The sequence below is a fragment of the Musa acuminata genome, chromosome BXJ2-1 (genome assembly GCF_036884655.1).
Source record: "Musa acuminata AAA Group cultivar baxijiao chromosome BXJ2-1, Cavendish_Baxijiao_AAA, whole genome shotgun sequence".
NCBI lineage: Eukaryota > Viridiplantae > Streptophyta > Magnoliopsida > Zingiberales > Musaceae > Musa > Musa acuminata.
The window spans coordinates 37,419,952-37,564,130 of NC_088338.1; the positions used below are offsets into that span (position 1 = coordinate 37,419,952).

At 35.8% G+C, this 144,179-nt stretch overlaps 8 protein-coding genes and 1 long non-coding RNA gene across 11 annotated transcripts; 6 read left to right on the top strand and 3 right to left on the bottom strand.

The window, feature by feature from the left end:
- The first annotated feature begins 9,263 nt into the window (after positions 1 to 9,263).
- Positions 9,264 to 13,146, top strand: LOC135599160 (DNA repair RAD52-like protein 2, chloroplastic). The gene is made up of 4 exons (XM_065093958.1): positions 9,264 to 9,694; positions 11,716 to 11,753; positions 12,480 to 12,571; positions 12,882 to 13,146. The coding sequence occupies exons 1-4, from the start codon at positions 9,360 to 9,362 to the stop codon at positions 13,026 to 13,028; spliced, it is 612 nt and encodes a 203-aa protein (XP_064950030.1). The 5' UTR covers positions 9,264 to 9,359; the 3' UTR covers positions 13,029 to 13,146.
- A 779-nt stretch (positions 13,147 to 13,925) lies between these two features.
- On the top strand, positions 13,926 to 15,847 carry LOC135599161 (pentatricopeptide repeat-containing protein At5g15010, mitochondrial-like). Its single transcript, XM_065093959.1, has one exon. It carries the CDS (start codon positions 13,958 to 13,960, stop codon positions 15,662 to 15,664), a length of 1,707 nt encoding a protein of 568 aa, XP_064950031.1. The 5' UTR covers positions 13,926 to 13,957; the 3' UTR covers positions 15,665 to 15,847.
- Positions 15,848 to 16,949: 1,102 nt separating this feature from the next.
- On the bottom strand, positions 16,950 to 51,679 carry LOC135599162 (uncharacterized). Its single transcript, XM_065093960.1, has 16 exons — positions 51,424 to 51,679; positions 51,197 to 51,311; positions 45,034 to 45,145; positions 43,219 to 43,263; positions 43,046 to 43,113; positions 26,935 to 26,989; positions 26,770 to 26,849; positions 26,594 to 26,677; positions 20,354 to 20,467; positions 18,788 to 18,906; positions 18,587 to 18,704; positions 18,358 to 18,491; positions 18,064 to 18,217; positions 17,825 to 17,904; positions 17,494 to 17,635; positions 16,950 to 17,355 (listed from the first exon to the last, which is right to left on the bottom strand). Exons 1-15 carry the CDS (start codon positions 51,609 to 51,611, stop codon positions 17,548 to 17,550), a joined length of 1,554 nt encoding a protein of 517 aa, XP_064950032.1. The 5' UTR covers positions 51,612 to 51,679; the 3' UTR covers positions 16,950 to 17,355; positions 17,494 to 17,547.
- Positions 51,680 to 52,213: 534 nt separating this feature from the next.
- LOC135583272 (uncharacterized protein At3g27210-like) lies at positions 52,214 to 56,922 on the bottom strand. 2 transcript variants are annotated; one of them, XM_065093962.1, is made up of 4 exons: positions 56,773 to 56,922; positions 56,445 to 56,661; positions 53,193 to 53,273; positions 52,214 to 53,031 (listed from the first exon to the last, which is right to left on the bottom strand). In XM_065093962.1, the coding sequence occupies exons 2-4, from the start codon at positions 56,569 to 56,571 to the stop codon at positions 52,580 to 52,582; spliced, it is 660 nt and encodes a 219-aa protein (XP_064950034.1). In that variant the 5' UTR covers positions 56,572 to 56,661; positions 56,773 to 56,922; the 3' UTR covers positions 52,214 to 52,579. The 2 variants fall into 2 exon arrangements, with proteins under 2 accessions (XP_064950034.1, XP_064950033.1); XM_065093961.1 differs by having other exon boundaries at positions 56,753 to 56,910.
- Positions 56,923 to 58,258: 1,336 nt separating this feature from the next.
- LOC103973256 (CBS domain-containing protein CBSX6-like) lies at positions 58,259 to 60,920 on the bottom strand. The gene is made up of 2 exons (XM_009387764.3): positions 60,514 to 60,920; positions 58,259 to 59,313 (listed from the first exon to the last, which is right to left on the bottom strand). Exons 1-2 carry the CDS (start codon positions 60,843 to 60,845, stop codon positions 58,416 to 58,418), a joined length of 1,230 nt encoding a protein of 409 aa, XP_009386039.2. The 5' UTR covers positions 60,846 to 60,920; the 3' UTR covers positions 58,259 to 58,415.
- Positions 60,921 to 90,775: 29,855 nt separating this feature from the next.
- LOC135598260 (cell division cycle 20.2, cofactor of APC complex-like) lies at positions 90,776 to 92,062 on the top strand. The gene has a single exon (XM_065091792.1). It carries the CDS (start codon positions 90,776 to 90,778, stop codon positions 92,060 to 92,062), a length of 1,287 nt encoding a protein of 428 aa, XP_064947864.1.
- A 13,374-nt stretch (positions 92,063 to 105,436) lies between these two features.
- Positions 105,437 to 112,473, top strand: LOC135599163 (uncharacterized). 2 transcript variants are annotated; one of them, XR_010481856.1, is made up of 3 exons: positions 105,437 to 107,858; positions 108,517 to 108,714; positions 111,152 to 112,473. It is a non-coding gene; the product is annotated as an uncharacterized LOC135599163 (long non-coding RNA). The 2 variants fall into 2 exon arrangements; XR_010481857.1 differs by lacking the exon at positions 108,517 to 108,714.
- Positions 112,474 to 118,284: 5,811 nt separating this feature from the next.
- On the top strand, positions 118,285 to 119,609 carry LOC135598262 (vacuolar-processing enzyme-like). The gene is made up of 3 exons (XM_065091793.1): positions 118,285 to 118,296; positions 118,363 to 118,596; positions 119,427 to 119,609. The coding sequence occupies exons 1-3, from the start codon at positions 118,285 to 118,287 to the stop codon at positions 119,607 to 119,609; spliced, it is 429 nt and encodes a 142-aa protein (XP_064947865.1).
- Positions 119,610 to 137,612: 18,003 nt separating this feature from the next.
- On the top strand, positions 137,613 to 138,899 carry LOC135598263 (cell division cycle 20.2, cofactor of APC complex-like). Its single transcript, XM_065091794.1, has one exon. The coding sequence runs from the start codon at positions 137,613 to 137,615 to the stop codon at positions 138,897 to 138,899; it is 1,287 nt and encodes a 428-aa protein (XP_064947866.1).
- Positions 138,900 to 144,179: the final 5,280 nt, after the last annotated feature.

The window sequence follows — 144,179 nt, forward strand, 5'->3', positions numbered from 1 at the left end:
CCCACTAAATATATAGTTGTATTCACCTTCCAAATTGCCCTATTCATAATAATAGATTCTATTTTACATTATACTTTTCCAATGACTCTCAGAGGGGCAACGAGAGAATTATTCTCTAAGCTACCTCCAGAATCAATCTCTTCCTTCGAAGAAGCCTACAACCTCCCTCTTGGCTATACAATAGATAGATAAGAAATCCTTGGCAAATTATACTAACTGATTCAATAATAAAGTCAGGCTGGTGGTTCATCAGAGTTTATTTATCCTAATTAACACTTACATTAGTGGCCTTCAACCATCAAAGTTCTTCTACTTAATCATTATACAACCTCATGCCACATTCTCCAAATTACTACAAGAGACCAACCAACATATAGTGGTAGAGTTTGTGACCATTGGAAAAAGGAGCTTGGAGCCCAACAAGGTGACCAAGAAAGAAAGGGGCTCATGATGAAACAACTCGGAGCAACCCCGTAACGATAGGCTAAGGGGAGACCAACCTCCCCTCATCGGGAATTCACTCCACTAATCACCTCTCACATTGAGGTATTCATGCAAATAAGGGAGAATGGTCTACTTCATGCTCCTCATCCTTTATGGGATTCTCCTACCGAACGGAGTCACACTATATTTTACAGTACCACAAAAACCATGGGCATGATATACAGGACTACTACAGTTTGATGTAGCAAATAGAATAGCTAATTTAAAAATGACAACTCAATTACTACCTCTATAGGGTTCGAGAAACATCCACAAGATCACGAGGGCCCGTTGAGTGACAAGTAGATGTGATTATCGAGGAGCCCATGTTAGGAGGTAGCAGCACATTATCCCATAAGAATTACCCAAGAGAGCCTCAAACAAAAAGACTTCGCCCCACTAAAAACCCTCTTATCATGTTTAAAGAAGACGAGGTAGAGTTTCTAGACCCAATCATGATAATGCATTAATCGTCTCACTTAGAATCATTAATGTGTTAGTAAACAGGGTCTTAATATATATGGGGAGTATTAGGATCTTAATGGCACTAAGAGGAGAAGAAGAGGAGGGGAGACACGAAGGGGTGGAGCAAGTAAGAAAATAATATATTTCAGAAACTCAATTAATTAAGTATTGAGTGGGAATAAAAGTTGAGTAAAGTAAACAATACTAAGTCATAAGTAAACAATGAGTAAGGAGACACAAACCAATTTTATAGTGATTCGATCTTCTCTACTCACATCTATTATCAATTCCTTTTACTTTAAATGCTAGTTATAGGTGCCCTACAAGCCAACCATTGAGTGATGACACATGTGATACGCTATGCTGTCCTTTTACTTATTATTATTATTGATATTTTTTCACTTTATGTTATATGTTGTATATATTGTGATGTCTATAGATCTGTGCAATAAGAATCAGATTGTGATGAGATCACGATAATGAGACCGATTCACCTTTAAACATAGACTCTAAATGATTTTGGTCGTAGGTTACTCGAGAGGGACATTGAGATAACTTAACATATTGGTGTGCTATATACCCATTCATATGATGGAGGCGATTGATCTCATTACTGCTTGTGTAGGGATACCAGGGATATAGTGCATGTACTCATTGGAGAATGAGTTCACTTATTGATTCGCTCACGGAATGCTGGATGGTTAATGATACCTCATTATTAGACAGTGATTCCGTGGTCCCAATTGTGTATCTAGTCCTTATACTTGAGATACCAAGGATGCCTTGTATAGGGATACCAGTTGTGTGCTATATACCCATTCATATGATGGAGGCTATTGATCTCATTACTACTTGTGTAGGGATACTAGGGATATAGTGCATGTACTCATTGGAGAATGAGTTCACTTATTGATTCGCTCACGGAATGCTGGATGGTTAATGATACCTCATTATTAGACAGCGATTCCGTGGTCCCAGTTGTGTATCTAGTCCTTAAACTTGAGATACCAAGGATGTCTTGTATGAGTACTCCGCTCTTTGATACCATACTTATAGATCTAGATGTTCTAAATCTAGTACAACCCATCATCAGGAGTGGTAGCCAACCTTACGAGGGCAATTGAGTGTTGATAGAGAATTATCCACTCTTGGTGTCATGAAAAAAATATCCTATATGTCCTTGCTCAAGTAAATCCTTAGCTAGGGTCATTCGGATTAAGAGAGAAAGAATTCTCTAGGAGAATCAGATTAGAGCAAGACTCAAGTAAATTCCGTATGTGCTTGAGAACACCATGCTCGGTATATAGTCTTTAGGATATTATATGGATGAGGGACTATAGATACATAATAATTAAGGATAAACAAGTCCAATAGATTTGATTTCTCTATATCGTCTAGGGACTATGACATAGTGGCATAGTATGTTCGTAGTCATGAGTCGAGTGAATTATCATAAGAGATGATAATTCATTAAGTTAAAAGGAGTTCTAATAGGTATGACTCACGATCAGCTCGATATTGGGCCTAGAGAGTCACACATCATACTCGATATATGGTCTTTGAGATATTAGATAGATGAGGGATTATAGATACATAATAACTAAGGACAAACAGGTCCAATGGATTGGATTCTCTTGTATCGTCTAGGGACTATTGCGTAGTGGCCTAGTACGTTCATAGTCGATGAGTTGAGTGAATTATTATAAGAGATGATAATTCACTGAGTTAGGAGTTTTGATAGGTATGACTCACAATTAACTCGATATTAGGCCTAGAAGGTCACACGTATATAGTAGGTGTTGCGACGAATAGAGGTTTAAATATGAGATATCCAATAAGCCCCTGAATTAGTGGATCTCGTGGATAATATCCAATAAGAGCCAATGAGAGATTATTGGGTAGAGATCCACTAATCTAAGAGGCTTCGATAGTTGGATGAAAATCCAATACCCAATACAGGAGATCTATTAGAGTTAAGTTGACAAAGACCTCTATAAATAAGAGGGAACCAAAGGGGCATAGACTAGACTCTTTTTAGTTGCCACCTCCAATTCTCCTCCCTCCCTCTCCTCCTCAACCGACAGCCCTAGTATGGGGCATGTGGACAACAAAAAGGGTTGGCCCCTTTTTGATCACATGGTGCGCGTGGAGAGGAAGATCATGCAATGATTTGAGAAGCGTCTTCGTCACATTTACTATGTGAATCATCGCTAGAGAGGGAGATAGTTGACCTCCTTCATCCACTCCTATAGATTTGAGATTTTATAGGAATATACGATCTCCCTAGGGAACAAATCTGTCTTGACGTATGGTTTTCAGTTTTGCATTTTGTTTTATGCACCAATCTTCATATAATGACGAGAACATTTTTTCTTTAAAAATCTAGGATTTTATTTTTAATGTTATTTTGTTGTACATGTGATGTTGCCCAAGGTTTCCCAATAGTGGTATCAGAGCCAAGTTGTTCATGCGATCGATTGATTTTTAAACTATGTTGTGTTGAATCACGTATAATTATTTTCGCGTAACTTGCTACATTTTTATCGTCAATTGAAATTTTGGATAGCATATATTCTTATGGTTGAAAGGTTCAATAAATCAAGATGTTATCCTCAGAGTATCTGATGCAAAATAAAGAAAAAGGGGCAACAACTGTTGCTGCCTCATAGTTTGGCCAAAGGTTGCTTGCAGTCTTGGCCTAGAGCACACCTTGTTGCTCTCGGCTTGGCCAAAGGTAGCAAGGCTGAGAGCAGCAGGGCTGCTTTTAGCCTGGGCATTGGTAGCCCATGCAGCCATGGTTTCCTGGTTGCAAGGGGCAACCCCAGCGGCTAGTATCCCTAGCGGCCAATAGTCCTAGTCGCCCATGGATAGAATGCAGCCAGGGATTCCTAGCTGCAGAGGGGTCCTTGGTGGTTAGGGTTTCCTAGCCACACAAGGCAGCCCTATGGCCAAGGATTTCTGGATGCAAGGGAGTCCCTAGCGGCTATGGTTTCCTAGCCACATAGGGGACTTCCTACCGCATGAGGCTCTCTAGGGTAGGGTACCCAAAAAACTATAAAATAATTAATTAAATAGTTTAATTAATTAATATCATTATTATCTAGTAGTCCTACATGGTGATATGTACAAACGATGTATGATGTGGACATATGGATCATGCGATGAGATATATGTGTGTATGTTATGTGATTATTATTATTATTATTGGGGCCTGCAAACCCTTATTTTTCTCATTTATTATCGGGTTTACGTGCTTGTGATTATGTTATTGTTAGGATCAAAAGCACTAAGAGGAGGGGGGGGGGGGGGGAGGTGAATTAGTGCAGCGGAAAACTTTCGACGATTAAAACTGCGTTCGTACGTTGAAATCTGATTCCGACGTAAAAGTCATTTCATGCCAATAATAACTTTGAAAGCTTACGGAAACATATTTGAAGTAAAGTAAAGAAGGCAGTTTGCAGTTAAGATAGAAATCAGAATGTAAGCGCAAACTGAAATATGATGTTCGTACGATAAAACCGATTTCCGTCTTAACGCCGATTCGAAAAATACTTAACTATGAAACACATTCCTAAATGAGCAGAAGACAGTAAGCTACTAAGTAGGTTTGCAGTAAAGATAAGATGCTCAAAGTAAATGCAAACTGAGATTTAGAGTGGTTCGGCCAATCTTGACCTACATCCACTTTTGGCTTCCTCCACCAACGAGGTCACCGACGTACACTAGAGGCCTTCCTTCAATAGGCGAAGGCCAACCACCCTTTTACAGTTTCACTCCTTTTGACGGGCTTAGGAGACAACCCTGACAAACTTTTCTCTCCTCTCTTGAAAGATCAAAACTTAGAAGAAAAGAGGGAGGATAATTTCTAGACTTTACAACACTTTTGAGCTCTAAAATCACAGAGTAAGATCAAGCTTTCGGTGCTTTTGGGTTACCCTTTCATTGCTGAAAGGGTGGGGTATTTATAGGCCCCAAACTAGTTTGAATTCCGAGCTCAAAACTGTCATCTCCCGGAATTCCGGGGTATGGCGGTTGCACCTCCTGACTGGGGCGGTTGCACCGCCTGGTAGAGCTCGGAGACTGAGCCTCTGGGCGGTGCCACCTCCTGTCAGGGGCGGTTGCACCGCTTTGGCAGAGCTCGGAGACCGAGCTCAGGCGGTTCCACCGCCTGTTAGGGGCGGTTGCACCGCCCAGTCTCACTCGGAGAATGAGCCCAGGCGGTGCCATCGCCTGACTGGGGCGGTTGCACTGCCCAGTCTCGCTCGGAGACCATCTCCTGGGCGGTGCCACCGCCGACCCTAGCGGTGCCACCTCCTGGCAGGAATTCTGGTTCGAATGGGTTGATCCATTCGGCCCAATTTGGGTCTGTCAAGGGCCCAATTGCCCCCAGATTAAGTTAATGGGATCATCTCCCATTCCTAACTTAATCTACATGCTAACTACGATATTTCTTAAGACATTTACTGCAACTTGCTCCAGTGCGTTAATCGCTTCTTCCGGCGAGCTTCCGACGAACATCCAACGAACCTTCGACGATGCTCCGGCGGACTTCCGGCAAACTCCTGGACTTGCGACGATCCACTTGGCGAGTTCCAACGAGCTTCTTTTGGCAAGCTCCTGGACTTCTCGGATTTGTTCCCGCAGAACCTCCGACGACCGTCCAGACTTCCGTCGAACTCTCGAACTCCCAATGTGATCATAGTTTTGACTCCGGCGCAACTCCTACTGCATGTCTTTCTTCCATCGTAGTTAATCCTGCACACTTAAAACAAAACTTCGATCGAGACAATTAATCCTAAGCAATTAACCAAGTTGTCCGGTATGTCATTGGTCCCTCGACGCTTCGTCCGATTCTTCGGTGTATCGTCCTCTCTTGCAGCCTATTGCCCAATCGGCCAGTTGACTCCGCAACTCCGATATCCTTGGCACAATATCCACTCTTCTTGGCCCGATGCCCGAGTCCACGGCCTGAAGCCTTCTATCGATACGTCGACCGATCCACCGGCCCGACATCCAATCTTCTGACAAGTTTCTCCAGCACAACATGATTTTCCTGCTTTAATTGTCTCATCTTGATCGGAGCATCCTGCGTCACTCAAAACGTAGATTAAAACATAAACACATATCAAGTGATTTCATCATCAAAATACGAGATTCAATAGTTATAATCACACGATGAGGTACGATAGGAGCGTGGAGGTGACAGTGGGACCCACAAGGTCGAGACAAACGATCGTGACATATCGAGATGCAATGAGATGACGACAAAACGGATGAGGACGAGATGGATGATCATAAAAAAGGGGGAGATAGTTGAATCTCGGATTTTGATGATGAAATCAATTGATTAGTTTACGATCTAATCTGCGTTTTGAGAAAAGTGATGCAGGACCAACTTCGATCATGAAAAAGCAAAATGATTGAGTAGAAGAATCAGACGTTGGGCCAAAGTCAGAGATCGGGCATCATGATAGAAGAATTGGATATTGCGCCAAGATCGGATGTTGCAGGAGTCAACATGCCGATGGATCGAGTGATACGTCGAAGGTTCGGACGATGTGCCAGAAGTTCAAATAAAGTTTAGATGAACCAATGACACGCCGGATAACATAGATTTCTTGTCTTGTAATCATTTAGGTCTTTATTGTTGTAGTTAGATCTTAAATTAAGTTAGTGTTAGGTGTAACCCTACTAACTCAATTATAGGCCCATTGGGCCTGATCTAGGGCTGAGTTGGCTCCATTGGGAGGCCTATTCAGTGACCCATAGCTAGGTCAAGTGGTGGCACCACCAGATCAATCGGTGGAACCACTTATAAGCTAGAATGTACGAAGTGTATGTTTTCCAAAAGACCCGACGGTGGTACCTCTAGTGTTAGGCGATGGTACCGCCCAAACTAGTAGTCGTACCACTAGTACATGGTCTCCCATGTTGTCAAGTGATAGTATCACCCAAATTGGACGGTGGTACCACTAGTTGTCAGTCCTACAAGCAGTGGTACCACTTAGTACTAACGATAGTACCGTCAGGACCCCAGAAACCTAGGATGAGACCTATTTTTGGCTCCATTTTTGAAGTCATTTGAGGCCTATAAATACCCCACTCTTTCTGCTAGTCATATGTGTCCTACAAGCCAATCACACGAGTGATGGCATGTGTGATAAAACATACACTCTTTTTGCTTATTATTATAATATTTTATCACTTTATATTGCTTGATGCATAAATATATTATAATGTTCATGGATCTATGCAATGAGAATCAGATCGTGATGAGATTACGATAATGAGACCGATTCACCTTTAAACATAGATCCTAAATAATCCTGGTCATAGATTACTCGAGAGGAACATCAAGATAACCAGACAGACTTGTGTGTTGTATACTCATCCATATGATAGAGGTGGCTGGTCTCATAGTTGCTCGTGTGGGGACACTAGAGTTATAGTGTATGTGCTCAATGGAGAATGAGTTCATTGATCTGCTCACAGAATGCTAGATGGTTGATGATACCTCATTGTTAGATAACGATTCTATCTCATAATAGTATATCTAGTCATTAGACTTGAGACACCAAAACCTTTAAAAGAAAGAGGAGCTTTAAAAGTAGTGTAACTTAAGTCTCCCAAAAATTAAAAAAAAATTTATCTAAACTTTAAATAACCTTTGCCATAATTAGTAAGATTTAAAAATATAAATTTAATTTTTTAAGGACTGAAATTAGTAAAAATACCTTTCTAATTGCTTAAAATATAGAAAAATGATTATCTAAACCTTCGTAAGTAAGTTTTAATTTTTTTTAAATTAAAAATTGGAAAAAGAAAAAAATGTAGAACATAAGTTAGATTGTTTCTGAACTGATTAGAGACGATAAAAAAAAAAGTGTAACTAAACATATTTTCTGATATTGGACAAATTCCTATTTATTTTTTATGCTAATTGAACATATTCCTAGTTATGTGGTATGAGACTGGATAAAACCGTTCACGTCTCGATCCAAATAATCACATATTCATATTTTCTTTTACATTGTTTTATCGAAACCATTAATTAATGGAGTGGATGTTAATCGAGTATGGACATCATTTCATCTTCTGCGTTGACATATTGCTTGGGAAACTATGTTCCCACTAGTTGACACTGAGTACCTGAACTAAATGAATTTTCCTCTCACGAGGTTACCATTTTAGTATAGTTCTACGATCTTTCATTTTTCTTTCTCTTATGTTTATGATTTCGTCCGATTGAGATTAATCATCAATATATGATTCAAGATTTATAATTTCATATCGTATTTGAGTTTTAAGCTTAGCTCGATATGATATGATATAAGTATATCGAGTGATATATTTCATTCAGTACACTGTTGGATGTATATATATATAAAAAATAAAAAAATGATGGCTCTGCTCACGTTAGAAGATCGTAGAGCGAGCAACGTCGCTCGGTTTCCCAACGCAAAAAATAGAGAAACACGATGTCGCTCAATTTTCTCGTAGAAAAAAAAAATGTATCGCCTCGCTCGATTTCATCTACTTGGGAGAAAAAATTGTTTTCCCTGTGATGTCACCGAGGTTTTGTCGTCGCATTGGATCTTTAGATTTTCTTTTTTCTTCTTTCTTCTTTTTTTTTTTCTTTTCCGTCTTTTGACATTTTTTTCTCCCATTCTTTCTTCTTTGTCACCGTCAATGCTACCATCCGAACGAAACTAACAACATTATTCAAAATTAAAATCCTTCTTATGATCATCGTAACAACTCAAACGAGCCACATCGTCTTAAACGGTTAGAATCATCGATCGTTGGTAAATATTTCCACGCGTCCCGCCGTAGCTATTACGCATCATACCGAGACAGGAACGTTACGTGGGCCCCACACGGCATGTGATGCCCCTCGCAACTGGTGGGCGCGCCTCGCCTGCGCGGGCTATGCGAACGACGTCGGAGACGAGTCGATGCTGACACGTCCGAGACCGGCGCCCCGGCTTCCCCGGCGCCACCACTCGCCTCGCCTCATGGGACAACTTGATTGGGTGTGAATTGCAATTTTGCCGGTCGAAGCGTGCGTGTGAGACCCTCTGGGTTAGGGTAGGGTAGGGTAGGGTAGGGTTGTACATTAAGAAAAGACTTTGGCTTCCTTTGTCGCTGACCCGAAACGAATCTTTGCCCCCTAACTGGTGGAAGCTACTGGGTCCCTGCCACCTATCTATACCAACTACGAGGCATTTGGGTCGGGTGTCTGTTCTTGAAGTAAGAAAAGTAATTTGGCTATAAATTATAGTCTTCGGGGTAAGACTCGCTCGTCTCGTCCTTAATATCGATCCGAACGATCAAGGACAAGTCCTGTGACAGACTTTTGGAGACCTCGCAGCGGTGTCTCCATCATCTCTTCCTTCTCCTTTGGCCTGCGGATGGAAGCCACGGGAGCCGCCATCTTCCGTACCCGATCGGCCATCCCCGCTGCCGCCGGCAGGGACGCGAGGGTCCCCTTCGCGGCCGCCAGGCGTCCGCGTAGGGCGTCGGTTTTACCGGTTGTGGCGGCCCTGGAGAACGGCGCCAGTGCGTCGGATAGCGTCTCCAAGAAGAGCGTAAGCGGCGGCGGCGGAGGCAGGGTGCCCAACTCCAACTACGTGGTGCCGTTCGATCTGACGCCCTCCTTCTGTCGCCCCCTCAAGGAGATCCTTCGGGATCTCAACAAGAAAGTGCCCGACAACATCATCAACGCCGACGACAACTCCATCCCTTGGTATCTCTCGTCTCGTTCTTCTCCTCGCTTCCCTGATCCTTCGCCTCCTACATGATCCATCCATAACCTTTCCGGACGTCGATTTCCCTTTTTCATTAACTATAGCTTAGATTTCAGATGTTGTTCGACCTGGATCACCGATTGCTTGACTTTGACTTTGGGCGGCAGCCTAATTTTATGGTCAACTATGGGAATCCTCGCCTCTCTGTCAGGATCAGAATGGGGTTGGTCATGGCTTGTGTTGCCTTTTCTTGTTGGTTGTGTGCTGCGTTAGTTTAGTTGCAGTTTTGAACTTTGAATTTGTGTTAGCGTTATGAATCACTTGGTTAGCCTGTTGGTGTTACTTTTGGCAACCCAACATGGTATGTTTAGGCATCTTAAGTTCAACAACATTCTGTTTCCTTTTAGCATCCTCAATTCAGTAGGAACAATGTCAATCCTTCTCTTATAATTACTTGAGAGTTTTGTTCCACATCAACCAGTGATATTGCTGATCAAGGAGCTTGATTTTATGTAGCAGTTTCATACTAGTCTCTGTTTAGATCATATGTTGGTACAGTATTATCTGGTTAGTACTGACAGAGGCAAAAACGACTTAAAAAGAGGAAAGCAACAGAAAGGGGGATGAAATAAACAAACACTTTATTCTTCTCTGCTGCTGCCTCCTCATACTCCTTTTAATTCTACTTTTTAGCCTGTGAACATGGCTTCTCCTATTCTTCTTTACTGCTGCTCTGGATTTTAATCAGGGTGGGTCATGACTTTTTGTAAAATTTGTCAGGGCTTTAAGGTGTTGATCAAAACCAATTAAGGTTGAACCTGTAGCCATCTTTAATGAGATGCCACCTACCTCAAATTTGCAGTATATCACCTGGTCCATGCTCAGATTGACTTATGTGCTGCCCAGTTTTGGTGGTTATCTCTCAGAATTGCATCAATTCATGGCTGTTAAGTGGGTGTGGACAAAAAGTATTTTATGTTATTTAACACTGAGGCCTTGTTAATAGTGGCTCCACTCTCCATCTTCAAGTTATTGTGGAGATGAGATGGTGCTCAAGTATTTGATCCGGACAATTTTCTAAGGTGAGAACCACCCTTTATGTTTCTTTAGAAACGAAATGTTCTTGATTCATAACAATGATGCCTAAACACTTGAAATTCAGCCCACAAACATAAAAGTTCAAACCAGTTCTGCTCCATTTTGATTCATATATGGACGTTATTGACACAAATTTGCTGAATAGACATGAAACATCTTGTTTGACCCATCGATGCACATTATTGACCCATATATGCTGAAATAGGCATGAACCATCAAGTGTTGAATATGACTAAACCTAAGTACCAATCACTTGTTATGTTAATGGCATATCTCGACTACAAGGTTCAGATCAGAAGTAAAATGTACCTGAGTCATTTATCAGTGATGACAATTTAATGGCTTATTAAGTGCTTATGTATCTATTTTTGTTCAATTGATAGGCAAACAACTGATTGGTTCATGAAACAAAAAGGATGACTTTGAACAATTAACTAATGATGCACAGTGACTATGATCTATATGTGTGCAAAAAGCAGTAATTTATCCAATGGAAAGACATTAATTAAGAATGTTATTCTTTGTGCAAACTAATATTTGTCTCTTTAAAATTTTAAGAGTTATGCAAGACTAGTTAGGCTTAGAGGCTTGTGAAGTCTCCAAATAAGTTCTTATAAGCCCAAATTTTAAGTGTAAGATATGACACTTTGAATCTTTCAAAACTATGAATATCAATTTAGTTAATCACCTGATTAACAGTGCAATATTCACGATTCCATTACTCGGTTCGATTAATAAAGTTAAGAAAGTTTTAAAACTCCTACAGCATTCATTTCATTTGGATTTTACGTCGCCTTTAATACTTTTTGTTTCACTTACATTCACGTTTAAAGCTGTTCCAGTATACTCTCGCCTCTTGGGTTAACTGCTACTTAGATCTGGCAAGTTAACCAGGTTAATACTGTTGATCCTTTTTTTGTAGGTATCATGCTAATAGAATGCTGAGCTTCTACGCCCCAGGTGATTTTAATCAATATAAGATTGATTGCAATAGTCTTTTTAACTTTCTCCTACGCCACATACAAAATTGGAGCATTTTAAGGTTGTTCCTTATATTTTTATGATGGATTTTGTATTGCATGGAAGGCTGATTGTGAGTGGAGTATTATAATTTACATTCATGGCATAATTGTCTTGTTGAAGTTTCCAGGAGTATCTTTTAATGAACTTTCATCAGTTAGATCGATCTAGCAGAATCTTAAGCAATACGATGTCCTTTGTCAGTTGTATTGTGATCAAAGTGATGCTAAGTTCTGTCTAGATTTCTATTGTACAAAAATTTCTACATCTGTTTTTGTCACTGGTAAATAATTTTTACGCATTATACTAGGAAGCTAAGGAGAAAAATCCCATTATTTAATACAACAATAACAAAGTGGTAAAGTCCCAACTATCAGGGAAAATCTCATTATGTAATTTTTGATTATTTATACCTTCTTACTATTTGCCTTATCTGCAAAGTGGTGCTGAAAGATATTTTGTAAAATATTACTCACCATTCAGAAAACCAATGATTGGATATTGAGATTGTCCTTTTCTTTTATGGCCAATCCTGCGTAATTATCTATTCATAGTCAACTATTCTATAGACAAAGGTGATATAGATTTTCATCGGGTTAATGTGGATAAGCATCTTCCGAAATCTAATCTTTGACTTCTGATTTCATGTTACTTTTGCATAACAAGGCTGGTGTGGAGAAGTTCGTGATGTTATATTCTCGGACAACGGGAATGTGACAGTGGTATACCGTGTCACAATACGAGGATTGGATGGAGAGGTATTTGCCTGTGCAACAGCTCTTATTTCATGCCCTTTTGCAAATTTTTCTTAGATTGATTGTAGCATGTCATCCTTGAAATTTCAGCTTCTTGTGCCATTTCAACTTGGGTATGATTAGAAAATTGGAATGCTTGAACTTGACCTATGAGCTTCTTGTTTCTGTTTTTTTGTATCTGGGTGAATTATCAATCCACTAAATCTTTCTGGAAAAAGTTAAAATAGTTCCCCCTTTACCCTATCATCTGCGGTTTGCACTCTTTGATGCAGACCATCAGGTCCTAATGTCCCATACTTTGTTGCTGTTGCAGGCACACCGGGAGTCTACCGGAACAGTGTCTTCAAGCGATGGGCAGTTCGAGGACCCGATTGCAGCAGCTGAAGAAGTAGCCTTCTGCAAAGCCTGTGCTCGGTTCGGGTTTGGCTTGCATCTTTACCACGAGAATGAGGCAGTGTAGAAGAACAATGTTTACATCTATCTTTACCATGCAAACGAGGCACTGTAGGATGATAGCATGGATGGGAACTGACTTTTCCAGATAAAATTGATGCAGTCGAGACGAGGTTTGGATGTTGTATCATGTTCTTGAACCGAAATAGAAGAAGATAGTTATAATATTTATTATATATTTATTTATATAAATAAGATATAAACTGAAGAGTAGGAAAAGAGATGAACAAAGATGAAAAGAACACTGTTTGTGTAAACACCTTTAAGCCGTGGCCTCGGGGCCGACGCGGCTTGGTTCGGGTCTGAATGTCGGGGAATCGCCCAAACGTCTCTTGGGAGCCCTTCGCCTGCACGCTTGGTATGAGGCGCCTCGTCTTCGGTCCTGCACATGGGTCGGGTCGGAAGCTCGACCCGACCTCTCTGACGATCAAGTTAGTGATGTGGAGTGGCGTGATCTTTTTTTTCTCCCTTCTTTTTGCTTAGAACACGGGGGTATTTATACGGGAGCCTAGTGTTACTCGGAGCGTCTGTGCGCAGGGAGCAGGATCGTACATTTGATGACGTCTGACATTGTGGTTGGCGTGTCGTGAGGAGGCTAGCCTGAGCGGTCGTTAATGGGTCTCGGTTGGCGTTTTGGGGCGTCCGCTGATGTTACGGAAGTCTTATCGTAATTACCACCCCTATTAAACACGAATCTATTCAAGAACTCATTCAGGTCGATAGATGTTCATATTTTTCTAGGTAAAATTATCCTATAAAATTTTTCAAAAAGATTTTAACTTTTATCATAAAATTAAATTATAATCATTTATTTTTACTATATTATAAAAATTATTATTCATATATTTTTTTTAATATCTATGAGTGCGTGCGGAGTTTCGCATATATTCTCTGCTACGGTTAGTTGCGTTCGGTCCGATCAGAGAGTCTCTCACCATGTGGAGAAGAATTCTGTTGAGATTGCCGAAGCTCCCTCCCATCTCCGCTCTGCCCCATCGATTCCTCCAACCACACGTCCTCCTTCCCCCATCGTCTCTCCCCCTTCCCAAATTCTCCTCCTCCGTCTCTTCCCAAAGCACTCCCATTCTTTGTCAAGATGACATGGACGATTGCGTTCTACGAGATGACCACGACGGCTTGCTTGGAGCGGCACCGGCGACCGAGAAGTTGGACGGCAAACTGTTCCAAGACGTCGAGCACGTCATCGGCTGCCTCCGCGATTTCGGTGCCGACAACGCGGCCGCCAGACTGAGGCTGGAGCACTGCGGCGTGCAAGCCTCTCCGGAGTTGGTGGCCGCTGTCCTCTCCCGCCTCCGGAACGACTGGGGCGCTGCCTTCACCTTCTTCCTGTGGGCCGGGGCACAGCCGGGGTACGCCCCTTCCGTCCGCGAGTACCACTCCATGATCTCCATCCTCGGGAAGATGCGGCGGTTCGACACCGCCTGGTCCCTCGTCCACGAGATGAGGCGGAGCGGCGGCGGGAGCGGCCCGTCCCTCGTCACGCCTCAAACGATCTTGATCCTGATCAGGAGGTATTGCGCCGTCCACGACGTCGGGCGGGCGATCACCGCCTTCTACTCGCTAAAACGGTACGGGTTTTCACCGGGGATCGACGACTTCCACGGCCTTCTCAGCGCCCTCACCCGGTACAAGAACGTGGAGGACGCCGAGTACCTGCTTCTGTGCAACGAGAAGGAGTTCCCGTTTGAGACGAAGAGCTTCAACATCGTTCTCAATGGGTGGTGCAACATCATGGTCCGAATTGGGGAGGCCAAGAGATTCTGGAAGAACATGGCGAAAAGAGGAATCCAGAAGGACGTCGTGTCCTACGGGAGTATGATCTCCTGCTACTCCAAAGCCGGTAATCTTAATGACGTTCTGAAGCTCTTCAATCAGATGAACGACATGGGCATCCAGGCAGATAGGAAGGTCTACAACGCGGTCATTTATGCTCTGGCTAAAGGAAAGTGCGTAGAGGATGCCAAGCGTCTTGTGGCGACGATGGAGGGTAAGGGCGTCGCTCCTAATGCGGTCACCTTCAATTCGCTGATAAGGCCACTCTGTAAGGTTCGGCGGGTTGACGATGCACGGAAGCTGTTTGATGAAATGCTGCACAGAGGGCTGTCACCTTGTGTAAGGACCTACCATGCCTTCTTTGATGCGGCAAAGGATGTGGAAGATGCGTTTGAGCTGTTGCGTAGAATGAAGGAAACAGGATGCGTCCCGGCAATCGAAACATACATCATGTTGATTAGGAAATTGGCTAGATGGAGGCAGCACGAGAGCGTCTTTAGGCTGTGGAATGAGATGCCAGAGAATGGGTTGACTCCCGATAGAAGTGCCTATATCGTCTTGATACACGGCCTGTTTTTGAATGGCAAGTTGGAGGAGGCTTCCGCATATTACGAGGAAATGAAGGCAAAAGGTTTTCTTCCCGAGCCGAAGACTGAGGAGATGATCAAAGCATGGCTTTCTGGTAAGGATTTCGCGAGTCCATTGACAACGGTAGAGTTGGAAAGCAAGCAAAGAGCTCTTAGGAGCTCAGGGAAGAAGCACAAACGTGTGTCTAGAAGAGAATACTTCAAACAGCCTGAAACGAGAAAAATTACCAGAGAGAGAGGTTTCTCTCTGTACGATAGCTGACGACATGCATATTTAGTCTCTGCAAGTATCCTTCGGTTTCAAAGGTACTCAACTTAACTATTCCACAGCCTCTGCACATTAATTATTAGCTTCAATTTATGAAACTCTTGCTAGTGATTTGTGCATGTGTACACTATGTTACTATTATTACAACATCTTTTCCATTCCAAATAATTATCTGTTCGGATGGTTTTCTGCAACCTTTAGAAGATGATTCGTATGAGCGACCAGGAATTTAGACTTTTATGAAGCGATGGAACTCGTTCTTCCATGCTTCATCGGATTGGGTCATATGTTTCTTGAAGAACCAGACTGAGCAGATCAAGGTTTGATCTGTCTATCGAAATTTCATATCTAGATAATATGGCAAACAACAATCTGATCTGAATTCTTAAAGAAGAAGTTTGTTAATGTGGCTTACATGGTCGGCACTAATCATGTTAAAAATGGATATTTGGGCAAGCCAAAAGTAGATTTGTATAGCAGACAGTAGTCCGCAGTACATGTTCTTGTGAGATCAAACCATTTGATCATTTAATGGTATGTCTCGATGAAGTTAAAATGTTTAGTATCATTTGAATTTTCATTTTTTTTTCTTATCCTTTTGGTATGCTAAATTTGCTTCTCTCTTAATCGATTACAATCTACCTATGCTATGATGTAGCTGAAACCACCAGTTTCCCTTCCCTTCCCTTCCCTTTCCTTCCCTCCATGAAGAAGGATTAAAGATAATAATGGCAGAGTTGTTAATCCTAAACATACCTTTTTATGACCGCTTCCCTTCCCTTAAAATCAATCCGTGTGCTCTCCACACAATCTTCTGAAATCTAATTACTGAGATTCCTCTTTAATATGAATTCATGATAAATATTGATCGTGAATGATGAATATACAAGCATCAATGAATTTTCTTATTCCATGTGGCCAAGTGGATTGAACTATTGCCTCTATTTTTCCAACATCTCTCTGGCTCTTCGGAGCATCTCCTCCACATACTTGGGACTATTTGCAGACCAGGAAGCACAAATAATAATTATGAACTTAGAATAATTGTTCTTATTTCCACTGTACTAACCGAACTAGAATCCAGAGAATGAAAACAGAGAGAAAGACCAAATAAAACAAGAAAAGTCCCCATCATTTTTGGTGTTGATACAGCATATTTAACTGATGATTTCATCCAGCTTAACGTTTCGGCTACTGTTTTTAACAGGAGAATTTAATTGCTATAAATTAACAGTTTAAAAAGCAGTTTAATACAAAAACAAAAAATATTTGATGCACATGACAAAAAATTAATCATGTTTGATTACTTCAAAAAAAATCATTGTGCATGGCAATCATTGCATTGTCTGGCCGTCTATTCATCAGATACAACATAGATCAAAATGATCTCACAACATAGATCAAAATGATCTCATTATGTGAAGTCAAAACACTTCACATGTTTGCTTTGCATTCTACTTATTGGAACATGTCACCTTCCTTGTGCCAGAATGTCCCCCACAAATTGTTAGAAAGCAGTAAGTCTAATGTTCACAAACATCTGCAGCTAAATTGGCTAGATTGCTCTCAAGCTCCCCGCACTGCTTGTGTGATTTCATCTCCTCTGACCTGTTTGATCAGTTCTGATGCTTGATCATCTCTGGCCCAAATTTTCGTCGCGCACCTTGGATTCCCTAGTCAGTTACCTGGCACATATTACAGGAAATTGCAAATATGATTTAGATCGGAAATATCAGCATAACGATGGTTCATTGTTCTCCTAATGCTCTATTTGTGTTCCTGAAGCACATATTCCCATCTCGTCAAACATAAATTAAAAGTACCTTTTGAAATCGAGAAACTTTCTTCTTGCAGCCTTTTAATTTTCCACTGTGGCTTCACCTTGGTGTTTTTTTCTTCCCTGCTTTCTTTTTCGCCTGTGCTATCCGCGGACCACCACGTTTGAACACAGCTAGAACTTCAATGCTGCAGTAGTGTTTCATGAAGGTATGCATCCATAATGTGCAATATAAATGTGGAACAGGAAAAAACATGATGCCAAGTTATGTAGAAGTCAAAGATTTCAAGCGGTTTAAATATTGAAAGCTAGAATAGTCGGTAGACAAGGTATTAAGAATTTAGCATGAGACTCCTTAATTTGTCACATGTCACTACCTCTGAGTACCGGGGAAGAAGTTGAAAGCATGAGCTTTTTCCATATACCATGCCTTGGATGACAGCAAGTTCCTGCTATCCTGTTGAAATGTTGTTCTAGTAAAATATCAGAAAAAATACCACTCTTCTTAATGGAAAGAAGAAAGAAAAAGTTAAAACACAGCATAGCATGCTTCCATGTTAAAGTAAATCAGTGGTATCTCCACCATCAATGCAGCAGCAATGTGAAACAACTGTACCTCCTTAAAACTTTCCCATCCACAACTTATGTAGATAAGAGTGGTAGGCCACTTTTGGCTTTTATCCCAAGTTGTTTTGCCTTCCACGTGAACAGAAGCTTCCCTTGCACGCAGAATCCATGGCCTTTTTTCATCCTTCATCTTTACGATCGAACTGTTTGTAAAGCAAATTTGTTTGGAGAACTTTTAGCACAAACAACTGAAGGCTCCATAATTGTATGCTTGAAGGCTACTCAAAAACCATGGTAAAGAAATTAACATTTCAAAGGATGAAATCCAAGGTCAGACGTGTACCCGTCAGGTGCTTGGCGAATCTTGCGTTCAGACAACGCAAAATGCCTTAATGCATCAATTAGGGATGGATGCAACCCTTTCCTAGGAGGATCCACAATCACGACGTCTGAACCCTCAAGCCAGCGAAGAGGTTCCTGAAAGCATAACGATCTTCAAATACTAAACAGTTTCCAAATGCTGGTAAAATCATGTCATAGTCCATTAAAAGGTTTAAGATTGCACTGCATACAAGAGATGCGTCTGTGTTATGCCAACTAATAGTGCTGTCTATGGTTTTCGGTAACCGGCTGACTGACTTCTCAAAAGAAAGTTCCGACTCTTTGTTGATCTCAACACATTTCACAGACCTGTGAAAAAACAAATTGTTATTATCCCCATCGGTTGTATGATACTTCCAAGTAGAATTCAAAATTAGAGTCAGAGCACCAACCTGCATTTCCTAGTAGCTGCTAGAGATAATCCAATGATACCAGACCCCGCATACAAATCAACAACAGATGATCCGTAAGAAACATGCTTCTGCAACTTCCTTAGCAAGGAATTAAAAGCCTGTAACTCTAGAGTCAGTCAGAGTGAACATCAGATTGAAGAAAAAAGCATTGCAAAATTCAGCATCAGTAAGGTTTCCATATCCATTTTTAGTTAATAAAAAAAAGTTTCATTAAAAAACAATGGAAAAATACATTTGATGACAAATCTTAGCATATTCTGTCAAACATCATCCCATTTGGTATAGTGGAGGCAATTGTTCCTAGAAAAATTTTCCCAAATTACAATATGGACTCATTATTTCAGTGTCTTGTATCCTCGCATCTTTTAAACATAACTAAAAGGCCATCGTCCCAGTGCCGTCCATGTTTATCTCAAAGTTACCATCTAAACTAGTCTCCATCAGTCCAAGCCTCATCCAATATGTATCCTTAAACGCACTAGCTTGTTCAACTATTGATCAAAGTTTGAACAATAAATACATCTTCTTATCATGTCTGCTAGGACCTTGTTCACTGACTGACATTTTAGACAAAATACTTGCTAACCTATCATCCATATTATAGTTTTGCTTTTTCTTTTAAAACAAACAAAACAATGTGACGATGACACAAATTGACAAAGCAATTAGCCGGTACCATACCAGTCTGACTGGTTGCTGAAACTGGTATTTGATATACTTTTAAAATTTTTATATAATAACACAAATTTTGCTCGACCATGGAGAAACAATAAAAATTATTTAACCTATAACAAGAGGATATTCACAATCGGCAAATCAAGAGCATCTATAATTCAGATATACATCAAAAACAACTTCCTTCTACATGCACTTCATCTATGTCACATATCATCAACAACTTAAATGTACCTCTCAAAGTTATCAATCACATGATTTACCAAGATGATTAAGAACAGGTTAACCCATAAATCTTCTTCCGTTACATAGACTAGAATCTCCATTTTTAACCCAACTATTACAAGTCCTGATTGCTCTCAGAGACAATAATTAACTGTATTCAATATATTTTCCACGTTGAATGCTAGGGATTTTCTATGCAGGTAGTTCAAGGGTGCAGTGATGATGAAATACAAATGCCCACTGCCAACTTATATCTCCACTTAATAACATGATATGGGGTTTGACATGTCACAATAAGCATCTAGCTCCTAGAATTCTGTGAAAATGATTTCTGTTGATTGGTCCACAATCAGTTAGAAAGATTTACTATCTAGATTGATAAAGAAAAACTTGACATTATTGCAAACTAATCCGCAGATTACAATGCTAAATCACTGAGAAGTGTGCTCATTACACTGGTATAAATCTGTCATTATCCCAAGGGCATCTGCAAGCATGTGTAGATGCCCACAAAAGATGCAGTAATACCAAAAGCGCCCACTAAAAATGGAATCAACAATTACTAAATTTATCATTCAGCCACGCATTTGAGCAACAGTATACACTGGTTCTATGGAGTCCAAAAATATATACCTTTTACTATACCTGTGTATTTGCTTGGCCAAAGCTTGATGGATCCAAACATATATCAATTCCTCCAATATGCTCCCAGAATTCTCTTTGTCCCAACAGATGTCTCCACCTGTTTCCAAAGATCACCTGTATATACAATCAACGCTTAAATAGGAAAATGATGACAAATTACTATTTTAAGGCTATGTGCACTGTAGCATCACAACAAAAGCTAGTAATGATTGTACCGAACAAAATATGTGCCAAACTTTTATGCAGTAAATGATGGATCCAAACTGGTATATTACCATGTGAAAAAGGTGAAGTCTGAGAAATAATTTCTTTCATAATTTTGACTCGTAATTAGACAAGCAATTAACAAAAACAACAAATTGTCGTTTGTAGTCGATCGGATAATGAGTTCAGGGAGCTATAGTAAAGAAACTTTGCAGAATAGTAGATGAATGTTTAGCGCTTCAGCTTAAATTTTCTTCTATGATAGCACCTCACATTTATTTGTAGTGAGGAGAAAAAGAAAACCCATTTCAGATTAGTAAAACAATAGAAAGAGAAAGAATGAAATGGCAAGTAAGAATATGATTCTAACAAAAATTCTACTAGAATATGATTCTAACAAAAATTATACTAGTTTTTTAAATTTATGATGAATTTAGAATAAGTTTATATGAAAATTAATATACTTTTAATAGGATCTATGAACGAGTATAACTTGATTGTAACCCAAGTGTAACTTGAGTATAACATGACTTTTATCGGTAAAGTATGAAGAGGAGGAGGGGAAGGAGGGATTAAAAGGCAAAAAGAGGAGGAGGAGGGGGAGGTGGGGGAGAGGAGGAGGCGATGGAGGGCGAGGTGGAGTGGGAGGAGGAAGACAATGGCGAGGGGGACGAGGCAACAAAGTGGGAGGAGGTGGATGTGGAGTGGGAGATGGATTGGGTGGAGGAGGAAGCCAAGGAGAAGAGGGAGGAGGAGGGGGTGGCGGATTGGGAGTGGAAGGAGGAGGAAGCAGAGGTAAAGTGGGAGACTGGGTGGGACAAGGAGGAGAGAAGGAAGCCAAGGGGGAGGGCACGAAGGTGGTGCAGGAGAGGAGGATAGGAAGGAGGGCTAACCCAAACCGGTTTATTGGTCTAAACCAGTTCAGTGGCCTAAACTAGTTCAAAAAACTTTTGAAATTAGGATAAAATTGGTATTTATTAAAAAAGGGGCACCATGGTAAAACTAAATAGTGGGTGCGCCATTCAGTAAAAAAACAAATAGTAAGGGTGCTATTTGGTCAATTGCCCAATATTGTTTTCTTTAATTGATAAAATCTAATCGGAATTAATTATAAGATTGAACTATAAAGACAAATATTATAAACTAAATGGTTCTAGAGTAAAATTTAGGAAACAAGTGTTCTTGACAAAGACAAGCATTAGGAACTAGGGGTTTTGGCTAAGAAGACTAATATTTAATATATCAAGTGAAAGTTCATCAACAAGAACTGTAAATATAATTAAAACAAACGGATAAGAAGTTTCTAGATGCTAAAATTTTAGATATCTTGGATCCACTATTCAAGATCCATGAAGATATTTTTCATAAGATTAAAACAAGATATTTAAATGATAACAGAGTGCTAGATTTCTTTTTTTTTTTTTTTGAAATTATATGACAGTTGTGAGGCAAGCTATACTTTATCAAATTGTTTGGTGGTTCACATAAAAGGCAGTATCATTGAGATGAGAATACCAAAATGGAAGTAACTCGAAACATTAGGGATTTGATGAAGGAAGAAACTCAGAAAATTTTGTTTATGGTAGTACATATATATCCAAAGAAGACCCGATGGAATAGCAAAAATGAAATATAGATATTGCGAATTTCATACAATATCCATATTAGGTACAATACCAAGACTAATTTAAAAACATATATATTTAATACTTATAGGATACTCAAGAATTACTTCTTGGCAAAGCTTTTGAGTGTAAATCTTTTAACTATAGATGAAAATCATATACAACTAGACATAATATTTTTTGGTACTTTAATTAAGTTTAGTAAAATTGAATCGGTTATTGCACTTTGTCTATCATAATTTTTTGCTACTGCATTCTTAAAGTGCCTTCCAACTAACAAGAACTTTCATGATAGTTTAATTGGAAAAACGACATTTTTCAATTCGCTAAAGCTAGGGAAAGAGCAAAGAGCAAAGACATCAAATAAAAGATAAAAGAAGCTTGAAGAGTAATGAAAATAAAAAATAGTGTGGGAGATGGTAGTATCCCATTAAGGTTAAAGGAGTCTAAGAGATCAAGAAATAATTTTATTGACTATTTTATTTAATAAATTTTTAAAAAATAAAAAGATGGTTGATGAATGAGTGATGAAGTTAGATCTTCAAAATATCTTTAATTATAGAGAATTAAGATAAAGAACCACATTATGAAACTTTAAAGAGTGATTTAAGGTATAATAAAATGTAATAATATTATTAAATATAAAGTAAATTGATCTTAAAATATTAAAGTAAATGAAATAATATTATTCAATTATAAATATTATTATGAAACCACATTATAGGAAATTGATCTTAAAATTACAAATAAAACATTATAAAAACAAGCAAATTTAAAAATAAAATAAAAATAATATTATTAAATATAAAGTAAAAGCATAATATAATAATAATTTTATTGTCACATTTAAATAAATAATAATAAAATCTAAAATTTTTTAAATTTTCAGAACACATTGGAAATGACTTACAAAGTTTTTGATGATATTTTTTCCTCTTCAAGTATGTGAAATAGGTATTTTTACTAATTTTAAACTTAAAAGATTAAATGTCATTTTTCTTCACAACTTTTTCTGAAAGACTAATGAAAAATATGGTCATTTTGAATCCCTATTCCGATGTAATTCACCTCCCACTTTTTCTGAAAGTTTCAAAATATCAACAAAAATTCTAAATGACCATATTTTTCATTTTTTAAACTTTTAAAATGGATATTTTTACTTATTTTAGCCTTAAAAACATGAATTTGTACCTTTTTTATTTTTTTTCTAATTTAAGATGAATTTACACAAGGTTCATTATCTCATGCCAACCATCGATGTCGGTCCTAGTCTAGACCAATCCACATCAATCGATAGTAGCATACCATAAGTCGGTACACCAATACATACCAATTTTAAAAAAAATTGGTCAGAAAATGACTGAAAAATAAAAAAAAACTCTTTCTAACCCCTTTTTTTTTTCCAATTTAATGCAATTTCAATAAGAATAAAGTGTAAATGAATCACAAATGATTAGTAATTGTAGGTTTTTGGGCCTAATTACCCCCAAATTGGCCTTAAAATAAGATAATGGACCTAATTGACTCTAGATTTAAGAGACACGCTACTCGCCTTTAACATGATGAGATTAAGTCTAATTACCTCAAATTGGCATAAAAAGTAACGTAACAGACCTAATTGAGCATAGATTGTAGACATACTAATCACCCTTAACTTGCTGTTATTAGATGCCAAATTATCTTCAAATTAGCCCTAAAAATAAGATAGTGGCCCTAATTGTACATAAAATAAAGAAAAATAATAACCCCAAATTATTCACCATTAGTTAGTTATAATTAGGCAAAATTAGCCTACTTTGCACCTGAAAGTATGATAATGGACCTATTTGGGGCAGACATACTAATCACCCTTAACATGCTGTTATTAAGCCTAATTATCTTCAAATTAGCCCTAAAAATAAGATAATGGCCCTAATTGTGCAAAAAATAAAGAAAAATAATAACCCCAAATTATTCACCATTAACTAGTTATGATTAAGCAAAATTAGCCTACTTTGTACCTAAAGTATGATAATGGACCTATTTGGGCCTAACATTAAGGGAAATACACTAATCAACCATAATTGTTCATAATAAGATACTAATATGGATCTAGTTATGTCAAAAGATAACTAAAACATAGAAAAACCATAAATTACCCTTTTGAAGTTTTAGAATCCCTATTCAGAAACAATGTAAATAATCCCAAAAACTCTGAAATTTTCAGAAAACTTAGAAATAACTCGCAAAACCCAAATGACCATTTTGCAACCATTAAAATGAGTATTTTTGTTAATTTCTGCCCTTAAAGGTTGAATTTATCCTTTTCTTTATTTTATCCTATTTAAGATGAATCTATAACTACTTTGAGCCAAAAATCACTTGAATATTTTGTCTAGTTTTGTAAAAGGCCTAAGTTACACTATTTTTTATTATTTTTGAATGAGTTTATACTATTATTTTTAGGGTCTTTTTAAAAACGTCGAAATGATTTACAAAGGCCTAAATGACTTGTTTCCATTTTCAAGGCTTTAAAATGGGTATTGTTTACAAATTTTGACCTTAAAAGGTTGAACTTGTAATTTTTATTTTGTCCAATTTAAGGTGAATTTTCAACCACCGTGGACCAAAAACTAATTGAATATTAAAAAAAATTCTGAAGCTAAAGAAAAAATTATTTCTAGAAACCTGAGCTACATTATTTTAAAAGAATTTATATTGTTTTTGGGTCACTTCTCAAAAACAATGTAACTAACCACACTTTTCATTATTCAGCCATTAAAATGAGTATTTTACTAATTTCAATCTTAAAAGATTGAATTTGTGTATTTTTTATTTTGCCCAATTTAAGATGAATTAACAACCACTTTGGGTCAATAACCACTTGAATATTATAAAAAAAAATTGGGGTTATACTGTTTTTATCTCTATTTTAAACTAGTGTAACCTCAGTCTCTAAACAACATAATTCACCTCCTATTTTTTCTAACAATACACTGGAATACACTGGGTCAAAAACTTATTAATATTATCAAAGAATATTTTCTTAAGTTTTAAAGAAAAACTATCTTTTTGGAGTTACATTATTTTTAAACATGATTATACTTCTTCATAACCTAATTTAAAAACAGTATAACTCATCTTTCGCTTTTTCAAAAAAAAAAATTTAAATTTCCATAGAATCTTGAAAATGATTTGTAAATTCCTAAATGACCACCTTTTATCTTTAAGCATTCAATCTTTAAATGACACAAGTTCAGTAAAAATACCTATTTGAAAGACCTAAAAATGAAAAAAATCAAAGACTCATAAGGAGCCATAAGGAGACTTTACTAGAAACAAGGTTTGTCGTATCGCAATGTACCGTCCGGTATGAGCGGTACATACCAGTTCGACATGGGAACAATATGAGTAGTGCATACCGATTTGTCGGTAAGCCCCACGATACCATGTATTAGTATGTTGACACAATTCGATACGTACTATACCGATGATCGATCAATATATCATCACGGACCAGTAAGGCAAACCATGACTATAAACACTAAAAAAAGACTTGAATTTTTTATTTAACTAGAAATATTACCTTATGCAAAGCTCACTGGTATAAAAGGATCCATGTTGACCCTTGGTTGAGATAATACTCTAGCTAGTTGGTATTATTTATCATGGAAATCAACCTAATGTCATATTTAATATTATATATTTAAAATTCTCTTTGTTGTCATATCGAATCCTCAATCTAAAGGTGACATATTAAGGTATCTTATAATATCAGTATCCCCTATTTGTATCTAGTTCTAGGCTTTATCATGGATTGGTTATTCAATTGATTCAGCTTAAAGATTAGTGGTTCCGATAATAGCTTTCAAACTGCTGCTTGGGTTATTGTAGTCGTTCAGGATTATACTAGCCGAAGCAACAAGCAGTACACTGACCATACTTTACCAAGGCTTTTAAAATAAAAGCCTGCCCGGACTATGGCATTCTAAGCTTTATAATAAGGTGGTCCTGGATCAAAGGCTTTGAACCTATATCAGATCCTGACAAGTAAAACTTTAGCCCTCCAGGGCTTGAAACATCAACCTTGGGTCAGGTCTCAATGACTTTGTCTTCTTGGCGACATTGAAAAACATAAGATGAGGAAGAGAAAGAGAAAAAGAGAAGAAGAAGATCCTTCTTCCACACCATTGTTTTCTGTCTCCAACATATCCAATCTCCATTATTAAGCAAAGAAAAGGAAGATAATTTATCTACCTGAAAGTTCCCTTTTTAATAGTTCCTATGTAATGGATATTGATATAATATATATCAAGCAAGTAATCAGAAAAAACTCAAAGATGAGCAGAGAGCCATCTATAGCAACAGTTAATAGAATACAGATAACCTAATATTAAAACATTAAGAATAGACACGTGTACCATTCACATACATTGCTGTTTGATGTCTGAAAGTTAGCCCATATTGAGTGAATTAAATGGTTGCTACTTCTTGCTCCACCATTTCTCCACAAAAACTGCAAAGCATAATACAAGAAATATTAAAAGAGAAAATATATATATAGGAAAACCTTTTGGGAATCGAGAAGCAATTAAATAAAGAACTTACATTAGACAAAGCATTCAACTTTTCATGATTCTCCGAGTGTTCATTTCTTGAGTTCCAAACAAGCGAAATCTGTACTTTTCCTGTAAAAAAAGAAACGAGACTTAAATCTCATCTCATATTCTGACAATAAACCATAGAGAAAGCATGCTGCTAAGATTCACTAACCATTTTGATATCTGTCTGAAACTGGCAGAGACGTATTATATGTTGTTACAGCCATCTGAAATTTCAGAATTACGGTGCATAAATAACTGAGAGAACTTGGCTCTGATACAAATTGTTAAGATCGTAAAGGCACTAAGAGGGGGGGTGAATTAGTGCTTTCGAAAAATTTCGGTTTGAAAGTTCGATCAATAAATCTGTATCGAAAATGTGATTTAACAAAAAGTGCGAGTAAGGATTGCTTAATAAGTAAATCAAGGCAAAAGAAGAAATGCAAACTAGATTTATAGTGGTTCAGTCGTATTGACCTACGTCCACTCCCGATTCCTCTTCTTTCGAGGCCACCGGCTTTCACTACCGATCTTCTTTCAATGGGCGAAGATCAACTACCCTTGTTATAACTCTTTCTCCTTTTTACAGGTTTAGGAGAGAACCCGTACACCCTTCTTTTACAAAAGACCTCTCATCTCCCTTAGAATAACTTTTAGACTCGATGAGAAAGAGACTCAACACTTTTCAAGAGTTTACAACACTTTAAAATCACAAGCTTTTCATGCTTTGTCAAGCAAGCATGAGAGGGGTATTTATAGGCCCCAAATAGCTTCAGAAATAGAGCCAAAAATTCAAATCCCCGGGTTTTCGGGGTACTAGCGGTACCACCGCCTAATAGTTTGAGCACTGGCCAAGCAGACCATCGCTTGACACAGCCTGGGAGACTGTGTTCTGGCGGTACCACTGCTAGTCTGGGCGGTACCACCGCTGACTCTGGTAGTACGACCATCAAGTTTTCTGGAAAAGTACATTCCGTACTTTCTAGCTCACAAGCGGTTCCACCGCCTGACCCAACCTCAGGTCATTGAATTAGCCTTCCAATAAGCTCAATTCAATCCTAATTCAGGCCCAATGGGCTCCTAATTAAGTTGGCATGGTTATACCCAAAACTAACTCAATTAGACACTTAAACTACTTCGATCAAGACACAATGATTACAATCATGAAGCCTACGTTCTTCGACATGTCATTAGTTCATCCGGTACTTTGTCCAAACTCCAAACTTCCAACGCGTCGTCCTATCCTTCGGTGCATATTGCTCGATCCATCGGCATGTTGACCTCCCGCAACATCCGATCTTCTTGGTGCAATGCCCAATCCTTTTGGCCCGATACCCGATCTCTGACATAATGTATTCCGATCGAACGTCTGATTCTCCTACTTCAATCGATTTGCCTTTACATGATCGAAGTTTGTCCTGCGTCACTTTTCTCAAACACTCATTAGTTCATAAACTCATCAATTGATTTCATCATCAAAATCCAAGATTTAACAAAGACGCTCCTACAGCATTCGACCCTCCTTCTAGCGCCAAAATGTTAACACACAAAGATTGTCGACTGGTGAGTCGGCCCAGTTGGTTCTCTGCCAAAAGTGCAGGTCCCTTCCAATGATAATTCTTGGTTGACGTAGAGAGCAGACGTTGCGGGCAGGACCAAGGAAGCTATAGGAAGAGGTAGTGCGCTAGGAGCAGCTCAGTCTTCGAGCGGTGAAGCTTGGTTTGGGAGTTGGGCGATCTCCTTTGCTGAGTAGCTTTCTAGTTGCTCCTTCGATCTATGTTGATGACCCTGCACAACAAGCTTGACCCCTCCGATGCTTAAGTCAGGAAAGCAAAAAGGGAGAAAGACAATAGTATTAATAATGAATTAAGAGAGTAAAGAGTCCTTTTTTCTTGTCTACCCTAACTTGGCCTGGGACATGACTTTTTCTTATCTACCGCTGGGTGGAGCAAATGGGCCTCCGTCAAGGATGACGCCTCCCGAGGGCAACATGGTGGAAACATTTAACGCGGGCGACTTGTCGATGCATGCTCCCAAGGGCAGCGTTTAGGGACTATCGGGATGATGCCTCCGATTGGGCTTTCTTGCTTCTTTGGGTCAGGCAGGGCACGATCCCCTCGTCGTTCGTCCAAAAGGGAAGGTTGGTGAAGCCAGGCGATGCCACCGACCATTAATGCGGTGCAGATTTATTCTCCCAGCTATGGGATCGATGAGGAGTAGTTCCTGCGAGCCCACTTCGGGAAGTCGGGGCAGGTGATGTGACCTCCTGTCGATTGTCGTAGGGAGTTGGTGGCTCCGGGCCTTCGTTTAGGTGTTGCTTACCTGACGGGCGAAGTTGGGGGGTGTCAGGATTCATCTCTATCAGGATCATTCCCCAATATCCGTACACGAACTTCATCTAGTTCTTTATTTAACCTATAAAAAATTAAAAGGCTCGATCTCTCTCAAGCATTTTTATGTATCGAGCAATATCAACAGCATATCATCAGTCATAATCATAAAAAATATCAAGCCCTTGCCAAAGTGTCTTCAAGGTATTAAAGTATTTTATAACACTAGTATTACTTTTTTTAAGCACTTTAATCATGTTTGTAATCTCAAATACTTGGGCTGAATTCCCCAAGGTTTTAAATCTCGTATTGTATCGCCCGGTACGAGTGGTACATATCGATTCGCCAACCTATAGGGACGCGGACCGCATGCTACCGTGCGGTATCAGATTTTTGGCCCCACATTGGGGGATACAGGGTTGTACCGGGTGGTAACGATCAAAATTTCGACCGTTACCAACCTGTATTGTGCGGGCCGATTTCGACTGTTACTAACCTGTACCAAGCGGTAACAGTCGAAACCGACCATATCAAATTATAGCAAACGGCCAATTTGACCGTTGGAGGCATCCTAAAGGGTTTTTAAACCCTTTCCTCCCCCCCTCTTTCAATCTATTTCATTGATACTTTCTTAAACTCTTTCAAACTCATTTTTACTCACAATCGTTCTCTTATTCTCATATTTTCATTCTCCTGAACTCAATAAAGCAACGATTTGTGGATTGGATCAAATTTAGGAGGCTAATTTGGGAGGATTAACATACATGATGTAGACACAGAACGAAGCTCATCATATTCACGATCGTCGTATTATGGAGAATCTTACGGCGAACAGTAGTACGATGATAGTTGGTCATACTTCTCCGAGCAATAGTATGATACGAAACAATAGATCAGTAGCGAAAGTAAAAGTTCTTACATTCACCAATACATGCCTTAGGAGCCACCTCGGATTCATGTGATTCACGACGATCAACCTACTACCATCACCACATTGATGCACCAATGACATATGATGTATCAATACACTATATCATAGGATCAATTTCAAGATGGGATACAACAAACAAATCATATTGATATGCAGATACATAGGATCGAGGACCCCGATCCACCACCTATGGAGGCCCGTCGTTCGTTTTGGTGGTAGAATCAAGGAATCAAGTATATCTACACATGTGATTACTTAATTCATTTGAATCTTAAAGTTTCAATTGTATACAAAATAATCTAACAATTAAAATAATTTTTTCGTAGATAATTCAATATTAATGGAAGGACTATCCAGAACGAATCGAAATTACGAACCTTACACAAGGCTACTCCTCAAAGCCCGAAAAAGATATGTGGCACTATTCTTACCTAATTTACATTAGTTTTGCTAAAAATATATTAAATGTATATTTATTTCTAACTTAAAAACACTATCGTAACTTTTTTTCCTTTTTTTTAGGTTTTCTCGGAGGGTTTTATGCCTATTTTAGGCGTACCGCTCAATACATTGGTATGTACCGTACCAAGCAAGGCTCGATATGTCAGTACGATACAAGATTAAAAACCTTGGAATTCTCCATATCTGAATATGTCTTGACCACAACATCTCATAGCTCCTTTGCTATTGATAAAAACATATATGTTTGGCCAATTTCTAGTTCCATAGAGTTTATCAACCATGATATGATCATGGAAATTTTAGAATCCCACGATTAAAATGGATCATCCTCTACAGGTGTTGTTGTTAATCTGATCATATTGCCGATCTTTTTTCTCCCTCAAAAATACAACTTTACGGACTGAGATCAATGAAGAAAGTTTTGTTTGTCGAGTTCATATGTTGTAATCAGCAAGGATGGATTGTCAGCTAAGTTGTTTGTTGGAGATGGAAGTATTGGTTTCATCTTCTCTCCTCTGGACATAGTAGCACAGGTTCCCCACAAGTAAACAACGAAAAAGAAATAGTTAGGGGCTGTTCCGAAGAGTGGCAGAATAGAGGAAATTTTTTCAGCAATTAAGGTTGAATGAAAGAAGAAAAATTATTTCTATAGGAACCGAGCTCTAATACTATAAACACAAGGGAATATAGTTTTTCTCATTCATACTCCTTTCTGTATACAAAGGAAGACATATAAGCCGATTACAAACTATACAACTAAGGAAATTGATTTTGTACAATATTTCATTCTAATCTATTTTCTATAATATGGGCTGATTTAATGCTGATTAAGTCGCCCAAAATAAGGGATAGATTCCCTTAAGTATGGGATTATATAATCCCTTAATTATGGGATTTTCCACACCTATTCCTAGTGATTAATCAATTAATATAACATCTTCATTGGATACAGCAAGGAGTGAGGTATTGGCACCTGAAGTTTTAACATAATGCTTTAGTTAGGACATTTGACAATCAACAGCAACAAAAAGAAAATGTGCAACAAGATCTATGGATCCATTTTATAAGGTTTGATCAATTTCTTCACCAGATCTTAAAATATGCAATTGTCCACGTAAAACAATTATGGAGCTCCTTGTAACAAAATTCATCTGAATCACCTATATCTGCATTCTTCACCAGCATGTGAAGATGAAACATCGACAACACAGTGATCATGCAAGACAGTTGACCTTGGTGACAAAGTAAAATTGAGTGGAGAATTGTTCTGATGCAGAATAGAATCAATCTGAACTTCAGAACTATTCAATCACCATGTCTTCAAAAAATGGAACCTATGAGTGCTAGGATGTGTTTGATCAGCACTAGATGAATAAGGGCAGCAGCTGGCTTATTTTGGTTAAGGTTTTAGATGGAAACTGGGATTTGATGACCAGCAACCCTCTCTCAAGATGGAAATCATAGAACATTCAGGTAATATAGCAAGTTCTAAACTGAAAAGGAAAGAAGAGAGGGGTGATATTACAGCTATATTGTAGTGCTGGTATTGTAGTGGTACTATAGCAATACAACAGCACACGAGTAATTAATTACATTTAGCATTCTTTATGTAATAAATGGAAAATTCATAGACTAATACAGAGTCATAGTTAGGTACTATAGTGGATGTATATCTTCAAGAGTACCTCATGAGAATTTTTATTATGAAAAAGAGCTAGTTGAGTTGGTAGTTCTTTTGTTAGTATTAACTCTTGGGTAGTCAATTTTCCTCAGAGAAATGGATTTTATCATGATAGGAGCATCATTGGCATCACAAAGACTGTTGAAACTTAACAACTATTTCAAAGAAACAAGAAAAGAATAAGGAATTAAAAAATTAAATGACTGCCTAAATATTACCCTGATACTTCAACAAGCAATTTGTACTCCATAGAACTTGTGTTCACTTTGAAAATCTTCTAATGGGGTAAAAGTGGGCAGCCAAATAACTACTAAGAAAAAGTATATTTGATCACTTATTTCTTCCATATCAAAAATTGAAGATGAATAACAATATTGTAGAGATCTAATTGACCCACAGATCCTAGTTATGTAAAGAGAACTTCAAATTTAAAGTGAAAAGAAAAGCCAGGGATGATGGTAGCAAGGTTCTTAATTTCGTACAGTACCGGAGTTTCGAACTCAGCTCGGTACGATACGGTATAAGTATACCGAGCGATACGTTTCGGTATACCGCTTGGTATATATATATATATTAAAAATACTATGTTGCCTCGATACTCCCCACGCGTTGCCCGTGTGAGGAGGAGGTTTCCTTCTCCCCACGCGAAAAAAAAAAGAAGAAAGGCTCGATTTCTGCCCACATGGGGAGAAGAAACCGTTTCATCCTCTCCGCATGAAAAAAAAACAAAGAGAAAGGCGACGTCGCCCAGTTTCCCTGCCCAAAAGAAAAAGAAAAAGAAAAAGAAAGGCAACGTCGCTTTGTTTCTGCCCATGTGGGGAAAAGAAACTAAGGGTTCCTTCTCCCCGCGTAAAAAAGTAAAAAAAAAAAAGCCTCATTTCTTCTGCCTGCGTGGGGAGAAGAAACCGCTTCTCCTCGTGACGTCGCTGAGACTCTTCTCTCCCCGCGTGGACGAGAAGTCGCCGACAACGTCGAGGCCTCGGTGCCTCAAACGAGGAGGCGACATCATCTGTGGCATCCGGCAAGAGAGGGCAGCGACGGATCAGGATCGTCGAGGGAGAGCGACGTCGGATCTTCATGTTTTCTCTTTTCTTCTCCCTCTTCTTTCTTCTCCCCCTACTAATACCATTCGGTAACGAGCGGTGACGATCGATTTAGGATAATATCACAAGTGTTCTATTATATACAATCACAAAAACCAATATTTACCACATGTTCATATCATTACACAAATTAACTTAACATTCCAAAATCCTAAACATGAGAGGTTCTTTCAACTTTTATAAAACTCATAAGTTCATATTTACCATTAACATTCCATTAGACACCAAGTGTACTTATATAACAAAAAACATATCATCCACTAAAGGTTTGCCCCAAAATCTTCTAGCTTTCCACAACCTCGGCCCAATTTAAATATTTTAGCAAGCGACAAGTTACATTGACAAATTTATATAGCAACAGAGTGAGCATATAGAGCTCAGCAAGCGACTAATATATCCATAACGAAAGAGGATACTTCCAAACAAATAAGGTACCAAATACAAGACAGGGATACAAGAATTCATAGATACCCACTCAACGAATGCAGAATTACAATGTCATTTCATTCCAAGTATGTTTTGTTTACAACAATGGAGTAAAGACTAATTGAAGCATATCAATGACATAAGGAGCATTTCGGATATCAATGGCATATGAAATGTTTCGAAACATATCAATGGCATATGAAATATTTCAGAACATAACAATGGCGTATGAAATGTTTCGGAGCATATCAATGGCATATGAAATGTTTCAAAGTATAACAATGGCATATGAAATATTTCAAAGCGTATCGATGACATATAAACATTTCGGAACGTATCAAAGAATAAATACGAAACAGAAGCTCAAACGTCATATTTGACGTTACATTCATTCCAAACATCCAAAGCACACATAGAAGCTCAAACATAAGCTCAAACATCTAAAGCACACAATAAAAGCATATAACCGAAGCTTTAGATATCATATCAAACAGATAGAAGGTGAAGTGGGATCCTAAACATAATCTCCCTCGTTTGAGAGCATCATCCATCCACGTCTAGATGAAGCCAGAGGGGGCCGATAGAGCATCGTGGGCTCTATGCATACACCCTTTACCATTTCTGGCAAAGGTCCAGATAATCCCTTTACCATTTCTAGCAAAGGTCCAAATAATCCCAAAAATACCATAGTACAAAAGGACAATGTGAACAATAAAATTGGCACATATCGGAAACACATGCGGAACAACGGAATGCATGTGCCTATACGAAACATTGCGATACAAACATAAAATTTACATAACAGATTCAGGTATGCAAATACTTGTAGGACAAGAGTATATAGGAATTCGAAGTAATAATGTAAAGCTCAACTGAAGTAAGGATTTTAGCTGAAATCAATTTTCAAAGAGATGAAACAAGAATAGACGAAATCGACGAAAGCTTGATTTTGGTAGAATTTGATAGGAACATTTCATGAAATATTTGAATAACCATTTATGCTCCAATTTGTACAAGATAAGTGTCATTCGAAAGATGTATCAATCAAGTTTTAGATAAATCAAGATTTATATGAATTGGAGTTTCCAACACGGAGTTGTCAATAGTTTACTAACCAAAGGTCAGAGAACATTATCCATGTTTTGCAGAATTCATAGAGTTAGATTAGAAAAAATGCTTCAATAGGCATTTATGCTCCAAATCATTCAAATCATATATACACAAAAAGATTTATGAGTATAGTTTCTGATAAATCATGTTTTGCATAAATCAGAGTTTTCAACAGAGAATTATAAGCAAGAGAGTACTAAAAGGTCAGAACCGACAGTCTCTGTTTTACAAATTTTATAGGGTCAGTTGAAATAATAGTTTGGGTAGGTAATTGGACTCCAAATTTATCAATCTTAGTATCAAAAGAAAAAGATATGAATCTATTTTCGGATGAATTTGGTTTTTCCTAAATCAAGAATTTGTGCATAATGTTATGACTAGAACAATGCAGAAAGGTTAAATACTGAAAAATTCTAGATTCACAGTTTTATTCCCAAACGACAGAAATATCATGTACAAAGCCAAAATCTTCCAAAATTTTTAGAATTAAGATGAAATTAGAGATCAAGATTTCTATAGGAAGGGGTTAGAACACTTGCCTTAGAAAAATTTAAGTCTCAAATATGTGGAATTAATGCAAAACCTCAAGCCAAAGCAAGGCTTCTTCTTCCTCTACTTCAATTCCTCTTCCCTTCTCTTCTCAAACTTACGTTGGTTGCAGCTCCTTTGTTAAGTTTTCCTTTAGTTTCTCTTTTAATTACTTAGGTTTGGCTAACACAAGGATTGCTAAGTGGCAACCATGCACAAAGAAGCCTATATATCATCCATAGAACAAACATAGGTGGCACCATCCTTAGGTTAGCTAGTGACACATGTCCTCCATTTTTTTTTTAATTTAATATAAATCTTTCACAAATCATATCCAATTACTAAGATTTACATTTAGGTCCCTATATTGCAAACAAGCCCTTACAAAATTTTAAAAAATGAGGGATGTTACACTCTCCCCTCCATAAAAGAAAATTTTAATCCTCTAAATTTGTCATACCTCCTTCGACCACTGATTTAGAAGCTTTGGAATCTTATTCAATGATAACATATACTCTAGCATGGGCTGATGGTCTAAGAGGCAGTAGCTCTTTCTTCTTCTTAAGAGGGTAATCTTTTATTTTATGATCCAACTTCCCACAAGCAAAACAGGCTCCAGTTACCCAAAAACATGGACTTATTTCATGATTAAACCAGTATCTTGCACATGATTGAGTCCTCTTTGGTGACTTTTCTTTCTCAACTCTAGATGTCTTTACCTTCTTATTTCTTATTTCAGATTCATTCCCTCTCTTATTTTTGCTGATAAACTTGTCCTTATCTTTCTTACCTTTGATTTCCTGAATTTCCTCCAAGTTTCTTTCAATTATCAAAGCCCTTTCTACCACATCAGTATATGCTTGGAGTTTTAAAGCTAATATTCGACTTCTTATTGCTGGCCTTAGGCCTCTTTCAAATTTCTTTGCTTTTCTAGTTTCATCATCGGTTATATGAGTGGCAAATCTGGAGAGTTCAATGAATTTAGATTCATATTGTGCTATCGTCAAGTTTCCTTGGATAAGATTCAAGAACTCCAATTTTTTCTGCTCTCTAATGCAATCTGGGAAATATTTATCGTTGAACTTTTCTACGGATACCTTCCATGTGATTGGCTTATGTTTGACTTCAGAAATCTTTTTAATCATTCTCCACCAGTGCTCAGCCTCTCCTTCCAACATAAAGGCGACAAGAGAAATCTTCTGATCATCAAGACAATTTAAAATATCAAATATTTTCTCTATCTGTATCATCCATCGTTCTGCTATCATTGGATCAGGCTCACCACTAAAACTGGGATGACTGAGCTTCTTAAACTATTCAATTCCCAACCCAGTATGATTTGATGTCCCCGTTCCATCATTTCTTCCTTATCAGACTTGTTGCATCACCTTTGTCATAGTCTCCAGAGTTCTTATAATATCACCCAATTGATTAGAAGTAGATGCAACAGGAGAAACAGAGGATCTCGTCATCCTTGCTTCCTAAAAACAATAAAAGAGATTTTTTTTTTTTATCAATCTCTGAATAAAATCACTAAACCTCAAATTTTATTACGCATCTAATATATTAAAAATCTTAGTGATCCTCAAAATTTATTATGCATCTAACTATCAAAGCATGATTTGAGGATCACTGAGATATTTGATATGTTTGATGTGCAAAATATATTGAGGTCTAGTAAACTATAGTGGTCGGTGAAAAATTACTTTGATGTCTTTTAGGAATCCATGATGTCGAGGACATCCGTTCCTCTTGCTTCATCTTCTTTTGAATAATTGAGTGAGATGAAAGTGTTGATAGGGGACATCAAATTAGAATGGACTAAGAATGGGATAATTTAAGGTGCTTATTCCTTCTAGTTTTAGTGGTGAGCCTGATCCAATGGTAGCAGAACGATGGATGATGCAGATAGAGGATATTTGATGTCTTAAATTATTCTGATGATTAGAAGGTTTCTCTTGCCGCCTTTATGTTAGAAGGAGAGGTTGAGCACTGATGGAGAACGATAAAAAGGATTTCTGAAGTCAAACACGAGCCAATCACATGGAAGGTATTCGTAGAAATGTTCAACGATAAATATTTCCCAGATTGCATTAGAGAGCAAAAAGAATTAGAGTTCTTGAGTCTTATCTAAGGAAACTTGACGATAGTATAGTATGAATCTAAATTCACTGAACTCTCCAGATTTGCCACTCATATAATCGATGATGAAACTAGAAAAGCAAAAAAATTTGAAAGGGGCCTAAGGCTAGCAATAAGAAGTCGAATATCAGCCTTAAAACTCCAAGCATGCTGATATGATAAAAAGGGCTTTGATAATTGAAAGAGACTTGTTGAAAATTCAAGAAATCAGGGGTAAGAAAGATAAGGACAAGTTTATCAGCAAAAGTAAAAGAGATGATGAATCTGAAATAAGAAACAAAAGGGTAAAGGCATCTAGATTTGAGAAAGAAAAGTCATCGTAGAGAACTCAATCATGTGCAAGATGCGAATTAAATCATGAAACAAGTCAATGTTTTTGGGTAACTGGAGCCTGTTTTGCTTGCGGGAAGTTGGATCATAAAATAAAAGATTACCCTCTTAAGAAGAAGAAAGAGCTACTGCCTCTTAGACCATCAGCCCATGCTAGAGTATATGTTATCATTGAATAAGATTCCAAAGCTTCTAAATCAGTGGTCGAAGGAGGTATGACAAATTTAGAGGACTAAATTTTTCTTTTAAGGAGGGGAGAGTGTAACATCCCTCATTTTTTAAAATTTTGTAAAGGCTTGTTTGTAATGTAGGGACCTAAATATAAATCTTAACAATTGGATATGATTTGTGAAAGATTCATATTAAGTTTTAAAAAAATGGAGAACAAATGTCACTAGCCAACCTAAGGATGGTTCCACCTATGTTTGTTCTATGGATGACACATAGGCTTCCTTCATGCATGCTTGCCACCTAGTAATCCTTGTGTTGGCCAAACCTAAGTAATTAAAGGAGAAACTAAAGGAAAACTTAACAAAGGAGCTACAACAAGCGTAAGTTTGAGAAGAGAAGGAAAGATGAATTGAAATAAAGGAAGAAGAAGCCTTGCTTTGGCTTGAGGTTTTGCATCAATTCCACATATTTAAGACTCCAATTTTTCTAAGGCAAGTGTTCTAACCCCTTCCTATAAAAATCTTGATCTCTAATTTCATCTTAATTCTAAAAATTTTGAAAGATTTTGGCTTCGTCATAATATTTCTGTCGTTTAGGAATAAAACTGTGAATTTAGAATTTTTCAGTATTTGACATTTCTGCATTGTTCTAGCCATAACATTATGCACAAATTCTTGATTTAGGAAAAAACAAATTCATCCGAAAATAGACTTATATCTCTTTCTTTTGATACCAAGATTGATAAATTTAGAGTCTAATTACCTACCCAAACTGTTATTTCAACTGATCCCATGACATCTGTAAAACAGAGACTATCGGTTCTAACCTTTCAGTACTCTCTTGCTTATAACTCTTTGTTGAAAACTCTGATTTATGCAAAACATGATTTATCAGAAACTAGACTCATAAATCTTTCAGCGAGCGGAAATAGCCCCAATCAACGCTACCACTCGATAGCGGGCGATTTCCGTACCGATTTGTTGACGGACCGGTACGTATCGCCCAGTACGAGCGGTATTATTCAAAATTAAAATCCTTGGATGGTAGAATCAGTTATATCCTAATCCCATATCTGAATATCTGGTGCTCTTGATCAATTCTATTGTTCCCCAAGATCACATCCTCAAGATTGTCTATACACAAATTTCCTTCAACAGCGGAGGATTGGGATTTGATGGTTGTGTCACCAAATCAATTGTTCCAACTTCCAAGTGTCCCAAGAATGATTTTCTCTACTAAAATCATAGATCTATTTATTTATGCAAGGTTTCATTCAGCCACATGCATCAATTGACATATTATGTCATATAAAATCAAGTAATCAATGTGCAGTTTTAGAATGAAAGTTGCAGGAACCCCCTTATGGTGATTAGAATCTATGATCAGTGATTGAAAAAGGCGCTCGGGCGAGGTGAGGCGAGGCGAGGCCCGAGCGCCTCACTAATCTCCCAGGCAGCGCGCTTCAAACAAGCGCCGCCTGGGCGCTCGCCCGAGCCCAGGCGCTGGGCGCTTCGGGCGAGCGCCTAGGTAAACCAAGGCGACCGAACCAGGATTTTAGGTCTGGTTCGGTTGGTTAGTTGGTTCAATCGAACCAACTAAACCGATATAACCCTTACCCAACCCTAACCCACTGCCACTCCCGATCCCGATCTCGCTGCTCGCCGTTGTCATTGCTCGCAAACGCTGTCGTTGTCGCCGCTCGCCGCTGTAGCTGCTAACAAACGTTGCCTCTGTCGCCGCTCGCGCCTCCCGCTGCTCGTCGCTCCTGTCGCCGCTCGCCGCTGTCGTTGCTCGCAAACGGTGCCTCTGTAGCCGCTCGCGCCTCCCGCTGCTCGCCGCTCCTGCTCCCGCTGCCGCCGCTCGCCGCTGCTTCCTCGTTTCTCAGTCAGCAAGCTCAGTATACAGTATACTGTTAATATTAAGTTTATTTGAAATGATTAATTTTCAATACTGTTAATAGATTAATAATATATTATTTTGATTTTAATGTTGTTAATTTTTATTTATTTGAAATTATTGCTAGGTTTCAACATAAATGGCAAGTGTAGAGAGCAACTCAATAGAGTCTTCAATGATATCAAAAAAAGATCCTGCATGAAAGTATAATTATTTGAAGGATCCGAAAGATCCTAATGCAGTGACTTGCATATTCTGCGATAAGACTACCAAAGGTGGTATTTTTCGTGCAAAACAACATCTAGTAGGAAATTTCAAGATACAGTAGCTTGCATAAAATGTCCACCTGAGGTAAAAGAAGAGTTGCTGAGTTATATGAATGAAAAGAAGACACAAAAGAATGAATCTTACGGGAATTTACCAGAAGACAATGTTGAACATCTCAGGGATGAAGAAGATTATTCTATGAGTATTAACCCAAGTGAAAAAAGAGTATACGATAAAAAAGGAAAAGAAGTTATGAGTACTAAGAAAGGTAAAAAAGGACCGATGGATCTATATATGTTTTAAGGATCCCAGAAACAACAAGGGCAAGCAGGAGGCTCAAAATTTAGACAAACAAATATAAGTGATGCTTGTGATAAAGAAATAAGAGGAAGAACAATTCAGCACATTGCTCGCTTCTTCTATCAGGTTGGTCTTCCCTTAGTACAACTCGTTTAGACAGTTTTAAGGATATGATTGAAGCTATTGGAAGATATAGTGCAGGATTAAAACCTCCAAGTTATTATGAGATGCGAGTTCCATTGCTGCAAAAAGAGTTGAATTATACAAATGACTTACTAAAGGGCCATAAAGAATCATGGGCAACACATGGTTGCTCTATTATGTCAGATGTTTGCACTGACAGGAGGCGTAGGAGTATAATTAATTTTATGGTTAATTGTTCTTTAGGGACTATGTTTGTAAAGTCAATAGATGCTTCATCTTTTGTAAAATCTGGAGACAAGATATATGATTTACTTGACAACTTCGTGGAAGAAATTGGAGAACAAAATATCGTTCAAATCATAACCGACAATGGAAGCAACTATGTTTTAGCTGGTAATATTCATCTTTTGATTTTGTTAATTATTTTATCTTCAATTAAGTATGTTAAACTCTTAAGTCTTATCATTTTTGTTAACCTTTGTCTCAGGTAAATTGCTTAAATCAAAAAGACAACACTTGTATTGGACTCCATGTGCAGCACATTGTATTGATTTAATGTTGGAGGATATTGGAAAGATCTTAGAAATCAAGAAAACCTTAGAGAGGGTAATTTTTGTTGTTGGATTTCTTTATAATCACATTGGGGCTTTGAATATGATAAGAGAATTTACAGGGAATAAAGAATTAGTGAGACATGGTGTCACCCAATTTGCTACTTCATTCTTGACATTACAGAGCGTGCATCGTCAAAAACATACTCTGAGAAATATGTTTACCTCTGAGAAATGGGTGACAAGCAAAATGGGCAAAAGAAGCAAAAGGCAAGAGGGCTGCTGATATCATCTTAATGCCATCCTTTTGGAATCATGTAGTTTATATATTAAAGGTAATGGACCCTCTTGTTCGAGTCCTTCGGTTGGTGGATAATGAAAATAAGCCTGCAATAGGATATATTTATGAGGCTATGGATAGAACAAAGGAGACGATTAAAAGATCTTTTAATGAAAATGAAGAAAAATATGAGAAAATTTTTACAATCATTGACGAAAAATGGAATTGTCAACTTCATCGTCCCTTACATGCAGCAGGATATTATTTGAACCCTGAATTCTTTTATAAGATTAAATCTGTTGGATTTGATGTAGAAGTTTTGGGTGGGTTATATCAGTGCGTTACAAGATTAGTTCCCAGTTTTAAGGTTCAAGATAAGATTATTCATGAATTATCTTTATATAAAAATGCCGAAGGTCTTTTTGGAATTCCAATTGCCGTTCGATCCAGGACAACTACGTCTCCAGGTATTAATAATTTGATATAATTAATTTCATATATATTATGTTATTATGTTATTGCTAATAATAACATAAATTTTGCAACTGAATGGTGGAGTCTATTTGGAAATTCCACCCCGAACTTACAGCAATTTGCTATCAAAGTACTTAGTTTGACATGTAGTGCTTCGGATTGTGAGCGAAACTGGAGTGTCTTTGAGCATGTAAGGATTATTAAATATTTTTGTTTTAATTAATTTATTTATTTAGATATATGTATTAATATATTTTTAAATTATATGACATGACAGATTCACTCGAAGAGAAGAAATCGGTTAGAACATCAACGATTGCACGATCTTGTTTACATAAAGTATAATCAAGCTTTGAAGACTCATCATGATTTGCAAAATAGATTTGATTCAATCTCATTGCAAGATATTGATGATTCAAATGAGTGGTTAGTAGGAGAAATGGGTGCTAACTTGCAAGATGCTGAAGACGAGCTTGTATTTGAAGATGATAAATTGACATGGGAAGATGTGGCAAGAGCTTCAGGTGCTGGAGAATTACAAACATATACAAGACAGATGTCAAAGAGAAAAATGAGTGCAAAAGCATCAAGCTCGGCTCCTGCTATTGTTGAAGACATAGAGAATGAAACATATCTTGATGAAGAGGAAGGAATCGAAGGACAAGAGGAAGAAGACGAATTCAATGAAGATGATTTGTGTGAAAATGACGATAATATTGATTATGATGAATGACTTTGATGTAAAATTTTATTGTTTTGAATTTTAAAACTTTTTGTTAATGTGACATTGTGATTTTGTATCTTAGATTTTCTTAATTTAATAACATATTTTTATTTATAATTTTAAATAATTATATTTATTAATTATATTATATATTTTTATATTTTAGCGCCTCACTTCGCTCGGGCGAGCGCCTAGCGCCTCGGGCGTTTTTGGACCTTGGCGCCTTTTGGCACCTAGCGCTTTTTAAATCACTGTCTATGATGTACACGAAGTGTCATCAAAGAAAATTTCAGCAACAAAAAGAGCATTACTTTAAAATTTAGCTAATGAAGCTGAAAATATAAAGAGACATATTAAAGCTAAACAAGATTAAAGAGGTCTAAAACATCTTGACAAATGACATAAGTTAAGGAAATCAGAAAGTAAAACTAACCTGCACATATCGCAGATCACCGGTACCTAACTCTTCATCATATAATTCCACTTTCAACTTAGAAATGCCTATTATAGTAAAGATATAGCAATAGCACTGAAGTTTAAGATGTCCAAAAACCAGAAAGAAAAAACAAAAACTAGCAAATCTTTGAACAGAGAAAAGTATCCTGCCTTGTTTTAAGAGGTCAACTGCAGCATTAATATTTCGATGATGTGCTGGGAACAACAAAAAACCAATATAAATTGAGACAGAGGAGCTGCAAGTATTGAAGCCTATAAAATGGTATGCAAAAGTATCTAGTAAACTATAAATTTAGAATATTGTATCTACAGAATAATCAGGATATCAGACACATGATCCTGTTGTTTCTTCACATGGATGTTTTAGTAGAAGTTAAAATCTACACCATGCAAGTAAAATATCACAACATTAAAAGAACAACATTAGCAGATCATTGTAAATCTAATGTCATTGTGAAGTTGAAGTGTCCTAGGGACCAAAGATTGCTGTACGTGTACCAATCCTCTTTTAGAAGGTAAAATAATACCAGCTATATCGAGTGTTTGTTTGATCAATGAACATGCATTTGTGGTTTTGAATAATATAGAATATATGGATCGGACAATATATAGCATATGCTAAAATATCATGACCATACATATCATGTGTGACCATGATGTCATAAGTATAACATTTCAATCAAAATAGTATATGACAACCACGAGTAAAGAAATTGATCAGAATTTCATTTGTTTTAGAAACAATACATGATCGCCAGATGTTTCAAACACAATTCATAGTAACAATTACACATTCTTGTAAGCCTAAAACCACAGGGCATTGTTTAGGGGGCTGGAATTTTCGCAGCACAAAAGTTGAAATTGTAGTTTGACTACTATTTCCCTATACTAATCCCATGTCCATCATATTGGCAGACTGACTGTCTATCGGATGGTAGATATGTATGAAGTAGTGATTTCACTCAAGCAATGGACTAAATATATGAATGACCTAAACAAGGTAAGGACTTGCATGGTTATACCAAGCAAGACTTGCAATTTAATGTACCAATACTATACCAATTAGGGCTCGGAACGGTACTATACCATCCCATATTGTGTAGTGACACTCAATTCACTGGTACATACCGAGTTCCGAAAGAAACTTTAAAAAGCTGAAAAATAAAAAAGGAACTGCCCTATATAGAAGCTGTACCACCCTGTACCAGGCAGTATTGGCCCTGTCCTGAGTCATACCAACCCTGTAACAGACGGTATTGGAACTGTATCAGGTAGTAGGTTGGTTGTAGCCTACCACTCAGTACTGGTTATTTTTTAAAGCTACTATAGTCAAGGTTCGCCGTACCGTACCGTACCAGCGTTTCGACCCAGGCTCGGTACCGGTACGGTACGGTATACCGCTCGGTACACCCAGGTGTACCGAGCGGTACACTCAGGTGTACCGAGCACTGTAGCAGTGCTACAGTGCTACAGTGCTCGGTACGGGCGGACCGGTACAGGGCGGTCCGCGTACCGCTAGCCTGTCAGACCGGTACGTACCGCCCGTACCGGGCGGTACAGTCCGGTACGGCAAACCTTGACCATAGTTATTTTTTATTACTTGTTCTTTTTCTCTCTTTTCATGGTTGGTCAGTCTCTGCCCTCCTCTGCCTCCTAGACTCTTCTTTTTTACATCTCTCTTTTTCTTTGATCTAGGCAGTATCGACTTATACCAAGTGTGGGTATGCCGCCCTCTAGTGGTACTGTATCAGCCCCGCCGGCTACCTGGATTGATACACGACCAAAATTTTAATCCATGTTGAGTACAATTAACTCTCCTCACCTACCAGATGAATCTAGCAAGGATCAGTGAACATAATATTGCTACATGTAGTGATAGAACTCATACATGAGTCTCCAATTTAAGATGATATATATTGCACAAGGAACATTTATTTATTCAAACAAACATGATAGATTAAAAACCTCTACACATTGGAATATCCACAATGTCATGTGTGCCTTCCTGATACAATCCAATCAAGGGGTTCTCTGGTGTTCCACGAACCACAAGTTTTGCTCGACATCTCCATTCCCACTGCAAGCAATCAAAATTTAACAGTCAACATGTATGACATTTTGGAATTGTTTTAAGAGCAAATATAGACATAATGGAAGAGAAACATTTATCTAGGAGTAAACGAAAATGCATCACCAAAATAACTTGAGAGAGGTAGGAAGACAGCAAAATCCAACTAACCAAAAATACAAGATGGAAATGTGTCGTACATAATTGACAATAACTGTCAACACTCAATTATCTAAATCAAATGAATGAAAATCACCATTTGCCCCTAGAAAATCTACCGACTAAAACAAAACAGCAATAACTTCCACCGACTCTAACTAAAGCAACATAACTTTGTTGTTTCTACAAGGAAAACTAAGGAACCAAGATGCTCCAAGCTACCATCCATTATTCAGTTCTCGAGTGTAAACCTCACTATCAAGAATATTTTCACATCCATTTCAACACTATGGCTTTTCTATTGAAACTTTAAACTACCACGTTGTCTTCATAAATACCAAAAAAGAAATATTTGGAAATTTATTACTTACATTTGAACATTTCAAATCATCCTACTCAAGCTTGCCCGTATAAATTCCATCTCCACACAACCTAATCTATGTCTTAACCATCCTTATTCTAGATAAAAAGGTTCACATTCTTCCCTTGGAAATAATAATTTCTGCCAAATGCAGATATTTGCAGTAGATCATGCATCCCACTAGTAATCAATACTAGAAAGCATGGACAACATACCACCTAATATGGTATGAAATGGGCAGTATATACCAGCTCATACACCTCACATATTGTTCAGTATGGTCAAAATTCGACCATTACCGATTGGTTGAGATTCGACAGGTATATATTAATATTATCTCAATAGTTTATTTAGCTCAAATATTAAAGTTTCAACACCTAATATCTCAACTTTTTTAGGTGATTCAAGATCAACGAAAGCAACTTTCTTTGAATGATGATCATGCAACTAAGTTCTTCCTCAACGCATCTGAAAAGGTAAGAAATTCAATTTTCGATACTTATAGCCTAGATTTTGTATTCATTTATGGCTAGATATACACTATTCTTATTCAAATTTAATTCATATACTGATATGTTAGGATAAAAGACCTTCAAAAAGGTTTCTTTAATTTTGGCTGATTTTTCAATACTTTTTTCAGTTTATAGGTATATACCATTTTACTGACACATGATATGTCACTAGTACATATCCAGTCAAACAAGGGATCAATATGCCACGTTGGTACAATATGGCAAATGATGCTAGAAAATGATTTCAAAGAATCAAGACAAGAATTGTCCAATGCAGATTTTTTTGTTAAGAAACTATTCTAAACACCTTCAATTCAAGATTGTGTTTCCCAAACAAGGAATCAAATAAAGGTCAGACTATTACACTGAATAATATTTGTCGATCAAGGACCAACACCAAAGTTTTTCAAATTTAAGTTAGCTAATTCCTATATGGATCTGGACTGGCCATCTTGTTCAAGCCACACCAAATGAATCAATTGCATTGAAGACGATAGCGCAAGAGTCCTTAAAACACCAAATACTAGGAGTTGGCATCAATTCTTCTGAAAAAATGGGAAATGTACTATCACTTCCAGCAACAAACTTTCACAGAAGCAAATTGACACTACAGGATGAAATAATCATTTAGATCTTTTGATGAGATAATTATTATTTCTGAAAATATAAGTATATGAAATATTATTTTGTTACACCTTTATGGTTCATTTTGTGTTTCATTCAGTCAAATTGGAATCAATTTAATAGGTCAATTAATTGAGTCTTACATTGAGATATTTGGGAATGTTGCTTGATTGTTTTGCAACTTTGTTGCCAACATCTTTCAAATAATAAATTATAATTGCCAGCCTAAATTAGCCCACAGATGAAGAGTCATTTTCATCTTACAATTCTTCATTACTGAAACTATCTGCTGACTGAATATGGTAAGTTCATGCCCAACTGATCTCTTACTTCTTCTGCCTGACTAATTGTATGTTTCAATTAAATTAGGTCAATTTTGTCTACCTCAGGATCTTGCTAAACCTGTATGAACATATTCCTTTAAAAAAATTTAACAATAAAGCTAAGTCCTCTAATTATAGACCTCCTCCATCATTTTTATGGGTACTAATAAGTAATAACATTCTAGAGAATGCTGCCAAATAGGTGAGAGTGTCAGACCTGATGGTATTTCTATTGAGGTTTAGAAGAGTTTAATAAACCTTAAAAAGATGAAACTAGGTAACAGTGGCGGACCTTACGGTATTTCTATTGAGGTTTAGAAGTGTTTAAGAGACCAAGGAATAGCTTGGTTGCCTAGTTTATTTAACAAAATTTTGAAATTTAAAAGATGCATGATGAATGAAAAAAGAGTTATTAGTACCAATTTATAAGACTGATGAAGATATTTAAAGCTTTTGTAATTACAAAGGAATTAAAATTATGAGTGACAATATGAAATTTTGGAAAAGAGATATTAGAAGTCAAATAGGATATAAAACATATATCTCCAAACGAAAACCATTTTTGATGATATGGTTGGACCAATATGTACCAATCAATATTGGTGCACCGATACCGATAAATACCAGTGTTTCTCAGACAAAGAAGGAGAAAAGGGATGTGGAGGAGGAAGAAAAATGAAGAGGAAGAAAGAAGAAGAGGAGGAAGGAGGAAGAGGAAGGAAGAAAAAGTGGTGATGGAGGAAGGGAAGGAAGAAGAGAAAGCAGAGGGGAGGAAAAAGAACGAAGAGGAAGTGGTGGAGGAGAAGGAACGAGAGGAGAGAAGAGGAGGGAGTGTACCAGGTAGATAAACAGCCTCAAACTATAGCACTGGTGATGTTAAATGATAGCGACAGTGACATTGAATGGCAATGGCAACGACATCGAACGATAGTGGCATCGGCAACATCGGCACTAGAAGAGGGCAGTGGTGAGAAGAGGGCTCGTGACTCTTGTTTTAGGATTTTTATATGAGTTGGAATCGCCCAAAATAGAGGCAATCTGTGTATCGGTCCATGCCTGGATCGATACACACCACCTTTTTCGTATCGTTTCGAGCGATACGATAGTCCTTGGCTCCAAAAATCAATTTAGGTTAATGCAAGATATTTATTAAAACAATTGATGAAAAAATATATAGAGAAGAAGAAAAAATTGTATATCATTTCTTTTGATTTAGAGAAGACCTTTGTTAAAGTTCCTAGAGATGTATGATGGTGGCTTTTACAGGGAAAGGTGTATCGCTAATTATACATGATATTATGAAAGATATATGTATATATAATACTATGGTTTACTAGTATTAGGACCATAAGGAGTTTGTTTAATAAGCTTTTGTTAGAATAGGACAATATCTAAGTATGCATTAAGTCATTACATTTTTATTTACTAATATTATTATTTCAATATATAAGACTTTAAATGAAATTAATTTTAAACTTGAGTTATAGAGCCAAACTTTAGAGACTAAAAGTTTTAAATTAAGTAACTAAATATATAAGATACAATTCTAGCAATACTAAGAATAAACTTGAAAATATAGTTAAGTTGGATGGGCAAGAAGTTCTAATAATATTTATTTATCTTGGATCGATTATTCAATAAGATAGAGAGATTAATAATTTATTAATAGAGTAAAAAAACTTGGTAATTAAAATGGAGAAGAGAGGAGCATTTGGAGCTTCATGATCACTAAGATATATTTTAGATTAAAAGAAATTTTTCATATGACAATTGTTAGACAAAAAATATACTAGAAAAGATAGGAATAGAAATGTTTTAATTCACTTCAAAAGAGAAAAATCATTTAAGATGGTACAAACATCTACGGAAACATATAATGCTATAATTAGAATAGTTGAATTAATTACTACCGGTAGGATGAGGAGAGTTAGAGAAATGTCCACAAATGATATTACTAAAAGCTATAAATAAAAATTTATATACTCCCAATTTAACTAAGGATATGGTCTTTTGCATAGCTCAATAATGACAAAAGAACCATATAATCGACCTCAAATAGTTAGGACATTACGATTTTCTTGTTGTTGCATAATTGCAGCAACATATGCTTTTATTTCTCTCAATAGTCATAGGATTCCTTTTTCTTATCCTTCCGGTACTCCCCTTCCTTGCCTCTTCTTTTTTTCTGGACCTTCTTTATAAGGCTATCCAATCAACTAAAATGGGCAAAGAATCCAACATCCTTAATGGAGTTTGATTGAAATTGTCAATTCCAATTAATCTCTAATGATAAGGCTAATAAATCAATCAAAAAAGAATCAACCTTGGAAGATAATGATATATATATATCTTAGAATCAGTTTTGAACACACCTTAAAAATGAGCTACTACAACAAAAACAAAGCATTTGAGTTGGTTAGTTACATGGATCTATTTTTGAAATTGAGCTCTAACACTGTAACATAACCTATTGTTCTCAAAACCATCAGGTACAATGATCATAAGTGTCTATCCGATGGAAGGATCCCTAGAAAGGAAATAAATAAAAAGATTGCTTTCCTTTTTTGGCATATTTAATTGTGACACCTTCATATGTCCAAAACTTCTTCCCTTTAATGATGCACCACATTTGGATATTTTGAACTGATTTGGATAAATTAGCTCTACATATTATTTTGATTTTGACTATTTCGACGAATGCAGAGATAGTCTTGTTAGAATTCTCTGTACCATCAGATTTATCTGCTTCTTTCTCCCAGTCTCTCCTCAAAATATACAAGTAAATGAACACCATAAGAATCCTATTCCTGGATGTCATGTCAGAGATACAGGGAAAATTTTGCTCTGAGACTTGGGGACCTTATGAAGGTTACTGTATCATAAAGTAGCTACCGCAAAAAGTGTCAATACACAGCATACGACTGCAAGGAAAATAACTAATAACAAACTAGACTCAAACATTTATAAACCAAAATTGAAATTACCCAGTAAAATCCTAATAAAGAGACAATCAACTAACACAATCTGATAAAAAAACTTTAAACTGAACATTACAGAAAATCATAAAAACAATGGCAAATCTCAGCTTTATATGGACTCAAATGTGGACCTCATCATAATTCTGGTGGAAGGATGGTGAATAACGTATTATTTATATATTCAGTAAACAGCGATAGCATTGACTTGCAAATAGTAATGTAGAGTGTTTCCATGTTTTTGCACCAGAAAGAGCAGCTATATGTAAAATTGCATAATCATTACAATCATCATCATCATCATTTAATCTCTTTCTGTTATAGTAATCCTTTTTATTGGATTGCCATCAATCCCAAATGCTTAAGCTTTAGGAATGTGTGTCCAACCTAATAACTAAACTCTAACACCAACCTCAGCAAAGCTCAAAGCCTCAGACTTGTGAAGTCTCCATGGTAAAATCGTAATTGGTTTACCACCGGCCGGGTCTATCATCAGCCAACTTGACAACCATCTAAGTTATTGTCAAATTCTAGCCAAGGCAAGTCTAGGCAAGAAGAGAGTTCTTCTAAATCCCAATAACACTTTGGAGCTATGCACAGTTCAGGAAAGAATCAAAATAAGGATGAAGCAGTAAGCTCTTCTATGGGATCAATTGTCATTGAAAAGGCACAAAAGAAGAGCCAACAAAACACAAACTCCCATTCATGAGTGTAGGAAATTTCACATGCCACATCTTCAGTGTTCTCATAGCAAGGCCCCTACTTTTGTCTTTGTAAACAAGTCGCCAATTAAAAAAGGTAAAATACAAGTTCTAATTGATCACACTGACGACTGCAGCATAACTGTGACTGCTGGGAACCACTGCTACCAAGTCATTCCCCTATCACCAATCTCAAAATATACAACAAAGTTCTTTCTGCAGCAGTTTCTTATGAATCGGCCATGTACTCAATTATCACTTGTCCTATCACCTACAACAACTTAGCACACTCCTCCAATTCTTGGTTCCTTATAAGGCGATGAAACCAAGCAATTCCACCTAGTCATATGCATGCCATTCCAGTAATTGTGCAAAAAACGTATTACAAACAGAAGGAACACCCACCAGTCTTCCACTCTCGAACGTAAAATCCGAGACGCCGAGGTTCTTGAAGAACTCGATAGCTTCTTCGATCACGGGCGGCCGATCAAGATTCCACTCGTGGGTGCAACCGGAGCATCTAAAAACGTTTAGCAAAAAAACCATGAGAGACAAATCCAGATTAAACGATCAAAAAAGAAATTGGTAGCTATTTATGCTTGTCTCAACCGAGGTCGAGACAACAAACATACGACTGGAAGTGTGGGCATTGGAGGGCAGTGGAGGTTGCGGCCGCGTCGGAGGAGGAGGAAGAGGAATGGCGCTGCAGAGGATTAGGGTTCCGACGACGGAGAAGGGTAGGAGTAGAGGCTGGCGGCGGGTGGTTTCGAGTGGCGACTCGGGCGGCGACGTTAGCGTGCGGGAGAAGCGAAAGAGCCATAACATCCACCCAGCGGGAGCGCAAGCGGGCGATGATAAGGCCACCGAACCGAGAGAATGTGCCCAAATATCCAATTAGTTTTATGGGTGAAGACCACGAGGGTTCGAATCCTGCTGCAAGCATTGGGAGAACAAATCATGACCAACGTAATACGTTAAAGCCACGTGGATGACGACGAACTAAAAATATAATTATTTTTCTATAGTGACTTAAGAATCCTACGTGGCATATGTTTATTCATTTATTTATTCTAAACTCCAAAATTCCCTACTGGACATGATTTAAGAATATAGTTTTGACTCAAAACATTAGAACTATTTTTGGGACCATGAAATTTGAATTTGGATGTGGACAACATTTTTGCCAAGATAACATTGTAACATATTGTAACATGAAGTAATGGTCATCCAGCTAATCAATTCATTAAATAATCATGCAGAAGAAGACACTGTACTCAAATTATTTCAGAATTCTTTTCCTAGATATCTCATTCTTTCTAAAGCATTATGAAGTTATCAAGCAAGCAAAAGAAAACATCCTTAATCCTTTCAAGGACCACACTGCAATAGGCATGACGGAAAGTATTGCATTATAGCAGCAGATGATAGCAAGACCAGCAGCGACAGAGCAAGAGCTATATTTCTTGAATGTATAGTGGACATGTTGCTTTCAAGACAGATATTTAGGAAGGCAACAGATGTACAGATTTCCAAAGAAAAGTTAACTGCTTGTTTCTTCTTTTCCATGTTCTATGAGTGCATGGAAATTTTACATGGCAGTAGAAAATGTAACAAGCTTTTGTTTACAGATATTTGACGACGACCCAACTCGCAGTTATCTGCCAAAAATTGTCTCTTTAACTAACTCTTAAAGATCATGACACTCGTACATATGAGCATACAATGGAAGTACTAGTAGGAGCCTAGATAACGCATTCAGAAGACAATTTACTAAAAGCAACAGCAGTATCAGGAATTGTAGGCTCCAGGATTCAGCTTCTGCCTTTTCTCATCAAAGCCAAAACTCTGCAAGCTTGGCAAGCAACAATGACCAGCCTTCCATATTTTGCCTTTCCTGTTCTTGCGATCCTGACTTGGTGTCATTTCACTTGCACAGACAGAAGTGCCTCCAGAGCAGTATGGAGTGCCATTTAATGATCCTGGGGCTTGGTCTGTGTCGGTTTTGAGTACATCGGGTTTTCCATTGATTCCCACTTCCTCTTCGGCAGCATTTGTTGCATCAACTGCTCGTTCACCTTGAATTGTTTCATGTAGAATGTCACCTAATTTCTTTCTACCAGCGGGAGAGGGTTCGGATTTAGAGTCTGGATACTTGTCCACAAAGATGGTATTATCCAATCCAGAGATCAACCTTACATTTGTTTGATGGTCAGGGGTACTTACTCGTGACGGTGTCAAGTCTGCATAATACAAAATGCACCACGTGTAAGCAAAATTCGTTACTGAAATTGAACTAAATATGTGCATAACAACATATCAAGATGTTTCTTTAAAAAAAATTCCGTTAAGAGTTTATAAAGGCAACGAGAATTTTCATCTTTTTAGTGTATATATAGTATACCTCCAATGACACTAAAGAAATCATCCTCACATTCAGAATCCAAACTTTCTTTTGAGTCAAAAAATATTTCCTCCTCGCAGCCTGCAGAAATCATACATTAAGCATGAATCACCCAAGTCCAAATAATTAGATGAAGATGTTAGAATTGCAAATAGACTCTTAATAAGCTCAACCTCCTATTTCAGAATAATCTTTGGAAAATTTCAACAGCATGCTTATTTGGTTGATGCCTTCTGTTTCACATATTCCCGATGACATAATGCAGTGCAAAACAACTAAATAACACCTTGTCTACCAGTAATCTACAAGATGAGAAATTTAAGATATTCGCTTTGGCACATTGCGTTAAATCACTGTGAAGTCAAAAGATTATCCATGGTATTGGAGATATAAGATATCACTCTCCAAAAGCAACAACACAGAGGCCAAAATAAAAAGGTAACTATAGTCTGGAATCTCTGGATGATATATCCAAAGAACATAGCTTCTTTTTTTTTAATTGCAGAACGAAGCTCTTAACCATTTTTTGTCTGTCTCGACCAAGGTTTGGTCTAACTCTTTGTAAAATTCCCTACAATTCTTTCACCAAAAGATTGTGGTCCTTTGGAAGTACCGCTTCAAATATTTGCTGAAATGAAAATTTGATCTCAACAAAATCATTGAACTATTCTTCAACAATTGCATATTATCAACAATGATCTAAAAGTTCTTTCCATTGATACAATGTGGTCTGAGCTTCCATTTTGCAGACACTTTATTGTTTCACATCTGAATTCCAATGTCCATTGGATTTGTTCAGAATCAGTTGTTGACAGGCTTAATCATATACAAAAATTGGAATGTTGACTAGTTCCACCAAAAATCATCCTAAACCACACAATAGTTCAGCAGCTCAGGCAATACAAACCAGCACCATGTGATCAGCCTGAATGGGTTTCCATAAGCTAAGCTCCTGCAGTTACTGTGCTTTTGCATAGGTTCCTTCCCATGTGCTTCTTTTGATTGGATCCATTATTACTATAAAGCTTTTGGGGTTGTTGATACTTTCCCAATTTATAAATGATTACCTCTTGAAGCCCCTAAACTTGCAATGAAGCATGCCCAAACTCCAATGAAATGTTCAATATTTTGTCAAGTACAAATAGGAGTACTAGTTCTTCGTATGTTTTAAGATGATAAATTGAGTGATATGCTTGCAATTTGTTCCAACAGATCCTTTTTTCCAACAAATTCCAAAAGCTTTCTATCATGACATGTATATTCTCCAACTTGATAGTTGTCACTGTTTAGAGGTGCTAGAGTCTTCCTTTTCCTTGATCATAATCTCCAACGTCATTCGAGCTTTCTGAGAAGTGGCAGTATCCCTTTTTTTGGATTAAAAACAGAAAGAATATGTCGATCAAATGGGTTTTCTCCACACAGAAGGATGATATGGAATCAATTACAGTTCAACTGCTGGAAGATTAAGTTGCCTCACATTTTCATATTTTCAAGAGGATGACTAACTTTTGCCCTGTAACTTGTCAACTGCCTGATGACAAGCACAACAAGAAACATTCATAAATGAACTCATCAGGAACTTAGTTACGGAAATGACTGACATTTAGAAAACCACCTCCAAACATCATTAGACTAGCCACTTTAAGAACAATTTAGGATCCCTTGCATCTTCCACTTATTGTAAAAAATATAAGTTTCCCTTTTGTTTAAGCAACATTAACATATCGCCCTTAATTACTAACTGAGTCCAAAGTCATTGAGAAGTTCCAACAAGATCTAGGAAGAGAGATGCAATTCATGTAAAACCTGAGTCTTCTCCAGACCAGTAGTTTTCCCTTTCCCAACCTAATAAAAGTTTTGCATGTAATCGTTAATGTCAAACAAGATATGCAAGGTCAGACTTGTTGCTGCTGACATTTTCTCTCCTAATTGGTGTACCACCAAATTTCAAGCATGAAAGCCACACCATATAAGGAGGGTTTGGAACAATGTAACATTGGTCAAACATTAAGAATGGTATAGGCAAAGGCTACTAGTTTCTTGTGATGGTAAAGACTGCAATCTCAGGCCCACACATGGATTAACACTTTAAACTAGTAGCAGATTACAATAATACACTTACATGTACTTAACTATTAATTTTTAGATTGTGAAATGGAAGAGCTTTAAATGGGAGCTGCACTATTCTGTAGTAACATTATTTGTCTTAAAAAAACTGTAAACATAATTGTTCATAATTTTTCCCAAAAATCTTGATGTTGATCTTAAGTAAAGAGATAAGCAAGGCCTTCTAGATAGAAAAGTAATACCAAGTGTCTTAAAGTAGTAGAAAGAGAAACGGATATAGATCAACAAACAAAAAACCAATAATGCTCTCTAGTTCTGAGTAGAACTTTGACATTATAATACTCCTACTGACAAGGTGAGTCTAAGCTTATTGATATTATTTAAGGATCCAGTATCAGAAAATAGTTAACTTTACCACAAATGTACATTAAACATATTTATTACCAGAATATCAAATATTCATGAAGATAATCACAGATAATAGGTGAAATCTTAAGATGAGTGCTCAATTTAGAAAGATAATGGTTGAATGATGAAGCCATGAGCACTACAAGGTACTAATTTAAGCAGAATAACTAAAATGATTTGAGTGGTAGACGAAGATTGAAACGACAAGTATAGACAAAGGAACGCATAACATATAGTACAAATTCGTAACCTAATGTCAAGTTGCATACTTTGCACCCACCGCTACGGAGAGAGAGCAAAGCAATCTTGCAAACCTGTCACTCAGGCCACCCTCTGTTTTGGTTATAATCTGGCAGCATGATTATCAGATTTAAAACATTCTAAACAAACTAGAACTCACTGCAATAGCATAATATGAACTTGTTCCTTTAGATAGATTCAAAATCTCAGGTAGTAGGTTGTCTATGGCTTATTGCGATCCATATATCAGACATAACAAAATGAATAATTTAATGATTTGCAGAAGAGAGCAGCAAATCCAACAGAAATATACCATCAGCACTGCTGCTTTGTTTTCTAAAATAAATGTTGTAAATCAATTATCAGAGCTTTTCCTACAAAATATCGCAATCCAAAACGAAAAAGCGATTACTAAGAAAAGACAAGAAAACAATTACTCACTCGACAGACTTAACATAATGTACTCGAGCGAAAATTAGACCTTTGCCAACACTCCAGAGTTGCAAAATAGGAATTGATCTCCTTAAAAGAACATACCAAAGTCTGGGTTCTCAGGGCCAAATCGACCCAAAGGGTTATCCCAACACAAGGGCTTCTCCTTGGCGGGCGACGGGAAGAAGAAGAACCTCTTGGCCTTGGAACCGATGCCTAGACATCGTCTCATGGTGGAATCTGCTCTCTATGCAACCGAAACGCAGGAACCCGTCTTCAAAATCAAATCTTTTCTACCATAGAGCTACCACAGCACTGTGTCCTGCCAGTTTTCGCAGAAAGAGCTGAGGAAAAGTACTAGGAAGGAAAAGAAAAGGCAGCAAAGCACAAAAACAAAAGGCGGTTGGTTTCACTTAGTGTCGTGAAGACCGACCAAAGGTCCCATTCTTCAGGAACAGGAGATCCTTCAGCTTCAAAGAGTTCGACGGTGGAGAAAGAAGGAGGAAGAAGAGGAGGGGAATTAGAAAAGTAGCTTCACAAAGGTCAAGTAGGAATTAATGCCATCAATGTATTCCACCCACTAAATTTGTGGGCTTTATGAATGCATTTATCTATTCATGTCACGTCGATGTTGCAATTAGAATCCTTCTCGGCCTCTTGTGTGTTCTATTTATATTTGTCTCAAGTTGATCACAACCTAAAGACTACTTTAGTAGGTGCAAATCTACCCAGAGATATCTTTTTAGATTATATTTGGCCTCAAGTACAGACTGCTGCCTTTGTGTTACTCGGGTCACTGTCGATGTGGAAAATGAACACTACGTTTTGGTGATTTCAGTCGAGAGAATATCCATAAAATCTTGCACTTTGTGTGAGATTGGCATGGCCGAAGCTTGTTGATTATAGTAGTTAATCTCATAAAAAAAGTATGATGGTGACATTTTCTCATCGATTAAGCATATATATATATATATATATATATAGCATCATGGTGATAAGACCCCTAAAAAAAAAAGGAAGAAAGAGAATGAACGTTTCGAGGGAATCGATTTTGTTGATCAATTCGAGAGGATCGACCTCTTAAGATTTGTCAAAAATTAGATAATATTTGATTGATAACGAAATATATGCATTCATATTTATAGAGTTTCATCCAAAGTCCATCAAAATTTGGACTCTTAATAATAAATAAATATTAAATAAATCTCTATCCGATTTTTATCGAACTAAATAAACTCAACAAAATATTATTTAAAAATTAGTTCAGAAAATAAAAAGATCCTAACTAATGATTTCACTCACCATGCCAACTAATGTCACTACTTTTGGTGTTCTTTGATAAATAAAAATGAAGTTACTCGTGATTGCATCAGGTGCTATGTTTGTTTTGATTTTTCTTATTAACCAAATACCTCATCCTCTCTTGGGGATGCTCGGAGTTGTTCGGTATATATATATATATATATATATATATATATATATATATATATATATTTGTATATTGTCTCTATTTTTTTTACGAAAATATACATATTATTTATTTATATTTATATTTATATTTATATATAATGTTGGAATTTGGAGTGATAAATATGATTTTTTTGAACTTTAAAAGATAGATATAAGAAACCCCTTTTTTACACAAGTCCGTCACTTCCTATACATTTTTAGTTTACTTGTGTCACAATATTTAAAAAAAAAATGTTACAATATTTTTAGACAATTTCGTCAGTATTTAATCATACTTGTCCTCCAATTTATCCTCCACAAAAAAGTTAATTATTTTTGCTTTGGCTTGGTAAGTCACCAGTTAACGCCAGGATTTAGGAGTAAAAAGGATCTTCTAATTAGTAACTTGAGGCAAAATGACTCAAGCTAAATAACATTAAGCTGAGAAATCATCATGAACACCAGGATACTTCAAAACTTTGGTATCGTAATTTATCTCTGCACCGTCGTCTCCAATTCCATCGGAAGAGAAAAAGAAATGCTCCGAATACTCGTTAAAAGACACCCGACAAGATGATATGTTGACAAATATGACCAAGTAAAAGAAAGATGGAACGCTGAAGAACATCAAGGAGTCGGCGGAACCACACTGCTGGCGTATCTGGTGACTGCATCCAAGATGTCAGTGTACGAAACGACGCCGACCAAGATGTCATCCTCCGATTCCGAATCGATCACCCATACATGGGTGGCCCTGTAGGACAGCATCTGGGCCATGACAGCCGCCAATGAACTCGTGTGCTTGCACGTCAAAAGTTTACTCCGCCCCTTGTACATGCTCCTCGGCCGCCCGGTTTGCACCTGCTTCAACTGGTTATCGAAGAACCCGATGCTTCTGCTGCTAAACTTGGTCAGCCTGGGAGAGGCTCCAACGGTGACAACCTCCACTGGCAAATCGATAGGCTGATCAGGCGGGTCTACCGGTGAAGAGCAGCCATTTTCATCTGTGCCGATAGCAAATTGTCCTGCTGATAGATTTGCCATGGCCCATGCAGTCGTCACGTAGTCACATTTCCATAATTCGTACGCAGAGATGTCTCCAAGAATCTTGTGCGAGCCATCACTGGTAGTCTCAACGACTGCAATCGCACATGGGCCGTGAGGGATCTTACCGATGGCTTCAAGGGCGGGCGAGAGGGCTTCCACGTAAGAATAGTGCGGATCAACGGCCCCAAGAGAGGCGATGGAAGACAGAGGGATGGGAGCAAGAGCACCAAGGCAGCCGATTAGGAAGCGGACGACATCTTCTCGGGAGAGACAGCAGAAATTGTTCTGAGGAAGAGAAGAAGAGGACGGTGGACTGCTGCTGGTTGCTGCACTCGTGGCCTTGGTGGTCTCTATGTTCCTGAGCCATTTGCCATTGTAGAGCATGGAAAAGGGCTTGCTGACGCCTTTGCATGCAACACTTCTGCGCACAAGGAGGCACCGAACACCTAGCTTCATCAGCTCGAGCGCATCGATTAACCTGGTGAATCCGAAACTTGAATTAGACCGAACACCTACCAGTTTAAATACTGTTCGAACTTTAAATTAATTGTCAATTAGAATGCTTCATCTTGTAACCTTTCGGTTAATGATTGTCTTTGTATCATTCATTACAAGTCAATAATCTTAGTTCTTCAAATCAATAATCTTGATGTCCAATGTAATCAATCGTCTCTATAGTTGATCAGTTAGTTAGTTTAGCAAGTCCCATAGTTCCACATCGAGAAAATCAGATTTGTTGTCTCGTATTGGAACTATAAATAAGGACCTGGGTTTTGAAGTCAGATGCACCATAAGAAAAACCTAAGTGTTTGCTTTGATTCAAGTATATACTCAGTTAAATAGTTTGGACTTATAGTTTAATTTTTCTTGTTTAATATTTTCGGGTGTTTTATGGTCTAGGAACATCTTCCTAAGGCATTTGTAATTATCCCTCTTTTGCAATAGTAATTTGCTCCTCTTTCGTCTGTAGATCAAAGTCAATTGACCGAACCACGTATATATGATGTTCTTGTCTCGCTTTTCTGGGGCTCTAGGGCTAGCTCTAACAACCACTATCAAAATAGCTAATAGATCAGTGAGGAAAGGAAAAGTGCAAGCCAAAGCACGATTTACGATTTCCAGATGTCGAGGAGCAAAAAAGCCAAACCACGATGTCCAGATGTCAAGGAGCAAAAGTGAAGGATTTCACATACACCAGCAGTAAAGATGCCGAATAGGTAATGTGACAACAATGTGCAAAAGTGTAGAGACAAAAGGGTTTCCTCGAGGGAGAAAGAAGGAAATAGGAAGAATTCATCCTGAAATCAATTGTCGTGCGACAATGAGACAAAAGACTAGATTGACCAAATCAAGCGAATCATTCAAGAACACAGATAGAGGTGTTTGATTCCAGGAAGTGAGAATGAGTTACTACCGCAAAATAAAAGGTTCTCTGGAATTAAATCGGATATAACGATGAAGGAACATAACACAATCAATTTTAACCGATCGTACAGAAAGAAGGAAAGAAAACGATCAAGAACGAGGCATTTCAAGATTCCAATGAGGCATTTTAAGATTCTTTAAGAAAATTGCACCACAAAAGATCAAGAACGACGTTATCGATCGATCAAGAAGTACATCCGGAAAAAAGAAGAGCAGAGAGCAGAATCAGAATAAAAGGAATAAGATTTCCCACCTCACACAGGGATCCACCTCTCTCAACAAGTTCGGATTGGGCGTCACCACCTCCGAGACCGGCGTCCTCATGGCCCGGTCACGATCCCCGCCGGCCCTCGCGAGGAAGGCCACCACGTCCAGCGAGTTGAGCATACCGACAAACCTCTCCTCCGAGGACGGCGCTGCCCCCGCCGCGGGTATCCGATTGTGCCAGACGGGAATGGCCCCCTCGGAGGAGCCGGCGATGGCCCGGGCGGCGGCCTCGAGTGTCTCCACCTCGGAGAACTCAATGAGATCTGGCTTCCCCAGCGTCAGGTCACCGATGACGCGGTGGAGGAATACGAGGGCCATGGAATCGGCGCCGCCGTTCGACTGAGGAGGAGGCAGAGAGAGACGTAGAGTCTTCGCCGGGAAATGGGAGAGAGAGACGAAGAGATCGTTGGTGTATTCAATTGGTCGAGTGATGTGATTGGGCGGGCAAATCGGAAAGAAAAAGCAATAGAATATTCTACTCTCTTTTACATACCTAACAAAACTACCTGCCTTCTGATTTATACACGTGGAAATCAAATTAAGGCAAGATACCATTCAGTCGTTGGAAAGCTATGCGTACGTTCGTGGGTAACTAACGAGGTGTCGATAGACATCGGAATTTAAAAAGGTGTTCGGTGCACCACCGCAGGGGACACAACATTCCCTCAGATCGCAGTAAGACTAGTGGGCTCCACTTCTTTTTCATCGGGGCCCACCTTTTTTAACGCCAGAGAATAGCTTGGATCCTGGCTCGGTCAAAGACGGATGGGCTCCACCATTTTGTAGGGCAGAGAGACGGATAATAACCCGTTATCTTTTTATTTTTATTTTTATACAATTTTTTTAATACAGGCAGAGGGCAGGGAAAGAGTTTAGGATGACAAGATGAAGCAGTCGTAGAAAATTCAGTCCATGTTTAGATTTAACAAACTAATACATAATTAATGTGGGCTGCGATGAAAATTTTAGTAGGCAAAATTGGTCCAGTGGAATCTATTTTTCAGGAATTTGTCACGTTTGAAAGTGGAAACAAATTTTTTTCTAAGAGAAAGCAATTGGAGAATCTCTTTATGGTTTAAAGCAAGTCCCAAGGGCTTGGTACGAGAGACTTAGTTCTTTTTTATTAAAAATAATTTCACAAAAGACAAGATTGATACCATATTGTTTATCAAGAACTTTGAAAATAATTTTCTCATCGTTCATATTTACGTTGATGATATTATCTTCGGTTCTACGAATGAATCTCTTTGTGAATCTTTTGCTAAAACTATGAGTCTCGAATTTGAAATGAGTTTAATGAAAAAATTAACATTCTTCTTAGGCTGACAAATTAAGCAACTAAGCAATGACATCTTTATTAGTCAAACTAAATATGCTATAGATTTGCTAAAAAAATTTAATATGGATAGCTCAAAAGCTATTAACACTCCTATGAGCATCTCCACTAAGTTAGAAGTTGATGAAAGTGAAGAAAGTTTCGATCAAAAAACTTATAGGGGTATGATAGGAAGTTTACTTTACCTCATTGTAATTAGACTAGATATCATGTTCAGTGTAGGACTTTGTGCTAGGTTTCAATCAAACCCTAAGATATCTCATCTCAAAACGGTTAAAAGAATACTTAAATATATTAAAGGTACCACAAATCTAGGATTATGGTATCCAAAGACCGAGAATTTTGAGTTAATTGCCTATGCTGATGCGGACTTTGTTCGGTGTAGACTAGATAGAAAAAACACATCATGGACATGTCGATTTTTGGGACATGCCCTTGTTTCCTGGTCATCTAAGAAACAAAATTCGATTGCACTATCAACAACCGAAGCTGAGTATATTGCAGCTAGTGCATGCTGTGCATAAGTTGTATGGATGAAAAACACCTTAGAAGATTATAAAGTTTATCTTAAAAATATTCTCATTAAATGTGATAACACAAGTGCAATATGTTTAACAAAGAATCACATTCAACACTCAAGAACAAAACATATTAATATTAGACATCACTTTATACGAGATCATATCACTAATCATGATGTAATCATAAAGTTCATTGATACTAAACATCAACTAGCTGATATTTTTACAAAACCTCTAAGTGAAGAACAATTTGATTTCATTAAAAGAAAATTAGGAATGTTGATATGTTCGAATGCTTGAACTCATTTAATTTATTTTTTGAATCTTCTTGATTCATTCAATTGCTATAATGAGAGTTTTACACTATTACATGCCTTAATAACATGTTGGAAATTATGTGTTTTGGATATAAAAATTTTCATGTTGATGAGCATGTTTTATCTTCATGATTGTGTTTAAAAATCTATAACAAAACCTTGTCCGAATGCATAAAAGTGTTAAATTTCATTTTCGGATTCTCTTAACAATTGGCATCCTAACAATCAGATTTTCTTGATACATTATTTTCTTCCAGACTTAATGTAACTTTCATAACCATGTGTCATATCGAGTTTGATTCATATCATTGATTTTTGACATATGGAATTAATTAGCAAATACATCTCTCATACACTTATCGTGTGAAAAATATTTTTTCGAGAAATGGATTTGTTGAAATGATTCATTCTTATAAATTCCTTCTTGAAAAAGAAAGATATTATTTTTACTTGCAAAGATTTATTTCACATAATATCTTGATCCTTATAAAAATGAAGCGTGATTTAATCTCTTATCGATTTTAACTTCATTCGAAGTAAACTCACAAATAGCCTTCCTCCTTCATGCAAAAAGATAATAACAAATAAAAAAGAAGAAGTATTCAAAGCTATCTCCATGTCATCTTTTCCTTGAGATGTTTGTATAATTGGTATCCTATCACTCATTGTTGAAAAATGACATGAACCTTGTTATGGCATGAATCATTGCCGCACTTATGTTTAAAATTTGTTTATATCATTCTCCTTTTTGTTGATAACAAAGGGGGAGAAATATATGAATTGATGATAGCTATGAGTGATATATTTGAATTGATAGCTATGAGTACCATATTTAAATTTGAATTATGTTAAGATATCAAAAGAAACTTGCATCGAAATATATGGTAAATTGATGATAAAAATGCTATGATTGCCATATTTACACTATGTCATATATGCATCATGTTAAGATATCAAGAACAAATTGATATGCATCATGTTAAACACTTGAAATGTTTGCATCATGTTAAGATATTAAGAATTTACATCGCAATTTTACATGTTGATATCTTGCCATGTGATGAAATGCTATGATTGCTAAACAATTGAAATATTTGCATCACGTTAAGATATCAAGAATTTGCATCGCAATTTTACATGTTGATATCTTGCCATGTGATGAAATGCTATGATCGCTAAACAATTGAAATGTTTGCATTATGTTAAGATATCAAAAGCTTATATCGTAATTTAACATGTTGATATCTTAACATATGATGAATTGCTTCGATTACTATCATTCATATTTGAAATGTAAAAGTTGAAAATGGATGTCAAGCCTAGACATCATTTTCAGAGAGATACATCATGATAGGAATCATGATGGGAGTATTGATAAGGTTAAGGGATATTAACTTATCAATATGTCTCTTGAATTCAAAGGCTTTGAATTCAAGAATGACTTATCTCAAGTATGGCAAATAGATAGGGGGAGTTAAGGTTAACTCCGTTAACAATTGATTGTCATCATAAAAAAGGGGGACATTGTTGGATCTCGGATTTTGATGATGAAGTCAATTGTCATTTGTTATCTAATCCATATGTTGAGATAAATGTGCAGGATTAACTATGATGAAAGTAAGACATGCAGCAGGAGTTATGTTGGAGTCAAGACCATAATCACGTTGGGGGTTCGAGAGTTCGACGGAAGTCCGGACGGTCGTCGGAGGTTCTACGAGAACAAATTCGAGAAGTCCAGGAGCTTGCCAAAGAAGCTCGTCGGAACTCGCCAAGTGGATCGTCGCAAGTCCAGGAGTTTGCCGGAAGTCCGCTGGAGCATCGCCGAGGGTTCGTCGGAAGTTCGCCGGAAGCTCGTCGGAAAAAGCGATTGATGCACCAGAGCAAGCTGTAGTATAATGTCTTAAAATATCATAGTTAGCATGATGATTAAGTTAGAAATAGGAGATGATCTCATTAACTTAATCTTGGGACAATTAGGCCCTTGACAGACCCAAATTGGGTCGAATGGATCAGCCCATTCGGACCCAGATTTCCTGGCCGGCGGTGGCACCACCTGGGTCAGCAATGGCACCGCCCATGGGCTCAATCTCCGAGCGAGGCTGGGCGATGGTACCGCCCCTGTCAGGCGGTGGTACCACTGCCCAGCCTCTAGTGGACATCGGTGACCTCATCGGAGGAGGAAGCCAAAAGTGGATGTAGGTCAAGATTGACCGAACCACTCTAAAATTGTCGTGCTCTTTGGTTTGCATTTATTCTTGCTATTTACCTTACTGCAAACCTCCATATGTGCTTTACTTTCTCATTACTTTTGCTGCACTCCTTTACGAACTCGTTTTCAAGTTAAGTTTCCGAAAACGACTTTACATCGGAAACGATTTTATCATACGAAAGTTTTTAAACCGACATTGGTTTTTCAGCTGCACTAATTCACCCCCCACCCCTCTTAGTGCTCTTGATCCTAACAATAGGTGCCCAGCAAGCCAATCACGTGAGTGATGGCATGTGTGACTTGACATGGAACCTTTTAGCTTATTATATTAATTGTTGCATGTATACATGTATATATTGTTATGTCCTTGGATCTGTGCAATGAGAATCGGATCGTGATGAGATCACGATAATGAGATTGATTCACCTTTAAACATAGATCCTAAATAATTCCAATCATAAGTTACTCGAGAGGGACATCGAGATAACCGGATAGACTGGTGTGCTATATACCCGTCCATATGATGGATGTAGCTGGTCTCATAGCTGCACGTGTGGGGATACTAGGGATACAGTACAGGTGCTCATTGGAGAATGAGTTCACTGATTGATCCGCTTACGGAATGCTAGATGATTGATGATGCCTTATTGTCAAACAGCGATTCCGTAGTCCTAGTGGTGTATTTGGTCCTTAAACTTGAGACACCAAGGATGTCCTATATGAGTGCTCCACTCTTTGATACCAGACTTATAGGTTTGAATATCCCAAATCTAGTACAGTTGATCATTGAGAGTGACAGTTGACTTTACGAGGGCTATTGAGTGTCGATAGAGGATCATCTACTCTCGGCGTCATGAGAGGAATATCCCATGTGTTCTTGCTCAGATAAATCCCTAGTCAGGGTCATTCGGATTGACAGAGAAAGAGTTCTCTAGGATTGAGAGAGAATCCGATTAGAGCGAGACTCGTGTAAAAACCGTATGGGTCTAACAGCACCATGCCCGATATACGGTCTCTGGGATATTGGATGGATGAGGGACTATAGGTACATGGTAACTGAGGACAGATATGTTCAATGGATTGGATTCCCTTGTATTGTTTAGGGACTACGGCGCAGTGGCCTAGTACGTCCGTAGTCGATGAGTCGAGTGAATTATTATAGAGATAATAATTCACTGAGTTAGAATAAGTTCTGATAGGTATGACTCACGGCCAGCTCGATATTAGGCTTACAGGGTCACACATATATGGTAGGCGTTGCGATGAGTAGAGGTTCGGATATGAGATATATGCCGGAGCCCCTATCTTATTGGATATCCAATAAGCCCTTGAATTATTGGATCCTATGGATGAGATCTAATAAGAGCTCATAAGAGATTAATGGATAAAGATCCACTAATCTAATAGGCTTAGGTAATTGGATATAGATCCAATACCCAATAGGGGAGGATCCATTAGGGTTTGACATGGGACCTCTATAAATATGAGGGATTCAGTGGTTCATAGGCTAGAGCCTTTGCTTTCCTCTCCTGTTTTCCTCCCCCTATCCACCTCATAGTAGGCCTAGAGTTTTGAGGAGCGTCGTCGCAGCCCTGCTATGTGGATCACCGCTAAAGAGGAGGACGCTTGACCTCCTTCACACTTTCCTAGAGATCTACAAGGAAATAAGGATATATGATCTCCCTAGGTAACATAATCTATTATATACGCAGTTTATTTTGCAGATTTTTACGCACAAATCTTCACACGACAACGAATATCTTTTTGAAAAATTAAGGATTTTATTTTTTTGTTCTTCCGATGCGCATGTTATGTCGCCCCCAAGATTTCCCAACAGTATACATACCTCGAATTCGACTTGCTATCATTAATAATAGATTGGAAACTTGAGTCTATATAGCCTTTAACCCTAAGACTACTACCTCCATATACTAGTAAAAGATCCTTAGTCCTTCTCAAGTACTTAAGGATACACTTTATTGCTTTCTAGTGCTCCAAGCCTTGATCCGCCTGATACCTGCTCGTGACACTCAGAGTAAGCGCTATATCAGGTTTGGTATATAGCATGACATACATGATAGACCCTATCATTGAGACATAGGTTATCCTATCCATGTTCGCTTTTTGTTCAGGAGAATTTAGAGATATACTCCTAGAAAGTGATATCTCATATCTCATCAGTATAAGAACTCCCTTGGAATTTTTAATGCCAAACCTTTTAACAATGGTGACTATGTATTTAGATTAGGATAGACCAAACATCCTCTTGGATCTATTTCTATAGATCCGAAACCCTAAGATATAGGATGCTTCCCCTAAGTCCTTCATGGAGAAGTGTCTAAATAACCAAGTTTACTGTGGATATCATTCTTACATCATTCCCAATAATTAGGATGTCATTCACATATAACACCAAGAAGGTGATAGCGCTTCCACTTACCTTCCAATACACATAAGGCTTATCTTCATTCTTAACGAAGTCATGAGATCTAATTCCCTAATCAAATCTTATGTTCCAACTTTGGGAAGCTTGCTTTAGTCCATAAATGAACCTAAGCAACCTACACACCACCTCCTCCTCCTCAAGACTGCCATAAATCCCCAAGGCTGTATCATATACACCTCCTCCTCGAGGTTGCCATTAAGAAATGTTGTTTTCACATCCATCTGCCAGATCTCATAATCATAGTATACTACAATAGCCAATAGAATTCAAATGAATTTTAGCTTAACTACAGGTGAGAAGGTTTCGTTATAGTCAACACCTTACTTTTGGCAATACCCCTTAGCTACTAGATAATTCAATATTAACGGAAGGATGATCTAAAACATACCACAAGGCTACTCCTCAAAGCTCGAAAATGATATGTGACAATATTTTCTAATTTACATTATTTTTGCTAAAGCTATGCAAAATTTATATTTATATATATCTTAAAAATTCTATTCTAACTTTTTTATTATTTTTTAGATATTTTTAAAGGGATTTTAACTCATTTTAGGCATATTGGCAATATGTCCTAGCAGACCATTAGTATGCATACTATAGTAAGCGAGACTTGGTACATCGGTACATATAGAAATTATGAATCATGCTTGAATATGTGTTTTTGCTAGGTGACATTGCTTAAATATAATCATAATATGATGAGTAAATCTTGTGAGACACTTTTAATTTTACTTTTTGTTTCTAATTCTCAGTTTGTTCTTTCCTTATGAAGAACTATGTTAAAAGAAGAAAGTGTTATATAAATTGATCTCTAGGATTTCAGTTCACGTAACTTTTGAGTATTCTCTTGATGAATCTATAAATTTGGTATCACTCTACTCACTCTATACAGTATTAGATACACGAAAATGATTTTTTATTTTTTTATGTGAATCATAAATCTCTAAAAGTCTTCTAAATGAGACTAGTGAGGGCAACATCTTGAGTTACTTTTTGTACTTGATCAGCCCATCTTTCTCTCTGTTCCACTAGCAATAGAAAAGGTAATTTATTCTAACTCTACAACCATATTGGGCTTATATACTTTCTATTTGTAGAAAGATAATTCATGTTTTGTGATGTTTATATGCTCTATCAAACCTTTAGCTTTTGGATAAGTTATGGCCATAACATTCCAAGTTATAGCAAGTGAAATCATGCCCAGTGCTTTGCAGACATGACATTATGGTTTATGGTCATAAGTTAGTCAGTGAATTTATGTGAGAACATTAGAGCTTTCACAAGAATAAGGCCTTTATATGTAAGTTGTGAAGTTTTATTTTCTTATCTCTCTGCCTTAGCCTCAAACAAGTATGATCAGATTATTCAAAAATAAACATGGCTATCACATCAAAGGCTTTTGTAACATCCCCCATTTCTGAAAATTTAATAAAATATTTGTTTGTAAAAATAAGGATTATTTAATAATTATTTTATATTAAATGATATTATATTAAAGGTTTATGGCTAGGGACCTAAGAGTAAATATTAGAAGTTTGATATAATTTATGAAAGATTCAGATTTAAGTTAAAAAAAAAATATATATATATATAGTGGACATGTGTCACTAACTAACCTAAGGTTCGTGCCACTTATCTTTGCTCTAAAGATGACACCTAGCCCCTTTCATGCATGCATGACACCTTGCAACTTTTGCATTAGCCAAAACCCAAATAATTAGATGAAAGGTTAAAGAAAACAAACCTGAAGAGTTGCAGCCAATGTGAGTTTTGAGAAGAGAAGGGAAGAATAAGAATAAGAAGAAGAAGAAGAAGAAGAAGAAGAAGAAGAAGAAGAAGAGCTTGAGGTTTTTCATCAATCTTCCCACATTTGGGATTCAAATAATTTTAAGGCAAGTGTTCTAACCCAATCCCACAGTAACCTTAATCTCTGTTTCCATTTTTATTCTGCAAAATTTGAAAGATTTCAACTGAGAACCAGACCTCCTTTCATTTTGATATAAAGCTATGAATCTGTAATTTTTCGGTAATCTGACCTCTATGCAATGTTTCGGTCATAACATTTTGTAATAAACTCTGATTTAGACAAACCTGTTCCATTTGAAATTAGACAAAAAAATCTTTATTTTGATACTAAGATCGAACGATTTGGAGTTTAAATGCCTACTAAGATTTCTGTTTAAATTAACCCTACAAATTCTGTAAAACAGGGACCGAAATTTCTGACCTCTTGTTGCTTAACTGCTTATAACTTTCTGCTGTGAACTCAGATTCATACAAAGTATGATTCATTCGAAGGTAGACTCAAAATTATTTCTGTATATACCTTATTTGAAATTTTTTGAGTACAATTGCTAACTGAAACATCTGCTTTCATCGACCCTATGGATTCAGTAAAACAGAGCTAATATTTTCAGACCTTTCGCTACGAAATTATTTGTAACTCCCTGTTGTAAATTTCAATTCTTGTTAAACTTGATTTTCCTAAAACTAGATTGACAAAGCTTTCTAATGACACCTATTTTGTATAAATTGGAGCATAATTGGTTATCCAAATAGTTCATACAATGTTCCTATCAAATTCTGCCAGAATCGAGCTTTGGTCGATTTCGGCTTTCCTTGTTTATTCTCTTTGGAAATCGATTTCGACAAAAAACTCTTACTTCAGTTAAGCTTTACATTATTACCTTAAATTCCTGTATACTTTTGTCCTCTATTTATTTGTACATCTGCAGCTATCATCTAAAGATCATGTTTGCATCGTAATGATTCGGCACATGCATCCCATTGTTCTGCATTTGCTTTCGATATGTGCCTCTTCTAGTTTCATTTCTTTGGATATTGAAATTATCTAACTTTCTTATTTCAATTAAGCTATATATGGTTTCTTGAAATCCTTGTATGCTCTTGCTTTTGTTTCCTTTCAAATCTGAATAAATTGTGAAAGATTATGTTTGTATCGTATTGACTCGAAAGGCATATGTACATTTCGTTGTTCCGCATGTGCTTCCAATATATGCTAATTTCATTATTCATAATGTCCCTTTGTACTCCGGTGTTTGTGGGATAAATGTGAACCTTTGCTAGAAATGGTAAAGGGAGTTATGCTTAGAGCCCGCGATGCTCTACCGGCCCCCTATGACTTCACTCAGACGTGGGTGGATGGAGCTCCCAGACGTGGGAGACTTATGTTTGTTGGTCATTCAGAAATGGATGGACCATATTATGTTATGATCCCACTTCACCTTCTATGTGTTTGATATGATATCCAAAGCTTTGGCTATGTTTCTATGCATGCTTTGGATAAGAATGAAATGAATGCATCATCATGTGACATTTGAGCTTCTATTCATGTTTTGTTCTTTGATATATTTCCGAAATGTTATAAGACTTTGTTATACCTTGAAAGCTACCATATGTCATCGTATGCTCCTTATGCCAATGATATGCTCCAATTATCTTTCCTCGATTGTATAAACAAAACGTGCTTCGAACGAAATGACATCGTAATTCTGCATTCATGATATCCAAAATGCTCCTTACGTCTTTGTTATGCCTTGAAATTACCATATGTCATCGATATGCTCCTTTTGCCAATGATATGCTCCAATTACCTTTCCTCGATTATATGAATAAAACGTGCTTCGAACGATATGATATTGTAATTCTGCATTCAAACAAAACATGCTACTGTTTCATCTTGTATCTCTGCTTTGTATTTTGATACCTCATTTGTTTGAAAACTGTCCTCTTTGCTATGGATATGTTAGTCATTTGCTGAGCTTTATATGCTCACCCCGTTGTTATATAAATTTTTCAGGATAGCTTATCGCTCACTAAAATGTGTAAATTGGGTTAAGGCAGTGGAAGACTAGAAGATTTTGGGGCAAATATTTTGTACTTGATAGGTTGATGTTGTATAAGTTCTTTTTGGGTGTAATGAAATATCAATGACAAATCTAGATTGATGTATCTTGTAAATATTTGAAAAGTATCTCTTACGTCAGGATTTTGGAAATGTTAAGTCTAAACTGTGTACTGATATAAACATGTAGTATATGTTGGTTTTGTGATTGCGTTAATTGCCGCGCTTATGGATTTATGATATAGTTATGGTTTAATTAAGTTACTTTTGGATTTTAAGAATCATTTAGTGACATGATGTATGATTATAAACTGCACAGGTTTTGTGAATTGTGGATTGTAGAGGTGAATGACTTGAATGTTTTTCTTAGTGACCTCAAATGTGTGATTGGATCCTGGATTGTTTGTTGAATTAAATATTATCAATCTTGAATTAGGTTCACACCTCCTAAATGAGAATTAAATTCAGGGGGCGTGACAGAGTGGTATCAGAGCATGGTTTGAGGATCACTGAAATATTTGATATGTTGACGTGCAAAATATATTGAGGTCTAGTGAACTATAGTGATTGGTGGAAATTTTCTTTGATGCATTTTAGGAATCTAGGATGACAAGGACATTTAGTCCTCCTACTTTATCTATTTTGATTAATTAAGTGCGATAAAAGGATTGATCGGGGATATTAAATCAGAGTGGCGCAATAAAAGCGTGGTGAACCTAATACATTTGTAGCAGAAAAAAAATAGATGATGCGATTGGAGAAGATATTTGATGTACGAAATTGTTCTGATGATCAAAAGAATTTCTAGAGATCAAGAACAGGAATAGCAAGGACAAGTTTACAAAAAAAAAAAAAATTAGAAATGAATTAGATTGTGATAACAAGAGGGTCAAGACATCATCGATTTAACAAGGGAAGTCACCACAAAAGATTCAATCCTGTGTACGATGTGAGTTAAATTATGAAATAAGTTTGTATTTGTAGGTGACTGGAGCCTATTTTGCTTGTGGAAATTTGGATCATAAAATAAAAGACTGCTCTTTGGACAAGAAGAAAGAATCACTGCCTCATAAATCATCAGCCCATGCGAGAGTGTATGTTATCACGGAATATGATTCTAAAACTTCTGAATTAGTGGTCGAAGGTACTATTCATGTTTCTGAAAGAATGCAAATATTTGTTTGACCATGTGTCTCATCTATGATTTGATTCGCAATATTTTGCTTATGACATGGGCATTCAACCTAAACCACTGGATTGTATGCTATATGTAAATACGACTATTAGGGATTGTTTAATAACAAACTCAATCTGGTCATCTTGTTTGATTTCTATTGGAGAACACGAACTTCTTGCTGATTTAGTTCTCCTAAATATTTAGAATTTTGATATTATATTAAGTATGGATTGACTATCTTCCAATCATACCAGTATAGATTGTTATACAAAATGATCACTTTTTGTATACTAGATCATCCCATCTTTTATTTTGAGAGTATTGGGCATGATTCACCTCCTTGCCTGATGTATCTTAAGATGACTTGCCTAGATTATCTCTAGACAGAGAGGATGAATTTGCTTTTGATTTGGTCCTTGGGACAATTCCAATATCTAAGCCTCTTTATAGAATGACACCATTTGAGTAAGTGGAATTGAAAAAGCAACTACAAGGACTATTAGATACGGGTGCTCCGGTGCCAGTGTTTCATCATGGGGTGCTCCGGTGTTAGTTAAGAAGATGGATAAAACTTCTAAAGGATTATGATTGTACCATTCGTTATCACCCGAGTAAAGCTAATGTTGTAGTAGATGCCCGTTGTAGAAAATCTACAAGTTTTATGGCGACTTTGGTTATGAAGCAATGGGAAGTTATTAGAAGAGAATTATGATTCGAATGTTATGAGAAAAGGGCAAGACTCAATGATATTAATGGCCTCCATCCAAGTGCAATCTGATCTCATTCAACAAATTAAAGGAGGACAATTACGAGATCGATGCTTGATCTGCTTAAGGAATGAAGTAGAAAAGGGATTGAAACTGAATTTTCGAGTTTCAAAGGATGGCCTATTGAGATTTGGGAATAGAATATGTGTTCCAAATGACTCAGATATCAAAAATCAAATCCTGAGGGATGGTCATAATTCAAAGTACACCATGCACCCTGGTAGCACTAAGATGTATAGAGATCTCCAAAGTCATTATTGGTGGGAAGGCATGAAGAAGGAGATTGCAATATATGTTTCAAAGTGTTTGACTTGTCAGCAAATCAAAGCAGAACACCAAAGACCTGGAGGTTTGTTGCAACCTTTAGATATTCCTGAATGGAAATGAGAATGTATTTCCATGGACTTTATTTCAGGACTACCCCGAACTTCTAGAAAGCATGATGCTATTTGGGTTATCATTGATAGGTTAACGAAATCTGCACATTTCCTACCGATCAATATTACATATTCTCTTGATAGGCTTGCAGATTTACATATAAATGAAATAGTAAGATTTCATGGTGTTCCAAAGGAGATAATCTCTGACAAAGACTCCAGATTTCTATCTAGATTTTGGAGAAGGTTATAGGAATCTATTAGCACTAAAGTTAAGTTTAGCACTGCTTATCACCCTCAAACTGATGGTCAATCAGAAAGAACCATTTAAACACTTGAGGATTTGCTTCGAGCCTTTGTTATGGATTGGGAAGGTGAATGAGATAAAGATATCTCTCTTATTGAGTTCACTTACAATAATAGTTATCATTCAAGTATTCAGATGGCTCCTTATGAAGCTTTATATGGGCGAAAGTGTAGGATGTCTATATGTTGGGAAGAAATTAGCGACAGAAAGTTATTAGCACCAGAAAAAGTACAAGAGACTACTGAGAAAATTCAACTTATAAGAAAAAGGTTAAAGACTGCTCAAAGTCGTCAAAAGAGTTATGCTGATAACATAAGATGAAATATTGAGTTCAAATCGGGGATTTTGTATTCCTGAAGGTCTCCCCTTCTAAAGGCATTATAAGATTTGGGAAGAAAGGAAAGTTAAGCCCAAGATTTATTGGACCTTTTGAGATTCTTGAGAGGGTTGGTTCTGTCGCTTACAGGATTGCCTTGCCACCATCATTGTGCCATATCCATGATATGTTTCATGTTTCAATGATCAGAAAGTATATACCTGATCCCTCTCATATCATTAAGTATGAGCCGATGGTGATTGATAAAGACTTGTCTTATGTGGAAGAGCCCACTCAGATTGTTGATATAAAAAAGAAAAGATCTTGAGGAATCGGGTTATCCCTCTAGTTAAAGTGATCTGGAGATATCATTCTGGAGAGGAGGAATCAGGTTATCCCTCTAGTTAAAGTGATCTAGAGATATCATTCTGGAGAGGAAACAACTTGGGAGCTTGAGGAAGAAATGATGAAAGCTTATCCTCATTTTTTCGTCGAATGAGGTATGATAAATTTAGAGGACTAAATTTTTTTTTTAAGGAGGAGAGAGTGTAACATCCCCCATTTTTGAAAATTTAGTAAAATATTTGTTTGTAAAAATAAGGATTATTTAATAATTATTTTATATTAAATGATATTATATTAAAGGTTTATGGCTAGGGACCTAAGAGTAAATATTAGAAGTTTGATATAATTTATGAAAGATTCAGATTTAAGTTAAAAAAAAAAGAAAAAAAAAATATAGTGGACATGTGTCACTAACTAACCTAAGGTTGGTGCCACTTATCTTTGCTCTAAAGATGACACCTAGCCCCTTTCATGCATGCATGACACCTTGCAACTTTTGCATTAGCCAAAACCCAAATAATTAGATGAAAGGTTAAAGAAAACAAACCTGAAGAGTTGCAGCCAACGTGAGTTTTGAGAAGAGAAGGGAAGAAGAAGAAGAAGAAGAAGAAGAAGAAGAAGAAGAAGAAGAAGAAGAGCTTGAGGTTTTTCATCAATCTTCCCACATTTGGGATTCAAATAATTTTAAGGCAAGTGTTCTAACCCAATCCCATAGTAACCTTAATCTCTGTTTCCATTTTTATTCTGCAAAATTTGAAAGATTTCAACTGAGAACCAGACCTCCTTTCATTTTGATATAAAGCTATGAATCTGTAATTTTTCGGTAATCTGACCTCTATGCAATGTTTCGGTCATAACATTTTGTAATAAACTCTGATTTAGACAAAACCTATTCCATTTGAAATTAGACAAAAAAATCTTTATTTTGATACTAAGATCGAACGATTTGGAGTTTAAATTCCTACTAAGACTTCTGTTTAAATTAACCCTACAGATTCTGTAAAACAGGGACCGAAATTTCTGACCTCTTGTTGCTTAACTGCTTATAACTTTCTGCTGTGAACTCAGATTCATACAAAGTATGATTCATTCGAAGCTAGACTCAAAATTATTTCTGTATATACCTTATTTGAAAATTTTGGAGTACAATTGCTAACTGAAACATCTGCTTTCATCGACCCTATGGATTCAGTAAAACATAGCTAATATTTTCAGACCTTTCGCTACGAAATTATTTGTAACTCCCTGTTGTAAATTTCAATTCTTGTTAAACTTGATTTTCCTAAAATTAGATTGACAAAGCTTTCTAATGACACCTATTTTGTATAAATTGGAGCATAATTGGTTATCCAAATAGTTCATACAATGTTCCTATCAAATTCTGCCAGAATCGAGCTTTGGTCGATTTGGGCTTTCCTTGTTTATTCTCTTTGGAAATCGATTTCGGCAAAAAACTCTTACTTCAGTTAAGCTTTACATTATTACCTTAAATTCCTGTATACTTTTGTCCTCTATTTATTTGTACATCTGCAGCTATCATCTAAAGATCATGTTTGCATCGTAATGATTCGGCACATGCATCCCATTGTTCCGCATTTGCTTTCGATATGTGCCTCTTCTAGTTTCATTTCTTTGGACATTGAAATTATCTAACTTTCTTATTTCAATTAAGCTATATATGGTTTCTTGAAATCCTTGTATGCTCTTGCTTTTGTTTCCTTTCAAATCTGAATAAATTGTGAAAGATTATGTTTGTATCGTATTGACTCGAAAGGCATATGTACATTTCGTTGTTCCGCATGTGCTTCCAATATATGCTAATTTCATTATTCATAATGTCCCTTTGTACTCCGGTGTTTGTGGGATAAATGTGAACCTTTGCCAGAAATGGTAAAGGGAGTTATGCTTAGAGCCCGCGATGCTCTGCCGGCCCCCTATGACTTCACTCAGACGTGGGTGGATGGAGCTCCCAGACGTGGGAGACTTATGTTTGTTGGTCATTCAGAAATGGATGGACCATATTATGTTATGATCCCACTTCACCTTCTATGTGTTTGATATGATATCCAAAGCTTTGGCTATGTTTCTATGCATGCTTTGGATAAGAATGAAATGAATGCATCATCATGTGACATTTGAGCTTCTATTCATGTTTTGTTCTTTGATATATTTCCGAAATGTTATAAGACTTTGTTATACCTTGAAAGCTACCATATGTCATCGTATGCTCCTTATGCCAATGATATGCTCCAATTATCTTTCCTCGATTGTATAAACAAAACGTGCTTCGAACGAAATGACATCGTAATTCTGCATTCATAATATCCAAAATGCTCCTTATGTCTTTGTTATGCCTTGAAATTACCATATGTCATCGATATGCTCCTTATGCCAATGATATGCTCCAATTACCTTTCCTCGATTATATGAATAAAACGTGCTTCGAACGATATGATATTGTAATTCTGCATTCAAACAAAACATGCTACTGTTTCATCTTGTATCTCTGCTTTGTATTTTGATACCTCATTTGTTTGAAAATTGTCCTCTTTGCTATGGATATGTTAGTCATTTGCTGAGCTTTATATGCTCACCCCGTTGCTATATAAATTTTTCAGGATAGCTTATCGCTCACTAAAATGTGTAAATTGGGTTGAGGCAGTGGAAGACTAGAAGATTTTGGGGCAAATATTTTGTACTTGATAGGTTGATGTTGTATAAGTTCTTTTTGTGTGTAATGAAATATCAATGACAAATCTAGATTGATGTATCTTGTAAATATTTGAAAAGTATCTCTTATGTCAGGATTTTGGAAATGTTAAGTCTAAACTGTGTACTGATATAAACATGTAGTACATGTTGGTTTTGTGATTGCGTTAATTGCCGCGCTTATGGATTTATGATATAGTTATGGTTTAGTTAAGTTACTTTTGGATTTTAAGAATCATTTAGTTACATGATGTATGATTATAAACTGCACAGGTTTTGTGAATTGTGGATTGTAGAGGTGAATGACTTGAATGTTTTTCTTAGTGACCTCAAATGTGTGATTGGATCCTGGATTGTTTGTTGAATTAAATATTATCAATCTTGAATTAGGTTCACACCTCCTAAATGAGAATTAAATTCAGGGGGCATGACAGAGTGGTATCAGAGCATGGTTTGAGGATCACTGATATCTTTATTTGTTGGTCCCATATTGCTATGTCTTACGATAACACAAAAACTTAATAGTTATGCCAATAATTTGTGTTCCAGAAACATTGCCACTAAGTTTTGTATTATTTTCCTTTATTTGTTATTTGTCTATTGTATGTTTTTGTCTTTGCTTGTCATAAAGATGTTTATCTAATTCAATATATTCCAAAATCATTACCAGTGAGTTTTGTGTACTTATATTTGTGCTCTTGTATATTTATTTGGTGTGTTTTTATATGTGATAGTGTGTTATAAATTATTTTTATAGGTGCACATGACTATATATATGAGGATTATTTATTTAGATACTTCAGATTATATATAAAGCTTCCTAAAGGACAAATGAAGTTATCCTTCAGTACACTGAAATGTCTATTTCTATTTGAATAAATTTTATGATTGGGCCAAAATCATGCCAACTTATTGATAAAGCCAATGGGCTTTGACCAGGGTTAAATTAGGCTTATTAGAAAGCTAAAACAATGGATTTGAATTGGCTTGGACAGGGGTCCTACTAGGCCCAAGCGATAGTACTATTTAAGTCAATCAATAAGCACAAACAGTATTTGTCAGTGCTATCAGTAGTGGAACCACCTATATTGATGGTGGTACTACTTAGGATTAAAAAATTATGATAGTGGTACAATCCAAAAGTCTAAAATTGTAATATCAAAAGTTATAGCGGTAGTACTACCATGTGTCAATGATAGTACTGCCTCTTCCCTAAAATTTCAAGGATTTAAATTTTTTGGCTTCATTTTTTAAGCCTCTTGGGGCCTATAAATACCCCAATAAGGTTTGGTTGATGGAATATCAATTTATGAGTTGGTGAAGAGTTGTAGCTCTCTCTTTGGATATTATTTGAGTCTCTTCCTCTGAGTTTAGAGGTGATTCTGAGTTATAGGAGATGAGAGATATTATAAAAGAGTGAGTGTGGAGGCTCTCTCATAAGCCTATTAAAAGGATAAAAGCTATAAAAATGATAGTTGATTTTCCTCCGTCAAAAATAAGATCAGTAGTGAAAATCAATGGCATCGACAAAAGAGAAATCGAGAGTAGATGTAAGTCGGAAAGATTGAACCATTGTAAATCGATTTGTATTATTTCTCTTACTTTTGATTTGTTGTTACTTACTAATTTACTTTACTCATAACCCTTACTCACATTTTTAGTTAATTGTATTTCCAATATAGATTTATTGATCGACCTCTAAAATCGGTTAAAATTTACTATAATACTAATTCACCCTCGCCTCTTAGTGTCATTATGATCCTAACACCTACCAGCCTAGGATAACTTAGACCCATTTCAAGAATCAATCTTACCATTAAGACTTCAACATAATATCAAAGGGCGATTTGAGAATTCTATGAGGGATGATCATAGTACTAAGGTATTTAAAATAGAACTTTCTCTCTTTGACATTAAAGGAATGGACATCATGTCTCTTACCAACTCTCATGCTATGAGAAAAAAAAATCATATTTACTAAGATTAATGAGTTGATTCATAAGAGTCTCATAAGCCTTGAGAATATCCTTAATGGTTTCACAAAATCTTTTATTCACCCTAAAACATGTCAAAATATCATTTGCATATATAATATGAGAGAAACAGATATAATTTTTAAATTTAAATAAGGTGAGCAACTTATCATCAATAGCCTTATGAAATAGGCAAGAAAGGATTTGGGCCACAATGATGTATAGATATAGGGATAATAGTCCCCGAAACCCCTATTGCTTTTGAAATACCTTAAGCCCTTACAATTAATAAGATATGAAAAGATATAAATGGAAATATAAGTTTTAATCCAAGACACAAATTATATAAAATAATTTAAAAGAGTATAAATGCAAAGAATGACATCCTAAGAAAGATGATCATAGTCTTTTTCAAGATCAATTTTAAACATAACTAAAGGACTGTTATGCTTATTTTAGAAAGATTAAAATTATGTAAAGATAATCTTGGCACGCATAAAAGATATTTTAATGAAGGGACATTTCTCTTACAATAATATCATTTAAATGTGATATTTGGGATGCTTTTTAGGCTCCATAAGTAGAATTGTAAATAACTATAGTTTATTAATTCATATTTCAATACAATTCCTCCTCTTTATTTTAAAAAAATATTATTATTATTTTGATTTGCTACTTAGTTTGCTAAGAGATGCCAGTTAACTAACTCTATGATTATGCTCATAAGAAAGATAATATGGATTCGTGTTTGCATGGATAAGATAGATTGAATATTGGAATTAGAATCTCATTCAATCCCATATGTGAAGATGAGTTTTTCATATTCAGACATTGATTACATGCCTTTAAGTTGTTTCTAAACTTTATCTTTTTATTTTTATTATTTTAATATCTTATTTGTTTCTTCAACAAAATTTGTATATCATTGTTTTGCTCCAACAATTTAAGATGAAATCACAGTGAATTTTGGTTAGAATTACAATAATAAATTAATATGATTAAAACTGATTAATTGTCATATTTTCTTAATAATTCAAGCATTTACCTATTTATCATCTAAATTGAGAATAGTAAGCGTTTACTTCTAGTTTTATCTAATTGTTCACTGTTTGATCTTTGTTGGATTAATTAGATGCATAATTTATGTGAATGAAGATTGTAATAAATTTAACATTAAAAATAAGATATATTATAATTTGAGACTCAAAACCTAGTGTATTAATAAAAATATTATCATTTTATAGATATTATTTAAAAATTAAAAAATCCTAAAATAAAATTTTCGTTTTTAGAGACAAATAAAAGACTATCAAATCTCATTATATTAATAATAATTTTAGTAATTTAAAAACATTTCTTCATACAAAAAAATGCAATGTCTCGTTTCTTTAACATACAAATTCTAAGGTACACGAAATTTAACATATATGATAAGTATATATAATGGTGTGATATCAAACTTATTAGGAAAGGGTCAGCACTAAGAGGAGGGGGGTGAATTAGTACAGTGGTAAAATGCGTCGATTCTAAAAATTTCTTTCATATGATAAAACCAATCTCGAAAAGATATTAAACTTCAAAGCATTCATAAGAGTGTAATGAGAAAGTAAGGAGGTTTGTAGTAAGATAAATTGCACAATAGAAAAGCAAACCATATTTTTATAGTGGTTCGGTCGTTGTGACCTACATCCACTCCATTGATTCCTCTTCCGTTGAGGCCACCGGTATCCACTATCGGTTTTCCTTCAATAGGCGAAGATCAACCACCTTTTACAACTCGATTCTCCTTTTACCGAGTTTAGGATATAACTCTTACACCCACAATTACTCCTCTCTCAAACTATTCTAACGCTTTGAACTTGAGAGGAGTTCACACAAGATTGCAATAGCATTTTCTTTCTTTTTTTTTCTCTCAATACTTGTGTGTATTAACCAGGGATGAGAGAGGTGTTTATAGGCCTCAAGTTGATTCAAATTTGGAGCCTAAAAACATCTCGTCCCGAGTTTCTTGGGTATGGGCAGTACCACCGCTCATGCTGGGTAGTACCACCGTCAATGTCTGTCTGACACTAACACTGCGCTGGGCGGTACCACCGCTTAGCACCTTGCCACTGGGTGGTACCACTGCCCAGACTGGCGGTACCACCGCCTGAAATAGTCTCGAAGACTGTGCCACGACGGTGCCATCTCTTGCATCATTGTTTGGGCCTTTTATTAGGCCCAACATAGTCCTTACATGGGCCCAATTGGCCCCTAATTGGGTTGGCTCAATTTCAAGTCTAATTATGTGCTAACTACAAATTCTAAGACATTTACTAAGCTAAACAAGTCCGTAAGTCTAGTTTCTTCCGGCGAGCTTCCGGTGATCTTCCAGGGAACTTCCAACGATCTCTCGGCAATGTTCCAGCGGACTCCCGATAAGCTCCTGGACTCGATCTTCTTGGCGAGTTATGACGAGCTTCTCTAGAAAGCTCCGGGACTTCTCAGTCAATTCTGATAGAACTTCTGATGAACATTCGGACTTCTGACGAACTCTCGAACTCCCAACAAAATCGCCTTCTTGACTCTGAGACTTCATTTTGCTTTACGTCTTGCTATCATAGTTAATCCTGCATATGTAAAAATATGCTTTGATCTAGACAATTATTACTAAGCATGAATCATGTTGTCCGGCATGTCATTGGTCTATCGACGTTTCGTCCGATTTTTCGATGCATCGTCCTCTCTTGCGGACTATTGCCCAATCGGCAGTTGACCTCTGCAACTCCGATATCCTTGGCACAATATCCACTCTTCTTGGCCCGATGCCCGAATTTATGGCCCGAAGCCTTTTGTCGATACATCGACCGATCCTCCAGCTCGACGTCTAATCTTCCCTATGATTTTTATTGCAGTGGTCTCATTCCTTTCTTTTTTCTCTTACTTCATTTCATTTTGTTGAATCTCGTATTTTGATGATGAAACTACTTGATATATGTTTATGATTTAATATGTGTTTTGAGTGACGCAGGATGCTTTGATCAGGATGAGACAATTAAAGCAGGAACATCATGTTGTACCGGAGGAACATGTCAGAAGATTGGACGTCGGGCCGGTGGATCGGTCGACGTATCGACAGAAGGCTTCGGGCCGTGGACTCGGGCATCGGGCCAAGAAGAGCGGTTATTGTGCCAAGGATATCGGAGTTGCGGAGTCAACTGGCCGATTGGGCAATAGGCCGCAGGAGAGGACGATGCGCCGAAGAATCAGACGAAGCGTCGAGGGACCAATGACATGCCGGACAACTTGGTTAATTGCTTAGGATTAATTGTCTCGATCGAAGTTTTGTTTTAATTGTGCAGGATTAACTATGATAACGATGAAGACATAAAGCGAAACAAAGTGTCGGAGTCAAGCGCGAAGGATTTGTTGCGAGTTCGAGAGTTCGACGGAAGTCCGAAGGTTCGTCGGGAATGCTACCGGAACTAGCCGAGAATGAGTTGGGAGCTTGCCGAAGGGTTTTTCGGAAGCTCGCCGGAAGGTTCGTTGGGAGTTCGCGGAGCTCGCCAAGAAAGATCGGAGCTCGCCGAAGAAGCTCGTTGGAACTCGCTAAGAACAAATCGTGAAGTCTAGGAGCTTGCCGGGAGTCCGCAGAATGGTTTCCGAGAGTTCATCGGAAGACCGCCGGAAGTTTGCCGGAAGCTCGCCAGAAGAAGTCTTGACTTGCGGACTTTGTAATAGCTTAGAAAATGTCTTTAAAATCATAGTTAGCACATTAATTAGGGTTAGGATTAGGTGTTAATCCTATAACCCAAGTAGGGGCCAATTAGGCCCAAGTTCGGACTGGTTTGGGCCAAGTTTGGAGCCAAACCAAGTGAGCTGAAATAGTGAAAGAGGTGGCACCGCCCCAGCCAGGAGGTGGCACCACCTAGGCTAAGCCTCCCAGCGAGACTGGGCGGTGCAACCTCCCCAACCAGGAGGTGGCACCGCCTGAGCTCAGTCTTCGAGCAAGACTGGGCGGTGCAACCTCCCTGACAGAGAGGTGGCACCGCCTGAGCTCGGTCTTCGAGCTCTGGCAGAGAGGTGCAACCGCCTCAATCAAGAGGTGGCACCGCCTGGGCTCAGTCTTCGAGCTCTGCCAGGCGGTGCAACCTCTCCAGTCAGGAGGTGCAACCGCCTGATCCCAGAATTTCGGGATTTGATCGTTTTGAGCTCCAAATTTGAACTGGGTTGGGGCCTATAAATACCCCACCCATTCAGCACTGAAAGCACAGAACACACACTCGAAATCTTGCTATCTTTCTGTGTTTCTTAGAGCTCAAAACTGCTAGTTCTCCTCTTTCTATTCTTCAAGTTTGAGTTGTAAAGAGAGGAGAGAAAACTTCTGTAAGGGTTGTCTCCTAAGCCCGTCAAAAGGAGTGAATCTGTAAGAGGGTAGTTGGCCTTCGCCTATTGAAGGAAGGCTTCTAGTTGACGTCGGTGACCTCGTCGGTGGAGGAAGCCAAAAGTGGAGTAGGTCAAGACTGACCGAACCACTCTAAATCTCTGGTTTGCTTTCATTTTGAGCACTTTATCATTACTGCAAACCTCCTACATAGCTACTGCTCTCTACGCTTTTACGAACAAGTTTCTAAGTTCTGTTCTTTTCAAATCTGCATCCAGACATAAATCGGTGTTTTCGTACGATCTCTACATTACGATTTACACTTACGTTTTGATTCTATTTATAACTGTAAACTGTCTTCTGCGCTTTTACGAACGAGTTTCTTTGCAGTTTACGTTTACGTCTTGATTCTGTTTATAACTGCAAACTGATTTCTGCGAACGAGTTTCTTTGCAGTTTACGTTTACGTCTTGATTCTGCTTAGACGTAAAACTGTGTTTTAGACGTAAACTACTTTTAAACGTAAAACTACGTTTAGACGTAAAACTGCGTTTAGACGTAAACTGCGTTTAGACGTAAAACTACGTTTAGACATAAAACAACGTTTAGACGCAAACTGCGTTTAGACGTAAAACTACGTTTAGACGTAAAACTGTGTTTAGACATAAAACTGCGTTTAGACGCAAACTGCACTGCGCTCAGATGCAATCTGATCTTAGACGTAAACTGCGCTCAGACGCAAACTGCGCTTAAACGCAATCTGCGCTTAGACGCAAACTGTGCTTAGACGCAATCTGAGTTTAGACGTAAACTGCGCTTAGACGCAAACTGCGCTTAAACGCAATCTGAGCTTAGACCCAAAATGCGCTTAGATGCAAACTGCGCTTAGACGCAATCTGCATTTAGACGCAAATTGCAAACTGCATAAATTGCGCTTAGACGCAAACTGTGTTTAGACATAAACTGCACTTAATCACAAGTAATCTTAGAATTGGCTTTTGCATTAAAATAGCTTTTATCGAACGAACGCAGCTTTCGTTTTTAATCGCTGAAAGATTTCCGCTGCACTAATTCACCCCCCCCCCCTCTTAGTGCTCTCGATCCTAACACATTTTACTTGGTTCTTCATCCGTCAAAATTTTGATTTGGGTTATTGAAACTGATATCGATCAAGGACTCGAACCATCAAGGGTAAATTGTCGAAGTAGGAGAATCAGACATTGTGCTAAGAAAAGTACTATGTTGGAAATTGGACTTAGAGTTGGACGATTGAACTTTGTGCTATAAATTTGGGCATCTTGCTAGAAGGATCGGATATTATGCTAAAATATTAGATGTCGTAGAAAAGTTGACATGCCGATGGATCGAGCGAAATGCCGAAGGAAAGGGCAACGTGCTGGAGTTTCAAATAAAGTATCGAATAATTGGACGACTTGCCAAAATAGCATACAATATGTTGAAAGCTTTGTAATTGTGTAGGATATGTTGTTGAATTGTTAAAGTCTTGTTTAAGTTCTTTTTGGGTCAAACTAAGTTAGGATTAGGCTAAAACCATGCCAACTTGTTGATAAAGATAATGGGCTTTGACCAGGGTTAAATTAGGCCTATTAGAAGGTTAAAACAATGGACTTGAGTTGGCTTAGACAATAGTACTGCTAGGCCCAAGCGGTGGTACCTCTTGAGTCAACTGATAAGCACAAACAGTATTTGTCAGCGCTACCGGTAGTGGTACCACCTATATTGATGGTGGTACTACTTAGAATTCAAAAATTATGATAGTGGTACTGTCCAAAAGTCTAAAATTATAATATCAAAAGTTATAGTGGTAGTACTACCATGTGTCAACGATACTACCGCCTATGCCCTAAAATTTCAAGGATTTAAATTTTTTGGCTCCATTTTTTAAGCCTCTTGAGGCCTATAAATATCCCACTAAGGTTTGGCCGATGAAGCATCAATTTATGAGTTAGTAAAGAGTTGTAGCTCTCTCTTTGGATATTATTTGAGTCTTTTCCTCTGAGTTTAAAGGTGATTCTAAGTTATAGGAGATGAGAGATATTATAAAAGAGTGAGTGTGGAGGTTCTCTTATAAGCTTATTAAAAGGATAAAAGTTATAATAATGATAGTTGATTTTCATCCATTGAAATAAGATCAGTAGTGAAAGCTAATGGCATCGACGAAAGATAAATCGAGAGTAGATGTAAGTTGGAAAGATTGAACCATTGTAAATCGATTTGTATTGCTTCTCTTGCTTTTGATTTATTATTACTTACTAATTTATTTTACTCACAACCTTTACTCACATTTTTTATTAATTGCATTTCCAATATGGATTTATTGATCGATATTTAAAATCTGTTAAAATTTACTATAATACTAATTCACCCTTCCCTCTTAGTTTCCTTATGATCCTAACACCTACCAACCTAGGATAACTTAGACCCATTCCAAGAATCAATCTTACCATTAAGACTTCAATATAATATCAAAGGGCGATTTGAGAATTCTATGAGGGATGATCATAGTACTAAAGTATTTAAAATGGAACTTTCTCTCTTTGACATTAATGGAATGAACATCATGTCTCTTACCAACTCTCATATATTTACTAAGATTAATGAGTTGATTCATAAGAGTCTCATAAGCCATGAGAATATCCTTAATGGTTTTACAAAATTTTTTATTCGCCCTAAAACATGTCAAAATATCATTTGCATATATAATATGAGAGAAACAAATATAATTTTTAAATTTAAATAGGGTGAGCAACTTATCATTAATAGTCTTATGAAATAGGTAAGAAAGGATTTGGGCCACAATGATGTATAGATATAGGGATAATAGTCCCTGATACCCCAATTACTTTTGAAATACCTTAAGCCCTTACAATTAATAAGATATGAAAAGATATAAATAGAAATATAAGTTTTAATCTAAGACACAAATTATATAAAATACTTTAAAATAGTATAAATGCAAAGAATGACATCCTAAGAAAGATGATCATAGTCTTTTTCAAGATCAATTTTAAATATAACTAAAGGACTCTTACCCTTATTTCTAGCGTTGAATGAACCACTTCTTAAGCTATCAAAATATTATCATGAATACTTCTACTCGAGAGAAAAGCTGATTACTCAATATGAAACAAATTATTCAAGAGAGATTTGATATGAGAAGCTAAAAGGTTAGACAAAACATTATACACTAAATTACCTAGAAAAATGAGATGGAAAATATAAAATTTTTCTAGGATTGAAAATTCAATAGTATACCCATCAGTCCTAAGACTTTTACTCAAGTCGAACGACCTAAGAAACTTACAGATTTTATATTTGTTAAAGTATCTAATTAACTCAAAACCTTGATCATTAAGAATACAATTCATATTAGGTTAAAGCGATTTAGAATTATAAATAAAAAAAGGACTAATTTATATCCCCATCACAAAATTGAGAATAAAAGGAGATGAATTTATGAGAGATAAGCTCAGGTTGATAAATATACTATTGGTCACTCTGAATATTATGAATGAAATTTTACTTATATCTATCAATAATTAAATTATGATAAAATCTCATATCCTTATCCTCGTTCTGAATCTATTTAAACTTGATCTTAACCAAGTCTTTAGGTAAACATACATAGTAAAAGTCTGAATGTGATTATAAAAGGATCCCAACTCTATAACATCCTTGTTTAAGATAATAGCAATGACATCTAGAAGCTCTAACTTATTAATATCAACCTTGGCATTAATATCACCCAAAGTATTCTAATTCCACTTAGACAAGACTCCTCTTAAGTAATAAATGTTATTAAATAGAGAAAGCATCTAAATATACCAAATTTGATGGTAATTTTGCAATGAGTTACTAATAGAAAATATATTTTTCTAATGGATTTTTAATATATTATAAATAAATGGAACAATTATGTTGTTTAACCTAGTCTTTCTTAATATTTTTAAACATCTTATATATGGCCTTAATATTTTTAAATATTTTGTATATGAAAATAAACTATATAAACCTTATACTATATAAGATCATTGGACAAACACAAAATGATGGTGATTGAAGTATCCAATAATATGAGAATCCAATTTGAGAAGCCAAACTCAAAAGAGGTCATGTTGAACATAAAAGCATTTATGTAATTGTTAATATAAGAGAATCCAATAATATGCTTTTGTCTTATATCAATTTGTGTTGGATTGGGAAGAAGGAAGAAGAGGAAGGAGAAAGAAGAAAGAAGATGGATCAAAGGAGGGAGGAGGAAGAGGAGACAAAGTAGTGAGAAATGACATGAAGAAAGAAGAGAAGAATAAGAAGAGAGTATGTACCAAAGAGAGAAATGATGGCTAATGGGTAAGCACCATCCATGAAAAATATGGTGATTCTAAGGTTTTCATATATAATTTAGATTATATCACTTAAAACAAAAGCAATTCGCATACCGATCCACATCTAGACTAGTACACACAATATATTTTATACCATTTTAGGTGGTATGATGATTTTTGCTACATATGTAATTTTGTTTGATGGATTTTACCTTCAATTATTTTATTTTAAAAAATCAAAATCTTGCCTAAAAAGAAAATCTTACTTGGATAAGCTCTGGTTAGTTTCATATGATCATCTCTTTTCCTCTTTTCTAGGTGTTCATATTATGATAAAAATAACATTATTTGTAATATAAAAGAATACCAATGATCACAAAATGTACTCATAGAAGCTTGCAATCAGCTTTGTACAACAAAAACTTCTACATGGCTTATTATATCTTTTCATAAGACATTCTAATTTTAGTGTTTATTATATCACTTTATAAAGCATCCTAGTTTTAATTTAATGATCATTTGTAATAAAGAATTCTAGAAATGATATTTTTTCTATTTTTATTTAATAATAATACTATTATATCTATCTCCCCCAAAACCTCTTTCACAAATTATGGATCTTTTAAAGAGTATTCTAAGTGGATAATAATATAATTTTTTTTAAAGTGATCCAAAGTCTAAATAGTTCTCTTAACATATCAAGTTAAAATGTGATGAAAAGGTAAAAAAACCAATAAATTTTTATTAAAGTTTTAAAAACTAAAACAATCTACAAAATATTTATAAAGGTTTCATGTAGAATGTTTTTGATTTGGAGTTTAATTACCTTAGCTAAATAAAATTATAATAATTTTATAAATTTATGAAGTAGTGGAATCTATTTTAAGAACAATGTATCTCATATATTTTGGTTCTACCTTTTATAAACTCTTTTATACTCTTTATAAATATTTTCTAATCTACTTTATGGATTTCATAACTTATAAATTTAATTTAATTTTTTTGCTCTTTTATCCGTTCTAACACATTTTAATCAAAATTATGTCAAAAATAGCAAAAATGACTTAAGGAAAATTAAATTGATATCTAATAACAACAACCTATATGATTATTTCTTGACAATACTATTATATTTTAAATAATTCATACTATATTTATTAAGATATTAATTAAAAGTATTAATTTATTATTTAATATATCATTATAGTCGTATTTGGTTTATTGATATTTTTCTATTTTCTTTTGATAAAGGGAGAGAAAAGTATCTCAGTCTTTTACATAATCTAGTGAAGTCATCATTTTCCAGGTAAAAAGAAAAAAATAAAAAGTTTTTCCAATGATCTTATCTTATAAATAAATATAATTTTATTAGTATTATATTTTAAAAATTAAAATTATGTAAAGATAATCTTGATATGCATAAAAGATATTTTAATGAAAGGATGTCTCTTACAACAATATCAGTTATGACATTTAGGATGCTTTTTAGGCTCTATAAATAGAATTGTAAATGACTATAGTTTATTAATTCATATTTCAATACAATTTCTCCTCTTTATTTTTTAAAAATATTATTTTTATTATTATTATTTTGCTACTTGATATGCTAAGAGAGGCTAGTTAACTAACTCTATGATAATATTTATTTATGTTCGCAAAGATAAGATGGATTAAATAATGAGATTGGAATCTCGATCAATCCGATATGTAAGGATGAGTTTTTCATATTAAGACATTGATTACATGTCTTTAAGTTCTTTCTAAACTTTATCTTTTTATTTTTATTATTTTAATATCTTATTTGTTTCTTCATCAAAATTTATATATCATTGTTTTGCTCAAACAATTTAAGATGAAATTTCAATGAATTTTGGTTAGAATAATAATAAAAAAAATTTAATATAATTAAAAATGATTAATTGTCATGTTTTCTTAATAATTCAAGCATTTAACTATTTATCATCTAAATTGAGAATGGTCAGCATTTACTTCTAGTTTTGTCTAATTGTTCACTGTTTGATCTTTGTTGGATTAATTAGATGCATAATTTATGTGAATGAATATTGTACTAAATTTAAAATTAAAAATAAGATATATTATAATTTGAGACTCAAAACCTAGTGTATTAATAAAAATATTATCAGTTTATAGATATTATTTAAAAATTAAAATATCCTAAAATAAAAATATTCTTTTTTAGTGACAAATAAAAGAATATCAAATCTCATTATATTAATAATAAATTTAGTAATTTAAAAACATTGCTTCGTACAAAAAAAAATGCCACGTCTTGTTTCTTTAACATACGAATTCTAAAAGAGTAAGGTACACGAAATTTAATGTAGATGATAGCTGTATATAACGGTGTGATGTCAAACTACCCGCTACGTAGATTGGGTAAATATAACGGAACGATTTTAGAATGTAACGCTTGGGCTGGGTGGCATCTATATAACCCGAGGGCCCACTCTGTTGCAATCACAACAACTACTCTCCCCTCGCGCGCTCTTCTCCTCTCGGCTCTCGGCTCTCGACTCTCGACTCTCGGCTCTCGACTCTCGACTCTCGGCGATCTCGTCGTTCTGCGAAGGTCGGAACTGCTCTCCGACGAACACGAACGGGCACAGCTGCGAGGGTCCTTCCCTTCGATTTTTATTGCGGTGATCTCATTCCTTTCTTTTTTCTCTTGTTTCGTTTCGCTTGGTTCTTCATCCGTCGAAATTTTGATTAGGGTTCAGAATTTTTGTTGGTCTTGGGGTTCTTTTAATCGATTCTTGGTTGTCGACTTTCTTGTGGGAAGATCGATCTTTCTGGTTTTCTCGATCGTTTTTCGTCACCTAGCCAGTCTCGTTCTGGTTTCGATTGGAAAATATGTCTTCTTCGCGTTCTAGGCGTGTGGAGTACGACCGCTTCATCCCGTTCCGGTCGGCGATGGACATGGACTACGCACGCTTTGCCCTAACCGGGCCTTCGAGACCGCAGCGTGATGGTTCGAGGGAATCCCCATCGAGCGTGGCGTACCAAAAGCTTCTTGACGAGTGCATTTTGAAGAACAGGTCTCGTATCCTCGCTTTCAAGACTGCACCTGAAGCGTCGGCCAGCAAGCTGCCCGAGTTTGACGAGCCCATTCGGCCGCAGAAGAAGCAGCAGAGGCGAATCCCTAAAGAACCAGAGAGGGTTTTGGTAATCCACGGCTTGTTGGATGATAATGTTTTGAATCTCCTCGACTGGGGAAGCAATAATGTGTTGGCGATTGGCCTTGAGGACGCAGTGTATCTCTGGGACGCTGCAAACGAGTCGACTAAGCTTCTACAACCCGTAGAAGACAGAGGACCTATCACTTGCATCCGCTGGTCGCCAGACTGTGCAGTTCTTGCTGTCGCATTTGGCAATTCAGATTTATCCCTGATTGATCTAGCAACAGGACATGTCGTGGATGGGATGGAAGATGAGAACCAGGCCCCTGTGTTGTCACTTGCGTGGAGAAGTAATTCAATCTTGACAGTCGGAAGATTTGATGGCACTGTTGTTGATTATGACTTTAGAAAGGATGACATGTTCATCTGTTTCTATAATGGGCATCGGCGTGGAGTTTGTAGTCTTAAATGGTCCGTGTTGTCAGGGCGGTATTTGGCGAGTGGAGGGCAGGACAAACTAGTGCACATATGGGATGCCTGCATGCCTGTCTCACGTGACCATCCACGTCAACGTCAATGGCTTCACAGGATCAGCAGCCACACTTCCATTGTGAAGGCCGTTGACTGGTGCCCAACTCGGAGCAACCTGTTGGCTTCTGGTGGAGGTTGCAATGATCATTGCGTTAAGTTTTGGAACACCGTTAACGGTGCTTGCTTGAACTCGATTGATGCTGGCTCTGAAGTTTGTGCATTGCTATGGGACAAAAACAAATCTGAATTACTGACCTCCCATGGTTCGCCGAACAATCAACTCACCTTGTGGAATTACCCATCCATGACGAGAGTGGCTGAGGTTTCCGGTCATTCATCCCGGGTTCTTTCCTTGGCTGGGAGTCCACTGGGAGGTGTAGTAGCTTCTGCAGCAGCAGATGAGACAGTCAAGTTTTGGAATATCTTTGAGACTCCCAAAATAACAAAACCTGAACTGCCCTTTGCCCAATTTAATGTCATCATAAGATGAAAAGGTGGATAGGTGGAAATGATTAAGATTCCAAATGAAAGACTTCTCTAGTGCTTGGCATGAAGATCTGTTGTTGGTAACATTGCGATGGGAAGTTTCGTGGTGTCAAAGAGGCAGTACATTTTCATACAAGCGCATGGATTCAAGATCTTCAAATATGAGCGCAACCGCCTAAGGTAAGTTAGAAACCTTACAGCCTTTTACAGCATTTTAGTAGGCTTATTTACAACATGACTATCATTGCAGCTACGAGTCTGATTTTTGTTTCCTATTTATTGTTTATCATTTCATAGTTATCGATATGATTATTGCCCAATTGATGAAACATGTGGTCTATAATTTTTGCCCAATTGTTATAATCTAATTATGTGGTTTAAAGTGATTTTAATTTGCTTCTCTTGTGTTTCTTTTTTGTAAGTTACTATCTTTGTCTCATTTTTGTTTGAGAATTTTTGTGCAGACTATATATTTTGTTGTGTATGCTAATCATGCATAATTAGATCAAACTGATAGATGCTTATTGTTTTTTTTCTTTTTTGAGTTCAGATTTCTTATGATATTCAATATGGCCTTGATATCACATGAAGACATCACATTGCACACCTAGAAGAGTGTTTGACAATCGAGAGATCTATGCATTATAAGAGGTAATTGCCTATGGCCTTATGTTTCTATTTTTTCTTTCCGACTATAAGTTTCCTATGATATAAGTTAAACTTAAGAATTTTATATTCTTTTAGGACTATAAAGAAACTTTGAAGATTGAACTGTGTAGCTCTATTGCCAGAACAAAGCACTTGTAATATGGCCTTAAGTATCACATGAAGATATCACATTGCCAAAACAAACTTTGAAGATTGAACCGTATAACAAACTTCAGATTTCCTTTTCCATTTTTTTTTGAGTTGAGATTTCTTATAACATTCAATATGGCCTAGTTATCACATGAAGACATCACATTGCATATCTAGAAGCGTGTTTGACAATCGTGAGATCTATGCATTATAAGAGGTAATTGCTTATGACCCTATGCTTCTTTTTTCTTTTCTAACTATAGGTTTCCTATGATATAAGTTGAACTTCAGAATTTTATATTCTTTTAGGACCATTAAGAAACTTTGAAGATTGAACTATGTAGCTCTATTGCCAGATCAAAGTACTTTCACATGATGAATTTAAAATCTTGCTATGGTGTCTTTGCTAAATCTTTATTCACAGATACAAAGATATTAAAGCATCTTTGGATTTGCTTAGAGGGTGAAAATATGGAAACTTATGGTGTTGCACAACTATAATCATATTCAACAACTAAGAGATCTATGCATAATTTTGATCTAAGATGTAACTTCTTATGTCTTTATTTTTTGGGTGACTAAAGGTTCCCTAAAATATCCATTAGCCTTCAGATTTTTTATGTTCTTTTAGGACCATTCTAGAACCCGTGAAAACTTTTATTTGGTGTAGATATTATTTCACTACGGAGTACTTCATTTCACTTGAAATAGTGTTTTTTTTATGTTTATTTGCATATACAAAGATACTAAAGCATCTCAGGATTTTGTTTAGAGGGTGAAATAATTTAGAAAATTGTGGAGTTGCAAAACTAGAATTGTGTTTGACAATCAAAAGACTGTTGATCAACCACTCAGATATTGTTTAAAAAACTGTTCATGAAATGAATAATTTTCAATTTGAAATTTTTCGAAAATAAAGATAAGTTCAAGAGTGAAATCCAAGCCTAAATTTTTTTGTTTTTAGTAAGATGTGTCATAATTTCTGTAGAAAGCAGTTATTCAACCTAAGAGAACTGCAAACCACAGTATATACCATAATAGTAAAGAGATACCAAACAAATAAATCTATGAGCTTGATAAAGGTGATGCATTGTAATTCTGTTTATTATGTTTTTCCCTGTGAAATAAACAAAAATATCAAATTTATATGTCTTTCCATGAATAGATTATGTCTTCTGCAACATAGATACACTTCTGATCCTAAGATAGGGCTTGAAAAATGGTGTCAAATGGGATATAATGCAGTTCTAAAGTTTGGAAGTTAGCTTACTAGACCAACAATTCGTAAATGCTTCATTATAGTGATAGTGGAGTAGTTCGGGTCCTTCCGATTAACAAGATCTTCATTAAAGGTTTCGATTTGGATTTATCTTGCTGAATCAGCTGTAGTTGTAGCAGAGTGGTAGCAATGTTCATGAGCTTGATAGACAAGCTTGCTATGTTTCATATAAATGTCCACCAATTAATGACATGGCTACTATTTCAGTATTTTTTCAATTATGCTATTGTGGTCATTTACCACAAGTTTCAGCATCCAAGCACTATATCTGAAATTTGCCTTTGTAAGTATAACACTGACCTTTGAGTTGGTATTTCTTGTTTCCAACTTCCCTATTTGTTTACTGAGATTAAGGTAGCAGTAGCGGTTGTGATTATTTATTGCGATTCCAGTAATATCACATGTGGTACCAAGTTTGAATTTGACACGATAATTCCGATTGATTTATTTAAGTCATCATTTTTTTTAATAATCTATTCATGATCTTGTTGGTTGTAATGGAGAGACAAATTGAATATTGGGTAAGCATTTGAAGTTTCCATCACCAAAGTTACCATCCCTTCCAACACCTCTACCTCTGTGCCCCTTGCCATCATCATATATATCTTGTAAACTATCATTGGCCTTATGGACAAGGCTAATGCGGTGGAGATTGATGATCCTCAGAAAGCTCCAGAGCTTGATCGAGACAAACAAGAAGCTGCAGTGAAGCTTATGGCCAACGATGCGTGCACCCTTTGCAACACGGGGAAGGTGCATATACAACCTTCTTTTTCTCTTGATTAATGGTTGTTGGTGTTTGAATTATAAAACTAGAAATCAGTTTTATGTTGTGAAATTATGCATTTTTTTATTGATGCGCATATGGTTAGCTCACCCTTATTATCCAGAATAATAATTATTCATACTGGTCAAATTTTGTTATTCTCCCCTCTGTTTCAAATGGTCTGAATATTTCGTACCTGATGTGGAGCCATCCATAAAAGATCCTTCTACTAGGTGCTTGTTAGTGTTTGACTTGAAGCCTCACACTTTGAATATAAATTTGAGAGAATTTGTAACATGAATGAACAACTAGTTTACTTTTTTTTTTCCAAAAGTGGACGACTTTATATAAAATCTCCAAGCTGATATGCTAGACATTGTTTGTCATAAATGAACTAACAAAATGAAAGAAAGCCGGAAGAACTCGCAAGACTGAATGTTACATCTTTGGACAATGTATCATTCGAACTAGAAGCTCAACTTAAACACACACTTTTCCTTCATTTGAATTAATGAATTGGTCCTCCCCTCTTTTTCTGTGCTTTCTGAACTTCTTAATGAAATATTTCAAATTGTTTTGAAGAGTTCAATTATTCCAAGAATTACTTCAATGCATTTTAGTGATATACTAAGTGAACTGGTTTTGCAAAAAACTTAGAAGTCATCTGTTATTTTTTTGTTGAGCCTGCATATGGATTTTAAGAAGGAATATAGACACCATTTTTAAGTTCCATCATATTTTTTCCTCTTTTTCCCCTTTTCCTCCATAAATTTACAGTAAGGGTCTTTCCATAATTGTCAATATTATAACAAATGTCTACTATTATTCATAACCGTCAATATTTTCAGCTTCATACAATGAGATTTTGCCTAATGTCACTGATTATAGATTAAGTTGTTTGCAAATTGTTTCATGCTTAAAGATATTTCACCTCCAATAATTTTCTCATAGATTGACATTTGTGATGCTTCAGTCATATGTTGAGGCTTACCTTTCATTCATGTTATGATCAAGGCACATTGCTTTTTTTTATCATTCAGGGACAAAGAGACTTAGAGCATTGATGTTTCATTTATTGGAATTTGAGAATCAGGTTCAAGTATCCTTTCTTTGTTGAATATTTTGGTTACTTCTTTACTAGAAAATATCTATGGTGGTTTCTCAAATTTTATCATTGAAAAGTCTACTGCACTAATTAATTCTCTTTCTTGTCTAACTTCTGGCCTGCCTCTTAACATTCTGTAATCTTTTTATCAAATTAGTTATAATTACTAACAAAGAATTGTGACTTCTATTAGTCTTTCTGTTATGTAAGAAAGAAAAAAAGAGATCTTATCAAATTCTGGATTGCATTCTAGATATTGCTCTTCTATTACAGATCATTCATCAATAATATTTTTAGACATGTTTCGATTCCTTTAGACTTCGTTTTTTCTCCTTTTGTTATATTATTCATCAATAATAACATTCCATAATCTTTCGAACAAATTAGTTGTCATTACTCATTACTAACAAAGAATTGTGACTTCTATTAGTCTCTCTGTTCCGTAAGAAAACAAAAAAAAGACCTATCAAATTCTGGAATTACATTTTAGATACTTCTCTTTATTATAGATCATTCATTGATAATATTTTTAGACACATTTTGATTCCTTTAGACTTTGTTTTTTCTCCTTTATTTGTGTGTTTTCCACTTTGCACTATTCTGACTATATATTCTGTAGCTGATATTTAACTAATCGTTTTATCATTTAAAAACTGACAATTTATCATATTAATAATATAGGTTTTCCTACCTTGTTGGATTTGCATGTAAAGGTACTGAACATAATACCTTCGCTGTTGATGAGTCACTTAAAGACTTCGCACGATTAGCTGTCGGACTTTCAGTTGTTAGCTCCACTTTTCAAAATTGTTTTTTTCCCCACATTTGAACATGAGGCAGCAAATAGTTTCCTCATTGCTCTAAGTATGCATTTCTAGATGTCTAGAATTTAGGAGTATATTATTGCTTTGGTTGTCATGAACAAGGTTCGTAATATCGTACCGTACCGGTGTTTCGACCTGGGCTCGGTACGGTACGGTACGGTGTACCGACCGGTACCCCCAGGTGCATCGAGCGGTACACCTAATTTCAGTCCGTTAAACCCTCCGAAAATACCTGAAAATAAAAAAAAAAGTTAGGATAGGGTTTTCAAGTTATAAATAAATATAGTAATAGTATAAGTTTAGCAAAATCAATGTAAATTAGGTAAGAATAGTATCACATATCTTTTTCGGGCTTTGAGGTAGTTTTGTTCGAGGTTCGTATTTCAACCCGTTATAGATTGAAATATCTACAGAAAAATCATTTGAATTGTTAGACTATTTTATTACAATATAAACTCTAAAATTTAAATTAATTAAATAATTACATATGTAGATATACCTGATTGTTGATTTTACCACCAAAACGAACGACGGGCCTCCACCCAATCTAACATTGGCTCTGAATCTTCGTTGTAGAATTGGAGGTCAATAGGATCAATATGATCCAAATATGTAATTTTAATCCAATATGATTTAAATTATGATAAAATTATTATTTATCTACACTAATTATACGATTAACATAGTTAATTTTTCACTAATTACTTCTCTTTCAACACTATAAACATGACAAATACCCTAATAGGTATTAAAGAAATTTAATTGATATAAAATCGAATAAATTTTGATTAAATCATCATTAAAATGACTAATCACAGCATTAAATAACTTTAATAAAACTTAATTAAACTTATTTTACTATCATAAATATTATTCAATATTTAATATGCATGAAACATACTAATCATAATGTTAAAGATCTTAATTACTCTCTAATTAAAGAAAGCGAATACATACCTCTTGATTAGAAAGCTCTTTCTCTTAATCTTCCTAAATTAGCCTCGATTGAATTCACAAATCTTTGTTTTGTAGAGTTTAGGAGAGAAAAAAAAGTTTGAGAGAGAGTTTAAGAGAGTATAATGAAATAGGGGAGAAGAATAGCTTAAATAGAATGAGAAAGGGCTCCAACGGTCAAATTGACCGTTGGAGCACTGTAGCACTGCTACAGTGCGATAACGATCGAAATCGACCGTTACCGATTTGTGCCGGGCGGTAACGGTTGAAATTTCGACCGTTACCGCTCGATATTATATCGTATCGTTCGATACGAGGTTTTTTTGAATGTACCGCCCGATAGCGGGCGGTCTGCGTACCGGTATGTACTGTCCGTACCGGGCGATACAATTCGGTATTGCAGACCTTGGTCATGAATATAGAAATTCAGAAAATAAATCTATCTGAGATATTTTTTTTCTGTTGTTATGTAGTCCATTCTCTAATCTTATATAGGATATATTTTATTGATGTCAGTTATCTAGTTTTACGTGACATGCCATATTTAGTAATTTGTGCATCTCTGTGTATTTGCCTCGTTCAAGATTCAGATTGTTCATTGTACCAACAACAACAAGAAGTGAAGATATCATGGGTAGCTACTATCATTTTCTAAAATGCTGTATGATTGGTTATAACCATTGGGTGTCATACAATTTCAACAATGGTGATTTAGATTTATTTACTCTCAAGTGTTGGTGCTATCAGTTTTTTTGGTTATGTTAATGGTGCTCTGAGCTAGGAACTAGGTCAAAAAATTTTTTAAAAAAATTGAAGAGAATCTCAAGAAGTAAGAAATCATGAAGACAAATGTCCATCTTTAAATATTTTTGTGATTTTAAATGGAATATTAAATGCAAAGCTACCTTTCTTGTGATCTTAGAGTTCTCTCTTGGTGATTGTTATTTGTCATAGCTTGATAAGGATTAGTAACCAGATGACACTCACTTAATATGGGTTGTTTCTCTTTTATTTTCAAAATTTGCTATCAAGTAGATGTTAATACAGACAAATTCCAATGATTTATGACCTCTCCTCGACCTTTAGGTGTTAATGTTGGTGTGTTTGTCTTGATGAAATTTGGGACTCAATTGCTGATGGTTTCAGTTTGGTCATTTCTCAGATGATGGCGATTGCAATATGTGGATATGGAATTATGGGATAGTGTCACTTGGTAGAATGTCTTTTCTTTGATTATTAGCTCTTATGTTGTCTAGATTCAACTTCCAATAGCATTTTGTAGTGCTTGTGATCAAGATTTTAGTTATGCTCACTGATCCGAAGTTTTTGTTTATGTTCACTTATCCAAATTGAGAGAATTACATGGGCTCTTGAAATGTTGCTGAAGTCAAGTCTGCAAATTTGTGCCCTTAACATTGGAACTATAAATTTTTATGATGTGTTGTTAGCAAGAAGTTCTTATGCATTTATGATGCAATCATTACTATAGTTAATAAGGTTTTATAATGTGGCATTTTATATTGTTTGCTATGCTTTAGCTAAATTGACTTTACTCAACTCGATACTCAAAGAACATCTTTGTGTAATTTTTATGGTCCTTTTTGCTTATCATGTTATTACTTCTAAAATAATTAATTTGTAATTATATGATGGTAAATGTATAATGTGAAATATTAAGTGTAAATAAAATCTCACTCAAATTGAAATGACTAGCAAAGCAAATTATAAAGGTATCATACAAAGCTAGTTGTTAATTGGAACATATTTGTGCAGCATTCAACTGATATCTCAATAAAAGATGCTTCTTAATCAGGTTAAAACACATGTACTTATCCATACATTTTGAAGGTACACTCAATCAGTTACGTTTTGATATGGTAATTTGAAACTTTTATTTTTAGTCTCCATAGGTTAGGCTTTGTAGAATCACTAGATTTGGGTATAAAAGTAGATGCATAACTGAATCATGACACCTTTGGCTCATATCATATTCTTTTTTATCACTAAATAGGAAGCTAGCTACTTAGTTTTGATGAACATCTTCTATTGTTTATAAAGCAAATTGTCATGCCCTGTAATTCTTTATGTTGTTTTTCTTCTTTTATTTTTTTCATGTAATATGGTATCAAAACTTAATCGTTGACCCGTATGCTTGTCCCTCTTGGATTTGTATGCTATGTTTGTATGTAGTTGTTTTTGCTTTTCATGTACTTTCCAACTTCCATGAATGAATTAAATATTGGTACCAATTCTAACGCAATATGATGTGATATAACACAAAAATACAAAAATTGTTAGTTGAAATCTTTAGGAATGTACAATATATTAATTAATGCTAGCAAATGATCGGATTGATGTTGTCATATTGACTCTGTAAGAACGTCAATCCTTGTTGTCAATATATCATACCAACTCAGGCAGAACATCAATAACATCAATCCTTATTGTCAATATACCTTGGTTACTTTAATTATGACTATCTAAAATCGAAACATGAAAAAAATTTTGAGGAAAATAATTTGGAGTACATAAATTATTTTTTATGACTTTTAAACATAATACAGTTGTTTGTGGTAAAATTCCAAATTATTTTGTTCTGTTTAATGAAATTTGCCACCAAATTGGTAGTATAACTAAATTTTCTTTGTCATGAGAAAAAATAATAGATAATTTTAGAAAGAAATATTGATAACAATTAAGAAGAAGTTGACAAAGACATATAACACAAACAAAACATATAAAATATTTAAAATAATTAGGAAAATATGATTTAATTGAAAGCAGTCTGAAAAATGTTTAAATAAGATTTAACACAATAAAAACATGGAAAATTAAAAATCTACTTATGTTGATAAAGATGTTAGAGAAATGTTTACAAATTTATGAAAATTAAAAATTTCACAAAAGTTGTCTTAGTCTAAGAATATGTTTTCCTCAAATCTTAAAAATCCATAATAGTTTATCACAGAATCAAAATCTTCAAGGGCATTCCTATAGACTACACCTATTCGATCCAAAACATAGTTATCTAATAAGGGACATGACGAGTGCCTACTGGGCCTCTACCTGAACTTCATTAACTCAAACAAATATAGTTCACTCGATCAAGGATCTCTGCTAATTTCCTTGCCCTCAAACACCTATTGCATCAATGATAACATATTTTATAATTTAAAAGATACAGTCAACAAAGAAAAAATACTCTTAACATGCCTCCTTAGTTTTGATGTAATGCATTACTTAGCTTTTAAGGAATGAACATTTTGATTTTTTAAAAAATAGATGTAATTGAAATAAAGTTTACAAAAGGTAGAATATGGTGATTAGGAATACTTGTTAATTGGCTAAAATATGTTAATTGTTGCCATTTTGTGTGTCTTCATTAAGAATTAATTATAAAAAATACAGTTATCATTTAATAAATATAAGGCATTGTTAGAGATTACATTTTAGAGGAAGGGAGATGCATACTTGAAAAGGTCATTTTATAAATATAAAGCAGTATTAGAGCTCAAATTTTAGCGGAAGAGAAGCATAGTTGAAATTTGAAAAGATCTATCAAGTTTTCTTTTTAGTCTAAAATATCACATTCTAAATAAATACCTTGATGATGTCTATAATCTATTGTTTGGACTCTGGATTATAGTATCTCTTTCTCTTTCATTCAAATTTGTTAATGATAAAAAATGACTAACAACTTATTTGTATACCAGGCGAAACATGTTGGTATACTATCTTATATATCAGTACCATACTACTCTGATATATTATTGAAACCGATATCGGACTGAGATTGACAATATTATTTTTTGGTGTGTATTTTGTTTATTTCAATTTGTTTACAAGAGTAGTTCTAATTTATTTTTATGGGCATTAACTTTATTTATGGTAACATGTGGAATTTTACTGCAAGACAACTACGTAGTTTGTCAACATGGCAACCAATTTTAGTGACTAAGACTTTTAGTTAAAAGCAAGGGCTTTTCAATTTTAGTTATTTTGGGTTACATGAATGAACAAACAGTGTACTTTTTTTCCCAAAAGTGGACAAATTTAAATATGCAAGATGATATGCTAAACATTGTTTGTAAAAAATGAACTAACAAAATGAAAGAATGCAGAAAGAACTCGCAAGACTCTGAATGTTTACATCTTTGGGCAATGTATCATTCAAACCAGAAGCTCAGCTTAAACACATACTTTACCTTCATTTGAATTAGTGAATTGGTCTCCCCTCTCTCTTTTTGTTAAGCCTTCTGAATTTTTTAATGAAATATTGCAAACTTGTTTGAAGAGTTCAATTATTCCAAGAATTACTTCAATGCATTTCTGATTTTAGTAAGATGCGTCATAATTTCTGTAGAAAGCAGTTATTTCAACCTAAGAGAATTGTAAACCACAGTATATTTCATAATAGTAAAGAGATACCAAACAAATAAATCTATGAGCTTGATAACGGTGAGGCATTATAATTCTGTTTATTATGTTTTTCCCTGTGAAATGAATAAAAATATCAAATTTACATGTCTTTCCACGAATAGACTAGGTCTTCTGCAACATAGATACACTTCTGATCCTAAGATAGGGCTAGAAAAATGGTGCCAAATGGGATATAATGCAGGTTCTAAATTTTGGAAGTTAGCTTACTAGATCAATAGTTCACAAATGCTTCATTATGGTGATAGTGGAGTAGTTCGGGTCCTTCCGATTAACAGGATCTTTATTGAATCTGAAGGTTCTGATTTGTGATTGTTTCAGTCTATGGGATTTATCTTGCTGAATCAGTTGTAGCTGTAGAAGAGTAGTAGCAATGTTCATGAGCTTGATAGACAAGCTTGTTATGTTTCATATAAATGTTCACCAATTAATGACATGGCTACTATTTCAGTATTTTTTCAATTCTGCTGTTGTGGTCATTTACCACAAGTTTCAGCATCCAAGCACTATATCTGAAATTTTCCTTTTGTAAGTATAACACCGACCTTTGAGTTGGTATTTCTTGTTTCCAACTTCCCTATTTGTTTACTGAGATTAAGGTAGCAGCAGCGGTTGTGATTATTTATTGCGATTCCAGTAATATCACATGTGGTACCAAGTTTGAATTTGACATGATAATTCCGATTGAATTATTTAAGTCATCATTTTTTTAATAATATATTGATGATCTTGTTGGATGTAATGGAGAAACAAAATGAATATTGGGTAAGCATTTGAAGTCTCCATCACCAAAGTTACCATCCCTTCCAACACCTCTACCTCTGTGCCTCTTGCCATCGTCATGTACATCTTGTAAACTATCATTGGCCTTATGGACAAGGCTAATGCGGTGGACATTGATGATCCTCAGGAAACTCCAGAGCCTGATCAAGACAAATAAGAAGCTCGTGGCCAACGGTGCGTTTACCCTTTACAAGAAGGGGATGGTGCATATACAACCTTCTTTTTCTCTTGATTAGTGGTTGTTGGTGTTTGAATTGTAAAACTAGAAATCTATTTTATGTTGTGAAATTACGCATCGAAGAACAAGAGAATGAATGTCTTATCAATTACTAATGAGATCATCTAGTATTTTTTTTATTAATGCACATATGCTTAGCTCACCCTTGTTATCCAGAATAATAGTTATTCATACTGGTCAGATTTTTTTTGTTACCCTCGTGTTTCAAATGGTTTGAATATTTCGTGCTTGACGTGGAGCCATCCAGAAAAGATCCATCTACTAGGTGCTTGTTAGTGTTTGACTTGAAGCCTCCCACTTTGGATAAAAATTTGAGAGAATTTGTATATGAATGAACAACCAGTTTACTTTTTTTTTTTTCCAAAAATGGACAAATTTATATATCCAAGCTGATATGCTAGATATTGTTTGTCAAAAATGAACTAACAAAATGAAAGAATGCAGGAAGAACTCGTAAGATTCTGAACGTTTACATCTTGGGGCAATGTATCATTCGAACCAGAAGCTTAGCTTAAACACACACTTTACCTTCATTTGAATTAGTGAATTGGTCTCCCATTTCTCTCTCTCTCTGTTAAGCCTTCTGAATTTGTTAATGAAATATTGTAAATCGTTTTGAAGAGTTCAATTATTTCAAGAATTACTTCAATGCATTTTATTGGTATACTAAGTGAATTGATTTTGCAAAAAATTTAGAAGTCATATGTTAATTTATAAGTAAAACAAAGGGACATCGCTTGTTTTTTTGCTCGCGTGGGAGAAGAAACCCTCCCCACGCACCAAAAAGGGTGACGAGGCAATCGCCCCTTTTTATGTTATATATATATATATATATATATATATATATATATATATATATATATATATATATATATCGAATGTACCTCTCGGTATACAGTAAGTACCATATCATACCGAGCGAATCTCAAAACTCCGATATTGTATGAAATTTCAATCCTTGTCCTGAACATACATTTATTATTCATTATAATCCTTGTCCTGAACATATATTTGTTATTCATTATAAGTTTTTGGTTTTTGTATATTGGATCTTAAGTTGCTAAACTAAAAATGTATGTATTGGAATGAAATCCTACAGAAACAAGATGTCTAATTAGTTTATGTCAACTAATCTAGACAAAAGTAAGCAAATAATGGGTTGGACGGATAGTTTACATTATATGATTCAAGTTTCAAAAATTCTATATATTCTTGCAAAACTCTTAGGATATGCCGAAATAAAAGTTGCAATTGATCACAACAAGAAAAAAGATATAACTTAATTCCTCGATGGTGTGACAAATTTGAACATTTTTTTTGTATTACAATGTCTCTTTAACTCAAGTCCATGATAGTGTAATCAATTTAATTGTGTTCTTTTATATAAATTATTATCTGAAAGAGTCTTCCCATATTTTCTTAATTTCTGATTTTTTTTTATTTTAGTACACTTGTTAATGGAGCTATCTCTTGATCTTCCAAGGCATTCCCTCATTAAGATATTAGGACAAGCTTCCCAGTTGATATATGGATCTGAAAATTGAATAAAAGTTACATAAAGATTGCATCTTTCATGAAACAAATAGGATAAATATTTATATAGTTGGGTTTCCTTAGCACAAATGGAGTACCAATAGACTAGGTTAATTAAAAATGTTCTCACCTTGAACGTTAGGCAGGAGGCAAGGTTAGGAGGAACAAATTTAAATGGACAAATTTATCTTATATAAGTATGTGTTAGGCGTAAATAAATTTTTGCTTAGTTGTAAACAAGATGAAACATGTTCAATCTAGTAGAGTTATTATGTTGATGTGAATGCCTCAATCGAGAACTTCATTTTCTCTAGGATTTTCTGCATTGGAAGTCATTGTGTCATAGGTTAGTGATATGTTCAGAGATGGCTATGCTTAATTTCCCCCTTCACCAAAATCACAGCCATAGAGAAAACAAACTTTCTTATGTTTTTATGTGTTGGCAAAAAATGTTTCTCATTGTTAGGTTTAAAAAAGCGAGTAGTGCCATGATTCAAAGGCCTCTTTGTTGTCTAATTAGACCGAAGTATACTTATTTTTCGATCTACAATTGTCACTTTTAAATTCCTGCTAGGTGTTTCAATTTTGATCTTTCTCAAAGAAAATTAGTTTCTTTACTTGATTTCTTGTTATGAGTACCAATGTTTCTAACACCGCCAATGTCGGTCCCAAGCCCGAATGAAAAAGGTGGAGGGTTGCTTAAGGCCATAAAAAGCCAGTGTTGAAAACATGTTAGTACTCATAAGCATGATCCTAACTGTTTCATGGTAAGACTAGTCCGTCACAATAAATTGATGCAACATATATTGACCTCTCCAGTTATTATGAGAAATAGAGTTTTCTGTTCCTAATTCTAACATTTAAAGTGCCCATTAGTTCTTTAAATCAAGGTCTGCAATACCGAATGATACTGCTCGTACCGGGCGGTACATACCGGTCCGTCAATAGACCAATACACGGACAGCCCGCTACCGAATGGTACCATCAATTAAGGCATTATCGTTATCGATTGAGGTGTTATTATCGACGGTGATCGAGGGAGAAGAAAGAAGAGGGAGAAGACGAAGAAAGAAATAGGAAAAAAAGGTAAAACCTGGATGTCACCTCTCTCCTCCTCGTCTGTCGACGACTTCTCATCTGTGCACGGGAGAAGAGGCATCGGCTTGTGGGGCGGAGAGAAGCGAAGATTTTTTTTTTTCTTCTCTTCTTGGGCAATGTCGCCTCGGGCATCATCGCAATATTTTTGTTTTTTAGATGTCGTAATTTTTTTTTTATCTGCACGTCACCCCGCATAGAGGTAAACTGTGCGGTTTACCTATATATATATATATATATACATATATATATATATATACATATATATATATATACATATATACACACACACAGCGGTATACCAAAATATACCACTCGGTATATAGTATCATACCGTATCGAATAAGTCTTGAAATTTTGGTATAGTACAAAATTTCAATCCTTGATTTAAGTGACTTCTTTTATGGACTAACATGCAAATATCAGGACTGTGTAACTTATATATCATGAACTAGCATTGTCCATAATGTAAGTTACTCATATAAGAAACCAACAAGTATGCTTTCTGTGGATGATAATTGTTAGGACGGGAAACCACAGCATGTGGATAAGGCTCTTAATGGTGAAATTTTATAGGTTGGATCAAGGTATGCAATACCGTACCGTATTAGTATTTCGAGGTTGGCTCGGTATGGTACAGTACCGTATACCGAGCGGTACGTCAGGGTGTCTCGAGCGGTACACCTAATTTAGGTGTAAGACCCTCCGAAAATACCTAAAAATAAAAAAAAAGTTAGGATAGGATTTTTACGTTAGAAATAAATATAGTAATAGCATAAGTTTAGTAAAATCAATGTAAATTAGGTAAGAATAGTATCATATATCTTTTTCAGGCTTTGAAGAATATCTTATGCAAGGTTCGTATTTCAGTTTAGTACGGATTATCCTTATGTAAACATACCTCTTGATTAGAAAGTTCTTCCTCTTAATCTTCCTAAATTAGCCTCGATTCAATTCATAAATCGTTGTTTTGTAGAGTTTAGGAGAGAACAAATGTGAGAAAAAAAGAGTTTGAGATAGTTTAAGAGAGTATGAGAATGTAATGGAGTGAAATAAAGGAGAAGAAGGGTTTAAATACCATAAGAAAGGGTTCCAACGATCAATTTGACCATTGGAGCACTGTATCACTGTTACCGAGCGGTTTTAAATATTTCTTCCTCTTACTGTAGCATTGTAGCACTCTAGCATGTTCTGTCCGGTAGCGGGTGGTCCGCATACCGGTATGTCGTCGGACCGGTACGTATCGCCCGTACCGGGTGGTACCATTCTAAATTGGTTGGATCAAGATTGACAATCCTTGGAACATGATGAGATAAACTACTCCACTTTATTTGACTTTGTGTACTAAAACTTGATGGTTAATTTTTTTTTTAACTTTTTATTGGCAGCTGTAATGACATATATGAATCTCCAATTGAATTGTGAGAGACATGATGGCTATGCAGGTCCATCTTCTCAAAGGATTTGGACTGCCATTTACAAAGATAAGTCTCCACATTGTTAGTTACAGATGTTCTTCTGTTTCTTCTTTGCATTTTGTTTTGTAATATTTTGTGTCAAACATTGAAATAATTATAGATGATGTGTTCCATATTACTTAATAGAAATTCTTTTGCTTTTTGGCTTTCCACGTGTTCAAAAGTGTTCTTTCTTAGTTTAGAGGATTCCACAATAAGTTTATGAAGAAACTAATGTTAATTAAATTATTTTTTCATGCATATTATGTGAATGGATATGGTTTCTTATCAAATCAATTTACAACCTGATTTGGCAATTTTGTACTTGAATAGTTGGGTTTGTCTTCAATATTTGATGAAATTGTTAAAACTGAAGTAACCAGGCACATGCAACCTCCTGATTACTTGAGCTTGTTTGGGGAAGAATTCAAATGAACTGAAGATTATTGGGATGCTTCTTATTTGAATGTCTTGGATATATCTGCAGCGGAAGAAGGCAGTCCTCATGTCTTATTTGGATGTGCTTCACAAGTATGTTCTAAATGATCACCTACCCTATAATGTTTTTTAAACTAAGTATCCTGTTTTTTTCCTATTGGAATAACTTTTAGCCACCAGGAGTCTGCTTCTGTAACTAAATTGTCGAGTGTTTACATTCTTTTATAATGAATAGATAGCCTCTCCTGTTCTGCAAATTGGCTAACAGTAATTCAAAATTTTGGTCCCTATTACCACTTATACAAGCACTGCTTCCAGGTGAAAGGTCTCTGTTTTAAGTTAAAACTTTTAACACCTTTTACTAGTTTATATATTAATTAATTTGGATGGATTCTGATTTCCTTTCATTTGATGGCACGTCTTCCTCCAATTAGCCTCCTAAATCAAGTTGATGATAGTTTTTCTTTGTGGAAACATCCTTTTGTCCAGCATGCTCTCTCTCAGGTTCAGCAGTGATGCATCTGGGTGATATACGTTACATGCATTTGTATTCTTATCAAAAGTCTCAACAATTCATATTAATCTGTTGTTGCAGATAATAATAATGTCATCGTCATCTTCTTAATGCTTGTGCGGGCTATCTGTCTTCATTCTTATCATCTCGTGTTTGTTGGTTTCATACCAAGTTTAATTATGAATAGACAATTTACTTTTTGGCTTTCTAAGTAAGCATTTATTTTTCAATCTTCAGGCAAGCAGCATGTGTATCGATTGATTTATGCTTTGGACCATTATCACCATGGATATATACAATTACTGCAAAGGTTTCATCTTTTTCCATAATAAGTCTACATATTAAGTCAACAACTTGTATTTTTGTAACTGCATCGACCCTTTTTCATGTTGATCTTGCAATTGAACTTCCGGAGGACCTCTTGGTGTTATTCAAGTAATTTCATCATTCTTCTTGTTTTTATTACTGTTATGAAGGCTTAATTCTTTATTATAATGAATGCTCGTTTGGTTGGTTGGTTGGTTATGAAGTCATGGATACAAGTGTAAGATATTGATATGATGGATATGGGTATGTATCAATGTATAATGTTCACTATTTAATGTGACAAAATTTGGTATTTATTTAATGTTAGAATAGGTAGATGTATATAAATCATGATTCATCATAATTAACCTATTCATCATGAAAATATATAAACAATGTTTGGTGAATTATCTAACATAAGCAATTAAAACTATCTATGTTTGATGAGTACTTGGTCATTTCTTGGTGCAGATCTGACCTTTTTTGTGGTCAATACATTATGATTTATTGTGGATGGTCAAATTATCAATCACTAATTTTCTCTTGAAATAATCTCCTCATTTTGAGAAAAATGTTATTTGATTTGAACATCATAGTCCTAGCATAACAAAGACTATGAAGTTCAGAGGCAATTTGTTCTGCTGTGGTATAATATTTGATGATGATTGTTCAGATGACAATTAGTTTCACCATTTGATGATTGTTCAGATGGTAGTGGTTGATGATTGTCGAACTATGTTATGCTAGTATAATACTAGCATGGAGTTTTGTTTTATACCAAGGATGTCCCTGAACACACAATCAAGCACAAGGCTTGTTCCAGCCATATGTTTAAACCGTGCTGATCGACATGTATTGTACTGACATGTCCATCCTGATGAACTAAAAAAAAACTTTCTATGACCTATCATAGATGTTATTTTGTGATCCATCTATTACCTTATTATGAAGATTCCAACAATATCAGTCATTTGTACACTTGAATAAAACCCTGATCTCTTGAATTTGATCCTGATCATCATAGCAGTTATTGTGAAACTGAAACTTTTGTCTGTTGGATTGGAGTTTTCCTTTTTTTCTAGAGAGCCAATAAAGAACCTACTGTTTCAGTGTTCTGATGATACAACTATGACACATCCTTGTACAAAGTTCTTTGGAGTGTTGTGCTCAACTCTTATGGGACTTTTATGGACTAATATAACTACTGTTGTGGCTTGGAAAGCTATATATTTCTTAATGGGTAGCAGATTATTTTTTACATGTTTCTAAGATACCAATATACACTTAAAATATACACTTCAAATCCTGTGAATGCAAGTCCTTTAGTTCTAGTTACTGTCATTTAGTACTTTTTAGTTCATGAACCCTGTATGTGACATCCATCTTTCATCTGTGTGCTCAAGAAACTGTGAATTTCATCACAATGCCCCCGTTATTATCCAAATTCTATCCACTTCCTCCTGAATAAAAATTCAAGAAAAGGAAAAAATTTCGTATGATAGATTATGCACTTATTTTCATGCTTCATGTTTGGTTGACTCTGTTCATAATGCTCCTACCGGGTGTTTCCATAATCTACTAGTCGTGCTTATGCTGCTTTGAAGCAAGGTATACAATTTCGAATGGTACCACCCGGTACAGGCGGTACGTACCGGTCCGATAGGTTACCGGTATGCGGACCACCCATTACCAGGCGGAACGCTTAAACTATCTGAAACCCTTCTCATGTTTTTAAACCATTCTTCTCCCCTATTTCACTCCATTTCATTCTCATACTCTGTTAAACTATCTCAAACTCTTTTTTTCTCATATTTGTGTTATCTTAAACTCCATTACACCTAAATTAGGCGTACCGTACCATATCAAGCCAACCTCGAAATGCCGGTACGGTACGATGTTTCAATCCTTGCTTTGAAATATATCTTGCTGGCCTTGTCTGAGCATATGGATGATGTACTGTCAAAATATAAGGTTTGACCTTCTATTAAAGTATCAAGCATAATTTTGCTTACTCTTTCCAATCAGATAGATGATGCTTTTACCATCCGTGTAGGAATTTAAACATAGGCTTCTATTTCTTTTAGAGATGCTAGAACCCTTCCGTGATCCTGTGATTACTGGAACAAAGAATACAACTTCTGAAGATGCTAATGATATACACTTGGAGAAATAGAAGAACTGTTGTATTGCATTCAATGTTATATGTACTGCATTACGAAGGCCTGCCATTCTTCCTTTTGTGGAATCTGAATGGAGACGTGAATCTATTAAACCAAGGTCTATTGTAACAGCATATGCTAATATCATAGAGAAATTAAAAAAACTTTAACATCTTTATAGTTTATACTTTATAATGCTTATTTTTGGAGATGCAAAGAGAGAGAATGAAGTGATCGGTGAAGACTACAGTTTAAAAAGATGTGAGAGTCAAAAATGAAGAAATTATTTTTTGTTTTTTTGTTTTCCCTGCAACAAAAAGAATCTTATCAAATGCACCTTGTTGGTTGTTACATTACTTGGTTTTTAGCTGACAATATACTGTCTTCATCGTCTTTCTATATTGCAGTGTACTCCTTTTTGTTTTGGGGCCACATATGCCATTTCCTTCAGATATTGACCTTTGCAAATGTTCATTTCCTAAGGTGGCTGATCAAGAGTCTTTAGCTGTTTCTTCTAACTTTGTGATATGTTCTCATGGGGCTTCTACCATATCCAGTAATCCGGATGAAGCAAAGAGAAAGATTGATGCATCTAAAGCTGCCACAAGAAAAGATGTACTCCAAGATGCTAATCTGTAGTTTGCTCCTAGAGATCTGTCAAAAATTGTTCTGACAAGTGTTTCAAATTATTTTACTGGGGACTGGATCAGATTGAATTTCAGTTGTGGTGTTTCAGAGGTGAATAAGATTTCAAATAACAACTTTCAGAATATTGGTTTCTTTGCTGATTACTTGTATTCACAAGCAGATTATCTACAACTTGTAAACTATCAAGATTCGGTATATAGGGCTTCCCAATTTGAACATTTGGCAGCTGATTTGTGTTCCCAGCATGACAACCCCAGAAAGCCATGAAGCTGCAATAGAATCCATACTCTTGGCTGCAGAATGTTATGCCAACTCATTCTTTATAATCGATTTCATATGGATGCAATTCAGAGCTTATGAATCAGATGAAAATCATTGGATCCAAATTCATGAATAAAAATGGATTAGTGGTGTTTTATGAAGACCTTAAGAGATGTAATGTCAATCTGGAGACAATAGCTTATCTTGAAAGTAAAAGAGATATAACTGTTCTACAAATTCTGCTTCCGCTAAACTGGACCTCGAATCTGAGAGAATTTTGGCTCTTTGGAAACCTTGTACATATTATTTTGAAGATAATCAGTAGGCTTTAGAAATATCACAAGTCGACATTGAATCTGATGTGGCAACTTTGATTAGGCAGAATCAACCATTGCTTTGCCACTTTGTAATCCTCCTACAGAGTCTCCCCTCTTTCTACTGCATTCTGCAACTGAGTTATCCTGTTCTGTAGAGAATGTTAATGACATTATACTGCAGTCAGCTGCAAATCTTAGTGGACAACTTACAATTTTGTACACCCAACTGAAAGCAGGCAACATACAACTTGAAATGGTAAAGTTACATGGGCTGCCAAGGTGCTGGGCACTTCTTGAAAGATTAATCTGGAAATGATGAACGGACATATCCCATTGGTATCAAAAGTGCTGGTTTCATCTACAGAACTTTAGTTCCACATTTATCATGGATGCAGAAAATATCTAGATTTTCAAGTTGCACATGTTCATTTTCTAGATTTTTAGGATGGATGTCAGTATCTTGAAATACAAAGCAATACTTGAAGGAACACTTGTTTATTGCCTCTGGTCTTTCACAAATTTCATCGTTTTTTCAGTTTTTGAGGATGAGTTAGCACTTACCGATAATTTAGTAATAGAATTTTTAATCTGCATATTCATATCCATCAGGTACCAAAACACACTCCCACAGAATTTGAGTCTTCTGATCAGTCAGATGTTAAACTATCATTTCAAGTACTTTTTCCTCACATGCATATGTTATTCCCAAACATAAGAAAACAGTTTGGTGAGTTTGGAGAAATAATTTTGGAAGCTATTGGTATGCAACTAAACTCTCTTCCATGCAGTTTGCGGACCTTTGTTGGTGGTCATTATCTAGAAACAATAAGGAACCATCTTCATGTTACAAAAAATACTATTCCTTTGGGATGTCATGTCGCTAGAAATGCCAAGGCTATTATTGTTGAGCACATGCAAGCATTGGATAATAAAATGCCCGGGATAGCTCACATCTTAATATCTCTTTGTTGGCAAGTAGCATCTGCTATGCTTGATTTTCTATTTAAGTTGCCTGAGAACATTACTCTCTCCTATGGTTTCTTCTCTATGTTTTATAATCTTGATCTTCTATTGTAATGCATCAAAAATTTCATAGTATTTGTAGACTGATAAATGGTTATCATCATTATGTGAAATTAGCATTGATAACCTTAACGGTAAACTAATAATGAAATGAGGCTTTATTGGTGGGCTTATTCTACATAATGTTGGTCATTCAGAATCAGAATAGTCATCTATTGCATTGCATCATCTTGGAAGAATTATTGACTACAATGGCGTGAATGAACTATCTGACATGGTTAAACAAAATTTGGTTTGCTCTTGGTCAGTAAGGGCTCTTCCTAAATCAGTAGCTTCCATTTTAGTTACAAAGACATGGGATAGAGTGATGGTAGTAGCATCATCTGACCCTTCAATGCTATAGTAAACATATGCATTGGTGTTGTTACTAGCCTTTGTCCTGTATATAGAAAGAGCTCAACTACAATCCTTCCTTGTAGCCACTTATACCATTCTTCGAGAAATGGGCAAAGTTACCAATTCAATGGAATTGTGTCATTTAACAAGACTTTCATTCTATATTCTGGCAAGTGTATATCTTTATTCTCCTGCTGAGGATATTACTTTGATATCTGAAAGTGTTTGAAGGAACCTGGAGCAGATGGGAATGTCACAAACAAGTACTTGCATATATTTCTTTACATATTTCCTGATGTTTGTTTCTAAATATATATTGTAGTGTAACTACTTAAGAGCATTATTGTTATCACATATTCAAAGATATAATGTTGAACAATTAATTATATAATTTACATTTCTTGTGTTAGAAATTTGTTAGATAAAATTTTTTTAAACCATTAGGCTATTTAATTTTTTTTAAATTTCAGGTGTGTTTAATGACTTGGAGAAAAATTTATGCATATATTTGTGTAAACTTAGAAATGAATTTGATGGTGCAAAACTAATATGTTTGCCATATCTATTTAATGGTTGGTTTTGACATCTTATTATGTGAAATAAATTATTTTAATTTTTAATCTATTTTTTCATGGTTTTATGGTCTGTTTGTTATATATCTTCTTTGTTTTTATTTGTTTATGGAAGGTTATAAAAGAAATGCTATCATCCAGCTTTATGGGAAGCCAAGTGATCCTAAATTCCAAACCATTCGGGAGAAAATTCTTTAAGTTGAGTACTATGATAGACTTTTTTTTTTTTTTACGAAGGTAGGGTATTACCCACCCTGGAGATGATTTACTTGGTTTGAGCACCTAGTGAAAATGCCTTATTTAGATTTCAGAACCAATTAGTTTTTTCGCTAGTTCATTCCACTATCTTACATAAGTTGTTCTTTCTAGTATACACTAGTGGACTAATTAGTTTTTTCGCTAGTTCATTCCACTATCTTGTATAAGTTGGTCTTTCTAGTATACACTAGTGGGTTCACAAGTTAGATTTTCTGAAAGAGCCAAATATGATAGGTAAGTTCTGGACACGAATTTTGAGCTAAAGCATTGTTTGTTTTATTATTTTATATGAGTCCCTATCTTTACATATATTATTTTGTAGGACCTTATGTCTACCTAAATACATGGTTCCAAACAAGGTTTGTCGTACCGGACTGTACCGCCCGGTACGGGCGGTACGTATCGGTCCGACAGGCTAGCGGTACGCGGACCGCCCTGTACCGGTCCACCCGTACCGAGCACTGTAGCAGTGCACTGTAGCACTGTAGCACTGCTACAGTACTCGGGACACCTGAGTGTACCGCTCGGTACACTTGGGTGTACCGAGCGGTATACTGTACCATACCGGTACCGAGCCCGGGTCGAAACGCCGGTACGATACGGTACGACGAACCTTGGTTCCAAACATGGTATAATATTGGTCTGTATTATTTATATATGATCCTTTTGGATGATACTAGGTGGTACATGTCTATGAACTGCTCAATATATGATCATATCAAACCAATGGATTATTGATACTAGTATTTTATCAAGATTTAAATTTATAGTTTCAAATATCATAGCATATGGAGGATACTAGTGATATACACTTGAATTGATTATATAAGCATACTAAGTTTGAGAGAAAGTACTAGCACCACTAACTCATCCCACCATCCGAACTGAGGAGGCCACCTAAGTAAAAGTATGGGAGCCCCCATCAACTCTTTGCAGCTGTTGACAGGGGATCAACCCGTGATCCCTATCTGTCTTGACTTCCCAAAGAAAGCCCGCAAGACCCACTCCTGGCTGACACCACAGTTGAAGAAAGGGGCACGCCCCTGCATTAGTAATCGATGGCATGGTTTGCCTCCCCGACACCTCCCTTTCAGACGACTAAAGGAGGGATCACTCCTTGTCTAACTCAAAGCGACTAAAAGGCTAGATAGTAAATATCATCCCGATCACCTAATGTTAATGTCGACCTCAAGATAACATGTCAGTAAGCCACCTCCATTATTGTCCCCTAACAATCAGGGTGGGGGCACCCTCACCAATCCTTGTCCTTGCTGTCATATGCCCAGGTATAAAAACTAAGCCTAGGCTAAACAGGGGCAAGCGGGTGAACACTACACTTTTATGAATACTATTAACTCTCTCCTCCCTCATCCCTCTAACTTAAACATTGGAGGGGTCACGATGGGACATTCCACGGGCAAGGCGGCCTGTCCTCTTAGACCATCGTGGGGAAATCTAGGGGGCAATATCACATGCGCAACGAAAGAACAAAAAATAAAATCTCAAAAATTTTCAAAGATGTGTTCATCGTCGTACGAAGATTCTTGTGCAAAATCAATAAAACTTAAAACTGTATACATTAAATATTGTGTTACCTAGGGAGATCGTATATCCCTAAATCCCTATAGATCTGTAGGAGAGGATAAAGGAAGTCAAATGCCTTTCTCTCTAGTAGTGATCCACATAGTAGGGCTCCAACGATGCTCCTCAAATCTCTAGGCCTGTTATCTGAGGAGGAGAAGGGGAAAGGAGAATAGGAGATGGCAACCCAAAGAGGCTCTAGCCTATGAATCATTTGTTTCCTCCTATTTATAACTGTCCCATATCACCTTAACCCTAGTGGATCTAGCCCTATGGGTATTAGATCCCAATCCAACTACCCAAGCCTTTTAGATTAGTGGATCTATATCCAATAATCTCTCTTATTTGATCTCATCTATAGGATTCAATAATTCAGGGGCTTATTGGATATCCAATAAAATAGTGGCTCCGACAGATATCTCATATTTGAACTTCTATTCATCGCAACGCCTATCATATGTGTGTGACCCTCTGGGCCCAATATCGAGCTAGCCGTGAGTCATTGGATATTCCTCTTATGACACCAAGATCGGATGATCTTCTATCGACACTCAATAATCCTCGAAAGGTTGGATACCACTCTCAATAACCGGCTGTGCTAGATCTGGAACCTCTAAACCCATAAGTTTATATCAAAGAGTGAAGTACTAATATAGGACATCCTTGGTGTCTAGTCGAATGACCAAATATTCCACTAGGACTACAGAATCACTAACTATAAGGCATAATCAACTATCTAGCATTTCATAAGCGGATTAATTAGTAAACTCCTTCTTCAATGAGAACCTGTACATCCATCATATGGACGGGTATACAGCACACCAGTCTATCTAATTATCTCGATGTCCCTCTCGAGTTACATATGACCGAGATTACTTAGGGTCTGTGTTTAAATGTGAATCGGTCTCATTATCGTGACCTCATCACGATCCGATTCTCATTGCACAAATCCATGGATATATATATATATATATATATATATATATATATATATATATATATATATATATAAAGTACTATAAAATGATAAAATATCAAATAATAATAATAAGCAAAAAGATGTGTGTCAAGTTACACGTGTCATCACTCACATTATTGGCTTGTAGGGCACCTATGACTAGTCATCACCCACTTGACCTAAAACTAATCATCTGTATGTATAATCCCCATCAGACCCCTATGACGCTCAAAGACAATATGAGACGACGGCTTTATCAATGGATCTGTGATGTTATCTTCAGATGGAACTCTTTCCACTATTATATCTCCTCGGGCCACGATCTCTTTAATAAGTTGAAACTTCATCAAAACACTTCTGATGATACTTGGGTTCTTTCGCTTGAGCAATCGCTCCATTGTTGTCATAATATAAGGGAATCGACTCCTCGTTGCAAGGCATGACTCCTAGATCTGTGATGAACTTCTTCATCTAGACTCCCTCCTTTACTGCCTTTGCTACAGCAATGTACTCCACCTTTGTGGTCGAGTCAGTTATAGTATCTTGTTTGGAACTCTTCCAGCACACTGCTCCTCCATTTAAAGTGTACATATACACCGAATTTAACTTGCTATCATCGATATCAGATTGGAAACTCGAGTCCGTGTAGCCTTCAACCTTGAGGCTACTATCTCCATATACCAGTAAAAGATCCTTAATCCTTCTCAAGTATTTAAGGATTTACTTTACTGTTTTCTAGTGCTCCAAGCCTGGATCCGCCTGATACCTGCTCGTGACACTCAGAGCAAGCACTATATCAAGCCTGGTACATAGCATGGCATACATGATAGATCCTATCATTGAGGCATAGGGTATTTTATCTATGTTCGCCCTTTCTTCAGAAGTATTTGGGGACATACTCCTAAAAAGCGATATCTCATGTCTCTTCGCTTGTCCCTTCCTCGGGCGTAGGCATCACTATATCAAATATGTATGTGATTTTCTCCATCGTGAGAACAATTCTCAAGTTGCAGAGCCAATCCGTATAATTTGGACTAGTGAGGTGGTTGACATCAAATATGCCATGTAAGGGATATGAAAGCGAGATTTTTCCGAAAATAAAAATGCAGCAGAAATAAATAACATGTAGATTTTGTAGAAAAATAAACAATCAAGATATAGACTTCTATCTTAATCTACTCCTACTATTTTACTAGCGAGTCACGCGACACCCTCAACACGTGAAACGGAAGTCCTCGGTAGACTTTTAGTGGGGATCGGGATCCAATCAACGTCTTAGTGTAACCTCGAGGGACTCGACCAATCACACTAAGCCTAAAAAGTAGGCAACTTTTGTTGATCATAACTTTTTGTGATTCCTATCCTGTTCGGCCTCCGAACCACCATAATCTCAAGGGACTCGGCCAACCATGATGTTCGGTTAAAGGTTGGCATCTTCCTTACTCTGGCATAAGGTTGGCATCTTCGTTACTCTGTAGTTTGCTTTGCTTGTTCTGTTCATTCTTCTCATGCTTTCTGATCCCTAAATGCAGTACATGGTTCTGGCATTACCTAGTGCAACTTTGTGTTTTTACTTCTTTCAATTGCTTCATCTGTTGTTTCAGACTGACACTTTACCTTTCTTATTGAAGTATCAGAAGGCACGTGAAGGCTCTTCTCATAAACGTAACGCTCAGAAGGAACTTCTCGAAGTAATATCACATCGGTTGCATGTAGACAATAGTATAGAATTCATCGGGAAGTTGTTGTTCGGTTCTAAGCAAGGGTCAGAAGTGCTGAAAACTGTTCGCCCTGCAGGCCAGCCTTTAGTGGATGATTGGTCCTGCCTCAAATCGATGGTGAGTATAGTGATCAACATGATTTTTAACAATTTCAAAATTGTCTTCTGTTAGCGTGCCTTTGAGTCCTTCCCAAGTAGCATCTTATGCTTCACCTTTGATGGCAGACAACTTGGCCTGTCATTCTTGCATAGGATGCTAACAACCAGGGAATTTCCAAACACTATCATATCTTGATGGGGATTCTCATTAATGTTAAACTAACTGTAACTGTATGGGCGCCTTTAAGCATGTTCCTTTCGACTTAATACAAGAAAAAAGACCCTTAAGGATGTAATTATGGATGAACAGAATGAATTATGAATGTAATTATGGCTATTTAAGGCAGTCACAAATCAAGATTGAAATACCAATTTTGGTTTCTGGCTCATGTTTGCCATGATAACAAGATCGGATTGTGAAACATGTCCTAGTTGGTTTGTGGCTGCTTTTGTAGCAATACCTTTCTATCATATTGATGTTTCAGTGGCCTGTGATCACATGATCTTGTCATCATGCAATTGAGTCTATTTTCAAGCATTTTCTTGTCTGTACCAATTTGGTTGGACATGGCACAATTTTTTATCTAAGTGAAGACTTCTGCTTTATAATTTACTGGCGAATAAATAGGTGTATTATTTCCAGTTCTATTGGATAAAAATATATGAAGGTACAATCTACAGATCCATGATTTGCAAGACCAGTTGTACTCAATTTCGTTCTCGAGGAACTTCAACAACGAAACTTGTGTTAGATAACCTATAACCTATGGAATATGTGGGAAATTCTTTGGTTTTTGTTCCTTTGAATTTTATAAAGCTGTGATGTCTTTTTTTTTTTTCTCTTTCCAGGTGAGGACTTTTGAAGCACACTGTGGATCTCTATCTCAGTATGGGATGAAACATATGCGGTCTCTAGCAAACATCTGCAATGCCGGTATCAGCAAGGAGATGATGGCTGAGGTGTCTGCTGAAGCTTGCATTAGCATTCCTGCCGGTCGGTGGAGTTCTCTCCAGAAGGGATTCAGTGCCTGAGGTGACAATGAAAGACGGCTAGTAGTATGTTACTCATTGTGCATAGTATATAATGAAGTTGCTTGGATATCTTCTCCTGCAATGTGAATATATTGCTGAAGGGCTGGAGAAATTTGCATCCGTTTGTGTCACTTAGTCCATGGATTATTGTAGAAAATTCGTGCCTGATACTTGAGGCTATGGCTGAGCTCATGAGTGGCTCTTTGTTAGAAGTCTGTGTTATCGTTGGGCATCCATAATGAGCTATTATGCAATTAAACTGCTGTTTCCTTGTATGTCCTATGCATATGGGGTGAAAGTGAAGACGTGACAAAAAATTCTGGCTTGTATATAATTAAATATACAAGTATATGAATTGTACTACAATTATATTTAATTATATACAATTATATACTGGCTTGTATATAATTGTAGTACAAGTATATAATTAAATAAAATGTTATTTTATATGAAATTCTGAATTGTCATCAGTATGTTCAATTTGTTAGGATTTCTCAAGAACTTATGCTGGCACCATTGGTACGTGCAATTAGCTTGCTCCTATAGATTTGGTCTAGAACTCAGCATTAACTCGTCAGAGAAGAAGCTTGCACGTTATTTATTGTAGATATATTTGTTCTTTGTATTAGGATCAATTCGGTACTAAGAGAAGGGCGCGGGGGGTGAATTGGTGCGTATGTAAAACTTACGTCGAGTTGAAAATCTTTGTACGATAAAATCGTATCAAGGAGTGTTTAACTTTGAAAACGTTCATACGAGTATGCAGCTAAAGTAACGAGGAAGTAAAGCAGTTTGCAATAAAGGTAAACAACAAAACATAAATATAAATCGATTTATAGTGGTTCAGTCATTGTGACCTACATCCACTCCCGATTCTGCTTCACTCGAGGCCATCAACTTTTCACCATCGATCTTCTTTCTAATGGACAAAAATCAACTACCCTTACACTCTTTCTTCTTTTCACAAGTTCAGGAGAGAACCTTTACACCCCTCTTTTATAAGTGTTCCCTCACACACTTCCCTTAGGACTATCACTAAGCTCTTGGAGGAGGGACTCTATACTTAAAAGAGTTTTACAATATTGGAATCATTGAGTTTTTGCTCTCTTTTTGTATGTATTGCAAGTAGGAATTTGTGGGGTATTTATAGACCCCAAATGACTTCAAAACTTGGAGCCAAAATTCAAATCCTCGAGTTTTTAGGGTATAGACGACACCATCGCTTGCACTGGGTGGTACCATCGCCTCCCAGTTTGACATTGAGTGGTACCACTGCCTGATAGCATGGAAAAGTGTGCTATTGACTTTTCCAACTCATGGGTGGTTCCACATAATCTTGGGTGATCGAATGGGCCTTCTACTTGACCCAAAATAGTTGCAACTCAGGCCCAATGAGCCCCTAATTGAGTAGGCATAATTATATTCTAAACTAATCCAATTAGAACTAAAACTACTTCGATCTAGACTTATTACAGAGCATTAATCACATGTTATTCGACATGTCATTGGTTCATTCAGCGCTTCGTCTGACCCTTCGGCGCATCGTCTTCTTCTTCGACGTATTGCCCAATCGGCATGTTGCCTTATCGCAACATTTGATCTCCTTAGCGTAATGTTCGATCTTCTTAGCCCGATGCTCGAACTCATGGCAGAAAGCCTTCTATCGATACGTCGATCGATCCTCTGGCTCGACGTCCAATCTTCTAACATATTCCAATCTGGTCTAACATTGATTCTTCCTGATTTAATTATCTTTTTATGATCGAAGCTAGTCCTCCGTTACTCAAAATATAGATTAGATCATTAACTCTATCAATTGATTTCATCGTATTCAACACTTTGTTATGCTTATTTTGGAGCTTAAGCATGAGAAGCAAAATGTACTTTGATACCGACTAGGTTCTGGTGGAGTTGAAATTTATATTTTTCCTTGTTTGAAATATGATTTGATAAAGTTAACTCAATTTTTCCTTTCCCTTTTATCACCGGTAAGAGTCAAGTTTATAGTGCAGACATGTCCAGGTATGTAGTATGCCCTCCTTTTAATTTTGATGCTATTAGTAGTGGTTTAGTAGGTTATTTGACTATTAGTTACCATTAAGGCTTGTCATAGCTGTTAAACGTGAAACCTCTAGAGTGATTCTCTTTGCAAACGGACCAGTTGAAGAGGTGATTTAATGGTGAAAGAGAAATACTAATATGGTTGGCATCATCTCAGCGATGGATCCTCGGGTAGTTGATATTCTAGTATCAAGTGACCAAAATTTTAATATTAGATAATCAACATCTCACATCTTAAATAATATTTTCTCTTATAATGCTAGTTGAATCCTCTAAATCACGTACTAACTTAAGCATTGGAAAGGAGTATTATTGAGAATATCTTAACGTAATTTTACAAGGTTAGACATAATTGGAGTCTAATTTGTTCGATGTTAATAGAAATTAACTTGGGATCAATTTAGAAGAAGGATCTCGGTTTACTCCGAATCAACTCCCAACTTAGATAATTAAAATATTATTGGGCTTGGGCCAGATAATTGGAGCATTGAGTCTAAATTTGATCGGTTATTAAAAAAAAGAAAAAAAGAATAAAAAAATAAGATTATGCGCGACATAAGAGGTGGGCAAAAGGAAAAAGATCGATGCAGAAAACAAAAGAAAGAGAGAGGAGAGAGAAAGTTAGGTTTTAAGGCTTTTACTAAATGATCAAATGATTAAATTTTATATGGAGAATCCTTGCAATAAGCTCTACAATCTTAATGGTGTCAATTTACGATTTGTCCTCTTCGAGGTGCTTTTCTGATATACTCACTTTGTGAGACTTAAACCTTTCCTTTGATGAAATTCATATATGGTGATGATGATATGTTATTATTGAGCCAAGATCTGTATTTTTGATATTATTATGATCCTCTAGTTATTTTGCAGAATACTTATTGTAAACATATTATCATTATTGGTGATAGTGGAGATTTGAAGTGGACCACGGTCTCGTGATTTCTCTCGCATTGGGCTTTTCACATAAAAATTCAGTGTCTCACTTTATGATTGATTCATTATTCTACTATTTATGCTGCTCTAGTTAATATTTGTTTTAGGTAACAAGTTGATATTTTGGTAAGGAACCCATTTTGATATACAAAAATGGAAAATAATTATTCCACTATAATAATTTTTCCCAATAAAGTGGTATCAAAGCCAAGTTATTTGGTACTAGTTTTTCTTGTGTGATTAAAATGGAAGAGTCAAACAATATGATTAAATTGTACTCTTCAAATTATTCCACATGGAAGTCTATGATGAAAGATTTGCTATATTGTAAAGATTTGTATAAGCCTATCAAAATTAAAGAAAATATTTTACATTGGAAGATGAGAAATGAGAGGTTCAACGTAGAAAAGCTATTGTCTATATTAGAAGATGGATGGATGTAAATTTGTAAGAGCATATTTTTGATAAAACCAAAGCTGATGTTATTTGACAAATATTAGAAAATCTCTTTGTGAAAAAGACAGTGAGAAATGAAATTTCTCTCCTCAAAAGCTTATCAATTTAAAATATAAAAATGATAGTAACATTGTTGAGCACATAAGCTCGTTTCAGAGTATTGCAAACAAGCTGGTTACTATGAAAATGAATATAGATGATGATATGCAAGAATTAATACTTTTTAGCTATTTATCAAAAAGTTGAGAAACTTATGTGGTGGCAATTTCTAACTCCATGCCAGAGGGGACTATAACTATAGACATAGTTAAAAATAGTTTGTTAAATGAAGATGTCAAAAGGAAAGAACAAGGAGAATCTTCTTCTAATGCACTTATTATTGAAAAATAAGAAAGAAGTGAAAGAACTCATAATAGAAATACATATGATTATAGAGGAAGATCCAAGTCTAGAAGATATATCAAGTGTTTCCACTACAATAGGCCAGGTCATATGAAGAAAAAGTGTAGGTTTTGGAAGCGAGAATAGAATGAAAGGAAGAAAAATAAAAAAGAGACAACTACATTTATTGCTAAATATGATATCATTATTGTTTGTGATGACGGATGTATCAATCTTGTAGCTCACTCGACTAAGCATACCATGTCCTCAGGTCACCGGTGACACCTCTATGTCATAGGTAAGATAGCGAATCGCGATATAGGTGAGCCTCGAGGGATTCGACTAATTCAACCTACATCAAGAATCCATCCCTACCTATAACGATGGAAGGTCACGTTGGTTAATCTAATTGCTTCACATTTATCGATTTAATATTATCGAGAAAGGGGTTTATTTGATTTGGTCTCCTAATATGACATGTTACACACATACATACTTAATATATATCTACATCGCATGCACATATATATATATATATATATATATATATATATATATATATATATATATATATATATATATATATAGTAGGTTTGTAGGTGTACAAGTAATCACACATCACATGAGCAATCATACCAGAAAATCATGGACCATAGCTTAATGTGATCAAGCCCGAGCTAGTGGGCTTAATCACTCACATCAAGATCTATGTGTGTAGCGGTGCATCTCCATGCCCTGTGATCGTCTATCTTGTCCTTGTCGGTTCTGTTGGCATCTCGACGCATCTTCATGCATCACGATCATTTGTCTCATGGGTTTCGCTATCACTTACATGCTTCTGTTATGCTTCCTCGTGTGATTACAACTTAATCATAGGCACACAGACCCGACAATAAACGAAAAATAAAATGGAGACTTACAGGCCCCAATAATAATAATCACAATTACACACTTCCCACAGCCCATGATCATTCGTCCACATATCATACATCACATATACACATGATCATCATGTAGGACTACTAGATAATAATAATAATAATAGAAATAATAATAATAATAATAATAATAATAACAACAATAATAATAATAATCAATTAAACTTTTAATTAATTAATATTTTTTTGAAATCAAGGTTAGTAGGAAAATTTCTAAATTATGAGGGGTATTTTCATAATTTGGACAAAGGGACAAAATATGAAATTTCTCAAGTTCACAAAGGTAAAACTATCTTTTTGCCCAAAAACCCTACTGCGGTTCTCCCTCTCCTATGTTGCGGTCGCCCTATTAGCGGCGACTCTCTACGACGGGGGGCGGGGGCGCTGCCCTTGCCTACGGGCGGTGTGCTTACGAGCTGCTCCGCCCCTACGGGTGGGCTCCCCCGCGGGCAGCGCCGCCTCCGCAGGTAGTGCTATCTTGCCGGACGAGCGCCCTTGTAGACCCTGTCGCCCCTACGGGCGATTCTGCGCACAAGCGCAGCGCCCACAGGCCCCACTACCCCCGCGGTGCCTCTGTTCATGGGCTGTTGGCCCCCATAGGCAACTAGCGACTGCAGGAAGCGCTAGCGGGCTGTCGACCCCCGTAGGCTGTCGGCCGTCGGCAGCAAGCCTACTGCACGTAGATGGCAGTGCTGCCATCTGCGAGGGTAGCAAGGGAAACAACAATTGCTGCCCTTTCTCGCTTTTGTGTCAATGATTTTGACATAAAAAACTTCTCCGAAACACAACACACGAAGTTCAAAACCAATATTTCACCTGAACAACCTGGCTCTAATACCACTGTGGGGAAATCTTGGGGTAACATCACATGCGTAGCGGAAGAATAGAAAACAAGATCCCCAAATTTCCTAAAGATGTGTTCGTCATCGTGCGAAGATTGGTGCGCAAAATCCGTGAAACTTAAAATTGTGTATATTAAAGATTGTGTTACATAGGGAGATAATATATCCTTGAATCCTTATATATCTGTAGAAGAGGATGAATAAAATCAAATGCCCTCATCTCTAGTGGTGATCCACATAGTAGGGCTGCAACGATGCTCCTCAAATCTCCAAGCCTACTATTTGAGGAGGAGAATAGGAGATGACAACCCAAAGAGGCTCTAGCCTATGAATCATTGGTTCCCTCCTATTTATAGATGTCTCCTATCAACTTAACCCTAATGGATCTAACCCTATTGGGTATTGGATCTCCATCCAACTACCCAAGCCTCTTAGATTAGTTAATCTCTATCAAATAATCTCTCATTGGCTCTTAATGGATCTCATTCATAGGATCTAATAATTCAGGGGCTTATTGGATATCCAATAAGATAGGGGCTCCGACAGATATCTCATATTCGAACATTTACTCATCGCAACGCCTACCATATGTGTGTGACCCTCTAGGCCCAACATCAAGCTGGCCATGAGTCATACCTGTTAGAACTCCTTCTAGCTTAGTGAATTATTATATCCATAATAATTCACTCGACTCATCAACTGCAGACGTGCTAGGCCACTACGCCGTAGTCCCAAAATGATACAGGGGAACCCAATCCATTGGATCTATCTGCCCTTAGTTACCATATACCTATAGTCCCTCATCTATCTAATATCCCAGAGACCATATACCGAGCATGGTGCTGTTATACCCATATGCTTTCTGCTCGAGTCTCACTCTAATCGGATTCTCCTAGAGAACTCTTTATATCTCAATCTGAATGACCTTGGCTAGGGATTTTTTTTAGCAAGAACACATGAGATATTCCTCTTATGACACTAAGATCGAATGATCCTCTATCGATACTCAATAGTTCTCATACGGTTGGCTACCACTCTCGATGACCGGCTGTGCTAGATTTGAAACTTTCAGACCTTTAAGTCTAGTATCAAAGAGTGGGGTACTCATACAAGACATCCTTGGTATCTCAAGTCTAAGGATCATATATACCATTGGGACAATTGAATCATTGTCTAACAATAAGGCATCATCAACTATCCAGCATTCCGTAAGCAGATTAATAAGTGAACTAGCACATGTCCTGTGTCTCTAGTGTCCCCATACGAGTAGCTACGAGATCAGTTACATCTATCATATAAACGGGTATACAGCACACCAGTCTGTCCGATTATCTCGATGTCCCTCTTGAGTAACCTATGATCAGGATTATTTAGGGTTTGTGTTTCAAGATGAATCGATTTTATTATCGTGATCTTATCACAATTCGATTCTCATTGCACAAATCCATAGACATCACTATATATATATATATATATATATATATATATATATATATATATATATATATATATATATATATATATATAGTGATAAAATATTAAATAATAATAATAAGCAAAAAGACTGTGTGTCAAGTCATAAGTGTCATCACTCACATGATTGGCTTGTATGACACCTATGACTAGCAATCTTCCACTTGACCTAAAGCCAACCACCTATGTGCCTGATCCCCATCAAACCTTTGTAATGCTCAAAGACAATATGAGATAATGGCTTTGTTTGTGGATCTGTGATATTATCTTCGGATGAAACCCTTTCCACTGTTATATCTCCTCGGGCCATAATCTCTCTAATAAGCTAGAACCTCCTTAGAACATTTCTGATGAGACCTGAGTTTCTTTGCTTGAGTAATCGCCCCGTTATTATCGCAATATAAGGGAATCGGCTCCTTGCTCCTTGGCATGACTCCTAGATCTGTGATGAACTTCTTCATCCAAACTCCCTCCTTTGTTGCCTTTGCTGCAGCAATATACCCCGCCTCTGTAGTCGAGTCAATAGTAGTAGTATCTTGCTTAGAACTCTTCCAGCACACTACTCCTCCATTCAAGGTGTATACATACCCCGAATTTGACTTGCTATTATTAACATTGGATTGGAAACTCGAGTATGTGTAGCCTTCAACCCTTAGGCTACTACCTCCATATACCAGTAAAAGATCATTAGTCCTTCTCAAGTACTTAATGATATACTTTATTACTTTCTAGTGCTCCAAGGCTGGATTTGCCTGATACTTGCTTATGACACTCAGAGCAAGCGCTATATCAGGTCTGGTATATAGCATGACATACATGATAGACCCTATCATTGAGGCATAGGGTATCCTATCCATGTTCGCCCTTTCTTCAAGAGTATTTGGGGGCATACTCCTAGAAAGTAATATCTCATGTCTCATCGGTATAAGACATTTCTTGAAATTTTTAATGTTAAACCTTTTGACAATTGTGACTATGTATCTGGACTACGACAAGCCAAGCATCCTCTTAGATCTATCTCTATATATCTGAATCCCCAAGATATATGATGCTTCCCCTAAGTCCTTCATGGAGAAGTGTCTAGATAACCAAATCTTTACTATGGATAGCATTCCTACATCATTTCCAATGATTAGGATGTCATCCACATATAACATCAAGAAGGTGATAGCGCTCCCACTTACCTTTCTGTATACATAAGGCTCATCTTCGTTCTTCACGAAGTCATGAGATCTGATTACCTGATCAAATCTTATGTTCTAACTTCGAGAAGCTTGCTTTAGTCCATAAATGGACCTAACCAACCTACACACCATCTTATTTGAGTAATCCTTGGACATGAATCCCTAAAGTTGTATCATATACACCTTCTCCTCGATGTTGTCATTGAGGAATGCAGTTTTTAAATCCATCTGCTAAATCTCATAATCATAGTATGCTACAATAGCCAATAGGATTCAGATGGATTTTAGCTTGACTATGGGTGAGAATGTTTCGTGATAGTCAACACCTTGCCTTTCGCAATACCCCTTAGCCACTAGATAATTCAATATTAACGTAAGGATGATCTAAAACATACCACAATATTACTCCTTAAAGCTCGAAAAAGATATATGACAATATTTTCTAATTTACATTATTTTTGCTAAAGCTATGCTAAATTTATAATTATTTATGTCTTAAAAATTAAATTCTAACTTTTTTTTTTATTTTTTAGATATTTTAAAGGGATTTTAACTCATTTTATGCATATTCGCAATATGCCCTAGCATACTATTAGTAAGCATATTGTATTGAGCGAGACTCGGTACATTAGTACGGATAGAAATTATGAATCATGCTTGAATCTGTGTTTTTGCTAGGTGCCATTGCTTAAATATAATTACAATATGATGAGTAAATCCTGTGAGACACTTTTAATTTTACTTTTTGTTTCTAATTCTCAATTTGTTCTTTGCTTAGGAAGAACTGTGTTAAAAGAAGAAAGTACTGTACAAATTGATTTCTAGGATTTTAGTTCATGTAGCTTTTGAGTATCCTCTTGATGAATCTATAAATTTGGTGTCACTCTACTCACTCTATACAGTATTAGATAAACGAAAATGATTTTCTATTTTTTTATGTGAATCATAAATCTCTAAAAGTCTTTTGAATGAGACCAGTGAGGGCAACATCTTGTACTTGATCAACCCATCTTTCTCTCTATTCCACTAGCAATAGAAAAGGTAATTTATTCTAACTCTACAACCATATTGGGATTATATACTTTCTGTATGCAGAAAGATAATTCATGTTTTGTGATGTTTATATGCTTCTATCAAACCTTTAGCTTTTGCATAAGTTATGGCCATAACATTCCAAGTTATAGCAAGTGAAATCATGCCTGGTGCTTTGCAAACATGACATTATGGTTTATGGTCATAAGTTAGTCAGTGAATTTATATGAGAACATTAGAGCTTTCACAAGAACATGGCCTTTATAGGTAAGTTGTGAAGTTTTATTTTCTTATCTCTCTGCCTTAGCCTCAAACAAGTATGATCAGATTATTCAAAAATAAACATGGCTACCACATCAAGAGGCTTTGGCCACTACAAAATCTTAGGAAATTTAAATGTATGTAGCTGTATCCCTCTAGGCCATAGGATATTCATTATATTATTCAAATCCATGGTACTCATTTGTTATGTCAATCATGTAGGAAAAGTAGTGCCAGCTAAATAACAAAAACACTCTACAGATTAGTGGGCTTCATTTATTGATTAGATTTTGATTGCTTGATTATATTGAAAACTCATAATAATCAGGTAATATTTGAATCTTCATAAAGAAAAAGTAAATAGTATTTGGTTATTTTGTGTTGAATTAGGAGGTAATATTTGACCGCTTGACTATATTAAAAGTTAAAAATAAATAGGTAATATTTAAATTTCTTGAAGAAAAATTAAACAAGATTTTGTTATTTTTCTAGAAAATATTTTCAAATGTAGATGTTCGTGTTCAATTAGGAGTGAGTTAGTCTTATTGCACCTTTTGTTGATGACATTTATAAGAATAGAATTATGAAGAATAGCTTAAGTGGAATTTCATATTGTCTTCGAGAGCAGCATTTGATATCTTTATTTGTTGGTCTCATATTGCTGTCTTACGATAACACCAAAACTTAATAGCTATACCAACAATTTGTGTTCCAAAAACGTTGCCACATAGTTTAAAATCACAAATACCAATCTTAGCTAATCTCCCAATGGTAAGAAGCCTATGATGAAGCAATTTTCAACAAAATAATTAAACTCTAGGGAGGATAAGAACCTTCTATAGCCTCACCTAACACTCCTCACTCAAACCAGTGTCACTAGAGCAACCTCTTAAATACCTATAAGCAAATTTAGTTAATAGTTGTGCCTTCCATATCTTTCTATCATCATAGAGGCTAAGGGAATACTAATCCTTGTAACCAAAGGTCCTCCCACTAACCCAAATAAGGATAGTATTTTACATGTATTCCATAATTAATTATTAACCAAACCAACATTTATTGTACCACCCAAAATGGTATAGGACGGGTGATATATACTTGTCCAGATGTGGGCCAATATGCAAACCATCCCATTTTGAGCAATTTAATTAACTTAATAAAAAATCAAAGATATAGTGGAGGTCCTATCCAAATTAATGTTATAAAAAAGAGATTATGACTTACGAATGCGAGCTCTCTTCTCCTTTAAGATGTTGTCGCCTCGCCATTGCTGCTTTGCCACTATTATCGTCATGCTTCATTGTCGCATAAGAGGTCACCAACTCGCCATCACAAATGCGAGCCCTCTTCTTGTGTAAGATGCTACCGCCTTGTTGTTGCTACTTCATCACTGTTCTCGCTACAACTTCGCCATTAAGTAAGATATCGTTGTTGTTACTGTTGTCACTTCGATGATATTATTGCTTCACCGGTACTATTAATGTTGTAGCTTCCCAAGTACACTACTACTATTTTTTTTCTCCTCATCATCTTTCTTCTTCTTCCTTCTTCTTTCGCTACTTCTTCCCTCTTTCTTCCTTCCTCCTTCCTTCTCTATTCCAACATCGCCCTTCCACTTCTCTCTCTTTTTCTTTCTCTCCAAACCCCCAGTATACACCACCAGCATACCATGTGTTAATATACCAATATAGACCGATATGTATCATTCCAATATATTATCGAAATGGGTTTAGTACCTGAAAAGACAAACCCTAAATCAAACTAGAAATTATGACATTTTTAAAGTTAAAATCCATATTTATAAATGTTAACTTCAATAAAAGAGGGACATCAAATAATTAGTTATCATATATCACATCAATAGAAATACTATCACTGATGAAGAAAGATAAACCCTCGTAGAGAAAATATAGAGAAAAAGACTCCAACAACAATTAACAAGAGAAGAATTAACATGCTTCTAAGGGGAGATAATGTCATTTAACAGTAATCACTTTGACCTAAAGATTGGACTCCTAATTCAGCACTATGGAAACTCTTTTTCACTTAAAGAGCAAGACTAGTAGTGGTCAAATGAATGCCCTAACCACCATCTTGTTTGGGGAGCGTAATAATATCCTAGGAAATTAGATAAAGCCATTAGTATTATCAAATTTTTACTATAAGAAATCCTTAATATAATATTCTGAAACACTTTTTTAAGTATCAAGACATTTAAAACATGAAAAAGGGTGACATTTAAAAAAAATTAATGAGGGTGATCCAATTCTATATTTTGATAATAAAATCAATTGATGAGTTCACAAACTAATATACTTTTGAGAGAAGTGACATAGGAAATATATCGATCAAGGACTCGAACCATCAAGGGCAAATTGTCGAAGTAGGAGAATCAAACATTGTGCTAAGAAAAGTATTATGTTGGAAATTAGACATAGAGTTGGATGATTGAACTTTATGCTATAAGTTTGGGTATCTTGCTAGAAGAATCAGATATTATGCTAAAATAACAGATATCGTAGAAAAGTTGACATGCCGATGGATTGAGCGATATACCGATAGAAAGAGCGACATGCCAGAGTTTCAGATAAAGTATCAAAAGATTGGACGACTTGCCAAAATAGCATACAACATGTTGAAAGCTTTGTAATTGTGTAAGATATGTTGTTGAATTATAAAAGTTCTGTTTGATATCTTTTTAGGTCAAACTAAGTTAGGATTGGGTCAAAACCATGTCAACTTGTTGATAAAGCCAATGGGCTTTGACCAAGGTTAAATTAGGTCTATTAAAAGGCTAAAATAATGGACTTGAGTTGGCTTGGGTAGTGGTACTGCTAGGCACAAGTGGTGGTACCGCTTAAGTCAACCGATAAGCACAAACATTATTTATCAGTGCTACCGGTAGTGGTACCACCTATATTGATGGTGGTACTACTTAAAATTTAAAAATTATGATAATGGTACTGTCCAAAAGTCTAAAATTGTAATATCAAAAGTTATAACGGTAGTACTACCATGTGTCAACGATAGTACCACCTATGCCCTAAAATTTAGGGGATTTAAATTTTTTTACTCTATTTTTTAAGCCTCTTGTGGCCTATAAATACCTCACTAAGGTTTGGTTGATGGAGCATCAATTTATAAGTTGGTAAAGAGTTGTAGCTCTCTCTTTGGTTATTATTTGAGTCTCTTTCTTTGAGTTTAGAAGTGATTCTGAGTTATAGGAGGTGATTCTGACTTATAGGAGATAAGAGATATTATAAAAGAGTGAGTGTGGAGGTTCTCTCGTAAGCCTATTAAAAGGATAAAAGCTATAACAATGATAGTTGATTTTCATCTGTTGAAAAGAAGATTAGTAGTGAAAGCCAATGACCTCGATGAAAGAGAAATCGAGAGCAAATATAAGTCGGAAAGATTGAACCACTATAAATCGATTTGTATTGTTTCTCTTAATTTTAATTTATTGTTACTTACTAATTTACTTTACTCGGAACCCTTACTCACATTTTTTGTTAATTTCATTTCCAATATGGATTTATTGATGGAGCTTTAAAATCAGTTAAAATTTATTATAATACTAATTCACCCTCCCCTCTTAGTGTCATTATGATTCTAACACCCACCAGCCTAGGATAACTTAGACCTATTCCAAGAATCAATTTTACCATTAAGACTTCAACATAATATCAAAGGACGATTTAAGAATTCTATGAGGGATGATTATAGTACTAAGATATTTAAAATGGAACTTTCTCTTACCAACTCTCATGCTACGAGAAAAAAAAAATCATATTTACTAAGATTAATGAGTTGATTCATAAGAGTCTCATAAGCCTTGAGATTATCCTTAATGGTTTCACAAAATCTTTTATTCACCCTAAAGCATGTCAAAATATCATTTACATATATAATATGAGAGAAACATATACATTTTTAAATTTAAATAGGGTAAGCAACTTATCATCAATAGCCTTATGAAATAGGCAAGAAAGGATTTGGGCCACAATGCTGTATAGATATAGGGATATTAGTCCCCGATACCCCTATTGCACTTGAAATACCTTAATCCCTTACAATTAATAAGATATAAAAAGATATAAATAGAAATATGAGTTTTAATCGAAGACATAAATTATATAAAATAATTTAAAATAATATAAATGCAAATAATGACATCCTAAGAAAGATGATCATATTCTTTTTCAAGATCAATTTTAAACATAACTAAAGGACTCTTACCCTTATTTCAAACGTAGAACGAACCACTTCTTAAGCTATCAAAATATTATCATGAATACTTCTACTCGAAAGAAAAGTTGATTACTCAATACGAAACAAATTATTTAAGAGAGATTTGATATGAGAAGCTAAAAGCTTAGACAAAACATTATACACCACATTACCTAGAGAAATGGGATGAAAAATATAAAATTTTTCTAGGAATGAAATATTTAGGGATGAAGACAGAGAAGGTTCTAGTCTAATCAACTAACAAAAAGCCATGAAAATATAATTAATTAAAGGCCTTAACAAGATAATCTTTTTTAGTATGTCAGTTGTATTGATAAAATTTAAAAGTATACCTATCAGTCCTAGGACTTTTACTAAAGTCGAACGATCTAAGAAACTTACAGATTTTATATTTGTTAAAATATCTAATGAACTCAGAACCTTGATCATTAAGAATACTATTCATATTAGGCTAAAGGGATTTAGAATTAAAATAAAAAAAGGGTTTATTCATATCCTCACCATAAAGTTGAGAATAAAAGGAGATGAATTTATGAGAGACAAGCTCAGGTTCATAAGTACACTAATGGTAATGTTATGAATGAAATTCTACTTATATCTATCAATAATTAAATTATGATAAAATCTCATATCCCTATCCTCGTTCTGAATCTATCTAAACTTGATCTTGACCCAAGTCTTTAGGTTAACATACCTAGTAAGAGTCTGAATGTGATTATAAAGGGATCCCAACTCTATAATATCCTTGTTTAAGATAATAGCAATGGCATCTAGAAGCTCTAACTTATTAATATCAACTTTGTCATTAATATCACCCAAAGTATTCTAATTCCACTTAGACAAGACTCCTCTCAAGTAATAAAGGTTATTAAATAGAGAAAGCATCTAAATGTACCAAATATGATAGTAATTTTGCAATGAGTTACTAATAGAAAATATATTTTTCTAATATATTTTCTTTCCGATATTTCAAGCAATGACTATAAATAAATGGAACAATTATGTTGTTTAACCTTGTCTTTCTTAATATTTTTAAATATTTTGTATTTGAAAATAAAATATATAAACCTTATACTATATAAGATCATTGGACAAACACAAAATGATGGTGATTGAAGTATCTAATAATATGAGAATCCATTTGAGAAGCCAAACTCAAAAAAGGTTATGTTGAACATAAAGGTATTTATGTAGTTGTTAATATAAGAGAATTCAATAATATGCTTTTGTCTTATATCAATTTGTGTTGGATTGGGAAGAAGGAAGAAGAGGAAGCAGTGAAGGAGAAAGAAGAAAGAAGATGGATCAAAGGAGGGAGGATGAAGAAAAATATAAAGCGGTGAAAGAGGAGGAAGAGGAGACAAAGTAGTGAGAAAGGACATAAAGAAAGAAGAGGAGAATGACAAGAAGAAAGTATGTACCAAAGAGAGAAATGATGGCTAATGGGTGAGCACCATCCAATAGCAACAACATAATGAGAAATATGGTGATTCTAAGGTTTTCATATATAATCTAGATTAGACCACTTAAAACAAGAGCAATTCGTATATCGATCCACATCTAGACTAGTACGCATAACATGTTTTATACCATATCAGGTGGTATGATGATTTTTACTACATATGTAATTTTGTTTGATGGATTTTACCTTCAATCATTTTATTTTAGAAAATCAAAATCTTGCCTAAAAAGAAAATCTTACTTCGATAAGCTCTAGTTAGTTTCATATGATCATCTCTTTTCCTCTTTTCTAGGTGTTCATATTATGATAAAAATAATATTATTTGTAATATAAAAGAATATCAATAATCACAAAACTTTTTTTTAAGATATATATTAATGGGAGTAAATGTACTCATAGAAGCTTGCAATCAGCTTTGTACAACAAAAACTACTACATGGCTTATTATATTTTTTCATAAGACATTCTAATTTTAGTACTTATTATATCACTTTATAAAGCATCCTAGTTTTAATTTAATGATCATTTGTAATAAAGAATTCTGGAAATGATATTTTTCTACTTTTATTTAATAATAATACTCTTATATCTATCTCCCCCAAAATCTCTTTCACAAATTATGGATCCTTTAAAGAGTATTCTAAGTAGATAATAATAGAAATTTTTTTTAAGTGATTCAAAGTCTACACAGTTCTCTTGACATATCAAGTTAAAATGTGATGAAAAGGTAAAAAAAATAATAAATTTTTATCAAAGTTTTGAAAACTAAAACAATCTACAAAATATTTATAAAGGTTTCATGTAGAATGTTTTTGATTTGGAGTTCAATCACCTTAGCTAAATAAAATTATAATAATTTTATAAATTTATGAAGTAGTGGAATCTATTTTAAGAATAATGTATCTCATATATTTTGGTTCTACCTTTTATAAACTCTTTTATACTCTTTATAAATATTTTCTAATCTACTTTATGGATTTCATAACTTATAAATTTAATTTAATTTTTTTGCTCTTTTATCAATTATAACACATTTTAATCAAAATTGTGTCAAAAATAGCAAAAATGACTTAAGGATAAATTAAATTGATATCTAATAACAACAACCTATATGATTATTTTTTGATAGTACTATTATATTTTTAATAATTCATACTATATTTATTAAGATATTAATTAAAAGGATTATTTTATTATTTAATATATCATTATAGTCGCATTTGATTTATAGATATTTTTACATTTTCTTTTGATAAAGGGAGAGAAAAGTATCTCAGTCTTTTACATAATCCTGAAGTCATTCTTTTCTAGGTAAAAAGAAAAAAATAAAAAGTTTTTCTAATGATCTTATCTTATAAATAAATATAATTTTATTAGTATTATATTTTAAAAATTAAAATTATGTAAAGATAATCTTAATACGCATAAAAGATATTTTAATGAAAGGATATGTCTCTTACAACAATATCAGTTAAATGTGACATTTGGGATGCTTTTTAGGCTCTATAAATAGAATTGTAAATGGCTATAGTTTATTAATTCATATTTCAATATAATTCCTCCTCTTTATTTTTTAAAAATATTATTATTATTTTGTTTGGTAAGAGAGGCTAGTTAACTAACTCTATGATTATGCTCATAAGAAAGATAATATCGATTTGTGTTCGCAAAGATAAGATAGATTGAATATTATGATTAGAATTACAATAATAACTAACTATATGATTATCCAACAATTTAAGATGAAATTTCAATGAATTTTGGTTAGAATTACAATAATAAATTAATATGATTAAAACTGATTAATTGTCATATTTTTCTTAATAATTCAAGAATTTAACTATTTATCATCTAAATTGAGAATGGTCAGCATTTACTTCTAGTTTTGTCTAATTGTTCATTGATCTTTGTTGGATTAATTAGATGCATAATTTATGTGAAGGAAAATTGTATTAAATTTAACATTAAAAATAAGATATATTATTATTTGAGACTCAAAACCTAGTGTATTAATAAAAATATTATCAGTTTATAGATATTATTTAAAAATTAAAAAAATCCGAAAAATTTTCTTTTTTAGTGACAAATAAAAGAATATCAAATCTCATTATATTAATAATAATTTTAGTAGTTTAAAAACATTGCTTCGTACAAAAAAAAATGCCACGTCTTGTTTCTTTAATATACAAATTTTAAAAGAATAAGGTACACAAAATTTAACGTAGATGATAGCTGTATATAACGGTGTGATGTCAAACTATCCGCTACGTAGATTGGGTAAATATAACGGAACGATTTTAGAATGTAACGCTTGGGCTGGGTGGCATCTATATAACCCGAGGGCCCACTCTGTTGCAATCACAACAATTCTCTCCCCTCGCGCGCTCTCCTCCTCTCGGCTCTCGGCTCTCGGCTCTCGACTCTCGGCGATCTCGTCGTTCTGCGAAGGTCGGAACTGCTCTCCGACGAACACGAACGGGCACAGCTGCGAGGGTCCTTCCCTTCGATTTTTATTGCGGTGATCTCATTCCTTTCTTTTTTCTCTTGTTTCGTTTCGCTTGGTTCTTCATCCGTCGAAATTTTGATTAGGGTTCAGAATTTTTGTTGGTCTTGGGGTTCTTTTAATCGATTCTTGGTTGTCGACTTTCTTGTGGGAAGATCGATCTTTCTGGTTTTCTCGATCGTTTTTCGTCACTTAGCCAGTCTCGTTCTGGTTTCGATTGGAAAATATGTCTTCTTCGCGTTCTAGGCGTGTGGAGTACGACCGCTTCATCCCGTTCCGGTCGGCGATGGACATGGACTACGCACGCTTTGCCCTAACCAGGCCTTCGGAACCGCAGCGTGATGGTTCGAGGGAATCCCCATCGAGCGTGGCGTACCAAAAGCTTCTTGATGAGTGCATTTTGAAGAACAGGTCTCGTATCTTCGCTTTCAAGACTGCACCTGAAGCGCCGGCCAGCAAGCTGCCCGAGTTTGACGAGCCCATTCGGCCGCAGAAGAAGCAGCAGAGGCGAATCCCTAAAGAACCAGAGAGGGTTTTGGTAATCCACGGCTTGTTGGATGATAATGTTTTGAATCTCCTCGACTGGGGAAGCAATAATGTGTTGGCGATTGGCCTTGAGGACGCAGTGTATCTCTGGGACGCTGCAAACGAGTCGACTAAGCTTCTACAACCCGTAGAAGACAGAGGACCTATCACTTGCATCCGCTGGTCGCCAGACTGTGCAGTTCTTGCTGTCGCATTTGGCAATTCAGATTTAACCCTGATTGATCCAGCAACAGGACATGTCGTGGATGGGATGGAAGATGAGAACCAGGCCCCTGCGTCGTCACTTGCGTGGAGAAGTAATTCAATCTTGACGGTCGGAAGATTTGATGGCACTGTTGTTGATTATGACTTTAGAAAGGATGACATGTTCATCTGTTTCTATAATGGGCATCGGCGTGGAGTTTGTAGTCTTAAATGGTCCATGTTGTCAGGGTGGTATTTGGCGAGTGGAGGGCAGGACAAACTAGTGCACATATGGGATGCCTGCATGCCTGTCTCACGTCACCATCCACGTCAACGTCAATGGCTTCACAGGATCAGCAGCCACACTTCCATTGTGAAGGCTGTTGACTGGTGCCCAACTCGGAGCAACCTGCTGGCTTCTGGTGGAGGTTGCAATGATCATTGCGTTAAGTTTTGGAACACCGTTAATGGTGCTTGCTTGAACTCGATTGATGCTGGCTCTGAAGTTTGTGCATTGCTATGGGACAAAAACAAATCTGAATTACTGACCTCCCATGGTTCGCCGAACAATCAACTCACCTTGTGGAATTACCCATCCATGACGAGAGTGGCTGAGGTTTCCGGTCATTCATCCCGGGTTCTTTCCTTGGCTGGAAGTCCACTGGGAGGTGTAGTAGCTTCTGCAGCAGCAGATGAGACAATCAGGTTTTGGAATATCTTTGAGACTCCCAAAATAACAAAACCTGAACTGCCCTTTGCCCAATTTAATGTTGTCATAAGATGAAAAGGCGGATAGGTGGAAATGATTAAGATTCCAAATGGAAGACTTCTCTAGTACTTGACATGAAGATCTATTGTTGGTAACATTGCAATAGGAAGTTTCGTGGTGTCAAAGAGGCAGCACATTTTCATACAAGCGCATGGATTCGAGATCTTCAAATATGAGCGCAACCGCCTAAGGTAAGTTAGAAGCCTTACAGCCTTTTACAGCATTTTAGTAGGCTTATTTACGACATGACTATCATTGCAGCTACGAGTCTGATTTTTATTTCCTATTTATTGTTTATCATTTCATAGTTATCGATATGATTATTACCCAATTGATGAAACATGTGGTCTATAATTTTTGCCCAATTGTTATAATCTAATTATGTGGTTTAAAGTGATTTCAATTTGCTTCTCTTGTGTTTCTTTTTTGTAACTTACTATCTTTGTCTCATTTTTGTTTGAGAATTTTTGTATAGACTATATATTTTGTTGTGTATGCTAATCATGCATAATTAGATCAAACTGATAGATGCTTATTATTTTTTTTCTTTTTTGAGCTGAGATTTCTTATGATATTCAATATGGCCTTGGTATCACATGAAGACATCACATTGCACACCTAGAAGAGTGTTTGATAATCGAGATATCTATGCATTATAAGAGGTAATTGCCTATGGCCTTATGCTTCTATTTTTCTTTCTGACTATAGGTTTCCTATGATATAAGTTAAACTTAAGAATTTTATATTCTTTTAGGACTATAAAGAAACTTTGAAGATTGAACTGTGTAGCTCTATTGCCAGAACAAAGCACTTGCAATATGGCCTTAAGTATCACATGAAGATATCACATTGCCAAAACAAACTTTGAAGATTGAACCGTATAACAAACTTCAGATTTCCTTTTTCATTTTTTTTTGAGTTGAGATTTCTTATAACATTCAATATGGCCTTCGAGAGATTTCTAGAAGTGTGTTTGACAATCGTGAGATCTATGCATTATAAGAGGTAATTGCCTATGGCCCTAGGCTTCTTTTTTCTTTTCTAACTATAGGTTTCCTATGATATAAGTTGAACTTCAGAATTTTATATTCTTTTAGGACCATTAAGAAACTTTGAAGATTGAACTGTGTATCTCTATTGCCAGACCAAAGTACTTTCACATGATGAATTTAAAATCTTGCTATGGTGTCTTTGCTAAATCTTTATTCACAGATGCAAGGATATTAAAGCATCTTTGGATTTGCTTAGAGGGTGAAAATATGGAAACTTATGGTGTTGCACAACTATAATCATATTCAACAACTAAGAGATCTATGCATAATTTTGATCTAAGATGCAACTTCTTATGTCTTTATTTTTTGGGTGACTAAAGGTTCCCTAAAATATCCATTAGCCTTTAGATTTTTTATGTTCTTTTAGGAGCATTCTAGAACCTGTGAAAACTTTTATTTGGTGTAGATCTTATTTCACTACGGAGTACTTCATTTCACTTGAAATTGTGTTTTTGTTTTATGTTTATTTGCATATACAAAGATACTAAAGCTTCTCAGGATTTTGTTTAGAGGGTGAAAAAATTTGGAAAATTGTGGAGTTGCAAAATTAGAATTGTGTTTGACAATCAAAAGACTGTCGATCAACCACTCAGATATTGTTCAAAAAACTGTTCATGAAATGCATAATTTCCAATTTGAAAATTTTCAAAAATAAAGATAAGTTCAAGAGTGAAATCCTAAGCCTAAAATTTTCTGTTTTTAGTAAGATGTGTCATAATTTCTGTAGAAAGCAATTATTCAACCTAAGATAACTGCAAACCACAATATATACCATAATAGTAAAGAGATACCAAACAAATAAATCTGTGAGCTTGATAAAGGTGAGGCATTGTAATTCTGTTTATTTTGTTTTTCCCTGTGAAATGAACAAAAATATCAAATTTATATGTCTTTCCATGAATAGATTAGGTCTTCTACAACATAGATACACTTCTGATCCTAAGAAAGGGCTTGAAAAATGGTGTCAAATGGGATATAATGCAGGTTCTAAATTTTGGAAGTTAGCTTACTAGACCAACAGTTCACAAATGCTTCATTATAGTGATAGTGGAGTAGTTCGGGTCCTTCCGATTAACAGGATCTTTATTAACGGTTCCGATTTATGATTGTTTCAGTCTATGGGATTTATCTTGCTGAATCAACTGTAGTTGTAGCAGAGTGGTAGCAATGTTCATGAGCTTGATAGACAAGCTTGTTATGTTTCATATAAATGTTCACCAATTAATGACATGGCTACTATTTCAGTATTTTTTCAATTCTGCTGTTGTGGTCATTTACCACAAGTTTCAGCATCCAAGCACTATATCTGAAATATGTCTTTTGTAAGTATAACATCGACCTTTGAGTTGGTATTTCTTGTTTTCAACTTCCCTATTTGTTTACTGAGATTAAGGTAGCAGCAGCGGTTGTGATTATTTATTGCGATTCCAGTAATATCACATGTGGTACCAAGTTTGAATTTGACATGATAATTCCAATTGAATTATTTAAGTCATCATTTTTTTTAATAATCTATTCATGATCTTGTTGGTTGAAATGGAGAAACAAATTGAATATTGAGTAAGCATTTGAAGTTTCCATCACCAAAGTTACCATCCCTTCCAACACCTCTACCTCTGGGCCCTTTGCCACCATCACATATATCTTATAAACTATCATTGACCTTATGGACAAGGCTAATGTGGTGGAGATTGATGATCGTCAGAAAGCTCCAGAGCTTGATCGAGACAAACAAGAAGCTGCAGTGAAGCTCATGGCCAACGGTGTGTGCACCCTTTGCAACACGGGGAAGGTGCATATATAACCTTGTTTTTCTCTTGATTAATGGTTGTTGGTGTTTGAATTATAAAACTAGAAATCAGTTTTATGTTGTGAAATTATGCATTTTTTTATTGATGCGTATATGGTTAGCTCACCCTTATTATCCAGAATAATAATTATTCATACCGGTCAGATTTTGTTATTCCCCCCTCTGTTTCAAATGGTCTGAATATTTCGTACCTAATGTGGAGCCATCTATAAAATATCCTTCTGCTAGGTGCTTGTTAGTGTTTGACTTGAAGCCTCACACTTTGAATATAAATTTGAGAGAATATGTACATGAATGAACAACCAGTTTACTTTTTTTCCCAAAAGTGGACGACTTTATATAAAATCTCCAAGTTGATATGCTAGACATTGTTTGCAATACTTATGTTTTTTATTATGATGATGTATGTGATGTATTGCATATAATGTGTATCATGAATGCTCTAAATGATGAATGCTTGGTATCATGATCAAAATATTGATAAATGCTATGATTTGTTACCAAAATGATGTATCATATATGATATGCCCATAGTGATTAATTTATTTATATAATGCATGAAGTAAGGATACAAATGTAAAGTTTTGAAATTGTGCATATTTTAATTTGAAAACATAATGATGCATAAATAAGATTGATACTTACCTTTGTTATGATTTAAAAATTGATGTAAAGGGTCTTCCTTTCTTTTTGCCAATGACAAAGGGAGAGAAAGAATTGCTAGTGTGCTATCTTGAATTGATGTAAAGGGTCATCTCAAGGAGAAATTAGCTAGCTTGCACAAGTCAAGAAGATACAAAAACTTGATTGCTAGCTTGCCTATCTTAAGCAGCAAAGAATGCTAACTTGCTTATTTCAAGAAGCAAAAGTTGCCATCTTGAACATCACTATCTTGCCTATCTCAAGAAGCAAAAGTTGCAACTTGCACATTGCAATAGGAAGCAAGAATCATGAGCTTACACAAGAAAGCTATCTTGCATTTGCTTTCGAAATTTTTGCTAGCTTGTATGTAGTAAAACTTGCATATCGTAAAAATTGTTAGCTTGTAGTCTAAAGAGAAGCAAACGGTTGCTATCTTAAGATGCTAAACATGCTAAACTTGCATATTGCAAAGGAAGTAAAATTTGATAGCTTGCAACTTGCATATTTCAAGAAGCAAGAGTTGCTTTTTGAACATCTTAAAACTGCTAGCTTGCATGTTCTAAAATATTGTAAAATGTTGTGAAGAAGGACATGCTATCTTACTATCTTGCATATCTAAAACTTGAAAGCTTGCATATTCTAATGTGATATAGCACTTGCTAAATTTTGCTAGCTTGTATGATGTAGCATTTGCTAAATTTTAAAGCTTACAAATTGCATGATGATAAAACTTGATATTATATTTTTCATGCAATAAGTTGAATTCATATCTCAAACATATAGAAAGTGACGCTTCTCCTTTTTGTTGATGACAAAGGGGGAGAAGTATGATCATGTTATGCATGATGACGTGTTACAAATATTCATGATGAATATTTGCAATGACTTGAATTCGGCTTGAATTCAAAGTTCTATCAATATGGCATATTGATAGGGGGAGTTTGTTTAAACTCCGGGAGTTAAGATTAACTCCGTCATCAAGTGGTTGTCATCATCAAAAAGGGGGAGATTGTTGAATCTCGTATTTTGATGATAAAACCACTCGATATGTGTTTATGATTTAATCTGCATTTTGAGTGATGCAGGATGCTTCGATCAGGATGAGACAATTAAAGTAGGAAAATCATATTGGGCCGGAGGAACATGTCAGAAGATTGGACGTCAGATCGGTGGATCGGTTGACGTATCGATAGAAGGCTTCGGGCCGTGGATTCGGGTATCGGGCCAAGAAGAGCGGAGATTGTGGCAAGGATATCGGAGTTGCGGAGTCAACTGATCGATTGGGCAATAAGCTGCAAGAGAGGACGATGCGTTGAAGAATCAGACGAAGCGTCGAGGGACCAATGACATGCTAGACAACTTGATTAATTACTTAGGATTAATTATCTCGATCAAAGTTTTGTTTTAAGTGTGCAAGATTAACTATGATAGCTTGAAGACATAAAGCAAGTCTACCAGAGTCAAGTTCGATGGGTGTTCGAGAGTCAGAAGATTCATCGGAGATGTTGCGGGAACCAACCGAGAAGAAATCGGGGGCTTATAATAGTTTTTGGAAGTCTACTGAAGAGATCGTCGGAGGTTCGCAGAGATCACCGAGAAGGCTCGGCTACTCACTAAACTCGCTACAAAATCGGGAGCCTGTTGGGAGTCCACCGGAAGAAATCCGAGGGTGTATCGGAAGTCCGTCGGAAAGCTCGTTAGAAGGAAACTCGACGTTGCCGGTTAAAAATTTGCTTAGGACTATGTCTTAATTTCGTAGTTTGCATGTAATTAGGGTTAGGATTAAGGGGT

Excerpts from the sequence above, each read along its gene's own strand:
- LOC135599161 (XM_065093959.1), top strand. The coding sequence starts at position 13,958 with ATGTGGAGAAGAATTCTGTTGAGATTGCCGAAGCTCCCTCCCATCTCC.
- LOC135599162 (XM_065093960.1), bottom strand. The coding sequence starts at position 51,611 with ATGGCTCTTTCGCTTCTCCCGCACGCTAACGTCGCCGCCCGAGTCGCC. Across the intron at positions 43,264-45,033 it reads GGATATTCCAATGTGTAGAG|CACATCATCGAAATATTAAT; the intron begins GTTTTTAATCTA and ends TGTTGTTCCCAG. Across the intron at positions 17,636-17,824 it reads TTCTTCCCCGGTACTCAGAG|CATTGAAGTTCTAGCTGTGT; the intron begins GTAGTGACATGT and ends ACACTACTGCAG.
- LOC135598260 (XM_065091792.1), top strand. The coding sequence starts at position 90,776 with ATGTCTTCTTCGCGTTCTAGGCGTGTGGAGTACGACCGCTTCATCCCG.
- LOC135583272 (XM_065093962.1), bottom strand. The coding sequence starts at position 56,571 with ATGAGACGATGTCTAGGCATCGGTTCCAAGGCCAAGAGGTTCTTCTTC. Across the intron at positions 53,274-56,444 it reads CCCTGAGAACCCAGACTTTG|GCTGCGAGGAGGAAATATTT; the intron begins GTATGTTCTTTT and ends TGATTTCTGCAG. Across the intron at positions 53,032-53,192 it reads TTTCTTTAGTGTCATTGGAG|ACTTGACACCGTCACGAGTA; the intron begins GTATACTATATA and ends TGTATTATGCAG.
- LOC135598262 (XM_065091793.1), top strand. Across the intron at positions 118,597-119,426 it reads GGTCCTGCCTCAAATCGATG|GTGAGGACTTTTGAAGCACA; the intron begins GTGAGTATAGTG and ends TTCTCTTTCCAG.
- LOC135598263 (XM_065091794.1), top strand. The coding sequence starts at position 137,613 with ATGTCTTCTTCGCGTTCTAGGCGTGTGGAGTACGACCGCTTCATCCCG.
- LOC135599160 (XM_065093958.1), top strand. The coding sequence starts at position 9,360 with ATGGAAGCCACGGGAGCCGCCATCTTCCGTACCCGATCGGCCATCCCC. Across the intron at positions 9,695-11,715 it reads GACGACAACTCCATCCCTTG|GTATCATGCTAATAGAATGC; the intron begins GTATCTCTCGTC and ends CTTTTTTTGTAG. Across the intron at positions 12,572-12,881 it reads TACGAGGATTGGATGGAGAG|GCACACCGGGAGTCTACCGG; the intron begins GTATTTGCCTGT and ends TTGCTGTTGCAG.
- LOC103973256 (XM_009387764.3), bottom strand. The coding sequence starts at position 60,845 with ATGGCCCTCGTATTCCTCCACCGCGTCATCGGTGACCTGACGCTGGGG. Across the intron at positions 59,314-60,513 it reads GAGGTGGATCCCTGTGTGAG|GTTAATCGATGCGCTCGAGC; the intron begins GTGGGAAATCTT and ends CGGATTCACCAG.